The 143,276-nt window shown below is 42.6% G+C and overlaps 1 protein-coding gene across 1 annotated transcript; it reads right to left on the bottom strand.

The window, feature by feature from the left end:
* Window positions 1-21,764: 21,764 nt before the first annotated feature.
* LOC132875003 (uncharacterized) lies at window positions 21,765-110,240 on the bottom strand. Its single transcript, XM_060911552.1, is given in 33 exon segments — window positions 21,765-22,221; window positions 24,838-24,981; window positions 25,072-25,202; window positions 25,361-25,567; window positions 26,598-26,822; window positions 26,912-27,054; window positions 27,145-27,389; window positions 27,473-27,658; window positions 27,862-27,990; window positions 28,703-28,875; window positions 29,822-29,966; window positions 30,116-30,271; window positions 30,351-30,485; window positions 35,641-35,894; window positions 39,924-40,041; window positions 42,325-42,481; window positions 57,522-60,628; window positions 89,733-89,957; window positions 91,749-91,892; window positions 91,987-92,117; window positions 92,274-92,486; window positions 93,505-93,729; window positions 93,819-93,961; window positions 94,052-94,296; window positions 94,380-94,565; window positions 94,769-94,897; window positions 95,596-95,768; window positions 96,723-96,867; window positions 97,017-97,172; window positions 97,252-97,386; window positions 102,317-102,570; window positions 107,635-107,752; window positions 110,027-110,240. Coding segments are annotated over 33 exon segments (8,532 nt in total). The 5' UTR covers window positions 110,078-110,240; the 3' UTR covers window positions 21,765-22,017.
* Window positions 110,241-143,276: the final 33,036 nt, after the last annotated feature.

Genomic DNA, 143,276 nt, shown 5'->3' with positions numbered 1-143,276 from the left:
AGATTGGGATTAGATGGCTCTTCCCATCTTTACTTCTGAGAGCCGCTGCCACTCCAAGATGCTCTTTTTATACCCAGTCATGTTAATGACCTATTGCCAATTGACCTAATGAGTTGCAATTTGGTCCTCCAGCTGTTCCTTTTTTGTACCTTTAACTTTTCCAGCCTCTTATTGCCCCGTCCCAACTTTTTTGAGATGTGTTGCTGTCATGAAATTTCAAATGAGCCAATATTTGGCATGAAATTTCAAAATGTCTCACTTTCGACATTTGATATGTTGTCTATGTTCTATTGTGAATACAATATCAGTTTTTGAGATTTGTAAATTATTGCATTTTGTTTTTATTTACAATTTGTACTTTGTCCCAACTTTTTTGGAATCGGGGTTGTGTATATATACAGTATATAAAATATGAAATGTCGCGCACACACAGTGCCCTACATGAAATATCCACCTTTTGGGTTTAGTGGCTTCATCTCACACTGGAAAAAAAAGAGAAAAAAAATCCAACCTTGAATTGAATTTTTTTTTTTCCAAGAGAAAAACAAATCCCTCATCAGGAAATCATTATTTTCCACAAAAACATGTGCCACTGTTATTGGCACCCCTGGAAATTATAGTGAACACAATGTAATTCAAGCATGTTTCCCATTTAAATTGTACTATATTTATGAGTTGATTGGAGTGTGTAGGAACTTTCAAGCTTTAATCCATGACTTCCTACTTAACTGGGGTACAAATATGAGGTGACAGAGGCCAAATTCCCTTAGTCATCCATCAACATGGGAAAGATAACAGAACACACAAACCAAGTGATGGAGATGTGTGTTGACCTTCATAAGTCAGGGAATGGTTATTAAAAAAAAGCTACTCGCCTAAAAATGTCCATTTCTACTGCTAGGGCAATAATAAAAAAGTAGACACCAGCTGGAACTGTTACAAACCCAAATTTATTTTGCCCCCACAAACAGTGAAGAAGAGGGTAAGAAAGGCAAAAACATCCTCACAGAACACTGTTGGTGAATTACAGAAGAAAAAAAAATCTTGGGGTTTCCATGTCTCCAAAACCACCATCAGACACCACCTCCATGCCAACAGATTATTTGGAAGGTTTGCTCGAAAAAAAACAAAACAACTTTTCTGTCAGTTAACCACAAACAAGCACCTGAAGTTTGCGAAACACTTCTACAACTTTGACTGAAACCATGTTCTCTGTTTTGATGGAACAAAAATGGAGCTTTTTGACAATAAAACACTCAAGGTGGGTTTGGTGTAAAAAGAAGGATGGCTATAATGAAAAGAACCCAACTGTTAAATATGGTGGAAGTTCTGTGATGTTTTGTGGGTGTTTTTCCTCCAAAGGCCCCGGAAAGCTTGTGAGGGTACATGGCATTAAGGACTTCATGAAATACCAGGACATTTTAAATCAAAACCTGCCTGTTTCTGCCAGGAAGCTAAAACTGGGCCATCATTGGATCTTCCAGCAGGACAATGATCCGAAGTACATGTCCAAATCAACAAAAATGGTTAACTGACCACAGAATCAAGCTTCTGCCCTGGCCATCTCTCAGTCCCCTGACCTGAACCCCAGTGAAAACCTGTGGGGTGAGCTGAAGAGGAGAGAGCACAAGAGAGGGCCGAGGACCCTGGATGATCTGGAGAGATTGTGTAAAGATGGTCTCAGATGCCCTGCTCTGTATCGCCAACCTTACAAAATGTTATAGTAGAAGACTCAGTGATGTTTCACAGGCAAAGGGGGTTGTACAAAGCATTAAATGCAGGGGTGGCACATGTGTTTTTGTTGAAAATAATTATTTCTTTTTGAGGGATCTGTTTTTCTCTCAGTAAATTTATTTAAATTAAAGTTTGGATTTTTCTCATTTTTTTTCAGTGTGAGATGAAGTGAAAGTACCAAAAGGTGGATATTTTCCAAGCTTTTTTAAAACTATTTTTTACAATGGATATCGAATATTTCACTCATTTATATACAGTGTCTTGCAAAAGTATTCATCCCCCTTGATGTTTGTCCTGTTTTATCACAAGCTGGAATTAAAATGAATTTTTGGGGGTTAGCACCATTTGATTTACACAACATGCCTACCACTTTAAAAGTGCACGTTTTTTTATTTTTTTATAGTGACACAATAATTAAAAAAAACCCATAAAAACAACAAAAAAAACCCAGAAATCTGGAGTGTGCATAGGTATTCACCCCCTTTCATATCTCTCTCATCTCATCTCATCATCTCTAGCTGCTTTATCCTGTTCTACAGGGTCGCAGGCAAGCTGGAGCCTATCCCAGCTGACTACGGGCGAAAGGCGGGGTACACCTTGGACAAGTCGCCAGGTCATCACAGGGCTGACACATAGACACAGACAACCATTCACACTCACATTCACACCTACGGTCAATTTAGAGTCACCAGTTAACCTAACCTGCATGTCTTTGGACTGTGGGGGAAACCGGAGCACCGAGAGGAAACCCACGCGGACACAGGGAGAACATGCAAACTCCGCACAGAAAGGCCCTCGTCGGCAACGGGGCTCGAACCTGGACCTTCTTGCTGTGAGGCGACAGCGCTAACCACTACACCACCGTGCCACCCAATTCACTTCATAAGTCACATAATTAGTTGCTTAAGATCCACCTATGTGCAATCAAAGGGTCACATGTCACATGATGTCTGGAGAAATCAACCTGTTCTGGAAGGACCCTGACTCTGCAACACTACTAAGCAAACAACATGAAAACCAAGGAGCCTCCAAACAGGTCAGAGACAAAGTTGTGGAGAAGTATAGATCAGGGTTGGGTTATAAAAAAATATCCCAAACTTTGAATATCCCACGGAGCACCATTAAATCCATTATAGCAAAATGAAAAGAATATTTATTTTATCGGTTTATCTGATAGGGACATTACATCTTAATGAACATTAGTAACAATACATAGTGTAAAGACGCCGGAGTTAGCATAACTGCTCATTTTCATCCATTATGGCACCACTACAAACCTGACAAGAGAAGGCTACCCACCAAAACTCACTGACCAGGCAAGGAGGGCATTAAATCCGAAATGCAACAAAGACACTAAAGATAACACTGAAGGAGCTACAAAGATCCACAGCGGAGATGGGAGTATCTGTCCATATGGCCACTTTAAGCTGTACACTCCACAAAGCGGGGCTTTATGGAAGAGTGGCCAGAAAAAAAAAGCCATTGCTTAAGAAAACACATTTGGAGTTTGCCCAACAGCATGTGGCACACTCCCCAAACACATGGAAGAAGATTCTCTGGTCAAATGAGACTAAAACTGAACTTTTTGGCCATCACTGGAAATGCCATGTATGGTGCAAACCCAACACTCTGAAAACACCATTCCTACAGTGAAGCATGGTGGTGGCAGTATCATGCTGTGGGGATATTTTTCATCTGGAGGGACAGGAAAACTGTTCAGGCCTGAAGGAAAGATGGATGGCACTAAATATAGGGCAATTCTGGAGGAAAACCTGTTTGAGTCATTCAGAGGTTTGAGACTGGGACGAAGGTTCCAATTCCAGCAGGACAATGACCCTAAACATACTGCTAAAGCGACACTGGAGTGGTTTAAAGGGAAACATTTAAATGTCTTTGAATGGTTTAATCAAAGCCCAGACCTCAATCCAATTGAGAATATGTGCATACAGTGGTGCTTGAAAGTTTGTGAATTCTTTAGAATTTTCTATATTTCTGCATAAATATGACCAAAAACATTAGATTTTCACACAAGTCCTAAGAGTAGATAAAGAGAACCCAGTTAAACAAATGAGAAAAATATTATACTTGGTCATTTATTTATTGAGGAAAATGATCCAATATTACATATCTGTGAGTGGCAAAAGTATGTGAACCTTTGCTTTCAGTATCTGGTGTGACCCCCTTGTGCAGCAGTAACTGCAACTAAACGTTTCCGGTAACTGTTGATCAGTCCTGCACACCAGCTTGGAGGAATTTTAGCCCATTCCTCTGTACAGAACAGCTTCAACTCTGGGATTTGGTGGGTTTCCTCACATGAACTGCTCGCTTCAGGTCCTTCCACAACATTTCGTTTGGATTAAGGTCAGGACTTTGACTTGGCCATTCCAAAACATTAACTTTATTCTTTTGTAACCATTCTTTGGTAGAACAACTTGTGTGCTTAGGGTCGTTGTCTTGCTGCATGACCCACCTTCTCTTGAGATTCAGTTCATGGACAGATGTCCTGACATTTTCCTTTAGAATTCGCTGGTATAATTCAGAATTCATTGTTCCATCAATGATGGCAAGCCGTCCTAGCCCAGATGAAGCAAAACAGGCTCAAACCATGATACTACCACTACCATGTTTCACAGATGGGATAAGGTTCTTATGCTGGAATGCGGTGTTTTCCTTTCTCCAAACATAACACTTCTCATTTAAACCAAAAAGTTCTCATCTTGGTCTCATCTGTCCACAAAACATTTTTCCAATAGCCTTCTGGCTTGTCCACATGATCTTAACAAACTGCAGATGAGCAGTAATGTTCTTTTTGGAGAGCAGTGGCTTTCTCCTTGCAACCCTGCCAGTGTTCTCCTGATGGTGGACTCATGAACATTAGCCAATGTGAGAGAGGCCTTCAGTTGCTTAGAAGTTACCCTGGGGTCCTTTGTGACCTTGCCAACTATTACATGCCTTGCTCTTGGAGTGATCTTTGTTGGTCAACCACTCCTGGGGAGGGTAACAATGGTCTTGAATTTTCTCCATTTGTACACAATCTGTCTGACTGTAGATTGGTGGAGTCCAAACTCTTTAGACATGGTTTTGTAACCTTTTCCAGCCTGACGAGCATCAACAATGCATTTTTCTGAGGTCCTCAGACATCTCCTTTGTTTGTGCCATGATACACTTCCACAAACATGCGTTGTGAAGATCAGACTTTGATAGATCCTTGTTCTTTAAATAAAACAGGGTGCCCACTCACACCTGATTGTCATCCCATTGATTGAAAACACCTGACTAATTTTACCTTCAAATTAACTGCTAATCCTAGAGGTTCACATACTTTTGCCACTCACAGATATGTAATATTGGATCATTTTCCTCAAAATACTTAAAGTTTGTGAACCCTTTGAATTTTCTATATTTCTGCATAAATATGACCTAAACATCATCAGATTTTCACACAAGTCCTAAAAGTAAATAAAGAGAACCCAGTTAAACAAATGAGACAAAAACATTATACTTGGTCATTTATTTATTGAGGAAAATGATCCAATATTACATATCTGTGAGTGGCAAAAGTATGTGAACCTCTAGGATTAGCAGTTAATTTGAAGGTGAAATTAGAGTCAGGTGTTTTCAATCAATAGGATGACAATCAGGTGTGAGTGGGCACCCTGTTTTATTTAAAGGACAGGGATCTATCAAAGCCTGATCTTCACAACACATTTTTGTGGAAGTGTATCATGGCACGAACAAAGGAGATTTCTGAGGACCTCAGAAAAAGCGTTGTTGATGCTCGTCAGGCTGGAAAAGGTTACAAAACCATCTCTAAAGAGTTTGGACTTCACCAATCCACAGTCAGACAGATTGCGTACAAATGGAGAAAATTCAAGACCATTGTTACCCTCCCCAGGAGTGGTTGACCAACAAAGATCACTCCAAGAGCAATGCGTATAACAGTCGGCGAGGTCACAAAGGACTCCAGGGCAACTTCTAAGCAACTGAAGGCCTCTCTCACATTGGCTAATGTTCATGAGTCCACCATCAGGAGAACACTGGCAGGGTTGCAAGGAGAAAGCCACCGCTCTCCAAAAAGAACATTACTGCTCATCTGCAGTTTGTTAAGATCATGTGGACAAGCCAGAAGGCTATTGGAAAAATGTTTTGTGGACAGATGAGACCAAGATGAGAACTTTTTGGTTTAAATGAGAAGTGTTATGTTTGGAGAAAGGAAAACACCGCATTCCAGCATAAGAACCTTATCCCATCTGTGAAACATGGTAGTGGTAGTATCATGGTTTGAGTCTGTTTTGCTTCATCTGGGCCAGGACGGCTTACCATCATTGATGGAACAATGAATTCTGAATTATACCAGCGAATTCTAAAGGAAAATGTCAGGACATCTGTCCATGAATTGAATCTCAAGAGAAGGTGGGTCATGCAGCAAGACAACGACCCTAAGCACACAAGTTGTTTGACCAAAGAATGGTTAAAGAAGAATAAAGAATCGAGCAGTTCATGTGAGGAAACCCACCAACATCCCAGAGTTGAAGCTGTTCTGTACGGAGGAATGGGCTAAAATTCCTCCAAGCCGGTGTGCAGGACTGATCAACAGTTACCGGAAACGTTTAGTTGCAGTTATTGCTGCACAAGGGGGTCACACCAGATACTGAAAGCAAAGGTTCACATACTTTTGCCACTCACAGGTATGTAATATTGGATCATTTTCCTCAATAAATAAATGACCAAGTATAATATTTTTGTCTCATTTGTTGAACTGGGTTCTCTTTATCTACTTTTAGGACTTGTGTGAAAGTCTGATGTTGTTTTAGGTCATATTTATGCAGAAATATTGAAAATTCTAAAGGGTTCACAAACTTTCAAGCAGCACTGTATATGAAATATAGGTTAGGCTGTTAGACTGACCCATAAAGGACAATATTTCCATAACGATGAGGCACGCAGGACAAAATAATAATAATAAACAACTAAAACAGGACTTAAAAATCACCACTTGCTGCAGATAAATAAATGAAAGGCAGTGAAATGTACATTATGCTGAAGTAGGTGAAACATTTTTTTGTTTTATCAAAACTATAATTATATAACTTGTCCATTTTCAAAAACAAGAAAGTGGAAGATACAGTTCCTGTCTTTCTTCCTTTCCTGTGAAAACCTACAGTTTATAAATTAAGTTTAGAAATTATTATGATGTCTCACAGATTCAAGATCGTGGACTCGATCCTGAGCCCAGGTTACTGTCTGTGTGTGGCGTTTCTGTGCATATTCTCATGTCCTTCTGGGTTTCCTCTGGGTTATCCAGTTTCCCACCACCACCCAAAAACATGCCAGTAAAGAGTGTGGTGTAAATTAGTGTGTGCATAGTGCCCTGTGATAGATTGGCCTCCCCTCCAGGCTGTATTTCCCACATCACCCCCCAATATTCCCAGGATAGGCATAGGATCCTCTGCCACTAAACTGCTCTGACATGAGTTGAATCAAAAGGTTAGAGAGGGAGAGACATGTCCAAACCGCTCCATGAATTTTAATGTTATCCTTGAATGAGACATAGAGGAGCATCTCTGACGAACATATAGTGACCCTGACAGGTGAAGAAAGTGTGTACACCAGAAAAACCTGTTAAGAGTGAACAGTCAGTTCTTGAAGTTGATGCGTTGGAAGCAGGCAAAATGGGCACACATAAAGCTGAGTGACAAGGGCCTATCTATCTATCTATATGGGCCGCACGGTGGTGTAGTGGTTTGCGCTGTCGCCTCACAGCAAGAGGGTCCGGGTTCGAGCCCCGTGGCGGGCGAGGGCCTTTATGTGCGGAGTTTGCATGTTCTCCCAGTGTCCGCGTGGGTTTGCTCTGGTTTCCCCCACAGTCCAAAGACATGCAGGTTAGGTTAACTGGTAGCTCTAAATTGACCGTGAATGTGAATGGTTGTCTGTGTCTATGTGTCAGCCCTGTGATGCCCTGTGATGACCTGGCGACTTGTCCAGGGTGTACCCCGCCTTTCGCCCATAGTCAGCTGGGATAGGCTCCAGCTTGCCTGCGACCCTGTAGAACAGGATAAAGCGGCTAGAGATAATGAGATGAGATATATAGGTGATTGTCTTTTTGCGGCAACATTTCAGGTTTGTAAAGTTGGGGAAAAAAATACTAGTGGAATATATTTTTTCATATTGTTTTTCAATATTGACATGTTTAACTATAAGAAATGCATAAAGGTCAAGCTCAGAGATGAATATAGTAATAATTACAGGTAGTTTTATTAAATGTTGTTGCTGAAAGTGTTCCACCCTGTTGGGGACATTAACCTGTAAATTGCATATAGTTCAATATAGTAATATTGATGAATAAGAACATTTTCATAGTAATAATTTGTCCTTTTTGATCCCATAATAGGATTTAGTTTTAATCTATAAAAAGTTATTTGATAATAAAACAGTATATGGGTGTATCCTATATGAAATGACTTTTTTGAACATCCCTTTTACTGATATCACTGAACAAATTGTCATCTCTTCAAACCTACATATATAGGTGCATTTAATATTCCTAACCTTCCAATGTAGCACAAACATATTAACAAGATTTAGTATTATGTCAAAATATTTAAAAAAAACATTTAACTTAACAGGGTGGAATGGAACATAACAGGGTGGAATGGAACATAACAGGGTGGAAGCAGTGTTTCAGTATTTAAAATCATACAACACCACCTATTTCACACAATACTTATTTTTTATTTAGTTATATCATCTCATCTCATGGGTGGCACGGTGGTGTAGTGGTTAGCACTGTCGCCTCACAGCAAGAAGGTCCGGGTTCGAGCCCCGTGGCCATCGAGGGCCTTTCTGTGCGGAGTTTGCATGTTCTCCCCGTGTCCGCGTGGGTTTCCTCCGGGTGCTCCGGTTTCCCCCACAGTCCAAAGACATGCAGGTTAGGTTAACTGGTGACTCTAAATTGACCGTAGGTGTGAATGTGAGTGTGAATGGTTGTCTGTGTCTATGTGTCAGCCCTGTGATGACCTGGCGAATTGTCCAGGGTGTACCCCGCCTTTCGCCCGTAGTCAGCTGGGATAGGCTCCAGCTTGCCTGCGACCCTGTAGAACAGGATAAAGCGGCTACAGATAATGAGATGAGATGAGATCTCATCTCATTATCTCTAGCCGCTTTATCCTTCTACAGGGTTGCAGGCAAGCTGGAGCCTATCCCAGCTGACTATGGGCGAAAGGCGGGGTACACCCTGGACAAGTCGCCAGGTCATCACAGGGCTGACACATAGACAACCATTCACACTCACACCTACGGTCAATTTAGAGTCACCAGTTAACCTAACCTGCATGTCTTTGGACTGTGGGGGAAACCGGAGCACCCGAAGGAAACCCACGCAGACACGGGGAGAACATGCAAACTCCGCACAGAAAGGCCCTCGCCGGCCCCGGGGCTCGAACCCAGGACCTTCTTGCTGTGAGGCGACAGCGCCAACCACTACACCACCGTGCCACCCTTATTTAGTTATGTAATCCTTAAAAGATGTGAATAAAAGTTTGAGGAACAAACATTTATCAATGAAAAACACAAATCATCACATTTAATTTCATCTGCGGTATGGCATATGTTTCAATTTAGCCATTATAACAATAATAAAAACAACAACATTTAGCTATTATAGCCTAACAATAACAATCTCTCTCTCTGTCATATCTGATATTCCTTTCTTTCTTCCTGATGCCTTGTCTTGCTTCCACTTCTCTCTTTCTTTCTGCAGGTACATTGCTCTTCTCTCTGGGTCAGCATCTCGCTTGGCCCTGTATCGCCGTTGCATCTCAGCTGCACTCAGTGGTGGTGCCATTTCCTAACCAATACATGAATTTCAATTTTCTATTGTATTAGTCTGTATGACACCATATTAAATATAAACACTATTTTAGCACAGGAACAGGCCTGCACGCATACACACAGAGGTATACTATGGCACAAAAATAATGTTGGCCATCTTGAAAGCATTGGCTTCCAAAATGCAATCAGTTTATGCCTAAATAAGAGTGTTCGCAAACAAAACCTTAAAGGTGCACTGTATAATATTTTTAGTAGATTATTTCTGAAATTCATGCTGCCCCATTCACAAATGTTACATTTTTCATGAATAGTTACAACCACCATCAAATTGTAAATTCATTATGACTGGGTACTCTGGCCACAATGTTACACAGTGCATCTTTAATTTAAAATAATACTATAATAATAACATCATTTAATATATGTAATATGCATATAATATACTTATACTTTAATATAATATATTACATTTTACAACAGATGTAATTATAAAAAAACAATAAAAAAGTTATAAATATATAAAAACAAAACAATAAAACAATATAATACTAATATAATAATACTACTAATAATAACAATAATAATAATAATAATAAGTATTATTATTATTAACAACAACAACAACAACAACAATAGAATCAATGTTGATAACAATAATAACAATAACAATAGTAATAATAATAATAATAATAATAATAATAATATAATTTAAATATTTCCACCCTGGAAGATTCCCATTCTCCCCTGTTAGGCTCATAGTTCTAACAGGGGGGAACCCGACAGGGTGGAAAATTTTTTGCTAATCTCATGCTAGCTCCTTAATAGATGAAAAATTAGCTATCTGACCTTCAGTAGATTAACACTACTTTAATAACTAAATTGAATATTAAAAAAAAAATTGAATTAACATTCCACTTAAGTTAGCTTAACAGGGGGGAACTTTAAGCTTGACCCATAAGGGAGTAACATGTTTAAGATAAAAAATAGTGAGGAGAGAGTCTTAGTAGAAGTCTGTGGTTGGTAGAAGAGAGCAACTGGACTTGCTTGAAAAGTCTTGAAGACGTTTCGCCTCTCGTCCGAAAGGCATCATCAGTTCTGTCTGTCTCTGTTCAGTGATGGTCGTTCCAGGCTGACAAAATTGAACGATCCTCTCTGGCTAAGATGTCTGCCAGTTTTCTGGAAGTCCTCTCATACTCCCGCACTAGTCGAAGGGAACTCATCCCAAAGTGTGTAGAAACATATCTGTGAAGATACTCAGTCGTCCAGGTACATAGTAATCTGTGGTTGGTAGAAGAGAGCAACTGGACTTGCTTGAAAAGTCTTGAAGACGTTTCGCCTCTCGTCCGAAAGGCATCATCAGTTCTGTCTGTCTCTGTTCAGTGATGGTCGTTCCAGGCTGACAAAATTGAACGATCCGCTCTGGCTAAGATGTCTGCCAGTTTTCTGGAAGTCCTCTCATACTCCCGCACTAGTCGAAGGGAACTCATCCCAAAGTGTGTAGAAACATATCTGTGAAGATACTCAGTCGTCCAGGTACATAGTAATCTGTGGTTGGTAGAAGAGAGCAACTGGACTTGCTTGAAAAGTCTTGAAGACGTTTCGCCTCTCGTCCGAAAGGCATCATCAGTTCTGTCTGTCTCTGTTCAGTGATGGTCGTTCCAGACTAGTGCGGGAGTATGAGAGGACTTCCAGAAAACTGGCAGACATCTTAGCCAGAGCGGATCGTTCAATTTTGTCAGCCTGGAACGACCATCACTGAACAGAGACAGACAGAACTGATGATGCCTTTCGGACGAGAGGCGAAACGTCTTCAAGACTTTTCAAGCAAGTCCAGTTGCTCTCTTCTACCAACCACAGATTACTATGTACCTGGACGACTGAGTATCTTCACAGATATGTCTTAGTAGAAGCTTACCTCAGTTTCCACAGTTTGAAAATGCCTCCAAAATCATGTCACTTCCTGTAAATGGCTTGTATGGAATTGTAGTTTTTTATTACATCGCAATGACACTCATTCTAACAGGGGGAAAATTACTACTGAGACATGTAAAGTAGGATTAAAATAGTATATAAGAAATAGAACTTTACCATATTAAATTACATGATTTAATAAAACTTAGTTTGGTCTATTCAACTGTGAAAGAGTTTTTTATATAAATATATTTTTTTATGTCATTCTACTAGATGATGTTGATTACCTGGCACTGTGGGACACAGTAAAATTAAGTGCATGTGATACCAAAAAGGTGTGTAAAATATGAAATAATATTTTAAATGCATTTGAATTGCATATAATGTTTGGCAAACACTTGACACATCATTGATTTACCTTATTTTTTAATATTTGGCACAGTTTGGGCAAAAATCAGGGCAAGTAAAACATGCGGACATGAAATGTTGCCCCAAAAAGAGAATCACCCATATATATATATTAGTGCTGTCAAGCGATTAAAATATTTAATCGCAATTAATGTCGCGACTGTCATAGTTAACTCGCGATTAATCGCAATTTAATCGCACATTTTTGTCACATGAAAAACCATTGTAATTCTCTTATCAGCATAAAAAAGTGAATGGGCTTACTCACCGTTCGAACTACGGGGGTACACGGGGGATCCGAGATCCCCTGAAACAGACATGAGATCCCTTGAAAACATGATTTGGGAAATGTTGGGGGGTCTCTAAAATATTGGCAAAATGATGTTTATTGACATAGCAATCATGTGTAACGGGAAGCATTTGCATATCCGAAGTGAGCGCGCGATGGAGAGCCGCGCTCTGAGACAAGCGCAAGCACCCCCCCCCCCAAGGGAATAAAGGGACCCCCCGAAAATATCGGCATGGTTCGAACACTGGTTGTACCAATGTTTTTTTTTTTTTTTTATTGCAGAGCATAACACGTCTTGTCACAGCCACTGCAAAGTGGGGCTGGAGCCGCCGATGGGAAAATGAAACCAGCCGAGCACCGTGGCTCTTCGGGGGAGGGCAGAGGACTCTGGCTGTGCGGGGCGTGGCATCATGTCACAGAGCGTTAATCTCGCGATAAAAAAATTATCGCCGTTAAAATTGAGTCAAGTTAACGCGTTAATAACGCGACATTTTTGACAGCACTATCTATCTATCTATCTATCTATAGAGAGAGAGAGAGAGAGAGAGAGAAACTAATAGACTAATATTTCAAGAAGCAGAAGATAGTTACAGATTTTTATATTAACCTCATTCACTACCAGAAAAAGCACAATTCAACAATTAACATCTTAACATCCTTCCACACTCCAGACTGGCCTATGGAAAAATGGTTGACTTTAATATTAGATCAAGTTTGAAAGAGGAAAAGATATGTGACTTTGAAAGAGGCTTCATCATGATTGGTGCACAAGGCTCCTTGGTGGTCATCTCATCTCATCTCATTATCTGTAGCCGCTTTATCCTGTTCTACAGGGTCGCAGGCGAGCTGGAGCCTATCCCAGCTGACTACGGGCGAAAGGCAGGGTACACCCTGGACAAGTCGCCAGGTCATCACAGGGCTGACACAGACAACCATTCACACTCACATTCACACCTACGGTCAATTTAGAGTCACCAGTTAACCTAACCTGCATGTCTTTGGACTGTGGGGGAAACCGGAGCACCCGGAGGAAACCCACGCAGACACGGGGAGAACATGCAAACTCCACACAGAAAGGCCCTCGCTGGCCACGGGGCTCGAACCTGGACCTTCTTGCTGTGAGGCGACAGCGCTAACCACTACACCTCCTTGGTGGTCATTTCAGTAGAAATTACAGATGACTATAGTGGCATCTACATTTTGATCTCTGAGAAAGACTTTAGTAAATACAGTTTGAAAATTGTAGTTGATAGGGCAAATGCAGTAGCTTTAGTGCACTATGCGAGGAAAAAACCCCAAAGAGCAACTGTTCTTCAGGTGACTGAAACAGTCAGTGCAGGATGTGATGAGACTGTCTGTAAGAATAGCCCATCAACAACTACACCCAAAGGGTAATTATAGTAAGGTCACAGTGCATAAAAATGCCACTACAAAGAAAGGCATATTTGAAACTTCAGCAGGACAAAACTATATTACTTTAACTGATAGACTATATATTATGATGACACAATGGCCCAATACACAGGACAAGTAGGCTCACTGAAGGGGCTGATAAGAATGTAAATGATGTAAGTCGATATAAAAATTACACCAAGTGCTTCACACTCACCAGATTTCAGCCCTATTGAACACGTGATCTGAGCAACATGTTACACAAGCTCTCCACTATAAGGTATTAGGCAGAGACCCGTCCACCCGTAAATTTGACGGGCGATTGCCGATTTCAACGGGCAAGTATACACACAGACGGATACTGAAACGGACGATAATGCCGAAAATTTTCGCACATGAATACTCCCACATGTCATCCGATAAATCCAGTTATGTTCCGCCCACACACGGACTGGCCATCGGGAGTAGCGGGAGTTTTCCCGGTGGGCTGGTGGTTCAGCGTGGGCCGGCGGAGAAAAAAAAAAAAAACAGTTGCGCGCTGGCCTTTAATATGATAAGCAATGTTAACAGTTTGTTAAAGAAACTGTTAACATTGCTTATTACAGTTGCGCGCTGGCCTTTAATATGATAAGCAATGTTAACAGTTTGTTAAAGAAACTGTTAACATTGCTTATCATATTAAAGGCCAGCCCGCAACTGTTTTTTTTTTTTTTTTTTTCTCCGCTGGCCCACACTGAACCACCGGCCCACTGGGAAAACTCCCGCTACTCCCGATGGCCAGTCCGTGTGTGGTTCCGCCATCATTTACAAATCGTAAGAAACACAGTTTAATACGAAAAATACTGAAAACTTGAAATGAAAAATCAGAATATTTCATCATTTCCGCCATTTCGGCCCGCACTGAATCTTGTAACATGCGGACTGAATAAATCGCGAATTCTGATTGGTCGAAAATTGCCAAACACCCTGCGTTGTAGTTTCCTCTTTCTTGGCGGGAGAACCGCATTTTTTTTTGCTGACTCACTCTTCTGGATCAAGATGAATCCCAACAAACGTCCCAAATTGAATGTGACAAAAACTGATTCGTTTTTCCACAAAAAGACAGAAAAGGTATGTGTGATACATTGATTAACAAGGGGGTTTCATTGGGGTATGGTAAAATAGAATACTGTTGGTTTTTTTTTTTTATTAAATACTGTAACTAGATCAAAAGATTATATACAATTCATTGTTGTTTATTTTCTTTTCACTTTTGTTACCAAATCAAACACCATACATACATCTGATACATTCAGGAGTGAAACTGAAAAAAATACAAAGTAAAAATATGCAATATTTCTGATCAAAAATTACACGCCATTTCACCCTGAAAATGTCCTAGAATGCAGGAAATGAAGTCTAAATTTCAAAAATTTTCTGGGGGGGCATGCCCCCAGACCCCCCTAGAGGGACTTCGCGCCTGCGGCGCTCGTCTTCGCACCTGCGGCGCTTATCAGGATTATATAAAATATTATTTTTGACTGGTAAATTTCTTTTTCTGCCTAATACCCTACTCCACTACCATTGTTAACAGCAAAAAAAACACCCTTTCTGTAGATCTACATACAGTGGTGCTTGAAAGTTTGTGAACCCTTTAGAATTTTCTATATTTAGGCATAAATATGACCTAAAACATCATCAGATTTTCACACAAGTCCTAAAAGTCGATAAAGAGAACCCAGTTAAACAAATGAGACAAAAATATACTTGGTCATTTATTTATTGAGGAAAATGATCCAATATTACATATCTGTGAGTGGCAAAAGTATGTGAACCTTTGCTTTCAGTATCTGGTGTGACCCCCCTTGTGCAGCAATAACTGCAACTAAACGTTTACGGTAACTGTTGATCAGTCCTGCACACCAGCTTGGAGGAATTTTAGCCCATTCCTCTGTACAGAACAGCTTCAACTCTGGGATTTGGTGGGTTTCCTCACATGAACTGCTCGCTTCAGGTCCTTCCACAACATTTCGACTGGATTAAGTTCAGGACTTCGACTTGGCCATTCCAAAACATTAACTTTATTCTTCTTTAACCATTCTTTGGTAGAACAACTTGTGTGCTTAAGGTCGTTGTCTTGCTGCATGACCCACCTTCTCTTGAGATTCAGTTCATGGACAGATGTTGTGACATTTTCCTTTAGAATTCGCTGGTATAATTCAGAATTCATTGTTCCATCAATGATGGCAAGCCGTCCTGGCCCAGATGCAGCAAAACAGGCCCAAACCATGATACTACCACCACCATGTTTCACAGATGGGATAGGGTTCTTATGCTGGAATGCAGTGTCTTCCTTTCTCCAAACATAACACTTCTCATTTAAACCAAAAAGTTCTATTTTGGTCTCATCCGTCCACAAGACATTTTTCCAATAGCCTTCTGGCTTGTCCACGTGATCTTTACCAAACTGCAGATGAGCAGTAATGTTCTTTTGAGGAGCAGTGGCTTTCTCCTTGCAACCCTGCCATGCAAACCATTGTTGTTCAGTGTTCTCCTGATGGTGGACTCATGAACATTAACATTAGCCAATGTGAGAGAGGCCTTCAGTTGCTTAGAAGTTACCCTGGGGTCCTTTGTGACCTTGCCGACTATTACACGCCTTGCTCTTGGAGTGATCTTTGTTGGTCGACCACTCCTGGGGAGGATAACAATGGTCTTGAATTTCCTCCATTTGTACACAATCTGCCTGACTGTGGATTGGTGGAGTCCAAACTCTTTAGAGATGGTTTTGTAACCTTTTCCAGCCTGATGAGCATCAACAACGCTTTTTCTGAGGTCCTCAGAAATCTCCTTTGTTCATGCCATGATACACTTCCACAAACATGTGTTGTGAAGATCAGACTTTGATAGATCCCTGTTCTTTAAATAAAACAGGGTGCCCACTTACACCTGATTGTCATCCCATTGATTGAAAACACCTGACTCGAATTTCACCTTCAAATGAACTGCTAATCCTAAAGGTTCACATACTTTTGCCGCTCACAGATATGTAATATTGGATCATTTTCCTCAATAAATAAATGACCAAGTATAATATTTTTGTCTCATTTGTTTAACTGGGTTCTCTTTATCTACTTTTAGGACTTGTGTGAAAATCTGATTATGTTTTAGGTCATATTTATGCAGAAATATAGAAAATTCTAAAGGGTTCACAAACTTTCAAGCACCACTGTATAATACCTACAAGACTGCAGGCTGAACTAAAACTCGATGGCACCATCTAGTGGAACACCCCCCCCCCAAATATGCTTAAAAAGATATTCCACACTGGGTTCAAACTATATCACCTCTACTGTATATCTTAAAACAATGGTTAATGTTTTACAGTAGCAAAAACAAATCTGTGTAAGATAAGAGGTAAACTCAATCATCAACACCCCTAAATACCCTAGCTCTGCATTTACAAATACATTTACTTATAGGCTACATAGACACTGATCAGCCATAATATTGAAACCACTGACAGGTGACATGAACAACATTTTCTCATTACAGTGGCACCTACCAAGGAGTGGGATATATTAGGCAGCAAGTGAACAGTCAGTTCTTGAAGTTGATGCGTTGGAAGCAGGCAAAATGGGCAAGCATAAAGCTGAGTGACAAGGGCCAAACTGTGATGACTATACAGTACAGTGGGAGATACCAGTGTACAGAAACGCCAGCACTGTCCAAGTTCTGGCTCTGATGATTTGTCACTCCAGATTTAAATCACCATAATTAATCTAAACTAGAATTTAATAGGCAAGAGGCTGAAGGCAACAGATCTGTGCCGCACCCATGCACCTTAAGAGCTGGTTAATACTGGGACAGGAGGCTGCTTGGAAAGACCAGTTCCTGGTCTTTGACTTTATTTTTTAAAGCTATGTGCTTGAGATTATTTATATTCACACTTGTCAGTTATTAATTTTACCTGTGAGATCTGTACTCTAAATGCATCATACAATGCCACACAATCATGCTGATGAACAGTCTTCATCCTGCAAGTGCCATGTCTGATCACTTGCTCATATCCACATTAAAAGTTAAACAGTAAACCTACAGTCAAAACATTACCTATATATTGAATTTTAGGTGGGTTAAGGGTAGAGCTATGAAAAGTTGTGCCAAGTGGTGTGCCATTACAGGACAGGGCTGTAACGTTGGTCCTGGAGTTGCCCCTGCTCATGTTATACATGAAACCCATGAGCAGCTAATTAATGGCTTTTCCTGAGATGAAGTGGGTGTGTTAGGGCAGGGAGAACACTAAAAGGTGACCGAGGGTTTTCCAGGACCAGGATTGGGAACCCGTACATCTCATCTCATCTAGCCGCTTCATCCTGCTCTACAGGGTCGCAGGCAAGCTGGAGCCTATCCCAGCTGACTATGGGCGAACGGCAGGGTACACCTTGGACAAGTCGCCAGGTCATCACAGGGCTAACACAGACAACCATTCACACCTACGGTCAATTTTAGAGTCACCAGTTAACCGAACCTGCATCTCTTTGGACTGTGGTGGAAACTGGAGCACCCGGAGGAAACCCATGCGGAGAACATGCAAACTCCGCACAGAAAGGCCCTCGCCGGCCACAGGGCTCGAACCCAGACCTTCTTGCTCTGAGGCGACAGCGCTAACCACTACACCACCGTGCCACCCGAACGGCACCGACCCGTTTTTAGGTTTAGCATGCATAAAAGTACTACATAAATTTGTTTATTGCATCAAGACTTTTTGACTTTGTCAGGAACTTCTATTTAAACAAAATAAAATCCAAAAAAATAATTTTACTAAATTATAAAATACTCTGGTGAAAATTGTGACCTTTGTGTTGTTAGGGTCAATTTCGACCCAGTTAAAATATAAGATTATAAAACAATAATAAATGCCAAAACTGAAATCAAACACAATCAGCCAACAGCCAGCTCTTCCTCCAACCACTTGAGCTTCAGTCAGGGGCTTTTCTCTTTGCCTGTTTGACAGAACAAACAAAGACAGACATGTCCAGGCATGTAAGGCCAATTGAGTTTAGAGTTGGTGACTTGCAGAGTACACATCTCCAATTTACAGCATGCAACAATGAGAAGAGGACTGAATGTAAGCCAAGCTCTGGATCATATCTTTGCTGATAATGAGGCAGAGGACACAGAGCAGTATAGCGATGGAGATGAGCAGGTCTCTGAGGAGGAAGATGTGGCGTATCAACCGGAAGACACAGGCACATCTGATCAGTCTGATGAGGTTGTCACCGGTGCTGAAGCTGCTCCTGCTGAAACATTCAGATCCAAAAGTGGCAACATCTGTTGGAGCTCAGTACCTCCTGACGTACATGGCAGGACAGCTGCTGCAAATGTCATCAAAACGACCCCTGGGATCACAAGGTTTGCGGTGACGAGAGTAAGTGACATCAAGTCATGTTTTGATCTGTTTATGCCATTGTCACTAAAAAAAGTCATAATTGCTATGACAAACCTTGAAGGAAAAAAAAGTCCATGGCAACATGTGGAATGACATTGATGAGGAATGCCTGGATGCCTACATTGGTGTTGTTCTTGCTGGAGTGTACAGATCCAGCAATGAGGCCACTGATAGTCTCTGGGACACATCGACAGGCAGGAATAAAAAAAACCAAAACTTTTTTGCCCTTTTCTTGAAGTAAATACATATGGGTCGAAACTGACCCGAAACACTATAGATGTTACTATAGTTGATACAATTAAAATCAGGGCTTTGAACCAGAATTTTTTTCCTATTGGTTCGTTCCGAACAGAAACGGAATTTTAACGTTTCCAGTTTTGGGTTCCACCATTAAATAGACGTTCCCGAACCGGTTAGAACAAAAAAAATTTCGTTCCCGGAACGGTTAATTACGTTCCCTGTCAGCGATTTAACAAATGGCTATAAAATTATGTCTCTGTCTCATCCGGCTTAAGCCAAATGTGGGCTAATTCTATTACAGCCTTCATTAAATAAGACAAGAAATAATTCAAAATAATTATTATTTCAAATGTTGGCGATTTGGATTCTCAGTATGTCTTCCCATCTACACAAACAGAAAAAGTGCCAAAAATGAAAGAGAATTCGTTTAGTGTGTTACCAAAGGCTAGTCAGGCCCTATAGAGGGCTACCGCATGACGTCACCGCGCCGCGAGATTTTGTTAGGCGCCATATTGGAAGGCCAAGTACACATCTATGCAAGTACATACATACATAAAACAAACTACACCTGAAATGTAGCCAGGGCCGGTTCTGCCCTAATCTGGACCCGGGTGCAACATCGCGCAACCCCCCCCCCCCCCAAAAAAAACACCAGTCTAAATCAGGACAACCATCACATAACTATAACTATAAACATTTTATATCAACTATTTTAACTAAATGGGCTATAATAAATCAGCCTGCAGGCAGCCACGGCGAGCCGCCTCAGAAAAGTAACCATTTGTCCTACCTTAAAACTCGTTTTGCATTTTCTGCCTCCTTTTTTGTATTTTCAACCCTCCGTTTATTTTCTTTCCTTTTCTGAAAACCCGATTTGTGTCCAGACATTTTGTTCTGCTACCAACGAACTAACTCGTCAGGTCTCGTCTCTCGAGCCCGCGATGATTCCCGTGGGAAGGGCAACAATTGATACATTTTTACAAACAGCCAATAGGGAGGTTGCAACGTTCAGGCTCTTCTTTGCTCAGAGACACTCAGTAATGCACTTACTCACTAGTAGTCCACCTTCCCGCTCTCTCCATTCAGTCAGCGAACGTCACACAGGAAGTGAACCCCAGCGGGTCATAGAAACTTGCGCAGGAGAAGAATGGCTTTTTTATTTGTAGGCTACGGAAACTTTGAGGAACGAAATAAAAACTGGTATTAACCGGTTACCATTATTTTTAATAAGCGTTTCTGTTCCGGAACATAAAGTTTCTGGTTTCGTTTCTGTTCCATGTGAAATAGAAAAAGTTCCTGGTTTTCGTTTTCGTTCCTTGAACCGGTTCAAAGCCCTGATTAAAATCTTTTTTTTTTGAACATTTAAGAGATGTGATCTAATACCCCTCAGTAATAGTTAGGTAACAGAACAACCTTTTGTTTACATTATTCTTTTGAGGTTCATTTGACCACTTTTTTTTAATATTGAAAACGAGGGGTATGCTGTTAAAAGAAAGGCCCAGGGGGCCACAACAAAAATATTAAAACCAATCTTTTCATGGATAAGGGAGCCTAACAAGGTAACCAAGAGGTAAGAAACAAATTGGATGATAATTGTTTTTAGGGTATTTTATGGCTGATTTAAGACACGGGTCAAAACCGACCCATTAACATAAGAGATAGTAACAGAAAGCTAACACCAGAGCAGGGCTAAGAGATGACACTCCAGAACAATAGCAACAGCTTATATAGTCAGTGCAGATAGTACATAGGACTGGAGAACTCAAACACTGCACCATATGCAATTTCATGCACAGCTGTAAAGCAGTGCTTACCTATGTATCTATCTGACCTGGTGCACTTTGTGGAGTGTAAAGTACCAGCCTATGTAGAGCACTCTATGCAGTGCAATATAGAGTAACAATGTAGTAAGACAGACATGGCCATGTTGAACACTAGCTTGAAGGAACAATCTAGAGTACTGATTTGGATGGAGCTTTCAGTCCTTCAAGTGATTCTACTCCTGCAGACAATGGGCTTGGGCCTCAAATTAAAAAAAAAAAAAAAAAAACCATTAGATAACTTTGTACACAGTTTTAGCCAAACTTGTGACTGACTACTTCACCTTCCATAACAGCCTTGCAGTACTGCAACATGTTGTTTGTCTCCAATAAGAATAATTTAGTTTTTACTACTAAGCATAGTTTTACACTTAATGTTTGGGTAACTTGCAATTAAGATTTCCTGATTCTTTTGAATAAATCTAACTATTAAAAAAAGTCAACATTGAAACAGAAAATCATAACTATGACCATGAGGCTTAGGTTATTCAGGGAAGAATTCCAATGAAACCTTGTTGATTGCTGGCTCCAAAAGAATGTTTAAAATGGTACAGCCAATCAGTAGCCATACCTTTTAAAGAAGTAGGGAAACTAGATTGTGTATAACATTTAATAAAAAAAAATTTGAAACAAACAACTTAATGGCTACACAGTGTGAATTACATGGTACAGAGGAATCAAATGTAAAATCCATCTAAAAACACAGAAATGGGATACAAACTTGATAAAACTTTATTGATAAACATCATACCTCACAGTGCTTTGAAAAATCATGCAGTAAAAAGTAAATCCATTAACAAATGAGACACAAAAAATAGCCACTCTTTTAGCCAGTATTGTTCCAATATTAAATCATAAACCAACATGGAAACTAAAACTGTCCCAAATTTACATCTATCCATCAGTCTGTCCATCTTTGTGCTTCATACCTAAAATGAAGCTTCTGAAAAATCTCCCAATTCCTAGTCCTCTCCTCCGCCATACATGTCAGCCAATTTCTTGAAGCGTGGTCCCCACTCATTAAGACGGTCATAGTCCTGATCTCCTGAGCTGGAAGAGTTCAGGGAGCTGAGGGATCCTGCCTCTGATCCACCACCCTCATAATCAAACACCAAGAGGGAATCATAGGGGGGAGCTGTGGGGTCATTATCAGCTGCCTTCAGGTTCTATGGTACATAAAAGCAGAAACACATGAGGCAAAATGTACAGACAGCATGTGCAATCTGAAAAGAGTAATAGTCAATGACAAAAGTAATGCAAAGGTAAATTTAACTACATTTTCTGGATTCTATAAAATGAGTTCACCACCAATCCTGGCCAATAGGCAATATTGGGAGATGCATACAAAGTTTTATATACATCTTCACACAACAAACCCAAACACACTACTGTGTAAGGCATAGGTACTTTCCCCCTACATAATTGTATATATTGTTCATGGCTGTTAAGTCAATTAGGTGCAAGCGCTCCTGGCTTAAAAACACCCACAACAACCCAAAGAGATCCATTGCTTCAGATGGGTTAAATACAAAGAACTTCAACTGTGCTGTAATGTGATAAATGTTTCTAATGCTAAAAACCTAATCAGAAGTTCTGTAACCATGATTTTTACTGGCAACAAAAACAGACTTCACTTTTATGAAGTTTAAATCTTACTTGGCTAGATAACGAATTACACAGTACTGACACAGAAACTAGTAAACAATATAATTTTTATATAATAAAAATTTTACATATATATAAAAAAATCACTTTTGGCTCAGCCTTTGGCTGAAGCCTATAGACCCTTTTCAGTCACGTGACCTTCGTAAACGCGACTACCATTTTGGACATGTAGCGGACTTCGGCTCGAATTGGTTTGAATGCGAGGAAGGCGACAAACGGAGAACATACAAGAAAAAGGAGCGAGATGCAGAAAACACCTTCGCTATCCAGCGACGTAGGGCATTTACAGGGCGAGCAGAGGGAGAAATAACAGTAACGACACATTAGCAACGCCGTACAGAAATAACGGTTTATGGCACAGACCCTTTCGGTTCTCGCTCATCTAGCTGCTACAATGACTGCTTAGACTGCAACAATAATACCTAACACACATTTAAGTATCCGTCGTAAAGACGTGAAACTCGGCGAGTGACGAGTGTGTTCATTGATAAGCTAACACAATCTAAAAGTAGACATACCATCACACTGCCCTGGCGCTGTGTACAGTTTACCTTCTATGGTTTGTGCACTCACTATTTGCCATTACTTTCTCCAACCGTTGTTACAGATTACAGGGAACGGCCTGGATTTAAGAGACAAATACATGTTCCTCTTGTTCTGAACACTTATTTGTAGGCAGTGCTTAATTTGTAAAGTGGGAGGTCCCGGAGCGCAGAGGATGAGCGGCTCCGGTGTGGAAAAAAGGGGGGGGGGGGGGGCGGCACTGCGCTTCTGGGCACGTTTTGTAATAACACTGCAAATTAAGTTCATCTGCAGATATTTTGTGGATGTCGTTTCATGAGAGAAATCACCAACAAGACATATCAAAATCAGACATTAACACTAAATAAACTTGCATTTTTTTATTTAATTATTTTTTTTTTTGTTACATAGTCAAGAGAGGTGTCGGATCACCGGATCCAGTGTAAATAGCTGCCGGAGCCAACGCCTGAGGTTCCGTTGCGTGCTCCGGCTTGCTCCCCCTCAAATTAAGCGCCGTTTGTAGGACACTGCCTCTGATCTGTCCTACAGTCTACCAACAGCAAAGGAACACAACGCTAGCTAATGTCGTTAGCTAATAGCTACTACAGAAGAACAAAGAGGTTACAATGGGTTATTTTAGCCTATTTGGTTACACACTCGCCGCCACAGAATGTTAACAGCAATGTAATGCCTTTTCTGGCTAATTTTATTCGTCTTACCTCCAACACAGTGGTCACTACATAAGCGCTGGTATGCCGAGGGCTGCCAATCTGTGAATGGCCGCTATCCATCTTCTCCGTCGGGATCTGATAAAATGATAAACCTTGCCTTGTTTGTTGATGGTTACTACATCTAGGTGCACACCAATATAGTGGCATGATGGAAGTCTTGCTGAAAATAAACACTTTCTTTGCTGCCGTTCCTCAATGTTGGCTGTGGTAAACTACTGGTAGTACATGTCCAAAATGGCGGCCGCGTTTGTCGTGACGTCACATGAAAAGGGTCCATAGAGGCACCTGTCTGTATGTTTAACCAAGTTTGAGCGCGTTTAAGAATGTAATTGGTGTGCCAGCCTCAGGTTGTGATTTCAGTCATGAGGTGGCACCAGTACATATGGGCCACATACATACCACGTTACATAACCTAAGTTAACGATGTGATCCTCTGGTTGAGCGGTCTAGAACACTGTCCAGGAAAGTGTTCCAATTTTGCAATGCTGCCAGGATTCGAGCCAGACATAAAAGGCTCAGCACAGACCTGCCTGCACAAGTCTCTAGGATTTATATAGTGCTTTGAATAGTTTGTAGCAAAGCATCTTTGAGGGGAAGGGAACCCTTAATTTTATCCCTAATAAATTTATCCCAAAACATTTCTCTCTAGTTCACTAAACTTTGCCATGATTACGTGACAAAAAAGGCAGATGCTAACTAGCAAAGGGAGGGTCAGACCAAGTTCACAACAGTGGCAAGGAAGCAGCATGTTGCAAGATGGAACACTTGTTTATATGGACCACACAAGTCAAGTCACTTTTATATGCATGAGACATGTTTTGTAGTACAATCAGATTCTACAGCACAAAAAACTGCACGTCTTACATCATCAATGAAGGTGCCAATCTCCTCAGGGTTTGCAGGCCGTGGACGATATTCTGGGGCAGGCATAAAGGTAGGAGCCACATCATTACGGAACACGTCAGGACGGTTGTCGAGGCCCCTGTGCAAAACGCTCAGGTCATAGTCCTATTGGGGTGGGAGGTTAACAAATTAGGATGAGATCATCATTTATATACACATTTGTTTGGGGGGCACAAAAAAGCCACACCCACACACCTGATCATCCTCTCCACCACCCTCTTCTTCATAATAGTAAACATTGTCACAGATATCATCATCGATCAGGGGCTGTTCCTTCTTGGAGCTTCTTCTTCTTTTAAGGAACAGAAGCAGCAGCAGGACCAGCACTGCAAAGAGAAGGCATGTAACAGGGCATATCACACCTATGCCAAAAATTCATATATTACTAGTAATTATGAACGTTCATCCCCTTAAATTATTTAGGCTTTATTCAATCATCTTGTTTGTTTTCAATAAACTGTGTGTGGTGGTGATCGTCTCTTACACAACACAGCCAAAATTCCAAGAACACCAGCGATGCTGAATAGTAGCCAGAACCCATCCTGGCATCCAAAATCAGCTCCTTTGCAGTCGCATATAGTGGCCCGGATAATGTTGTCTTGTGATAGGCCTTGGATGTCAGACACCCTCAGAACAACATCGTAAGCTCCAGGACTGAGTGGAGCCCTCAATGAAAGTACAATCCCCGTTTCTGTACAAATAATTTAAATAAATAAAATAGAAATTTGGGGGGGTGGGGGGGGGGGAGAATGCATGAGTACACAAAATGTTCATGTCAAGTCTAAAGACTTTGCTTAATTTAAGACCATTACTTGAATAGAGAACATGGTACACGTTTTGTGGAGTCTTGTTCAAAATATACTTAGCAATTTTAATGGATGCTCAATACTGCCTGCTATTTTGAAACTCCATCTAAAATTGGTTCCCTCCAAATTCGTACCCACTGCACCAATAACCATGGTTTATACTTGGGCACTGAAGCATGATTAGGTCATAACCAAGAAAAATTTGTGGGCAAGTTTGTGTCTTGGGCTACTACTCCGTCTAAGATGATTTACACCACAATTTAAGTAATGCATCCTATTTTAGCAGTACTACAGAAGTGTTTTATTCCTTAAATAATTCAAACACCTGCCATTTACAAACTGTACCACAAACAACATGCTCAGACAACAAAGACTACTTCCATCCAAACTGCAAACCCAGTGTTTTAATGGGCAAGGGGTGTGTACACTGGGTACAATTTTTGAAAACTGAAGTTACCCATCAGCAAGATAGCTTAAAACTGCACAACCTGGCATTTAAAGCTGCATACATTCTCTTCGATACAGAAGAGAATGTGCTCTGTAATTGGTTCTTTTACAGATTAGCCCTCAATATGATAGGATACTTTGAAAAAATTGTTCATTCTGAAGCCATGCTTTCTACCATAACTTCTTTAGACATGTGCATGTGTCTTGGCAAGTATTGCATATGCGCCAAATAAGCCAATGAGGTTGCTGCAAAGTTAATACCGAGTACACAACTTCATTATGTAATTAACATTACTAGCATAGTAATGTACAAGAACATGAAAGTGCTTAAGCATGAGCATAAACATCCACTTATGTTTATTTCCATTTCTGTGGATAATCAAATTTCCCCAAACTGTCCTCTACACAGTCAACTTTAATACCCATCATCACTGTCGGAAGTAAACTAATAGTTGAGTAAAAGCCTACTCGACGCATTCATTGTGGCAGTCCAATTGTCCTTGCCATCTCCTTGCAATGCCACACTAAAAGGAGAAGTAAAGCCAGGCCCATCCTTATCAGTCACAGGCAGGACCACTGGAGGTGGCTCCTTATTACATACATCGATGTTCCTCATCTCAACTGTTGGAGCATTATCATTCACATCCACCAGCTCAATTACAAGGGTCCCAGTACCAGTTGCTGGAATTTCATCTGGAAAAACATACAAGAACTTTATATTTAAAAGCCACATAACACGCCCCATTAAAAAAAAAAGGGGGGGGGGTAGGTGAGGGGTTTACCATTATCTACAGCTAGGATTTGGGCTGTATATTTATCATCTTTCACAAAATGAGATTCTCTGTCCATAGGACTCTTGACTTTGATTAGTCCAGTGTCTCGATCAACGCTCAACCAGCCAGCAGGATCACGTCCAACATGATATCTGAAAACAGCACAATGCCAAATTACTACACCAGTGCCTGAGAGAAACCCAAACATCCAACACTGAGGTATACGTCAAGGACTTCCTTACGCCACTGTCTGGGCCTTTGCAGTATCTGGATCAATGGCAGTGTAGACAGTCAGTTCACTACCAACCTTTTCATCTTCAGGTTTCGAAATCAACTTCTCCACTGGTTTGAACACTGGAGCCTCGTTCACATCAAGAACACTTACAATGACTGTAGCAGTGGAGGTAGTCAGAGGTTTTGCAAATGGAACCTCGTTTTCCACAGCTACCAGCAGTGTATATTTGTTGTTACTCTCAAAGTCCAATGGCTGTAAAAAGGTTAATTAAAATTAAACCACAATTATTCAGGAACACATGACTGATGGACACTTGAACTCGAGTTGTGCAGTACCTTGACAGTAGTAATGATGCCCTCCTGTTTGTTTGGTCCTGTGGTGATGTTGAAAAATCCACTGGTGTCACCTTTAACAATACTGAACTTTGCTGCCCAGGCAGATGACTGTGGCTCATCCTTATCCTCAACTGGCATTTTTACCACCACAGCTCCCACTTCATTCTCTGGGACGGTCACCTCGTACTGCAAAAACACATGCTAGTGTCAACAGTGAAGACCAAGTAATTTCATTAAAAATTTAGTAACTGCTTTATCACAAGTTAGGGTTTGATAAACCTCAGAAATAAAGGTAATAAATATTTAAAGATTTGGAATAGGGACTCCGTTTTAAAGCCGAAGTTTACTGCAACAAGACTAATTTATATTACAAGTATTAGCTGCCTTACCAAATTTTGCACAAATTGAGGTGGATTGTCGTTGCTGTCTGTTACAGTAATAACAGCTTTTCCAGTGACCGAGCGGCCTCTGCCCTGATCATCTGCTGCTTGAATCTCCAAGGTATATTCCCTAAATTTCTTTAAAAAAAAACAACAACAACACCATACTCATCAATTGTGTTTCCAGGCAAAAATGAGTTAATCAAGTTCATTTAGACTTCAACTGGAATAAATAAACAGTTTACATCTACCCCAATGCAGCAGTTTAATTAAAAACAGTTTACATGCATGTTATACACCTGTACTACAAACCAAAATTTGTGAACAGCAAGTAATATTTGGTGTTAACATTACCTCATTAGAAAGTGCTCTGTACCAAGCCTAACTTGTCAATCTTTTACTAAAATTGTGTAAACATCTGCATAAACCAAACGGGGGGAAAAAATATATATATCTGATCACCTCCAATACCAGGTGCATGCACGGCAAAGCTGATTTGCATTATAGACACAAATACCATTTAAAGGCAACAGAACAAGTCAAAGCCACATTACAGAAAAGGTGCTTTTGCTGCAAATTACAGTAAAAAGAAAACGGCTCCACATGAACGTGGATGCCTTGTTGAAAAGCAGGATGTGTTCAGAAAGAAGCCAATGATGGCATGCAGCACACTAGGACATACGCATGTTGCTAAGGCTCATTGCAGCTTGAGACACAAGTCATTTGCTCCTGCTGCTAATTTAATGATGCAAAAGAAAACACCAAGGCACACTGAAAAGACTTGCACAGACTAGTGACAATAAGGCTAGCTGTAAACATAACCGATGAGAAACCGGATTTGTGGACTTACCTCCCGGTCCAGTCCATCAGCATTCACTGAGATCACTCCACTGATAGGGTTGATGGTAAACATGTTTGAACTTGGCTCTGGTGGTTCCTGATTCTTGATTGAGTACCTGACATCAGCATTGTCACTGCCCTGTTCGTCTGCATCAGTGGCACTGACGGTCATGAACTCAAACCCTTCAACGAGAGAGTAATATTTAGGCACTGCCTAAAAGCTGTCGCTCACTCATTCATGTTACAGGCAGAGCTGTCAGTCCAGGAAGCTGCACATTATGCAATAGATGCTGTTTATATTCACCATGTACCACCGTCAGAGGTATAGCATGGTATGTTAAAGTTTTAGCTGTCTCATCCTGATGTCGTTCATGCACAATGACAAGTTTGTGTACACCGAGTGTTTTGCTGCATTGGTTGAACTGTGGTTTAGCACAAGACTTTGAGCACAGAAGCTAATGGTGCATGCTTGGCTAACTCGTAGCGGTTGGCTCCTTTGGATGGGAGGATCAAGATGTGCAACATCCAGAGCCATAGTCTAAACATTACTCTGCAAAACCGTACTCGTTTACAACCTTGTTACATTGTTTTTAGTTTTCACAGTGCTCACTGTCCAGTGTTCAATGCTACACTCAAGTTCAAGAGGAAAAAAATGCATATGCACCCATCAGAAACTCAGCTGTTCTAAATGCCAAGGGCTGCTACAGTGTTGGTAAATAATCCCTTAAAAAAAGGCACTGGATAAAAGTCCATCACTTATGGAAATAAAGATACAAGTTTTGTTGTCCGGTGGTCAAGCGTTTTAGCTATGTTACCTTGCACTTACAGATCAGGTACCCTGTGGTGGTACATGTACGGATGTTGTATGGTCGCAAAAGCCATGAAGGCTTCTGTTGATGCATTACCATATTCTCTTAAGTATGGAGCACTGCTCCGCATGCTTCGCACATGGGAAGCGTCACTAGGAAATGAAAGTCTTGATCACATTGTGCTCAGGTTAAGGGTAGAAGGTATGGTCAAAAAGTATGCATGCAAGACCCATACACTATGTTCTTGATCATCCTGTTCCAGAAGTATGGCATTACTATGGCTCATCCATTAACAGTGTCACGCAATAACTAATAAATACCTATTTTTGAAGTTTCTGGTACACTGCCAAGGAATGGATTTTGGGTGAAGACAGGAGTATTATCATTCTGGTCCAGCACAACAACTATAACTTCCATGGGATCTTCTACAATTTGATCAGTAGTTGCCTTAGCATGGGCTTGCAGCTGGAGTTAACAAAAAAGTAGAAATATGGTAAATTAAAACATGAACCAATACTTATGGGAACGTCTTTTCTGTTAGCATATTGCCAACTCTCAGGCAATCATAATATTTGCTAAACACTTGACACGTAGCCAAACTGAAAAAGTCTCACCACATATCTATCTTTTTTTTCTCTGTCTAGAGGCATTGTCACAAAGAGCCAACCAGTGTATTTATCTATTGTGAAAATTCCCACTGGAGGCTGGTCTGCTCCTTCACCAGTGATCCGGTACGTCATCGTTGTTTCTTTAGCATAACTGGACTTAATCTGGGCACAAGATTTGACATGATAAAATAAGACATACAGGGAAAATTCACTCTTAAAATGATAGATCAGCTCTACATACCTGCACCAACTCCATAGGGTATTTCCCTCTTCTATTTTCCGAGACACTTATCGGAGGAATCACCCACTCTCTTTTCCTTCTCCGTAATCCACCCGATGCCGGAAACTCCAGAAAGAGTGTCGAGGGGGGATAAGCCTATATAGAGCAATAAACAAATTGCACATTATTCAGCAACATGCATCCAATTTGTAGTTGCTCCAAATGTCCACCATCTTTAGCAAGGTAGACTACATAAAATGTGTTTGTTAAACATTAGCTGATGTCTCATGAGCATTAACTACTCATCCAGCTGTAACTAACCAGTTAGTTCTTTTTAAAGAATTTGAATCTCAGTTAGACAAGTCTACACACCTTAAATTGCATGGTTTCTATAATTTTTTGGGGGACCGGTTTCCCCCAGTTGTTCCCTACCTTTGTGATATGGGTAATCCCGCCCCAAATCACCAGATTTAGAAAAATGCTCGCCACTGACCATCTCAGATTTGCTTCATACTTTCTGGAAATATTGTCAGTGTGCCCAATAAAGAAAGAGTGTACATAATTTTAGGCTTGTACCTTCATTAGTTTCTGAGATATAGGGGCTTTTTTAAAAAGGGGCGTGGCCCCAATTTCACTGTTGAAACAGCGTTACAGAAAACGGACCCAACTTCCATAAGTCATTACTTTTAAAAACTATTCATGCAAGATGCATTAAATTTTCAAGGATTGTTCAATGCCAGATGCCTTTAAATACTAAAATAGGAAGTTTACAGTTCAATATTTGCCATGTTATGGCTTGCTGAAGATCAATTAAAAAAAAAAAAAAAGGGCGCTTTGGAGCAACTTTGACGCCCCATATCTCCACATTAAAGCACACCAGATCTTCCAAATTTTCTTATTTATTACTCATGTTATAGTACTCTTTAGGCAACTAGGTAAGTGTTCAAAAGAAATCAAACTGATTTATTAGGCTTTAAAAATTAAAAAACCCCAACATTTTGCGCCTGTAATTCAAATGCATATTACAAACGTATGATAAGGTCTACCATAAAAACAATTATACCACTGGAAAGAGCTTGTTTTGATTAGCAAATGCACAAAATATGAAGCTGGTGCCCTAAACCAAACTATAAATATTAAGGTATCAAGTACAGCATGCTTTACGATAGATGGAAATGCTGTTTTAAGACATATTACAATACAATTACAAACCTACAGTGTAGGAAAAATAATCTTAACACTTTATTTGAAGAGCTTAAACAGTGTATTGATTTGCTTTTCCACATCAGATGGAAGTTTATACTGCCTGCCAGTTGATGCAAGTGGGGCATCAATGACCTTCATGACATGCACCAGAGAGACCCAACAGTTATCCTCTCTCCTGGGCCAGCTGCAAGTCTGAGAGGGACCATGAGGATGCATAAATATTACTTGTACATCTTGCTCCTCCTCTGATAATGCACGAATGTTGCCTATCCACCACTGTCCGTCATACAAACATACAACATATTTACCAGGAATTGTATCTGCCAGAGAGACTGCTGATTTAACAGGGGTTTTATGCATTACTTGCGGCCGATTCCCACTCATATCCACAATGAAGCTAGGACCACCCAACACCCTGCTGACCTGCAGCTGGTTGGACATGATTGGAACGAATGAGTGGTTGTCTCCTGTTCCAGGAAGAGTAGCTGACCTTGAAAATCTTGTCTCCAATGCTTTTCCACTCTCCATAACTTCCCCTACACCAACCCAGATGAAATGGATGGGGTTTTTTTTGCCCACAAAAACAGATCAGATGGGGTTAATATGCGATCACTCGTGATTGCCTGTAAGCTAGCTGGAGCTGCTAACCGCTTTACAGTGCCTCCAATACCATCACAGGGTGATTTACCATGAGAAGTGGCAAAGAAATGCCATTCTGCCAAAAGTCCAAAATCATCTGCATGCTTTATTAGATTTGTGAATTTTTTTTATAGTTTTTGTATTGGGCTGCTGATCCGTCACTGAAGTAAATGACCTTTTTCAGCTGGGGATGTATATGGCATACACATGGTAAAACCTTTAAGAATGCACACACGGCCACTGTATCATGCTTAAGGCAGTCACTTATGCAGATAGAGATGCATTTTGTTACTTTTGTACCATCTTCATTCTTTGCTCTAATGTACACCGCAAATGGATGAGTGCATTGGCTGTTGTCCCAGTGGTACCCCTGGGCAGAATCCCGTACACAGAACGAATAGTTTTCGGCAAAATCCAAAAGTATAATACGTTCATCTGCTGACAGATTTTCCTTCAAATATCCACTCTGGTGTTTGGCAATGAAATGATGTTTTGCTAGTTTGTCTGCTAGTAGATTATCACGGATGTGATTTGGGGCTGGTGAAATTATCTGAAAATTTTAGCCGGGGGTCTGGGGGCCGCAGGCCCCCAGCTGGTCCAGGGCAGCACCCTGGTGGGGGGGACAAGGGGGGGCGAAGCCCCCCGAAGCTCCTGGGTTCTGGGGTTTTCTGACTTAAAAATTGTACTAAAATGGCAAGCAAACACACAAGGGAAAAAAAAGAAAAAAAAAAACACACACAACTTGTCATGATTAACAAATTCAAGCCAATTTAATGGTCAACATGCAACTCTGAGCCCCTATAGTAAATTCAATGATTCTTAACTGACAAAAAGCCAAAACATGAAACCTAAAAATGTCATTCTAAATTAAATCTGCATTAGAATAAATAGAAAATTGTATAAGGAAAAACAAAATTTATACTTTCAATTACTCTAGAAATTGAACATATCTAAATGTGCCTTTTCAAACAAACATGATGCAACATAAGAATTCATCCACCATTATTTATTAAACTCTATTGCTCCTGGTAGTCTCCCGGTTTGCTTCTTATGTATGGCAACTTCTAATATTTGATTACGTTACTGCACACCCCGTTTAGACAGGGTAACAGGATTGACAAAAAAATTAGTCATGCATAGACTACTTACCAAAACTGAAATTAAGGAAATATTCTCAGATTCAGTTCATTCTGCCATCCATATAAAAGGTGAGAATATGTAGATCCTTGGCAACAAATAAGAGCCTTCCCAGCACGATCGATCTTCCGAACGAAATCGCTGAACAAATGTCTCAGTCTTATGTCCAACGTCTGTAGCAACCTCTTTCTCCAACCATTCCCAGCGGAACTTGTTTTTCACTATTCTGTCGATTTCTTTAACTCGATTTGCATCTTTACGCTCGATCACGGAGGCTGCCATCTTTCAACTCTTTGTTTGAAGCGAGCTTACATACAGCTGTCTAACAAGAGCGTTCATTGGTTGTTACAGAGCGATGGGCCAATCACGTACCTCGTTTCATCTCAATGACGGAATTACTGAAAGTCGGAACGAATAGGATACGAATGCAGATTTTTGAGCGAAAAATTGGAAAAATTTTCTTCAAATTGAGGTGAAAAAAGCGGATTTCTGAATTCGCGGAAAAATCACATCCCTGGATTATGCGCCTTAAAACAGCATTTCCATCTATTGTAAAACATGCTGTACTTGATACCTTAATATTTAGTTTGGTTTAGGGTACCAACTTTATATCTTGTGCATTTGCTAATCAAAAACTCTTTCCAGTGGTATAATTATTTTTATGGTAGACTATCATACATTTGTAATATGCATTTGAATTATAGGCGCAAAATGTTTAATTTTTAAAGCCTAATAAATCAAAGTTTAATTTCTTTTGAACACATACCTAGTTGCCTAAAGAGTACTATAACGAGTAATAAATAAGAAAATTTGAAAGATCTGGTGTGCTTTAATGTGGAGATATGGGGCATCAAAGTTGCTCCAAAGCACATTTTTTTAATGACTTTCAGCAAGTTATAACTTGGCAAATATTGCACTGTAAACTTTCTGGCATTAAACAATCCTTGAAAACTTCACGCATCTTGCATGAATAGTTTCAAAGTAATGACCTATGGAAGTTAGGTCCGTTTTCTGTAGCACGCATTTTAACAGTGAAATTGGGGCCACGCCCCTTTTTTAAACCCCCCATCTCAAAAACTAATGAAGGTACAAGCCTAAAATTTTGTACACCATTTATTGGGCACACTGACTATTTCCAGGAAGTATGAAGCAAATCTGAGATGTTCAGTGGTGAGGCCTCTGGTGATTTCACATGGATTGACCCTGCAGCTAAACTCCACATCAGTGGTGCACTTTAGGAGCATTAAACTGTACACAATTAGTTCTGGGCCACTAATTTGATCGGACACGAAACAGTCCAAGAGTGCTGATATTTAGCATAAAAGCACAGGTAGATTTCCACTGTGCACATTACTCTGCTTATCCATGTCCACTACATGAAAGTGGAATTCTAGCAATAGTTTGCTACATTACTCCAAGCTGTCAATCTGCGCACTGCATGACAGCACAATGCTTTATCTAGCCATGGCTTCTTCGTGAACCTGTCAGATCAGCGCTAAAACAATATTTGGTAACAATGAGTAACTGACATGACAATTTCTTGCTCAGAAATAGAACTCATCTCATCTCATTATCTCTAGCTGCTTTATCCTGTTCTACAGGGTCGCAGGCAAGCTGGAGCCTATCCCAGCTGACTACGGGCGAAAGGCGGGGTACACCCTGGACAAGTCGCCAGGTCATCACAGGGCTGACACAGACAACCATTCACACTCAAATTCACACCTACAGTCAATTTAGAGTCACCAGTTAACCTAACCTGCATGTCTTTGGACTGTGGGGGAAACCGGAGCACCCGGAGGAAACCCACGCGGACACGGGGAGAACATGCAAACTCCGCACAGAAAGGCCCTCGCCGGCCATGGGGCTCGAACCCGGACCTTCTTGCTGTGAGGCGACAGCGCTAACCACTACACCACCGTGCCGCCCCAGAAATAGAACTAAGAGCATTAAAAAAAAAAGTCACAAGTTCTTCTCAGAATATTGCTTAAATAGCAGCCACATGAAACTTTCCTTCTTACTACAAGTAGTCAAAAGGAGTTTATCCTCCTTAACTTGTGCTCCCTCTTCCAGTATGAAGCCACAATTTTGGCAGCAAAACTAAATATTGTGATACAGTTTGCAAAGACATCCAAGTACTGCGATTATGTGTTTGCCATATGGTTCATCCATGAAGGCAAGTCCTCCTGATTACATGTTTCAAGTGAAATGCAAGTGGAAACAAAGGACCATACAAAACTTGAACCAGTCAGTCCTTCAAATTACTTCAAAAATCACAGAAGACAAGTTCTTTAGTTTGCCCAGCAGAGGTCAGCCTAGTTAAGAGGTGTACCTGCACAGGTTCAATTGCCCCAACATCTTCCTGCTGTTCATGACTGTGTTCAGCTTGACTCTGATGTTCCACCCTCACAATTGCAGTGTGTTTCTTTCCTCTGGAGTCCCAAGCAGAGACAGAGAAGACCTTACGGCCATTATGAAGAGTGACCCGTCTCTTCAGCTTCACTGTGCCATCAGAGTCTACACGAAACCGCTTATCACCAGAGTCAAAGACGGCCAGTGTTCTTCCACTACAACTGTTAAAAACAACTAAAAAACAGGAAACAATTAAATGCCATTATTTAAAATAAATAAATAAAAATTAGTTCAGCACACTAAAGAATTCTGAAACATTCAGGTATTAATTTTGTCTCAAACAATGGCTGTACAAATTAGAAGCCCAAGTCTTAGTTTATTGCAATTGTACATCAACGCAGCGGTTTAAAAAAAAATAAATTAAAAAAAAGAAAGTCCTATGGACTAACGTGCACAACACAGACAAGCACTTTGTCAAGACCTCAGCAAAACAAAACCACAAGATAACTTTTTGCATAAAAACAACAGGATTTAATGGGAACTCCACAGGGTCATAACCAGCAAGTTGGGGGTTTTAACCACATTAAGTGTTGAGTTATAAGAAAGGCCTGTAATGAGAATATAGTGAGGTAAATCAATGGCGACACAGTTGCCATAGACAGGCAATTTAGCAAGACATGGGTGTGGGTGGGATTGAGGATTTCTTCTTGAAGACACCCCAACTCAAACACAAAAAGTGGTTCTCAAAGTGGGGTCCAGAGACAGACAGGGGTCTGTGAAGACAGGAATGCCCTGAATTTTAGTTAGTGGTGAAAATCAAAACCTGTCATTATTCAATATAATTTTGATAAGTTCTTATTAACCCAAATAAACAAACATTCTACCTAACTTGACTGATCACTTGAATGTGTTTAGTTTAAACTTCAATAGCGCAAAGCAATTAGGCCTTTAAATAATCAGCTTAGACTTTGTATGTTCTGTAAGTAAGAAGTTCATGAATGCTATTGTACGCATTCAAGTTATGCTCATGAAACAAAGCTTATTTTAGCTGAAATCTAAGAATCTCCATGACAAAAGGTCAGCAAGCTTCCAGTTGTTATAGTACACAAAAGTGAAATGAAAGGTTATCCAAAGCACATGGTCAGATTAATCGCAATCTTTGCACCAATACATCAGCAGAATAGGTAATAGTCAGGGGGAAAAGGGAAAAACAAAACAAAACCACACTAACTTCTGTGGAAAGTACCTAAATATATATTTGCTGAGGCCTGAACAATGCCACTGTATAAACTGAGGAAGTTCACACACCTGGTCTTGTTCAAGCTTGTACTTCCATACCCACAGAAACTCAAAGGTAGTGAAAGCAGACTATAAGCTCAAGTGTCCGAATCAGCCATACACACATTAACATCCACAATAGCCTAATGACGCAGAACACCACAAACACTTAACCCATTTTAAAATACTGGCACCTTGAAGGAGACGCATAAAAGAGCACCATTTTCAGGTAATTAAGGAATGAATATTCTTATCCAAAGTGAACATTAGGAAGGCGTTACTGGGTGTTTAAACGATACAAAACGGGGAAATGAAACCAGAACAGAATGCATCCACATAAGCAGTTGTGGTTTATCAAGCAAGGCTACAGTCCTTATCAAACAAAGCAGCTCCAAGTTTGAAGAACTCAAGGTAACAAAGTCATGTTTATCTAAAATGGAAGAGCCTTCTGTTACACAGATCAGGCACACACCACAGTGCACTTGGGTTTTTAGCAAAGCTCATACAATAAATACTAATAATTCTGATTGGAAATTGAACACATCCTGGGTGTGAAAATTGTTGACGCAACCCAAGCCAAATCAAATCAGGAATTAAAACCACAAGTTAAAATATAGAACAAGATTGTCAAGCAAAGTACCAAAATACAATCAGGGCCGTTGACAGGGGGGGACAACCGGGTATTTTGTCCCGGGCCCAGGCATGAGGGGGGGCCCAGAACTGGTCCCTCATGAAGATGCCATTAATCATTCTGTTTCATTTCAAAATGTGTTGATTTGAGGGAGAAAAATGTGCTATATTTGCATTCAATGAATGATTTCTGGTTCTTTTGCCTTTATTGTCTTCGAAAATAGATTCAAGAACCCACCTACCACCCCTAATGCAGAAATGGTTTGGTCTTTGATTAAGGCGCCAAATAACACGGCACTATTCCATCATAACGCTTCGACAATAAGCGTGCGAGCCCGTTTGCCAACATGCACAAGTCAGGAGCAAAGAAAAGAAAAGAGAAAAAGAGATGAAGAAGCCAAGAGCCTCAGGGGCTCACTGCATAGATATTTTAGAAAAGATTCAGATGATGCAGCAGGTGGTGAAGGCAGTGGGGCAGCTGAGCCAGGTAAGACACAGATAACTTTTTTCCAGCCCCATAATGTAACCCCAGCACGCGCAACGCGCCATTCATAATTATAAAGTAGGGGATAGCAGGGTACACTGAGTGAACACTGAAATGCACAGGGCATTGAATTATTTCATAAACATATCGGTTTAATAACACTGTGTTGCATACATCTCAATGAAGCAAAGAATAGCACATTGGCCCGCAATCATATCCAAATGTTTTAGGCACGCTTGCTGAGCTGCGCTGAGCTGGACTCCGGTTAGCTGAAAGCCCGTGGAACGCTGCCTCTTGTTAATTAAAACTTATTTTGTTGGAAATCATCCCGTGTAGATACGACGGCATGTGAAATTGCCAGCTAGATAGAGTTTAATGTAACGAATGGGCTATAAATGGGGTGTTTTGAGGTTAGTCTGTTGCAAAACATTAAACTTTCGCTTAGACTGGATACTCTTCAAACAATTCCCTTGCTCAAGTGAAAAATGATAGGCCTGTATGAAAAGCGCAATTAATGAAAGTAGCCTAATAAGCCCTAAATGAATAAAACAACCTCTGTTTTATTGTTGTTGCTTACACGTTAAGATTTTGAAATCTTCTCGGTCCAGTTCTATATCCAGGGAACGTTGTAATCCTTTTGGTTTATCCGTAATAAACGTGTCAGCCCCCAGGTCAGAGAGGCTAATGTTACGTGGTTGGGAGGGTGTCAATTTTTTTTGTAACATTCTAAATCGAGTACGGAAAGGATGTTTATGAAAAACAAGACAAAAAAATACACTGAAAAACTCACTGTACACATCACTAGTGGCACACACGGACTGGCCATTGGGAGTAGCGGGAGTTTTCCCGGTGGGCCGGTGGTTCAGTGTGGGCCGGCGGAGAGAAAAAAAAAAAAAAAAACAGTTGCGCGCTGGCCTTTAATATGATAAGCAATGTTAACAGTTTCTTTAAGAAACTGTTAACATTGCTTATTACAGTTGCGCGCTGGCCTTTAGTATGATAAGCAATGTTAACAGTTTCTTAAAGAAACTGTTAACATTGCTTATCATATTAAAGGCCAGCGCGCAACTGTTTTTTTTTTTTCCTCCGCCGGCCCACGCTGAACCACCGGCCCACCGGGAAAACTCCTGCTACTCCCAATGGCCAGTCCGTGTGTGACTAGTGGTGATGCTTCTATGTTCAGATTTTGGGAAAGCCATAACTCCGTTCTCATTGAGGGCCAGTTCCATCCCGTAAACAATCATTTTGGTTTATCAACTACCTGCGCTCAAACATGTCACAGGAGAGGCTCAATGGGCTGGCTATGCTCTCTATAGAGCGCGAACTTGCAAAGAAGCTGGACTTCAATAACCTTATTGACAACTTTGCCACAGCAAAAGTCCGGCGCACTGCATTTCGCACCTGAATAGTTGCAGACTAAGGAAATGTTCAAACTGTAAAATATGTTGAAATGTTGAAATAAAACGGTTGACTGTTATAATGGGCTTGGAATACCTGTTATTTAAGGGTTGGAGTGAATGGAGACTGTGAAAAGAGGGGTTGGGTGGTTGCTGTGTGGCGATGTGCGTGCGCGCGTATGTATGTGTGTGTGTGGGGGGGGGCGGCACTCAGATTATTTGGGGGGGGGGGGGGGGGGGCACTCAGATTATTTTGTCCCGGGCCCAGCCAAAGCTGTCAACGGCCCTGAATACAATTATTATTATTATTATTATTATTAGTAGTAGTAGTATTATGAGATGCCATTCAAAAGTAGCCCCTAAATAAGCTAGAAACTAATTACAGACATAGAAATAAAATTAAAGCTCACTGTGCGTGTCAACTTTTTCTTGAACAGCAGCAAAAAAAAAAAAAAGTGGGTGGTCGTGTCCTACCTGTGCCGATCCCGGAGCCCCTCTGCAGGTGTTCTCTGTGAACTCTGAAGAGGAAAAGATCAGAAGCAAAACCAGGGGAACATGGTGCCGTCGGCTCCACACAGCCACCTCCAAGGACCTGAATATGGAAGAAAGATTGTGCTTGTTTCGCTTATAGGCAAGGGCGCAGATGGCACTGGGGACATGTCCCCCCCCAGATTTATGGAGCACTTGCATGTGACGTCACAGCCGATCCAGATTGTAACAGACGCCATCTTGTCAGTCAAACGCCATATTTCCGCCTTCTACTTCTACCTTTTCTTCTGGAAAACCCTACTATATACAATTCTACTACAATGGCTGCGGCTACAAGCTCTCCCTACCTGTGCACGTTTATGTTTTTTGTGTGTTGTTCGTCTGTATCGGACTTCAATATCCACTACAACCGTATGGACTTACTGGGCATTGGTTTCCAGCAGAAAATGACAGTTTGTAGCAATTCCCATCGCATGCACAACATTCCGGACGAGATAGCGAGACCAGCGGGGTCTCCGTGGATTGTTATCGGAAGCAAAGTGAAGGAGACGGCGCCGGGAGCGGAAGCAAAAGCGAGGCTGCAGGCAGAGCCGGCCTGTTGACTAAGCTCAGAAAACAGCCACTCAAATCTCCACCGCTAAGCCTCTATCTCTCCAACGCCAGATCCATGGTAAACAAGACGGACGATTTGGAATTACAGCTGGAATTACCTTATTCTATAATCGGCTGGTCAGCGCTATACTCAATACTTAAGTGACTTACCCATCCAATGAGGATTGTTATTTTCTTGTTTGCAAGATGCCACATCTGAGTCGCTGACAAATCCTGAATTTCTGTAAAGATAACTGTCCAGAGATTTATAAGCACACAGTGCTTCACCACTGAACAGCGAGGGAAAGTTAATGAGGTAATTATACACATCTGGGTATTCCACCTCTGGCAGTTCAATATCCACTGACACGGTCGTGAAAACTCCGTCCAGTAATCGATAAGGGTCACTAATCTGTAGATCGTTTATTTTAGACATATATCTAGTTATCTGTTCATTAGAAAAATGAGCCGTGTAGTCCGTCGGTTGAAATTGATCCATTCTGTACACGAGTGCAGCAGTATTCAGCTGTGTTTTTTACCGACAAGATGGCGGCTGTGTACTTTCCGGTCACGTGACTGCAAGATCTCTATAGTGACCCCTATCTGTCCCCCCCCACCGTCCCTACGTACGGCGCCAAACATAGGTAGAAAAAGTGAGGATTAATGTTCTGTTAGTTAGGCTAACTTACATTGCAGCACACAGTTGAAATGGCAGCAGCAGTAGCCTTGTCAGTGATCAATCCACATTACACCGATTCAAGAAGGGGAAAGGCTGGAGCAGAGCCTTACAGAGTTGGGAAAGCAAGGTGTTCAATTTTCCACGTAATTCTCGGTTAATAACACTGCACAGCTCATCTATTTGATCGCAACGGTGTTTCTGCTACGACTAATGGTGCGTTCAGTTGTACTCCTAAGTTGGAAGTTTGAAGTCGGAAAAGCATTGAAATCCAGCATCTACCAGCATAAACGTTGGGGGTTTCATTTCATTAACTGTCCATTTTTTTCGAATTCCATGTTCCATGATGTCCCAGTTTTTAAACTGGGACGCGGTGGACAGATGTTTTTGAGACCTATTGAGTCTGCTTCTAGACGGTAAATTTGTTTGGCTGCAGAGGGAAATTTTTTTTCCTATCAATTTTGTTTATTGGAAAAAATACTTTTTATTTGTGTGTGAATCTGTTGTTCAAGTGTTTATACTTCTGTTTTCATACACTTTGTTTCTAATCATTTACATAAAGGCACGAGTGTGAATCATTTCAATTTTATTTTATTAATTTTTGGACATTCTCTTTTTCTTAGAAATTACAGTTAAAGTTTCTGTGATGAGATTCTTCATCCTGCTGAGATGAGCAAATGTTTAAATAAAACATGCAGAAGACATGAAGTTTTGGAGCGTGATTAACATACCAGACAAATAACAATTTGATCATGTATGGCTAGTGTTGACCAGGTAGGCCTTTGTCTACCAATGTTCATTCAGTTAGAAAACTCACAATTCTAATGTATATTGAAGCTTCAGTACACATATGCATTTACACAAAATGGAATCATTTGCTGACAGCTCAGTCCCCCCCAGTTCAAAAATCCTATCTGCGCCCCTGACTTAAAGGTGTTTTTTTAAGCGAGTTTATTTAAAAAGTGGTTTAATGCGTTAGAAAATCAAAACATGTATTGAAAGGTTTTACTTCTTGGTAAAAAAAAGACAACACGTTCGTAAATTAAAACAAGAGCCAATGTGGCATGACGCCAACTTAAACAAAATCCACACAGAGAGAGAAGGAAAAAAAAAATCTACCTGCAGTAAAACAAGCAAAACTCCTAACCGTATATCCCATTTAAGCTCCATTCGCCGCCGAAGAGGGGGGGAGAAAAGTCTAAAATGTAATCCTTTTAATTTGAGAGACCGAAGTGCGCCGCTTCTGCGTGAAGATTTGTAAACTTGTCTGTGGCGATTTCAGGAAATTAGCTTCTTCAGCAGGAAGTTTTGGCTATGACGCGCCTCAGCCAGGTGACCTCACCCATCCGCTCGATGGCGCGCACTCCAAATATGGACACTTCTGCTACCAAGCTCTGCCCACCGCCAGGTAAACACTCCAGCACATCCGAGAAAACTGGATCAGTGATAAAACAAACATTAATTAACAAGAATACTACTAATAATTAAGTCAAGTCAACTTTATTGTCAAATATGCTATACATGCTCGACATACAGCACAGATGAAATTTCAGTCCTCTCTGACCCATGGTGCAAACAGGCAATGCAATAAATAAAAATAAAAATAGAATAATTGAAAACAAACAAACAATATAAACACTCTAGATAAGAACTAGACATAGACTAAACACTCAGACAAACAATATAAACAGTATAAATAAACCAGAGGTGTCAAAAGTATTCACAGTCATTACTCAGGTAGAAGTATAGATACTAAGATTTAAAAAGACTTCTGTAGAAGTTGAAGTATCAACTCAAGCTTTTTACTCAAGTACAAAAGTACTGATTTCAAAACTACTTAAAGTATAAAAGTAAAAGTAACGCATGAAAAAAAAGTCATTATGGACAAAGGCTTAGGCTGTGCCACAGGGGCCTATGGTGCCCTACCCCACCTCCCCCCAAAAAAATATCTTTCTAAAGGCCATAATGACTGTTATATTAAAATGTTAATGTTGAAAACTTTGACTAAAAGCAAATTTTTAAATCTCTCACAGAGCCCACCAAACGAACTCGCAACGTTGAATCATAGCCTACTGCTAGCAAGCAAAGTATGGTGGCATGTCTTGGCATGTACCTAGCCATGGCAAACATTGCAAATTTACCATTCTGTGTCACAAGTTACTACCATATTTTGTCAATAATCAACTGATAAGAAACTTTCGGCTTACCTCAATATGCTTTTTCAGATTAGACGGCGAGTTTTTGAAAGCCATTAGCTCGTGGTACTTGGGTGCGCAGAGCTTGCAGCGCATTCGAAAGGAGTTTTTTTTCTCTGCTCTCCCTCTCCCTCCTTTTTTTCCCTGCTTGTGCTCCCTTGTCTCGTCTCATCTGTCTATACTTTTGAGAGACTCTCTCCGCATTGCTCTCTAAACTTAAAAAAAAAAAAAAATCATGGAATTGATAAACTGGTCTCCTAACGAAATTGACACAGTTTTCTCGACGAGAAGCCTGGGTTCGGGGGAACCCGCCTGTCCTGCCGGAACGTTCGCGGCTGGTTACACGATGGATGCGTGGGAGCGGTGGCGGGTCATGTGCCTGGCAATTCTTTCTGTGGAGGACATTGAAGACATCTACCTATTCGGAACCATGATTACAGGACTTTTGCTGATTGGATAAGGCATTGCCCTGGTTTATCGAGGAAATCAGACAACGGTGACAGCTGTTCAAAGCCCCATAAAGCAGCCCGATATGATTGAAGCGGTGGGCAGAGCTGTCCGCACTCAGACTGTGGCTATTCAGAACTTGAACCACAACATGGATGACATCATGGAGAAGCTTTCGGCTTTGCAAAGGAAAAGTTTTTCGGAGACCAAATTGGACAAAATGGACAGAAATGGACGAACAGAATGGACGTGCAAAAAATGCATCTGCTCGCCCCTAGACCAACCAATCCCAATCTTATCTACTTTCGACTCCCTGAGACAGCACCAGCCTCGGCCAAGGACGTTGCTGGGACAACATCTCCCCCTGAAGGTCACTGCTGTGAGATGCTCTCGCATTCCTTCCCCCACTTCCCGTGGTCGCCACTTTCACCCCCAGTGTGACAAGCGGGTGTGTGACCAGCGCCCTCATGGCTGCAGGAGCGGACGGCTGCTTGCTTGCGCTGGGTTAGCTCTACCTCCTCCCCTCCCCCCTTACCCCCCACCCCTGATTGCCCCCCTTCCCCCCCAAGTCCCGTGTTTTCATGTTGTAAAGTGTATTTGTGTTTTTTGTGCTTATGTGCTGAGGTTTTTTTAATGTTCCCACACTGTACTCCTCACAGGAGCATAGGGTGGGGGTTGCTTTTTTCTCCTCTCCTTTCCTCATGTTCTCTGTAATTTTCTTTTTTCCCTGTCTTCCTGTCCTGTCTACTCCCCCTTTGTTAATATGTGTATGTATGTATGTAAGGACAGGTTGATGGTCAATTTCACTCGTACAGTGATAATAAAGGGTTCAGGGGCGGATCTAGAAAAATATTTATGGGGTGGCAAGAGGGGGAAGGAATTTTTGAGGGGTGGCAACGTATTACAGACGTATATACAGTTAGGTCCATATATTAGGTTAGGTTATATTATATTAGGTTAGGTCCATATATATATATATATATATATATATATATATATATATATATATATATATATATATATATATATTTGGACACTGACACAAATTTTGTTTTTTTACCTGTTTACTGAAACATATTCAAGTTATAGTTATGTAATGGACATGGACATAAAGTCCAGACTTTCAGCTTTCATTTGAGGGTATCCACATTAAAATTGGATGAGGGGTTTAGGAGTTTCAGCTCCTTAACATGTGCCACCCTGTTTTTAAAGGGACCAAAAGTAATTGGACAATTGACTCAAAGGCTATTTCATGGGCAGGTGTGGGAAATTCCTTCATTATGTCATTCTCAATTAAGCAGATAAAAGGCCTGGAGTTGATTTGAGGTGTGGTGCTTGCATTTGGAAGATTTTGCTGTGAAGAAAACATGCGGTCAAAGGAGCTCTCCATGCAGGTGAAACAAGCCATCCTTAAGCTGCGAAAACAGAAAAAAAACATCCGAGAAATTGCTACAATATTAGGAGTGGCAAAATCTACAGTTTGGTACATCCTGAGAAAGAAAGAAAGAAAGAAAGAAAGAAAGAAAGAAAGAAAGAAAGAAAGAAAGAAAGAAAGAAAGAAAGAAAGAAAGAACTAGTGAACTCATCAATGCAAAGACCTGGACACTCACAGAAGACAACAGTAGTGGATGATCGCAGAATAATGTCAATGGTGAAGAGAAACCCCTTCACAACAGCCAACCAAGTGAACAACACTCTCCATGAGGTAGGCCTATCAATATTCAAATCTACCATAAAGAGAAGACTGCATGAAAGTAAATACAGAGGGTTCACTGCACGGTGCAAGCCACTCATAAGCCTCAAGAATAAAAAGACTAGATTGGACTTTGCTAAAAAAAACATCTAAAAAAGCCAGCACAGTTCTGGAAGAGCATTCTTTGGACAGATGAAACCAAGATCAACCTCTACCAGAATGATGGAAAGAAAAAAGTATGGTGAAGGCATGGTACAGCTCATGATCCAAAGCATACCACATCATCTGTAAAACATGGCGGAGACAGTGTGATGGCTTGGGCATGCATGGCTGCCAGTGGCACTGGGTCATAGCGTTTATTGATGATGTGACATAGGACAGAAGCAGCCGGATGAATTCTGAGGTATTCAGAGACATACTGTGTGCTCAAATCCAGCCAAACTGATTGGTCGGCGTTTCATAATACAGATGGACAATGACCCAGAACATAAAGCCAAAGCAACCCAGGAGTTTATTAAAGCAAAGAAGTAGAATATTCTTGAATGGCCAAGTCAGTCACCTGATCTCAACCCAATTGAGCATGCATTTCACTTGTTAAAGACTAAACTTCAGACAGAAAGGCCCACAAATGAACAGCAACTGAAAACCGCTGCAGTAAAGGCCTGGCAGAGCATTAAAAAGGAGGAAACACAGCGTCTGGTGATGTCCATGAGTTCAAGACTTCAGGCAGTCATTGCCAACAAAGGGTTTTCAACCAAGTATTAGAAATGAACATTTTATTTACAATTATTTAATTTGTCCAATTACTTTTGAGCCCCTGAAATGAAGGGATTGTGTTTAAAAAATGCTTTTAGTTCCTCACATTTTTATGCAATCATTTTGTTCAACCCACTGAATTAAAGCTGAAAGTCTGAACTTCAACTGCATCTGAATTGTTTTGTTCACAATTCATTGTGGTAATGTACAGAACCAAAATTAGAAAAATGTTGTCTCTGTCCAAATATTTATGGACCTAACTGTATACTGAATTTAATCACAGTTATCACAGTTTGATGACAAATAGTATGTACACACTACAAAAGGGCACGGGCTGCCATTTACAAACTCATACAGACAAACTTAATCTCATGCTTTTATTGTTCGCGAAGAACACACATTCTCAGATGAGGTCTATACCGTTTCTGGACAGTTTTATACTGTATATGCAAAAGAACAGACACTAAAAAACAACAACAATAACAACACTGCTTCAAGTTCAGCATGATTCAAACCATTTACACCAGTGTCACATTTTATAGTTTTTTTTTCCCTCACGCTTTGTAAAGGCTCACCAGTGAGCATAACATGAACTTGTCATGCCTACAACAGCTGAATGCAGCGATTTCCATGTTGCTCAGCAAAACGCTTCACATTACATGTATAGTTAGCTAAATAACGTTCTCCAACCTGATTTTTATCCTCTCAAAATCACCATCGCAACTATGCTAGCACTGTTCATTCATTATAATTTCATTTCTTGATAGATAGTTAATCAGCTTTTATCTCTTTCCTCCCGTGTCTCCTTTCCTTGTGACTCCTGGCTCCCTCGCTTCGTGCCTCTCAATTTTCCAAAACAACCAATCTCTGGCGTTATCTCGTGCTTCATTCGCCGCAGTTGGACATTGGAAATTCACGCACGTAAATGTCAAATTGGCCGTAATTTTTCTTTGAATTTGTCACTGCCAACTGGGGTGGCAGCAGGGGTGGCAAGGCTTTCTTTTAGGTCGTCCTGGCTACCAACCTCCTCACTGGTGCTTAATTGCAACATTTTGCTCAAGTTCTCTTCAGTCTGTACCACGGGCATCTTCATACAAGTGTGCCTTGCTGGCATGTGACGTGCTCACTGATTCTGTGTCATTTGCAGGTGTGATGAATCCCGTACAAACCAATAGGGTGTCGGAATTGCATACAGTGGTGCTCGAAAGTTTCTGAACCCTTTAGAATTTTCTATATTTCTGCATAAATATGACCTAAAACATCATCAGATTTTCACACAAGTCCTAAAAGTAGATAAAGAGAACCCAGTTAAACAAATGAGACAAAAATATTATACTTGGTCATTTATTTATTGAGGAAAATGATCCAATATTACATATCTGTGAGTGGCAAAAGTATGTGAACCATTGCTTTCAGTATCTGGTGTGACCCCCTTGTGCAGCAATAACTGCAACTAAACATTTCCTGAAACTGTTGGTCAGTCCTGCACACTGGCTTGGAGGAATTTTAGCCCATTCCTCCGTACAGAACAGCTTCAACTCTGGGATGTTGGTGGGTTTCCTCACATGAACTGCTCGCTTCAGGTCCTTCCACAAGATTTCAATTGGATTAAGGTCAGGACTGTGACTTGGCCATTCCAAAGAATTAACTTTATTCTTCTTTAACCATTCTTTGGTAGAACGACTTGTGTGTTTAGGGTCGTTGTCTTGCTGCATGACCCACCTTCTCTTGAGATTCAGTTCATGGACAGATGTCCTGACATTTTTCTTTAGAATTCGCTGGTATAATTCAGAATTCATTGTTCCATCAATGATGGCAAGCCATCCTGGCCCAGATGCAGCAAAACAAGCCCAAACCATGATACTACCACCACCATGTTTCACAGATGGGATAAGGTTCTTATGCTGGAATGCAGTGTTTTCCTTTCTCCAAACATAACGCTTCTCGTTTAAAACAAAAAGTTCTATTTTGGTCTCATCCGTCCACAAAACATTTTTCTAATAGCCTTCTGGCTTGTCCACATGATCTTTAGCAAACTGCAGATGAACAGCAATGTTCTTTTTAGAGAGCACTGGCTTTTTCCTTGAAACCCTGCCATGCACCCCATTGTTGTTCAGTGTTCTCCTGATGGTGGACTCATGAACATTAATATTAGCCAATGTGAGAGAGGCCTTCAGTTGCTTAGAAGTTACCCTGGGGTCCTTTGTGACTTCACTGACTATTACATGCCTTACTCTTGGAGTGATCTTTCTTGGTCGACCACTCCTGGGGAGGGTAACAATGATCTTGAATTTCCTCCATTTGTACACAATCTGTCTGACTGTGGATTGGTGGAGTCCAAACTCTTTAGAGATGGTTTTGTAACCTTTTCCAGCCTGATGAGCATCAACAACGCTTTTTCTGAAGTCCTCACAAATCTCCTTTGTTCGTGCCATGATACACTTCCACAAACATGTGTTGTGAAGATCAGACTTTGATAGGGGCAATTCCATGTAAATGTCAACCTCACTATGCAAAAATAAAGCAACATGTAATACATCAAAACCACTCCCAGAGATATCACCTAGGCCTGTATTTTACAGATGTGAATAAGTTGAACCAATTTGTAACCAACCTAATATGTCACTGTCAGTCTTTCTTTCTTATAATGTAAAACCCAAGCTAAAATCAACTTTGATCATGTACAATTCTATATTATTGCCACAAGCCACAGAAATGTATGCTAAAATCCACAAAACAGCAAAACAATAGCCATCCTAAATATTATTTAAGAACTTTGATAGTTTTAGCTGATATTTAGAGAGTTTTTCAAAGGGTTATGGTGGTTAAATTGCTGATTTTCTAAACATATGCCATGTCTATTTCAGACGCGTCACATCCATAACGGAATTTCGTCACATCCATAACGCTGACTTTTCCTTCCGAAACTCTGCATGAAATACAAAATATTTTAAACAAAGGTTTTTTAATATTCACCTTGGACCCCTGTATCAAACGGATATCTCCATTTCGACATTAGGTTTACGATTTCACAGAGTTTGATAAAAATGTACAGTCACCCAAGAAAAGTGATACTTTTTCTGTCACATCCATAACGCATCTTTTATTGGCACTTTCTGGCATGCCCTAGATGTACTATGGGAATTGTTCTTGTTCTATCACTTCTCCAGTATGGTACAGCCTTAAAATATGCAACACCTGTTTAAATACTGGGAGACAATAAAACATGCACTGGGTCATTTGTTGCCATTTTGAGTTCAAGTGTCACGTCCATAATGCTGGAATTGCTCTTAGATCCCTGTTCTTTAAATAAAACAGGGTGCCCACTCACACCTGATTGTCAACCCATTGATTGAAAACACCTGACTCTAATTTCACCTTCAAATTAACTGCTAATCCTAGAGGTTCACATACTTTTGCCACTCACAGATATGTAATATTGGATCATTTTCCTCAATAAATAAATGACCAAGTATAATATTTTTGTCTCATTTGTTTAATTGGGTTCTTTTTACCTACTTTTAGGACTTGTGTGAAAATCTGTTCATGTTTTAGGTCATATTTATGTAGAAATATTGAAAATTCTAAAGGGTTCACAAACTTTCAAGCACCACTGTATGTTTATACTTCTCATCCAACCACAGTCAAATTCACTCCATGTGGATGGCGCGAATTATCAGTGGTCATTGTTGTTTTTTGTTTTGAACTATGACAAGCTGGAATGAAAACAAGCCAAAATGAAATGAGTAATGAGGCTATTTTTAAAATGTAAGGAGTAGAAAGTACAGATGGCGGCACGGTTGTGTAGTGGTTAGCGCTGTCGCCTCACAGCAAGAAGGTCCTGGGTTCGAGCCCCGGGGCCGGCGAGGGCCTTTCTGTGTGGAGTTTGCATGTTCTCCCCGTGTCCGCGTGGGTTTCCTCCGGGTGCTCCGGTTTCCCCCACAGTCCAAAGACATGCAGGTTAGGTTAACTGGTGACTCTAAATTGACCGTAGGTGTGAATGTGAGTGTGAATGGTTGTCTGTGTCTATGTGTCAGCCCTGTGATGACCTGGCGACTTGTCCAGGGTGTACCCCGCCTTTCGCCCGTAGTCAGCTGGGATAGGCTCCAGCTTGCCTGCGACCCTGTAGAAGGATAAAGCGGCTAGAGATAATGAGATGAGATGAATATATAATCTATCTATCTATCTACTGTATCTAACGCATATAGTACTTGGTTGGAAGTTTAAAGGGCTCCTCCAGCTAATTTATTTTCAAACTTATTTTAAGTAAAAGTAGTTGCAGATTCCAAAATACAAACTTTCATTTTTGGAGACCAAATAATGTTCAAGACAAATAAATTCTCTTTAAAATGCCCGATGGGCTTCCTGCAGTGGTGACGTATGCGATGACGTCAGGTAGTGGTTGCTTGGAGCAATTCAGCTGTTTATATTCTCTGTTTACATTCTAGTTTTGCTAGTTTTACAAGTATTTTCCCCAATTTATCAGTTTTTTAAATAAGTATGTCTCACTGTGTAGCATATAAATGCCTCAATGATGCTAAAAAGAAAGCACAAGCTGGAACTAGATTGTGGTTCTGCAGTGAAAATGCAAAGTGTGTTTGCTTAGCTGTGGCAAAGTGTCAAAGACAGAAACTAGGTTGGAAACGAGACCTCGCGTTGCAAAATCTTTTTTACGTGATCTACAGATAAAGTGTGTGGCAAAGCGTGGTGTAGTGTTTGTGTGTGTCTGCACGCTCTAAAATCGCAGTTTAAAATGGCTCAACTTGCAGCGTGACATGCAGAGGTGGAAAAACTGGATTGACAAAGTAAAAGTCCTGCTTAGGTTTTCCTTCTGCCTGTGCTCTCAACACAGGTGATTTCACCAATTAGCTCATCAACCTGGCTTAGGGGATGTGGTAATTAGGATCAGCTGGTTCATTGAATTGACTGGAGCAAAAATGTGGCAGGGTTTTTACTTTCTGCACCTGGGTTTTTCCACCTCTGGTGACATGACACTTCGTGTAGCAAAACTACGATGTAAAAAGAAAATATAAACAACTGAGTTGCTCCAAGCGACACTACCTGACATCACTGCATACGTCACCAGAGCAGGAAGCCCATCTGGCATTTTAAAGAAAATTTATTTTTCTCAAACACTATTTGGTCTCCAAAAATGAAAGCTTGATTTTTTTTAAATTTGTGACTACTTTTACTTAAAGCTATATAGCCTTTCAATTTCATAAAATTGGTGAACTTTAGTTTCCTCTAAAAATTGGCCATTGTGATTGTAACGGTTCGCTACGTGTGGGTGGAGCACAGAGGACGGCAGGACAGAGATCAGGTGCACACAGAGACTTTATTGCCGCACTTTTCAGTCTGACAATAGACAGATTCCGAACACACCGAGACACACACACACTAGCGTCTCGTCCAGGGATGATCTCCTCTGCTCTCGATCTCCCTCCTTAAATAGGGCGCGGTCACTGGGAAGACACACAAACACAGGTTAATTGCCGTCAGGTGTAGTGATTCTGCCACTTACCTTCCCTGACTCCGCCCTCCTGTCACAGACCGGCGCTTGACCACGCCCCCGCTGCCACAGTGATATATGTTTATTTCTGTAATATCTAAAAAAAAAAAAAAAACAGGTTATTTTGTGGCTGGGAAGTTATTTAATTTGAAGGGATTTCCTCACAAATAATGTGCATGAAATCACCCGCTTCATGCAGTTAAGCAGACCGAGGAAGGCCGGTGTGCACATACAGTTTTACCTGCTTCTTTTCCTTCTTTTTTTGGGTTTTATGGCAGCTGGCATCCACAGTGTTGCATTACTACTATCTACAGGTTTACCTTGACTGTGCACTGACAGTTACATAATTTTCTCGCTAAACGAACAGCTGATCACAGCGAGGTGCTCGCTGACCGCCGATATTTATTAGTTTGGTCCTGTGTTTCCTTTCCTTTGCAACATAACATCTTTTCTTCTCGCTTTCTGTTACTGTAGTCGGTCTTTATGTTTCATTCGTGTCCTCCATTTTCCTCTCCTGTTTCAAATTTGTATCCCGCAATGCCTTGCGTGAAAGGAGAAAGCCCACCAAGTGATGCATGAAGTTGTATCTTGAATTGGGTCATGGTGAAGCAAGAAAAAATAGCCGAGAAGTTAGGGCCGCGTGGCCCTAAATTCATTAATTGTTCTATTTTTAAAAAATGAATAAAATAGGAAGTCTGTGATTCAAATTCAGTTACTTTCAGTTCACTAAACAAAAACAATTGAGTGTCAGGGAAAATTCTTTTTATGACCTAGACTTGAAAAACCTGAAAGGCAGTCTACCTTTAAAATAAGTTTGAAAATAAATCCGCTGGAGGATCCCTTTAAAACAAATGGGAGGTGAGTTCCCAGCAGACATTACTGCACAGACATTCTTCACTGGCAGCTTACTCATGATTTCTTTTCTTGCTCATCATCTGCAATACAGACTGGTTAGACATGCATTAATAATTCAGGAGAGATTATGAATTGCTTTCACTTCTTTATACCACCTGCAAGGAAAAAAATATCTAACAGCTAGCTTGGTATTTTAGTGTTCTACCTGTACACATATATTTAACCTATTTATTTACAATTTAATTAACAGATGCAAATAAATAATTAGTCCGTGTGTTGCTTGGCTTTATTTTCAACGTTAACATTAAAAGGAAACTTGTGAGGTTGATGTACATAAATGGCACTGTCGTTTGCAAAATGTCATTTAAACAGCAATTATTATTATAAATACAATCAAATAGAGAAAGTTGTTAAGATGTAATAAATAAATATCTATCTATCGACTTCCTGGTCATGAGACAAACTGAAACATACTGCTATTTTTCCTCAGGCCTGATCATGAGTTTTCAGTGTGATAACACACATTCAGCCCATCACAGTGCTCTCTCTCTCTCTCTCTCTCTCACACACACACAGTGGACAACAGTTTATTCCTGACACAAAAGAAGGTCAAAACTAAGTAAAAGTTCCTCAATGGAAAGTAAAATATTAAACATTAATAATAATAATAATAATAATAATAATAATAATAAATTTCAGTATGACCAACACTTTCAGTTACACCATCCCCTTTCCAACAAACTAGCTAGCTTATTTGGAATGAAAAAATGTATATATATATACAGACACACACATGTATATTTTACATAGACACGGGTATTTTACTGGGAAATATCCCACTCATTTTTCATACGAAGTACATCCAGGACATATTTTTCAATATCTTCACTCGTGAGGATGTCAATGAATTATGATAAATTTGTGAACTTTTTGTTTGTGAATGTGTCTATATAATAAAAAGTAAATCACACACTGGCTTGAAGATATGAAGTTTATCTTCTCGTGTTGAAAAAACTCATTTTTCATACGAAATACATCATGGATCTGAGTCACACATTTCCTGATATTTCACTCCAATGACGTCACTCCCAGTGTTTTTCCCGCTGACTAGACATGCATCATCAGTTTTTATAAATCCAAGCTGTGGCGCACCGAAAAAAAAAAAGGCGACGGTGTGAGTGACACGTTACGGAAGAGCGATAGTGCCACTAAAAAATACATATATTTTTTTTATCTTTCGATTACGTTCATTATGTCTTATATTAAATATAGTTAGTTTTTTTTTTTTTCTTTTTTATCAGACATCTAATTTTTGGGTTTGTTTACCTGACATGTTTCGACGTACAACTTCCGTCTTCCTCAGAGTGTCACCGGATGTTAATTGGTGACGCATCTTTTATCAGCTGCTGTTTCTGAAGGCGTGGCCTTCCTGTCTGGTTTGACAGGTCGGTCACGCCTTATACTGTCTGTTCGTCCCCTGCAAGATGTCACTCCAGGTATGGGAGAGCATGTATGCTCCCTCATCCCGGTTGATGGTCCTCGGGCTTCGCTTACGGATCTCCATGGCCTCCCTGATCCAGCGCTGATGTTTGTTATCTTCTGTAAAAAAAAAACTATATTTTTTTTAATTTCTGAGAAAGAAACTCATTATTTTCGAGATTAAAGTCAGAAATTTCGAGAAAAAAGTCAAAAGTTTTGAGAAAATAAACTCGAAATTTTCGAGAAAAAAAGTCACAAATTTAGGCTACCAGGAAGTACCAGGTCATTCAGAGCTGACGGAGACATATGCCGCTTTTCCACTACAAACGCGGCTGAGCCGTGCCGTGCTGAGTCGAGCTGAGCGGGGCTGTTGGAGTTGCATTTCGACTACAGTCGCGCTGAACCGTGCTGGCTGGAAGTGGGTGGACACATTGGGTGGAGTTAGCGAAAGTGGGTGGACGTCACGTGATGTCGTTAAGCAGCGCAAACAGTGACATCAGTGAGCTTTTAAGCGGTAGTCTCACGACCCGGATAGTAAACAATAAACATGGAGGACATGGAGTCGTTAGTGTTGCTGGTCTTGGTTCTGTGGCTTGTTGTCACCGACAATGCCAACAGATACTGGCAAGAGCGTATAGATGAGGCGAGGCGCATAAGGCTTCAGAAATTCTCGTAATTCGTAATTATTCTTCTTCCGGGTTTACGGTGTTTACAGATCCCAGCGTGCTCGCGGGGCGTGTGTGGGCATGTGAGGACACTCCTCCTCACCAATCAGTGCACAGGGGAGTGTCTCCTCACGCCCCCAGCCTCACTCAGCTCGGTTTGGCTCGCTTCAGCCCCACTCCAAAACGGTGCGAGTTTTGGGTGCTAAGCAGGGCTGAAGTGAGCTGAGTCGTGCTGTTCTGAGATAGTGGAAACGCAAGCAGTGTCGGGCTGAAGTGAGCTGAAAAAGGGTAGTGGAAAAGGGCCATTAGTCTGTGTGGCAGCGGGGGTGTGGTCAAGCACCGGTCTGTGACAGGAGGGCGGAGTTAGGGAAGGTAAGTGGCAGAATCACTACACCTGATGTCAATTAGGCTATGTTTACATTACGTCGAATCAGCGGATCATCAGATTAATGTTCTTAAAACGATTCGCGTTTACACTAAAACCGTTAGCCGTGCACACAGCAACGGCAATACACGGATACGCTAATCACATGACTTTAGACGGCGCGTAACATGATCCCAGTGCATTTCAGACGGCGCGTAACATGATCCCAGTGCATTTAGGGCATGCGCAAGGCTCACCACTTGCAAGTAGAAGGATGGCAAGCCGCGCAAGGCTCACCACTTGCAAGTAGAAGGATGGCAAGCCGCGCAAGGCTCACCACTTGCAAGTAGAAGGATGGCAAGCCGCGCAAGGCTCACCACTTGCAAGTAGAAGGATAGCAAGCCGCGCAAGGCTCACCACTTGCAAGTAGAAGGATGGCAAGCCTAATACACGGATACGCTCGGCTCCGCAGGCATCCTGCGCTCCAAATCACTCCGCCCTGAACAGCGAGTGCCCTCTGGAGGGTGCGCACTCCGGCCCTGCGCAGCTCACACAGCGCGCGAGTGAAGTGAACAAGCCACGATTCGGGACTGAGCCGCTGTGTGTGTGATCCCAGTGCATATCACTTACTACTTGCAAGTGGAAGGATGGCAAGCCTAAAGACAATCATAACTACACAATGGGCAGTATTTGCATCAGTATTTGCAGTATTTTCATACTCTTTAATGAAAGGTGATACAAGGCAGAAGTCCGCGCCGTTTTTCAGCAGTCGCGTCACATGACCAACGCCAGCGAATCAGGAAGGTGGATGTCACAGTGACGTTGTCCAATGAGACGCCAGCTAGAGCTCAGCACAGCTTATTCTGAATGTTTACACAGCACCGGAGCTGACACGATCTGGATTGAATACGTGGACACTGGCGGATTCCCGTTTCCTGGCGTTTCCAGGGGGTTTAATGTAAACGGACAGTGCATCCGCGAAGAAAACGAGACAGATACGGTCTAATGTAAACGTAGCCTTAACCTGTGTTTGTGTGTGTCTTCCCAGTGACCGCGCCCTACTTAAAGAGGGAGAGCAGAGGAGCTCATCCCCGAACCAGACGCCGGTTGTGTACATTCCTTTCCTTCGTATATAACATAACATCTTTTCTTCTCGCTTTCTTTCCGTTACTGTAGTCGGTCTATCACGTTCCATTCGCACACTCACGTCCTCCATTTTTCTCTCCTGTTTCAAATTTGTATCCCACACTTTTCAGTGAAACATCCAGTGACTAACACAGACACACACACAACCGGCGTCTGGTTCGGGGATGAGCTCCTCTGCTCTCCCTCTTTAAGTAGGACGCGGTCACTGGGAAGACACACACAAACACAGGTTAATTGACATCAGGTATAGTGATTCTGCCACTTACCTTCCCTGACTCCGCCCTCCTGTCACAGACCGGCGCTTGACCACGCCCCCGCTGCCACAGTATGCTACTACTGTGTTTAGTGCTGCTGAAATGGACGACTTAATCAAATGTTATTTCGGGATTGGGTTTTGCTTGTTATGTAGTGGTTCTGTGTTAGTCTCTAGCAAACAGAAAGCTGCTGGCTAGAAGTATTTGAATCTACGTGAATCACATCACCAACCGACTTCCTGTACCCCGGTTGTCACAACTCTGAATTCCATGGCTCTGGTCTCAGCCATTCATGTCTACCGGCCGCGAGTGAGTGTCACTTCCGTATGGAAGCCCGCCTTCTACAGATTTCTGACTTTTTTTTTTCTCGAAAATTTCGACTTTTTTCTCGAAAATTTCGACTTTTTTTCTCAAATTTTGACTTTTTTTCTCAAATTCTGACTTTTTTTCTCAGAAGATTCCAAATAAAATATAAAACCCTGGCCCTATTGCTCTGCCGTAACACGTTGTAGGGAGTTCCTCACAAGAAGATTATTTATCTTATTTAGCATCCTCAATGGAACCGATTTCGTCCTAAACAAAACCATCATTAATCAAGAAAGTTTTATTTTGTCATTTAATTCAAACTTCTTTCACCAACTTTTTTTTTTAACGCATAGCCAACCACATTGTACATGCTTGCTTATGCCACTTTTCCACTACAAACGCGGCTGAGTCGGGCTGAGCCGTGCCGTGCTGAGTTGGGCTGAGTTGAGCTGAACGGGGCTATTGAAGTTGCATTTCGACTACAACCGCGCTGAACCGTGCTGGCTGGAAGTGGGTGGACACATTGGGTGGAGTTAGCGAAAGTGGGTGGACGTCACGTGATGTCGTTAAGCGGCGCAAACAGTGACATCTTAGGCCCTTGGCTCCCTGCGGAGCATAGGCCACGGACAACCTCTCTCCAGCGTTGCCGATCCTGTGCTAGGTTTTCTGCCTCTCGGAAAGAGTAGCCTGCTCTTCGCAGCTCGGCATCCAGGTCGCGTCGCCATGTGTTCTTGGGGCGTCCTGGTTTTCTCTTCCCTTGAGGGTTCCATGTCAGGGACTGCCTGGTGACGTTCGAACTTGGCTTTCGCAAGGTGTGCCCAATCCAGTTCCACTTCCTTTGCAGGATGGTCTTCCCGATGGGTTCTTGTTTGGATCTTTCCCATAACACTTCGTTCCGTACATGGTCCGTCCAATGAATTCTCAGGATCCTTCTTAAACAGCAATTGATGAACGTCTGCAGTTTTTTGGTTGTTGTCTTGGTCAGCCTCCAAGTTTCTGAGCCATATAGGAGTACTGATTTGACATTTGAGTTGAACAGGCGTATCTTTATTGGGGTAGTCAGCTCTCTTGATTTCCAGATGTTTTTCATAGAGATGTAGACGGCCCTTGCTTTTCCTATTCTTGCCCTGATATCTTCATCGGATCCTCCCTGTTTGTTCACTATGCTGCCCAGATACGTGAAGCTGTTGACTTCTTCGAGGGCCTTCTCCCCAAGCATAACTGCTTCATCATTAGCTGCATTTATCCTGAGTACTTTGGTCTTGCCGAGGTGGATGTTTAGCCCTATTTGTGTAGACACCTGTGCCAGGCATGTTGTCTTCTCTTGCATCTGACTGAACTTGTGGGACAGCAATGCAAGGTCATCTGCAAAATCTAGGTCATCCAGCTGAGACCAAAGCGTCCATTGGATTCCATTTCTCCTGCCTTCAGTGGTCTTTTTCATGATGTAGTCGATCCCTAGCAGGAAAAGGAACGGTGATAGAAGGCAGCCCTGTCTGACCCCTGTTTTCACTTCGAAGCTGTTGGTCAGTTGTCCTCCATGCATGACTTTGCAAGACGAGCCTTCATAGATTTTCTGAATCAGCGTGATGAACTTTTGTGGAATGCCATAGTGTTGCATCAGCTTCCAGTGTGTGTTCCTGTCGATGCTGTCAAAGGCTTTCTCATAGTCAATGAAGTTAACATACAGCGGAGAGTTCCACTCAATTGATCGTTCTATTATGATCCTGAGGGTGGCTATATGATCTGTACAAGACCCATCTTTACAAAAACCTGCCTGTTGATCACGCAGTCTGCTGTCTACTGCTGCTTTTATTCTCTCCAGGAGTACTCTGTTGAAGACTTTGCCCGGAACTGACAACAGCATTATCCCTCTGTAATTTTGGCAGTTGCTAAGGTCTCCTTTCTTTGGTATCTTGGTCAGATAACCTTCTTTCCAATCCAGTGGTATCTCCTCCTCTTCCCAGATCTTGCTAAACAGGGTGTGTAGGGCATCGGTTGAGGTGTTTATGCTGGCTTTGATGGCTTCTGCAGGAACGTTGTCTGGGCCTGCCGCTTTCCCATTTCTTAGAAGGGAGATTGCCTTTCTTATTTCAACTTTGCTTGGTTTGCTGCAGTCCATATCTAGCAGGGTGTCTGGTGGTGCAATTTGCAGTAGATCTTCAGGTGATGGTCGGTTGAGAAGCTCACTGAAGTGTTCTCTCCATCTATCGAGTTGGTCTTCTGTCCTGGTCAGCACCGTGCCTGCTTTGTCCCTGATAGGCTTGTCTGCTCGGTGGTGTTTCCCTGTAAGCTTCTTGGTGGTATCATATAATGCCTTCATATTTCTCTTGGCTGCTGCATCTTCTGCTTCCTTTGCCAGGTTGTCTGCATATTTCCTCTTGTCCGCCCGAACACTTCGCCTTACAGCTTTGTGGGCTTCGGTATACTTCTGTTGTGCTTCTTTTTTTTCAAGCCGGGTTCTGCTGTTGTTTAGCAATGACTTCTTAGTCTTCCGGTCTTCCACTTTTCTCACTGTTTCAGGGGAGATCCATTCCTTCTGTGTCTGCTTTTTCAGTCCCAAGGTTTTCTCACACTCGTCGGACCATAGGTTTTTCACCTGTTGCCATGTCTGGTCTACACTCAAGTCTTCATCTTCCAGCATTTCTTGTAGGGCCTGGTATCTGTTTGACACTGCCAAAGAGTATTCTGTGCATATTGCTTTGTCTTTCAGTGAAGTAACATTGTACATTTTCCTGGCACTTCCTTTTGGTGCTTGGATTTTCTTTAGCTTGAGCTTCACCTTGGCCAGTAGTAGGTGGTGATCCGATGCTGCGTCGGCACCTCTTTGGACACGCACATCTAGCAGCGACTTCCGGAATTTCTTCTTGATGCAGAAATGATCGATTTGGTTTTCTGTGACATGGTCTGGGGATATCCATGTGGCCTTATGAATTATTTTATGTGGGAAGATGCTGCCACCTATGATCAGGTTGTTTGAAGCACATAGGTTTGTGAATCTTTCTCCATTTTCATTCATTTCACCAAGACCATGTTTTCCCATCACTTCTTCCAAACCTGTATTGTCTGCTCCAACCTTTGCGTTCATGTCACCCATGACCACAAGTAGGTCTTTCTCACTGACATTTTCCAGGATGTTCTGTAGTCTATTGTAGAAGCTGTTTTTCAGGTCGTCATCTGCCTCATTTGTGGGAGCATAGCACTGTACTATGTGTAACTTAATCTTATTTTGTGTGGTCTTGAAGAGGGCTACGATTATTCTTGGGCCAGCTGCTTCCCAGCTAATCAGGGAGCGTTGAGCTTCCTTTGTGAGCATGAGAGCCACTCCTTCTGTGTGGGATGCATTTTCGTCTTCATGGCCTGAATACAATATCGTTTCTCCTGATGCTAATCGCAGCTGCCCTGAATTGGTCCATCTGGTCTCACTGAGTCCGAGGATTGAGATCTTGTAATTCTTCATTTCATTAGCAATCTGTGCTGTTTTCCCTGCTTCATACATTATTCTTACATTCCAGTTTCCTAGTCTCAGGGTTTTCTTGGAAGTCAGGAGGGCTATCAGCGGTGCAGCTTCCTCTCGGCTTTCACTGCACTGCGTCATTTTTCTCAGAGGCTGAGGCATTCCCTCTTCCAAGCAAGGTTGATTGGTTTCAGTTGTCCGTGCTTCGGTAACAATGAATTGAACTGGGTGGGTTGTTAGCCCATCGCAGTAGGTGTTTTCTAGAGTTTTCCTTCTCCGAGCCATTGCCTTGTTGGCCTAGATCTGCGAGGAACTAGTTTCCAGGGTGTACCACTAGGAGGTGAGGTTGTCTGGGATGCCCTACGGTTCATCGTCAGGCTACTTGATTTCATTCTTCGCCCGGTATAAACTAGGCTAGCCGACCCTCACAGCACTGGCTGTACTGCAAGGCGCATGGACACCCCTTACACCCCAAACAGTGACATCAGTGATCTTTTAAGTGGTAGTCTCACGACCCGGATAGTAAACAATAAACATGGAGGACATGGAGTCGTTAGTGTTGCTGGTCTTGGTGCTGTGGCTTGTTGTCACTGACAACGCCAACAGATGCTGGCAAGAGCGTATAGATGAGGCGAGGCGCATAAGGCTTCAGAAATTCTCGTAATTCGTAATTATTCTTCTTCCGGGTTTGCGGTGTTTACAGATCCTAGCGTGCTCGCGGGGCGTGTGTGGGCATGTGAGGACACTCCTCCTCACCAATCAGTGCACAGGGGAGTGTCTGCTCACGCCCCCAGCCTCACTCAGCTCGGTTTGGCTTGCTTCAGCCCTACTCCAAAACCGTGCGAGTTTTGGGTGCTAAGCAGGGCTGAAGCGAGCTGAGTCGTGCTGTTCTAAGGTAGTCGAAACGTGAGCCGTGTCGGGCTGAAGTGAGCTGAAGCGAGCTGAAGTGAGCTGAAAAAGGGTAGTGGAAAAGGGCCATTAGTCTTTGCGAGAACTAGCATAAAAGTATGCCAACAAAGGAGACAAGCGCAAATCAAAGGACCTTTCCATGGAAGTTGGAGCAAGTATTACAGTGGACACCGAAGAACCAGACTCTGCAGTGCTATTCCCGTTATCAGACACGCCAAGCAAAGAACCAGCTTCAAAAAAGGGCAGGTGCGGTGATCGCTTGGACGATGTAAGCCCAAACTTAGCTACGGCCATTATCTCCTCCCTTAAAACTGTCATTAACGATAGAGCAGATGTGCTTGACAAAGGCATTGAGGGTCTGAAAGTCTCGGTCGAGTTTCTAACAGATGAAATAAAGGACATTAAATGTAATGCTGATCGCACAGAGAAACGTGTAGTGGTTACAGAGAATAAGATCGCTGAATTGGAGAACAAGGTGGCTGAATTGGAACATTATAAAAGACCCTGGAACTTGCGATTGTATGGCTTATCGGAGCAACAAGGGGAGAATGTGAGACAACGCGTGGTGGAAATTTGCAAATCAGTGGTGCCCGGTCTTGCAGACAAAGCTGACACCCTCATCGACTCCGTTCACAGGCTGGGGAAAATGAAGAAAACTACAACGCAACGACCGGTGGACAATGCAGCAAATAACACAACAATCACTTCAAGGCCACGAGGGATCATACTTCAATTCACAATGTGTCATTTTCGTGATGCGGTATGGAAAGCTGCAAAGAACTGTCGCTTCCTGGCCAACAACAATCTACGCTTCGCTGAAGATCTTTCACCTGCCGATCGTGAATCTCGCCAACAGCTGTGGCCTCTCGTTGAAAAAGCCCGCATCGCAGGACACCGAGCCTATTTCTCTGGTCCAAAGGCTTTCGTGGACGGCTAAAAACTGACTCCTACAGTGTTGGAATCTATAATGGCGAAGAAATTGCATTTAGAAGTAGCCTAAACTATAGTAATAATAGCAGCTCCAAGGATAAAGATATCCTTTAGGGTATAATGTGCCCCATGTGACAAGGTATTTGTCAACTATGCTGTAATTTCATATGACCTATTAATTTTCTTTCTTTTGTTGAAAAAAAAAGGTCCTATATCCCATTTACTACTTAAATTCAATTATCTACTTCACTTAATTTCCAAGGTCCACAAGGCACTCCTTTCTTTATTTTACATTTAATTACTGTGGCAAATCAACTGTTCTGACTTCTAGCTCACTTATAAGGTTGGTACTTTAAGTCTTAAAGGTGGCTTATCTCCTTGCAGCCATAACAAACTTGAACAAAATAATTTCTGCCACATAACTCACTTGTCTTTATGTGCTTAATGATTATAGTCCACTCTTGATGGTTAATTAGTTTTATTCCAGTTCCTATGAGGATAATTAAAACGTTAAGAGGATCACTCCTTTGCTCTAAGTGATCTCTTGCAGCACTGCTCTATGTTCCCTGGTATCTCATTGTGTTAAGTTAATACTAGAGGCTTACGAAATGACTTAAAACGAAAAGCTATTTTTCTTTACGCTAAAGGGCAAAATTCTGACTTCTGTCTTATTCAAGAGTCGCATGCTAGTCCCAATGATGCAAAATACTGGAAATCTCAATGGGGGGATGACATTTTCTTTTCCTATGGCTCTATACACTCTGCAGGGGTTTTGATTTTAAAACATAAATTTCAGGGTAAAATTATTGAATCCATTACTGATCCTGAAGGTCATTATCTTTTTCTTGTGGCATCCTTAGTGATTTTCTTTTTCTCTTGGGCAACATCTATGGCTACAATTCTTCCAGGAAAAATCAATCTTTCTTTAATGCAATAGAAGCTCAAGTAAAATCTGTTTGCTGTAAATACCCGAACATTCATGTAATTCTAGGTGGAGACTTTAATGAAACCATTTGTGACAGTATCGATCGTTATCCGGCTAAATCCTCTCAAAAAACATCCCCTCTTTCTGGTATGATATCTCGTTTGGGGTTACTGGATACATGGAGGTATAGAAACCCTACCACTGCTCAGTTCACCTGGTCAAACAAATCAGGGTCACTGAAATCAAGATTAGATTACTTTTTGATCTCCTGCTCATTGTCTCCTTACGTTTCTAGGAGTGAGATCCTACCTTCTCCGTTTTCTGATCATAACTGCATTGTAATTAAACTTGCTGATAATAACAATCAGCCTGGCAAATTTAATGCATATTGGAAACTTAATTCTTCACTTCTTGAGGACAAGGCACTAGAAGAATCCATTAACACCAAAATAAGTGCCTATTTCATTAAAGCTACTAATGAAAATAGATTCTGCAGCAACTGGGAACTTCTCAAATTTGAGATTCAGTCTACTTTCAGGAGAGCTGGCGCTGAAAAAGCTAAACGAAACAAATCAGTAGAGGCAGACGTTATAAATAGAATAATGACTTTATCTTGTATTCCTTATGAGGACTTAAATGAAAACGAAAAAGCTGAATTGGTAGAATTGCAACATAAACTAGATGATATATACACTTGTAAGGCTAATGGCGCATTTATTCGTTCTAGGAGACGATGGCTTGAGGAAGGAGAAAAGAATACCAGTTACCAGTTTAAGTTAGAAAAGCAGCGCTCTCAATACAACACTATAAACAAACTAATTTTAAATGGTGCTGTTATGACAACTCATAGTGACATTTCAAATATTTGTAAGGATTTCTACCAAAACCTTTATCTTTCTCACTATTCACAGTTGAAAGCTGATAACTTCTTTAACTCCCTCTCCTCCAGCAAGTTAGCCTGTATCTCTGAAGCTGACAAAACTCTGTGATTCTGTCATTCAACCCAAGGATATAACCGAAGCAACTGACCGGCTTAAGCTAAATAAATCGCCCGGTAATGATGGCTTAAATGCTGAATTTTATAAAACATTTAATAAAGTACTTGTTCCTTTCCTGCATAAAGTTTTTTTAGAATGTTTGGATAATGGGGCTCTCCCCCCCTCCATGAATCAAAGTATCATTACCTTACTTCCAAAGCCCCACAAAGACCATTTACATTTAGAGAACTGGAGGCCAATAAGTTTATTAAACAATGATTACAAAATCCTGGCAAGTATATTGGCCAAAAGGTTAAAATGTGTTTTAAATAGCATAATAGATGGATGTCAGTCGGGTTTTATTAAAGAAAGGTTAATCTCAAACAATATTAGACTAGTTCTAGACCTCATTGACTACGCCCACCTCACCTCTGACAATGGTTTTCTTTTTTTTCTGGATTTTTACAAGGCATTCGACACAGTTGAACATCCTTTTATTTTTAAAGCTTTGCAAGTGTTTGGCTTTGGCAGAAAATTCATTAATGCTATAGAATCTCTTTATAAAAACAGTAATGCCTCTATCAAATTAATAAATGGCACAACGCCGAGATTCGACATAAAACGGGGAATCCGACAGGGTTGTCCTTTGTCCCTTTTCCTGTTCCTCTTGCCTATGCAGATCTTAGCCACTCACATCAAATGTAGTAAGATAGAAGGAATCTCTATCGCTGATCAATCGTTATTAATTAGTCGATTAGCAGACGACACCACCCTATTCCTAAAAAACGGAGATCAAGTTCCCCTATCTTTAACAACTATAAAACCTTTTTCAGAAGCCTCAGGTTTGACCCTTAACCTTTCTAAATGTGAGCTCTTCGCCTTGAAACCCTCAACAATTGATACCATTTACAATATACCGGTGAAATCTGAATTAAAATATTTGGGCATAATGATATGCAGGGATCAAAAAAGATGATCTTTATTAAATTTTGACCCTCTCATTCCAGTAATCCAAAATAAGTTAAACTCGTGGTTACAGCGGGATCTACCCATCGCTGGAAGAGTCTTACTTGCGAAAACCGAAGCCTTATCTCGTGTGATTTATCCAGCTATGGTTCTAGATGTTCCACAAGACTTTTGCAGAAAGGTAGACAGGTTAATTTTAGATTTTGTGTGGAAGTCTAGCGCTCACTTAATAAAGAAAAATATCATGGTGGCTGATCACTCTACAGGTGGTTTCGATCTCATAGACTTTTCATTGCTGAATAACTCTTTTAAGGTAAAATGGGTAAAACTATTTCTTAAATACCCCTCTTCCATTTGGAATTGTATCCCTAACCATCTTTTTAAATCTTTGGGAGGTTTTTGTTTTCTTACTCGTTGTAATTACAGTATATTTAAGCGTCCTTTGGCCCTAGCAAACTTCCACAAGCAAATGCTTTCATGCTGGTCTCTCATGTACAATCACAATTTCTCTCCACACTCATATTTTATATGGAATAATAAGGATATCACTTATAAGAATAAAACGTTATTTTATCATACTTGGTTTGAAAAGAATATCATTTTAGTTTCGTAAGTATTTGATGAAAATGGTGAATTATTTACATATAGAGACTTTATGGGGAAGTTTTCTTTCCCTGTGCCACCTAAGGAATATGCTATAATCTTTGATGCTATCCCATCTTGTGTCAGGTTTCTACTTGATTCCTGTCCTAAAGGTCCTTCTCACCTTGAAACAATTGATCATTTATTTTGGAATTGTAATTACACTAAGGTCTTCTGGATTTTCTTTGCAGTCTTTATTAAACAACACATTGACAAGGACTTTACTTTAACCATTGATATCATGTATTTTGGTGCTCCACAGGACCCCAACACTGTAACAAACCGGGACTTTCTTATCAACTTGTTTCTTTTCTTGGCTAAATTCTTCATTCACAAATGTAAATTTCCAAAAAGAAAACCTTTATTTTTTATCTTTAAAAAAGATGTAATACATTACTTATCATCAGTTGATCACTCACTTTGCCCTAAAGCTATTAATACTCGTTTAAAATGTGCTATATTTGGTGTAAGTAACCTCTAGTCTGTTCATGTTCAATATGTGTTTGTATGTCTTTGTTCACTTGTTGTATGTGAAGATTTATGCTGCATATTTCGTGCTGTATGTTTGGATTTTTTCTTTAATAAAAAGGGAAAGAAAAAAGGAAAAAAAATAGACATGCATCGTCAAAATGGCAAACTGGTTCAACATTAAAATTCTTTTGATTAACTCATGTATTTTTTGTGGATGTGCCCATATAACATAAAGAACATTACAGTGGTGCAAAGATATGAAGTTTTTCTTCTCGTGTTGAAAAATATAGCACTTGTTCGCTTTGCTCACTCGTGAATATATTCACCCCTCAAAGATAAACTTCATATCTTCGCACCACCTTGTAATATCCTCTCTCTCTCTCTCTCTCTCTCTCTCTCTCATTTTTTACACACACACACACACACACACACAAAAAAAAAAACCCACCCCGACTCCAAAAAGTTGGGGCGCTGTGTAAACTGTTAATAAAAACAGAATGTGAAGATCTGCAAATCACTGAAATCCTATATTTCATTGAAGATAGTACAAAGACAACATATCAAATGCTGAAACTGAGAAATTTTATTGTTTTTTGAAAAATATATGCTCATTTTGAGTTTGCTGTCAGCAACACATTTCAGAAAAATTGGGATGGGGCAACAAAAGACTGAAAAAGTTGTGTAATGCTAAAAAACCTAATTTGGTTAATTGCAAAGAATTTGGGAATCACATCATCTATGGTACATAATATCATTAAAAGATTCAGAGAATTGGGCGGTACAATGATATAGTGGTTAGCACGGTCACCTCACAGCAAGAAGGTTCTGGGTTCAAGCCCAGTGGCCGACAGGGACCTTTCTGTGTGGAGTTTGCATGTTCTCCACATGTCTGTGTGGGTTTCCTCCGGGTGCTCCAGTTTCCCCCACAGTCCAAAGACAAGCAGGTTAGGTTAACTCAGCCTTTCTCAACCAGGGTGCCACGGCACCCTGGGGTGCTGTCTGGCTTCGTTAGGGGTGCCTAAATTCGCTAGGTCCTTCCCGTGCCATGTGGCGCATCGGGCGGCACCGATCTCCGTTTCTGCAGCCCTTGGCCTCTAAATTGACCGTAGGTGTGAATGTGAGTGTGTCAGCTCTGCTATGATCTGGTGACTTGTCCAGGGTGTACCCTACCTCTCACCCATAGCTGGGATAGGCTCCAGCTTGCCTGCGACCCTGCACAGGATAAGCGGTTATGGATAATGGATGGATGGATTCAGAGAATCTGGAGAAATCTCTGTATGCAAGAGACAAGGCTGAAAACTGATATTGGGTGCCTGTGATCTTCAGGTCCTCAGGCAACACTGCATTAAAAGCAGACATGTGTCTGGAGTGGAAATCACTGTATGGGCTCAGGAACACTTCAGAAAACCATCGTCTGTGAAAATAGTTCATTACTGCATCCACAAATGCAAGTTAAAACCAGATATAAACAATATCCAGAAACACCACTACCTTCTCTGGGCCCGAGCTCTTTTACGATGGACTGAGGCAAAGTGAAAGACTGTCCTGAGGTCTGGTGAGTCAAAAGTAGAAATTCTTTTTAGAAATCATGGACACTACGCTCTCCAGACTAAAGAGGAGAGGGACCATCCGGCTTGTAACCGGTGCACGGTTCAAAAGCCAGCATCAATGATGGTATGAGGGTGCATTAGTGCACATGACGACATCTGCTTGTATATCTGGGATGGCATCATTAATGCTGAATGATACATACACATTTCCAAGCAATATGCTGCCATCCAGACAAAATCTTTTCCAGGGAAGGCCTTCCTTCTTTCAGCGAGACAATGCCAAACCACTTTCTGCACATATTAAAACTGCATGGCTCCAGAGTAAGAGTCCAGGTGCTAAACTGGCCTGCCTGCAGTCCAGACCTGTCTTCCATTTAAAACACTTGGCACATTATGAAGCGCAAAATACAACAAAGGAGACCCCGAACTGTTGAGCAACTGAAATTGCATATCAGGCAAGAATGGGTCAACATTTTACTTTCAAAACTACAGCAATTGGTCTCCTCAGTTCCCAAACATTTACAGAGTGTTGTTAAAAGTAGAGGTGATGCAACACAGTGGTAAACATGCCCCTGTCCCAACTTTTTGGAAACTCAAATTCAAAATGAGCATATATTTTTCAAAAAAAAAAATTCTGTTTCAACATGTGATATGTTATCTTTATGATATTTTCAATGAAATATAGGGTTTCCATGATTTGCAAATTGTCGCATTGTTTTTATTTACAGAGTACACAGCATCCCAACTTTTTGGAATTGGGATGTTGTGTGTGTGTGTGTGTATGTACATATACACACATATATATATATATATATATATATATATATACACACACATATATATATATATATATATATATATATATATAAAAACAACCCCGATTCCAAAAAAGTTGGGACAAAGTACAAATTGTAAATAAAAATGGAATGCAATGATGTGGAAGTTTCAAAATTCCATATTTTATTCAGAATAGAACATAGATGACATATCAAATGTTTAAACTGAGAAAATGTATCATTTAAAGAGAAAAATTAGGTGATTTTAAATTTCATGACAACAACACATCTCAAAAAAATTGGGACAAGGCCACGTTTACCACTGTGAGACATCCCCTTTTCTCTTTACAACAGTCTGTAAACGTTTGGGGACTGAGGAGACAAGTTGCTCAAGTTTAGGGATAGGAATGTTAACCCATTCTTGTCTAATGTAGGATTCTAGTTGCTCAACTGTCTTAGGTCTTTTTTGTCGTATCTTCCGTTTTATGATGCGCCAAATGTTTTCTATGGGTGAAAGATCTGGACTGCAGGCTGGCCAGTTCAGTACCCGGACCCTTCTTCTACACAGCCATGATGCTGTAATTGATGCAGTATGTGGTTTGGCATTGTCATGTTGGAAAATGCAAGGTCTTCCCTGAAAGAGACGTCATCTGGATGGGAGCATATGTTGCTCTAGAACCTGGATATACATTTCAGCATTGATGGTGTCTTTCCAGATGTGTAAGCTGCCCATGCCACATGCACTAATGCAACCCCATACCATCAGAGATGCAGGCTTCTGAACTGAGCACTGATAACAACTTGGGTCATCCTTCTCCTTCTTTAGTCCGAATGACATGGCGTCCCCGATTTCCATAAAGAACTTCAAATTTTGATTCGTCTGAGCACAGAACAGTTTTCCACTTTGCCACAGTCCATTTTAAATGAGCCTTGGCCCAGAGAAGACGTCTGTGCTTCTGGATCACGTTTAGATATAGCTTCTTCTTTGAACTATAGAGTTTTTGCTGGCAACAGCGGATGGCACGGTGAATTGTATTCACAGGTAATGTTCTCTGGAAATATTCCTAAGCCCATTTTGTGATTTCCAATGCAGAAGTATGCCTGTACGTGATGCAGTGCCGTCTAAGGGCCCGAAGATCACGGGCACCCAGTATGGTTTTCCGGCCTTGGCCCTTACGCACAGAGATTCTTCCAGATTCTCTGAATCTTTTGATGATATTATGCACTGTAGATGATGATATGTTCAAACTCTTTGCAATTTTACACTGTCGAACTCCTTTCTGATATTGCTGCACTATTTGTCGGTGCAGAATTAGGGGGATTGGTGTTTGATGGCTAGATTAGATTAGATTGGGATTAGATGGCTCTTCCCATCTTTACTTCTGAGAGCCGCTGCCACTCCAAGATGCTCTTTTTATACCCAGTCATGTTAATGACCTATTGCCAATTGTCCTAATGAGTTGCAATTTGGTCCTCCAGCTGTTCCTTTTTTGTACCTTTAACTTTTCCAGCCTCTTATTGCCCCTGTCCCAACTTTTTTGAGATGTGTTGCTGTCATGAAATTTCAAATGAGCCAATATTTGGCATGAAATTTCAAAATGTCTCACTTTCGACATTTGATATGTTGTCTATGTTCTATTGTGAATACAATATCAGTTTTTGAGATTTGTAAATTATTGCATTTTGTTTTTATTTACAATTTGTACTTTGTCCCAACTTTTTTGGAATCGGGGTTGTGTATATATACAGTATATATAAAATATGAAATGTCGCGCACACACAGTGCCCTACATGAAATATCCACCTTTTGGGTTTAGTGGCTTCATCTCACACTGGAAAAAAAAGAGAAAAAAAATCCAACCTTGAATTGAATTTTTTTTTTCCAAGAGAAAAACAAATCCCTCATCAGGAAATCATTATTTTCCACAAAAACATGTGCCACTGTTATTGGCACCCCTGGAAATTATAGTGAACACAATGTAATTCAAGCATGTTTCCCATTTAAATTGTACTATATTTATGAGTTGATTGGAGAGTGTAGGAACTTTCAAGCTTTAATCCATGACTTCCTACTTAACTGGGGTACAAATATGAGGTGACAGAGGCCAAATTCCCTTAGTCATCCATGAACATAGGAAAGATAACAGAACACACAAACCAAGTGATGGAGATGTGTGTTGACCTTCATAAGTCAGGGAATGGTTATTAAAAAAAAGCTACTCGCCTAAAAATGTCCATTTCTACTGCTAGGGCAATAATAAAAAAGTAGACACCAGCTGGAACTGTTACAAACCCAAATTTATTTTGCCCCCACAAACAGTGAAGAAGAGGGTAAGAAAGGCAAAAACATCCTCACAGAACACTGTTGGTGAATTACAGAAGAAAAAAAAATCTTGGGGTTTCCATGTCTCCAAAACCACCATCAGACACCACCTCCATGCCAACAGATTATTTGGAAGGTTTGCTCGAAAAAAAACAAAACAACTTTTCTGTCAGTTAACCACAAACAAGCACCTGAAGTTTGCGAAACACTTCTACAACTTTGACTGAAACCATGTTCTCTGTTTTGATGGAACAAAAATGGAGCTTTTTGACAATAAAACACTCAAGGTGGGTTTGGTGTAAAAAGAAGGATGGCTATAATGAAAAGAACCCAACTGTTAAATATGGTGGAAGTTCTGTGATGTTTTGTGGGTGTTTTTCCTCCAAAGGCCCCGGAAAGCTTGTGAGGGTACATGGCATTAAGGACTTCATGAAATACCAGGACATTTTAAATCAAAACCTGCCTGTTTCTGCCAGGAAGCTAAAACTGGGCCATCATTGGATCTTCCAGCAGGACAATGATCCGAAGTACATGTCCAAATCAACAAAAATGGTTAACTGACCACAGAATCAAGCTTCTGCCCTGGCCATCTCTCAGTCCCCTGACCTGAACCCCAGTGAAAACCTGTGGGGTGAGCTGAAGAGGAGAGAGCACAAGAGAGGGCCGAGGACCCTGGATGATCTGGAGAGATTGTGTAAAGATGAATGGTCTCAGATGCCCTGCTCTGTATCGCCAACCTTACAAAATGTTATAGTAGAAGACTCAGTGATGTTTCACAGGCAAAGGGGGTTGTACAAAGCATTAAATGCAGGGGTGGCACATGTTTTTTTGTTGAAAATAATTATTTCTTTTTGAGGGATCTGTTTTTCTCTCAGTAAATTTATTTAAATTAAAGTTTGGATTTTTCTCATTTTTTTTCAGTGTGAGATGAAGTGAAAGCACCAAAAGGTGGATATTTTCCAAGCTTTTTTAAAACTATTTTTTACAATGGATATCGAATATTTCGCTCATTTATATACAGTGTCTTGCAAAAGTATTCATCCCCCTTAATGTTTGTCCTGTTTTATCACATTACAAGCTGGAATTAAAATGAATTTTTGGGGGGTTAGCACCATTTGATTTACACAACATGCCTACCACTTTAAAAGTGCACGTTTTTTTAAATTTTTTTATAGTGACACAATAATTAAAAAAAACCCATAAAAACAAAAAAAAAACCCAGAAATCTGGAGTGTGCATAGGTATTCACCCCCTTTCATATCTCTCTCATCTCATCTCGTTATCTCTAGCTGCTTTATCCTGTTCTACAGGGTCGCAGCCAAGCTGGAGCCTATCCCAGCTGACTACGGGCGAAAGGCGGGGTACACCTTGGACAAGTCGCCAGGTCATCACAGGGCTGACACAGACAACCATTCACACTCACATTCACACCTACGGTCAATTTAGAGTCACCAGTTAACCTAACCTGCATGTCTTTGGACTGTGGGGGAAACCGGAGCACCCAGAGGAAACCCATGCCGACACGGGGAGAACATGCAAACTCCGCACAGAAAGGCCCTCGTCGGCCATGGGGCTCGAACCCGGACCTTCTTGCTGTGAGGCGACAGCGCTAACCACTACACCACCGTGCCACCAAATTCACTTCATAAGTCACATAATTAGTTGCTTAAGATCCACCTATGTGCAATCAAAGGGTCACATGATCTGTCACATGATGTCTGGAGAAATCAACCTGTTCTGGAAGGACCCTGACTCTGCAACACTACTAAGCAAACAACATGAAAACCAAGGAGCCTCCAAACAGGTCAGAGACAAAGTTGTGGAGAAGTATAGATCAGGGTTGGGTTATAAAAAAATATCCCAAACTTTGAATATCCCACGGAGCACCATTAAATCCATTATAGCAAAATGAAAAGAATATTTATTTTATCGGTTTATCTGATAGGGACATTACATCTTAATGAACATTAGTAACAATACATAGTGTAAAGACGCCGGAGTTAGCATAACTGCTCATTTTCATCTATTATGGCACCACTACAAACCTGACAAGAGAAGGCTACCCACCAAAACTCACTGACCAGGCAAGGAGGGCATTAAATCAGAAATGCAACAAAGACACTAAAGATAACACTGAAGGAGCTACAAAGATCCACAGCGGAGATGGGAGTATCTGTCCATATGGCCACTTTAAGCTGTACACTCCACAAAGCGGGGCTTTATGGAAGAGTGGCCAGAAAAAAAAAAGCCATTGCTTAAGAAAACACATTTGGAGTTTGCCCAACAGCATGTGGCACACTCCCCAAACACATGGAAGAAGATTCTCTGGTCAAATGAGACTAAAATTGAACTTTTTGGCCATCACTGGAAATGCCATGTATGGTGCAAACCCAACACTCTGAAAACACCATTCCTACAGTGAAGCATGGTCAGTATCATGCTGTGGGGATATTTTTCATCTGGAGGGACAGGAAAACTGTTCAGGCCTGAAGGAAAGATGGATGGCACTAAATATAGGGCAATTCTGGAGGAAAACCTGTTTGAGTCATTCAGAGGTTTGAGACTGGGACGAAGGTTCCAATTCCAGCAGGACAATGACCCTAAACATACTGCTAAAGCGACACTGGAGTGGTTTAAAGGGAAACATTTAAATGTCTTTGAATGGTTTAATCAAAGCCCAGACCTTAATCCAGTTGAGAATATGTGCATACAGTGGTGCTTGAAAGTTTGTGAATTCTTTAGAATTTTCTATATTTCTGCATAAATATGACCAAAAACATTAGATTTTCACACAAGTCCTAAGAGTAGATAAAGAGAACCCAGTTAAACAAATGAGAAAAATATTATACTTGGTCATTTATTTATTGAGGAAAATGATCCAATATTACATATATGTGAGTGGCAAAAGTATGTGAACCTTTGCTTTCAGTATCTGGTGCGACCCCCTTGTGCAGCAGTAACTGCAACTAAACGTTTCCGGTAACTGTTGATCAGTCCTGCACACCAGCTTGGAGGAATTTTAGCCCATTCCTCTGTACAGAACAGCTTCAACTCTGGGATTTGGTGGGTTTCCTCACATGAACTGCTCGCTTCAGGTCCTTCCACAACATTTCGTTTGGATTAAGGTCAGGACTTTGACTTGGCCATTTCAAAACATTAACTTTATTCTTTTGTAACCATTCTTTGGTAGAACGACTTGTGTGCTTAGGGTCGTTGTCTTGCTGGATGACCCACCTTCTCTTGAGATTCAGTTCATGGACAGATGTCCTTACATTTTCCTTTAGAATTCGCTGGTATAATTCAGAATTCATTGTTCCATCAATGATGGCAAGCCGTCCTAGCCCAGATGAAGCAAAACAGGCTCAAACCATGATACTACCACTATCATGTTTCACAGATGGGATAAAATTCTTATGCTTGAATGCGGTGTTTTCCTTTCTCCAAACATAACACTTCTCATTTAAACCAAAAAGTTCTCATCTTGGTCTCATCTGTCCACAAAACATTTTTCCAATAGCCTTCTGGCTTGTCCACATGATCTTAACAAACTGCACATGAGCAGTAATGTTCTTTTTGGAGAGCAGTGGCTTTCTCCTTGCAACCCTGCCAGTGTTCTCCTGATGGTGGACTCATGAACATTAGCCAATGTGAGAGAGGCCTTCAGTTGCTTAGAAGTTACCCTGGGGTCCTTTGTGACCTTGCCGACTATTACATGCCTTGCTCTTGGAGTGATCTTTGTTGGTCGACCACTCCTGGGGAGGGTAACAATGGTCTTGAATTTTCTCCATTTGTACACAATCTGTCTGACTGTGGATTGGTGGAGTCCAAACTCTTTAGACATGGTTTTGTAACCTTTTCCAGCCTGACGAGCATCAACAACGCATTTTTATGAGGTCCTCAGAACTCTCCTTTGTTTGTGCCATGATACACTTCCACAAACATGTGTTGTGAAGATCAGACTTTGATAGATCCTTGTTCTGTAAATAAAACAGGGTGCCCACTCACACCTGATTGTCATCCCATTGATTGAAAACACCTGACTCTAATTTAACCTTCAAATTAACTGCTAATCCTAGAGGTTCACATACTTTTGCCACTCACAGATATGTAATATTGGATCATTTTCCTCAAAATACTTAAAGTTTGTGAACCCTTTGAATTTTCTATATTTCTGCATAAATATGACCTAAACATCATCAGATTTTCACACAAGTCCTAAAAGTAAATAAAGAGAACCCAGTTAAACAAATGAGACAAAAACATTATACTTGGTCATTTATTTATTGAGGAAAATGATCCAATATTACATATCTGTGAGTGGCAAAAGTATGTGAACCTCTAGGATTAGCAGTTAATTTGAAGGTGAAATTAGAGTCAGGTGTTTTCAATCAATAGGATGACAATCAGGTGTGAGTGGGCACCCTGTTTTATTTAAAGGACAGGGATCTATCAAAGCCTGATCTTCACAACACATTTTTGTGGAAGTGTATCATGGCACGAACAAAGGAGATTTCTGAGGACCTCAGAAAAAGCGTTGTTGATGCTCGTCAGGCTGGAAAAGGTTACAAAACCATCTCTAAAGAGTTTGGACTCCACCAATCCACAGTCAGACAGATTGTGTACAAATGGAGAAAATTCAAGACCATTGTTACCCTCCCCAGGAGTGGTTGACCAACAAAGATCCCTCCAAGAGCAATGCGTATAACAGTCGGCGAGGTCACAAAGGACTCAAGGGCAACTTCTAAGCAACTGAAGGCCTCTCTCACATTGGCTAATGTTCATGAGTCCACCATCAGGAGAACACTGGCAGGGTTGCAAGGAGAAAGCCACTGCTCTCCAAAAAGAACATTACTGCTCATCTGCAGTTTGTTAAGATCATGTGGACAAGCCAGAAGGCTATTGGAAAAATGTTTTGTGGACAGATGAGACCAAGATGAGAACTTTTTGGTTTAAATGAGAAGTGTTACGTTTGGAGAAAGGAAAACACCGCATTCCAGCATAAGAACCTTATCCCATCTGTGAAACATGGTAGTGGTAGTATCATGGTTTGAGCCTGTTTTGCTTCATCTGGGCTAGGACGGCTTGCCATCATTGATGGAACAATGAATTCTGAATTATACCAGCGAATTCTAAAGGAAAATGTAAGGACATCTGTCCATGAACTGAATCTCAAGAGAAGGTGGGTCATCCAGCAAGACAACGACCCTAAGCACACAAGTCGTTCTACCAAAGAATGGTTAAAGAAGAATAAAGTTCATGTTTTGAAATGGCCAAGTCAAAGTCCTGACCTTAATCCAATCGAAATGTTGTGGAAGGACCTGAATCGAGCAGTTCATGTGAGGAAACCCACCAACATCCCAGAGTTGAAGCTGTTCTGTACGGAGGAATGGGCTAAAATTCCTCCAAGCCGGTGTGCAGGACTGATCAACAGTTACCGGAAACGTTTAGTTGCAGTTATTGCTGCACAAAGGGGTCACACCAGATACTGAAAGCAAAGGTTCACATACTTTTGCCACTCACAGGTATGTAATATTGGATCATTTTCCTCAATAAATAAATGACCAAGTATAATATTTTTGTCTCATTTGTTGAACTGGGTTCTCTTTATCTACTTTTAGGACTTGTGTGAAAGTCTGATGTTGTTTTAGGTCATATTCATGCAGAAATATTGAAAATTCTAAAGGGTTCACAAACTTTCAAGCAGCACTGTATATGAAATATAGGTTAGGCTGTTAGACTGACCCATAAATGACAATATTTCCATAACGATGAGGCACGCAGGACAAAATAATAATAATAAACAACTAAAACAGGACTTAAAAAATCACCATTTGCTGCAGATAAATAAATGAAAGGCAGTGAAAAGTACATTATGCTGAAGTAGGTGAAACATTTTTTTGTTTTATCAAAACTATAATTATATAACTTGTCCATTTTCAAAAACAAGAAAGTGGAAGATACAGTTCCTGTCTTTCTTCCTTTCCTGTGAAAACCTACAGTTTATAAATTAAGTTTAGAAATTATTATGATGTCTCACAGATTCAAGATCGTGGACTCGATCCTGAGCCCAGGTTACTGTCTGTGTGTGGCGTTTCTGTGCATATTCTCATGTCCTTCTGGGTTTCCTCTGGGTTATCCAGTTTCCCACCACCACCCAAAAACATGCCAGTAAAGAGTGTGGTGTAAATTAGTGTGTGCATAGTGCCCTGTGATAGATTGGCCTCCCCTCCAGGCTGTATTTCCCACATCACCCCCCAATATTCCCAGGATAGGCATAGGATCCTCTGCCACTAAACTGCTCTGACATGAGTTGAATCAAAAGGTTAGAGAGGGAGAGACATGTCCAAACCGCTCCATGAACTTTAATGTTATCCTTGAATGAGACATAGAGGAGCATCTCTGACGAACATATAGTGACCCTGACAGGTGAAGAAAGTGTGTACACCAGAAAAACCTGTTAAGAGTGAACAGTCAGTTCTTGAAGTTGATGCGTTGGAAGCAGGCAAAATGGGCACACATAAAGCTGAGTGACAAGGGCCTATCTATCTATCTATCTATCTATATGGGCGGCACGGTGGTGTAGTGGTTTGCGCTGTCGCCTCACAGCAAGAGGGTCCGGGTTCGAGCCCCGTGGCCGGCGAGGGCCTTTATGTGCGGAGTTTGCATGTTCTCCCCGTGTCCGCGTGGGTTTGCTCCGGTTTCCCCCACAGTCCAAAGACATGCAGGTTAGGTTAACTGGTAGCTCTAAATTGACCGTGAATGTGAATGGTTGTCTGTGTCTATGTGTCAGCCCTGTGATGACCTGGCGACTTGTCCAGGGTGTACCCCGCCTTTCGCCCGTAGTCAGCTGGGATAGGCTCCAGCTTCCTGCGACCCTGTAGAACAGGATAAAGCGGCTAGAGATGATGATTATATATATATATATATATATATATATATATGGGTGATTCTCTTTTTGCGGCAACATTTCAGGTTTGTTAAGTTGGGGAAAAAAATACTAGTGGAATATATTTTTTCATATTGTTTTTCAATATTGACATGTTTAACTATAAGAAATGCATAAAGGTCAAGCTCAGAGATGAATATAGTAATAATTACAGGTAGTTTTATTAAATGTTGTTGCTGAAAGTGTTCCACCCTGTTGGGGACATTAACCTATAAATTGCATATAGTTCAATATAGTAATATTGATGAATAAGAACATTTTCATAGTAATAATTTGTCCTTTTTGATCCCATAATAGGATTTAGTTTTAATCTATAAAAAGTTATTTGATAATAAAACAGTATATGGGTGTATCCTATATGAAATGACTTTTTTGAACATCCCTTTTACTGATATCACTGAACAAATTGTCATCTCTTCAAACCTACATATATAGGTGCATTTAATATTCCTAACCTTCCAATGTAGCACAAACATATTAACAAGATTTAGTGATTATGTCAAAATATTTAAAAAAAACATTTAACTTAACAGGGTGGAATGGAACATAACAAGGTGGAATGGAACATAACAGGGTGGAAGCAGTGTTTCAGTATTTAAAATCATTCAACACCACCTATTTCACACAATACTTATTTTTTATTTAGTTATATCATCTCATCTCATGGGTGGCACGGTGGTGTAGTGGTTAGCACTGTCGCCTCACAGCAAGAAGGTCCGGGTTCGAGCCCCGTGGCCGACGAGGGCCTTTCTGTGCGGAGTTTGCATGCTCTCCCCATGTCCGCGTGGGTTTCCTCCGGGTGCTCCGGTTTCCCCCACAGTCCAAAGACATGCAGGTTAGGTTAACTGGTGACTCTAAATTGACCGTAGGTGTGAGTGTGAATGGTTGTCTATGTGTCAGCCCTGTGATGACCTGGCGACTTGTCCAGGGTGTACCCCGCCTTTCGCCCGTAGTCAGCTGGGATAGGCTCCAGCTTGCCTGCGACCCTGTAGAACAGGATAAAGCGGCTACAGATAATGAGATGAGATCTCATCTGGATCATTTTCCTCAAAATACTTAAAGTTTGTGAACCCTTTGAATTTTCTATATTTCTGCATAAATATGACCTAAACATCATCAGATTTTCACACAAGTCCTAAAAGTAAATAAAGAGAACCCAGTTAAACAAATGAGACAAAAACATTATACTTGGTCATTTATTTATTGAGGAAAATGATCCAATATTACATATCTGTGAGTGGCAAAAGTATGTGAACCTCTAGGATTAGCAGTTAATTTGAAGGTGAAATTAGAGTCAGGTGTTTTCAATCAATAGGATGACAATCAGGTGTGAGTGGGCACCCTGTTTTATTTAAAGGACAGGGATCTATCAAAGCCTGATCTTCACAACACATTTTTGTGGAAGTGTATCATGGCACGAACAAAGGAGATTTCTGAGGACCTCAGAAAAAGCATTGTTGATGCTCGTCAGGCTGGAAAAGGTTACAAAACCATCTCTAAAGAGTTTGGACTCCACCAATCCACAGTCAGACAGATTGTGTACAAATGGAGAAAATTCAAGACCATTGTTACCCTCCCCAGGAGTGGTTGACCAACAAAGATCACTCCAAGAGCAATGCGTATAACAGTCGGCGAGGTCACAAAGGACTCCAGGGCAACTTCTAAGCAACTGAAGGCCTCTCTCACATAGGCTAATCTTCATGAGTCCACCATCAGGAGAACACTGGCAGGGTTGCAAGGAGAAAGCCAATCTGATTATGAAAATCTGATTATGTTTTAGGTCATATTTATGCAGAAATATAGAAAATTCTAAAGGGTTCACAAACTTTCAAGCACCACTGTATAATACCTACAAGACTGCAGGCTGAACTAAAACTCGATGGCACCATCTAGTGGAACCACCCCTCCCCAAATATGCTTAAAAAGATATTCCACACTGGGTTCAAACTATATCACCTCTACTGTATATCTTAAAACAATGGTTAATGTTTTACAGTAGCAAAAACAAATCTGTGTAAGATAAGAGGTAAACTCAATCATCAACACCCCTAAATACCCTAGCTCTGCATTTACAAATACATTTACTTATAGGCTACAAAGACACTGATCAGCCATAATATTGAAACCACTGACAGGTGACATGAACAACATTCTTTCTCATTACAGTGGCACCTACCAAGGAGTGGGATATATTAGGCAGCAAGTGAACAGTCAGTTCTTGAAGTTGATGCGTTGGAAGCAGGCAAAATGGGCAAGCATAAAGCTGAGTGACAAGGGCCAAACTGTGATGACTATACAGTACAGTGGGAGATACCAGTGTACAGAAACGCCAGCACTGTCCAAGTTCTGGCTCTGATGATTCGTCACTCCAGATTTAAATCACCATAATTAATCTAAACTAGAATTTAATAGGCAAGAGGCTGAAGGAAACAGATCTGTGCCGCACCCATGCACCTTAAGAGCTGGTTAATACTGGGACAGGAGACTGCTTGGAAAGACCAGTTCCTGGTCTTTGACTTTATTTTTTTAAAGCTATGTGCTTGAGATTATTTATATTCACACTTGTCAGTTATTAATTTTACCTGTGAGATCTGTACTCTAAATGCATCATACAATGCCACACAATCATGCTGATGAACAGTCTTCATCCTGCAAGTGCCATGTCTGATCACTTGCTCATATCCACATTAAAAGTTAAACAGTAAACCTACAGTCAAAACATTACCTATATATTGAATTTTAGGTGGGTTAAGGGTAGAGCTATGAAAAGTTGTGCCAAGTGGTGTGCCATTACAGGACAGGGCTGTAACGTTGGTCCTGGAGTTGCCCCTGCTCATGTTATACATGAAACCCATGAGCAGCTAATTAATGGCTTTTCCTGAGATGAAGTGGGTGTGTTAGGGCAGGGAGAACACTAAAAGGTGACCGAAGGTTTTCCAGGACCAGGATTGGGAACCCGTACATCTCATCTCATCTAGCCGCTTCATCCTGCTCTACAGGGTCGCAGGCAAGCTGGAGCCTATCCCAGCTGACTATGGGCGAACGGCAGGGTACACCTTGGACAAGTCGCCAGGTCATCACAGGGCTAACACAGACAACCATTCACACCTACGGTCAATTTTAGAGTCACCAGTTAACCGAACCTGCATGTCTTTGGACTGTGGTGGAAACTGGAGCACCCGGAGGAAACCCATGCGGAGAACATGCAAACTCCGCACAGAAAGGCCCTCGCCGGCCACAGGGCTCGAACCCAGACCTTCTTGCTCTGAGGCGACAGCGCTAACCACTACACCACCATGCCACCCGAACGGCACCGACCCGTTTTTAGGTTTAGCATGCATAAAAGTACTACATAAATTTGTTTATTGCATCAAGACTTTTTGACTTTGTCAGGAACTTCTATTTAAACAAAATAAAATCCAAAAAAAATAATTTTACTAAATTATAAAATACTCTGGTGAAAACTGTGACCTTTGTGTTGTTAGGGTCAATTTCGACCCAGTTAAAATATAAGATTATAAAACAATAATAAATGCCAAAACTGAAATCAAACACAATCAGCCAACAGCCAGCTCTTCCTCCAACCACTTGAGTTTCAGTCAGGGGCTTTTCTCTTTGCCTGTTTGACAGAACAAACAAAGACAGACATGTCCAGGCATGTAAGGCCAATTGAGTTTAGAGTTGGTGACTTGCAGAGTACACATCTCCAATTTACAGCATGCAACAATGAGAAGAGGACTGAATGTAAGCCAAGCTCTGGATCATATCTTTGCTGATAATGAGGCAGAGGACACAGAGCAGTATAGCGATGGAGATGAGCAGGTCTCTGAGGAGGAAGATGTGGCGTATCAACCGGAAGACACAGGCACATCTGATCAGTCTGATGAGGTCGTCACCGGTGCTGAAGCTGCTCCTGCTGAAACATTCAGATCCAAAAGTGGCAACATCTGTTGGAGCTCAGTACCTCCTGACGTACATGGCAGGACAGCTGCTGCAAATGTCATCAAAACGACCCCTGGGATCACAAGGTTTGCGGTGACGAGAGTAAGTGACATCAAGTCATGTTTTGATCTGTTTATGCCATTGTCACTAAAAAAAGTCATAATTGCTGTGACAAACCTTGAAGGAAAAAAAAGTCCATGGCAACATGTGGAATGACATTGATGAGGAATGCCTGGATGCCTACATTGGTGTTCTTCTTGCTGGAGTGTACAGATCCAGCAATGAGGCCACTGATAGTCTCTGGGACACATCGACAGGCAGGAATAAAAAAAACCAAAACTTTTTTGCCCTTTTCTTGAAGTAAATACATATGGGTCGAAACTGACCCGAAACACTATAGATGTTATTATAGTTGATAAAATTAAAATCAGGGCTTTGAACCAGAATTTTTTTCCTATTGGTTCGTTCCGAACAGAAACGGAATTTTAATGTTTCCGGTTTTGGGTTCCACCATTAAATAGACGTTCCCGAACCGGTTAGAACAAAAAAAATTTCGTTCCTGGAACGGTTAATTACGTTCCCTGTCAGCGATTTAACAAATGGCTATAAAATTATGTCTCTGTCTCATCCGGCTTAAGCCAAATGTAGGCTAATTCTATTACAGCCTTCATTAAATAAGACAAGAAATAATTCAAAACAATTATTATTTCAAATGTTGGCGATTTGGATTCTCAGTATGTCTTCCCATCTACACAAACAGAAAAAGTGCCAAAAATGAAAGATAATTCGTTTAGTGTGTTACCAAAGGCTAGTCAGGCCCTATAGAGGGCTACCGCATGACGTCACCGCGCCGCGAGATTTTGTTAGGCGCCATATTGGAAGGCCAAGTACACATCTATGCAAGTACATACATACATAAAACAAACTACACCTGAAATGTAGCCAGGGCCGGTTCTGCCCTAATCTGGACCCGGGTGCAACATCGCGCAACCCCCCCCCCCAAAAAAAAACACCAGTCTAAATCAGGACAACCATCACATAACTATAACTATAAACATTTTATATCAATTATTTTAACTAAATGGGCTTGTGGCAGCGGGGGCGTGGTCAAGCGCCGGTCTGTGACAGGAGGGCGGAGTTGGGGAAGGTAAGTGGCAGAATCACTTCACCTGAGTGTGATTAATCTATGTTTTGTGTGTGTTCTCCCCAGTAAACCGGGCTATTTAAGGAGGGAGAGCGAGAGCAGAGGGGCTCTCTCCACAACCCGAGGACCGGAATGTGTGTGCGTGCGTGTGTGGCTGAGAGAGAAACGCTGCCACTGAAAAGTGCAAATAAAAGAGTTTTGCGAACTCAGTCTCTGTCCTGCCGTCCTCTGTGCTCCACCCACATCTAGCGAACCTTTACAGTGGTGCCAAAACCCGGGATCGTGGAGCACCTGTCCTGCAGCCCCATGGAATCCTCCCCGTTCGCGGACTTGATCCACGCCCTCGCCACGGCTCCGCAGAGCCAGCACCAGGCACTCGTCACGCTCCGGAAGGAGCAGGAGCAACGCTTCGAAGCCCTGGTGCTGGCTCAACAGAAAGACCGAGAGGCATTCCGGCGCCTCCTCGCGTCGGCGGGGTCCACCAGCGCACCGGCCGCGGGCCCGTCTCCCATCACCTTGACTAAGATGGGCCCGCAGGACGACCCCGAGGCATTCATCGCATTGTTCGAACAGGTCGCCGAAGCCTCGGGGTGGCCGATGGCTCCTCCCCCTCCTGACGGGAGAGGCGCAGTTAGCCGCACTACAGCTCCCCGCCGATCGCCGGCTGGCCTACGCCGACCTTCGCCGGGCTGTCCTCCAGCGCGTGGGGCGCACGCCGGAGCAGCAGCGCCAGCGCTTCCGCGCGCTGCGAATGGAGGAAGTCGGCAGCCCATTCGCGTTCGGCCAGCAGCTCCGGGACGCCTGCTGGCGGTGGCTGAGGGCCGAAGATCGCGACGCCGAGGGGATCATCGACCAGGTGGCGCTGGAACAATTCATCGCCCGCCTACCCGCCGGAACCGCGGAGTGGGTCCAGTGCCACCGCCCGGCGTCGCTGGATCAGGCCGTAGGACTGGCGGAGGATCATCTGGCGGCTGTCCCGGCGGCAGGACAACGGCTGTCATCTTCTTCTCTCTCCTCTTCTCTCTCTCTCTCTCTTCCCCCTCCTCCCGTGTCCCGTCCTCGCCCCATTCCCCCACCACGGAGTCAGGGGCCGGCTCCACCCCAGCCGGCCCGCCGCACCCGTGGTGCCCTCCCGGTTCTCCCTTCTGTGTCTGTCTCTCCCCCCCCTCAGGTGAGTGACCCTCAAACCACAGCTGCAGAGGGGAGGCCCGGGCCGGTTTGCTGGCGCTGCGGGTAACCGGGCCACCTGCAGCAACAGTGTGTCGCGATGGAGGTGGGGGCGGTGGTGCGGATCCCCGACGCGCCAGAGGCTGCCCTCGATCAGGCCGGAGCATATCGCATACCGGTAAGTGTACAAGGGGCGACATATCAGGCGTTGGTGGATTCGGGTTGCAACCAGACCTCGATCCGCCAAAGCCTGGTGCAAGACAAGGCATTGGGGGGAGCACAAGGGGTGAAGGTGTTGTGTGTGCACGGGGATGTTCACTGCTACCCGTTGGTGTCGGTCCACATACATTTCAGAGGGGACAAATCCATAGTAAAGGCGGCGGTTAATCCTCGCCTTACCCAATCTTTGATCTTGGGGACTGATTGGCCGGGATTCCAGGGGTTGATGGCACACCTAGTAAAGAGTGGGTCCTGCCGGTTAGCGGGGGGGGGGTCCCGGTGTCGTTTTGGCTGGAGCTGTGGTCGCAGAGCCGTCTACGTCATCTCCGCGACAGAGTGAGGAGTCCCCGGCCCCTCCTCTTTCTATTGGGGAATCCCTCGCAGATTTCCCACTGGAACAATCGCGAGACGAAACTCTGCGACACGCGTTTGACCAAGTGAGAGTAATCGATGGTCAAACGCTCCAGCCGAACGCCACCCCGACCTTCCCCTATTTTTCCATTTTAAAGGATAGGTTGTACCGAGTGACGCAGGACACTCAGACGAAGGAGCGTGTCACCCAGTTGTTAATTCCAAAGAGCCGCCGGGAATTGGTATTCCAGGCGGCTCACTTTAATCCCATAGCGGGACACCTCGGGCAGGATAAAACACTCGCCCGGATAATGGCCCGGTTCTATTGGCCGGGGATTCGCGGCGACGTCCGTAAGTGGTGTACGGCGTGCCGCGAATGCCAGTTAGTAAATCCCGCGGCCATTCCAAAAGCGCCTTTGCGCCCCCTACCATTAATCGAGACCCCGTTTGAAAGAATTGGGATGGATCTCGTCGGGCCATTAGATCGGTCAACACGAGGGTACCGCTTTATATTGGTTCTGGTGGACTATGCAACGCGATACCCGGAGGCGGTGCCTCTTCGCAATATCTCCGCACGTAGTATTGCAGAGGCCCTCTTCCACGTCATCTCCCGGGTCGGAATCCCGAAAGAGATTCTGACTGACCAAGGCACCTCGTTTATGTCACGAACACTGGCCGAACTGTATGGGCTACTGGGTATTAAGCCGATCCGCACCAGCGTGTATCACCCACAGACGGACGGTTTAGTCGAACGGTTCAACCGCACCCTCAAGAATATTATCAAAAAATTCGTAAGTGAGGACGCACGTAACTGGGATAAGTGGCTCGAACCCTTGTTGTTTGCAGTGCGAGAGGTCCCCCAAGCCTCCACGGGGTTCTCCCCGTTTGAATTATTGTATGGGCGTAAGCCGCGCGGCATCTTAGATGTACTGCGGGAAAATTGGGAGGAGGGACCTTCGCAGAGCAAAAATGAAATTCAATACGTTATGGATCTGCGCGCAAAACTCCACACACTCACCCACTTAACTCAGGAGAATTTGCGGCAGGCCCAGGAACGGCAAACCCGCCTGTACAACAAGGGCACACGCCTTAGAGAGTTCACTCCGGGAGATAAGGTACTCGTCCTGCTGCCCACGTCGAGCTCCAAATGAATCGCCAAGTGGCAAGGGCCCTTCGAGGTCACACGGCGAGTCGGGGACGTCGACTATGAGGTTAGGCGAACGGACAGGGAGGGGGCGCTACAGATCTACCACCTCAATCTGCTGAAGCTCTGGAACGAGGAGGTCCCCGGGGCATTGGTGTCGGTAGTTCCGGAGAAGGCGGAGCTGGGGCCGGAGGTCCAAAAAGGGTCATTGGCATCTCGCACCTCTCCGGTCCCCTGTGGAGACCACCTCTCCCCGACCCAACTCACGGAGGTCGCCCAGTTGCAGGCCGAGTTTTCGGATGTGTTCTCGCCCCTGCCCGGTCGCACCAATCTCATAGAACACCACATAGAGACGCCCCCGGGGGTGGTAGTGCGTAGCCGTCCTTATAGATTACCCGAACACAAAAAAAAGGTGGTTCGGGAAGAACTTCAGGCCATGCTCGAAATGGGCATCGTCGAGGAGTCCCACAGTGACTGGAGCAGCCCGGTGGTCTTGGTTCCCAAGGCCGACGGCTCGGTCCGGTTCTGTGTGGACTATAGAAAAGTCAACGCGGTGTCTAAATTCGACGCGTACCCAATGCCTCGTATTGATGAGCTGCTCGATCGACTAGGCACGGCTCGCTTTTACTCGACACTGGATTTGACGAAGGGATATTGGCAGATCCCCTTGACTCCATTATCCCGGGAAAAAACGGCCTTTTCCACACCGTTCGGCTTACACCAGTTTGTCACACTTCCGTTTGGGCTGTTTGGGGCGCCCGCTACGTTTCAGCGGCTGATGGACCGGGTCCTCCGGCCCCACGCCACCTATGCGGCCGCTTACTTGGATGACATCATCAATTATAGTAATGACTGGCAGCGGCACCTGCAACACCTGAGGGCCGTCCTTAGGTCGCTGAGGCGGGCGGGGCTCACTGCCAACCCGAAGAAGTGTGCGATTGGGCGGGTGGAAGTACGGTATCTGGGCTTCCACTTGGGTAACGGGCAGGTGCGTCCCCAAATTAATAAGACCGCAGCGATTGCGGCCTGCCCGAGGCCCAAGACCAAAAAGGGGGTGAGACAGTTCCTGGGGCTGGCTGGCTATTATCGTAGGTTTATACCTAATTATTCGGACGTCACCAGCCCGCTGACTGACCTCACTAAAAAGGGGGCGCCAGATCCGGTCCAGTGGACGGAGCAGTGCCAGCGGGCTTTCTCTGAGGTAAAGGCTGCACTGTGTGGGGGGCCACTGTTACACTCCCCTGACTTCTCTCTCCCTTTTTTGTTACAGACGGATGCGTCGGACAGAGGGCTGGGGGCCGTTTTGTCCCAGCAGGTGGGGGGAGAGGATCGCCCAGTATTATACATCAGCCGGAAGCTGTCGGTGCGTGAGGGGCGCTACAGCACTATCGAAAAAGAGTGTCTGGCGATCAAGTGGGCGGTCCTCGCCCTCCGTTACTACCTGCTGGGGCGCTCTTTCACCCTCTGTTCGGACCACGCGCCCCTCCAGTGGCTCCACCGCATGAAGGATGCCAACGCGCGGATCACCCGTTGGTATCTAGCGCTCCAACCTTTCAACTTCAAGGTGGTCCACAGGCCGGGGGCGCAGATGGTCGTTGCGGACTTCCTCTCCCGTCAAGGGGGGGGGGAGGAGTCGGCTGCGGGCCGGACGGGTGCCCGGCCTGAGTCGGGCGGTGGGGGTATGTGGCAGCGGGGGCGTGGTCAAGCGCCGGTCTGTGACAGGAGGGCGGAGTTGGGGAAGGTAAGTGGCAGAATCGCTTCACCTGAGTGTGATTAATCTATGTTTTGTGTGTGTTCTCCCCAGTAAACCGGGCTATTTAAGGAGGGAGAGCGAGAGCAGAGGGGCTCTCTCCACAACCCGAGGACCGGAATGTGTGTGCGTGCGTGTGTGGCTGAGAGAGAAACGCTGCCACTGAAAAGTGCAAATAAAAGAGTTTTGCGAACTCAGTCTCTGTCCTGCCGTCCTCTGTGCTCCACCCACATCTAGCGAACCTTTACAGGGCTATAATAAATCAGCCTGCAGGCAGCCACGGCGAGCCGCCTCAGAAAAGTAACCATTTGTCCTACCTTAAAACTCGTTTTGCATTTTCTGCCTCCTTTTTTGTATTTTCGACCCTCCGTTTATTTTCTTTCCTTTTCTGAAAACCCGATTTGTGTCCAGACATTTTGTTCTGCTACCAACGAAATAACTCGTCAGGTCTCGTCTCTCGAGCCCGTGATGATTCCCGTGGGAAGGGCAACAATTGATACATTTTTACAAACAGCCAATAGGGAGGTTGCAACGTTCAGGCTCTTCTTTGCTCAGAGACACTCAGTAATGCATTTACTCACTAGTAGTCCACCTTCCCGCTCTCTCCATTCAGTCAGCGAACGTCGGGTCATAGAAACTTGCGCAGGAGAAGAATGGCTTTTTTATTTGTAGGCCACGGAAACTTTGAGGAACGAAATAAAAACCGGTATTAACCGGTTACCATTATTTTTAATAAGCGTTTCTGTTCCGGAACATAAAGTTTCTGGTTTCGTTTCTGTTCCATGTGAAATAGAAAAAGTTCCCGGTTTTCGTTTTCGTTCCTTGAACCGGTTCAAAGCCCTGATTAAAATCTTTTTTTTTTGAACATTTAAGAGATGTGATCTAATACCCCTCAGTAATAGTTAGGTAACAGAACAACCTTTTGTTTACATTATTCTTTTGAGGTTCATTTGACCACTTTTTTTTAATATTGAAAACGAGGGGTATGCTGTTAAAAGAAAGGCCCAGGGGGCCACAACAAAAATATTAAAACCAATCTTTTCATGGATAAGGGAGCCTAACAAGGTAACCAAGAGGTAAGAAACAAATTGGATGATAATTGTTTTTAGGGTATTTTATGGCTGATTTAAGACACGGGTCAAAACCGACCCATTAACATAAGAGATAGTAACAGAAAGCTAACACCAGAGCAGGGTTAAGAGATGACACTCCAGAACAATAGCAACAGCTTATATAGTCAGTGCAGATAGTACATAGGACTGGAGAACTCAAACACTGCACCATATGCAATTTCATGCACAGCTGTAAAGCAGTGCTTACCTATGTATCTATCTGACCTGGTGCACTTTGTGGAGTGTAAAGTACCAGCCTATGTAGAGCACTCTATGCAGTGCAATATAGAGTAACACAATGTAGTAAGACAGACATGGCCATGTTGAACACTAGCTTGAAGGAACAATCTAGAGTACTGATTTGGATGGAGCTTTCAGTCCTTCAAGTGATTCTACTCCTGCAGACAATGGGCTTGGGCCTCAAATTAAAAAAAAAAAAAACATTAGATAACTTTGTACACAGTTTTAGCCAAACTTGTGACTGACTACTTCACCTTCCATAACAGCCTTGCAGTACTGCAACATGTTGTTTGTCTCCAATAAGAATAATTTAGTTTTTACTACTAAGCATAGTTTTACACTTAATGTTTGGGTAACTTGCAATTAAGATTTCCTGATTCTTTTGAATAAATCTAACTATTAAAAAAAGTCAACATTGAAACAGAAAATCATAACTATGACCATGAGGCTTAGGTTATTCAGGGAAGAATTCCAATGAAACCTTGTTGATTGCTGGCTCCAAAAGAATGTTTAAAATGGTACAGCCAATCAGTAGCCATACCTTTTAAAGAAGTAGGGAAACTAGATTGTGTATAACATTTAATAAAAAAAAAATTGAAACAAACAACTTAATGGCTACACAGTGTGAATTACATGGTACAGAGGAATCAAATGTAAAATCTATCTAAAAACACAGAAATGGGATACAAACTTGATAAAACTTTGATAAACATCATACCTCACAGTGCTTTGAAAAATAATGCAGTAAAAAGTAATCCATTAACAAATAAGCCACAAAAAATAGCCACTCTTTTAGCCTGTTTTGGACAGTATTGTTCCAATATTAAATCATAAACCAACATGGAAACTAAAACTGTCCCAAATTTACATCTATCCATCAGTCTGTCCATCTTTGTGCTTCATACCTAAAATGAAGCTTCTGAAAAATCTCCCAATTCCTAGTCCTCTCCTCCGCCATACATGTCAGCCAATTTCTTGAAGCGTGGTCCCCACTCATTAAGACGGTCATAGTCCTGATCTCCTGAGCTGGAAGAGTTCAGGGAGCTGAGGGATCCTGCCTCTGATCCACCACCCTCATAATCAAACACCAAGAGGGAATCATAGGGGGGAGCTGTAGGGTCATTATCAGCTGCCTTCAGGTTCTATGGTACATAAAAGCAGAAACACATGGAGGCAAAATCTGAAGAGAGCAATAGTAATGACAAAAGTAATGCAAAGCTAAATTTAACTACATTGTCTGGATTCTATAAAATGAGTTCACCACCAATCCTGGCCAATAGGCAATATTGGGAGATGCATACAAAGTTTTATATACACATCTCCACACAACAAACCCAAACACACTACTGTATAAGGCATAGGTACTTTCCCCCTACATAATTGTATATATTGTTCATGGCTGTTAAGTCAATTAGGTGCAAGCGCTCCTGGCTTAAAAACACCCACAACAACCCAAAGAGATTCATTGCTTCAGAAAGAACTTCAACTGTGCTGTAATGTGATGTGATGTGATAAATGTTTCTAATGCTAAAAACCTAATCAGAAATTCTGTAACCATGATTTTTACTGGCAACAAAAACAGACTTCACTTTTATGAAGTTTAAATCTTACTCGGCTAGATAACGAATTACACAGTACTGACACAGATACTAGTAAACAATCCTGCTGCTATAGCAAAGTGATTCTTGCTGTCCAAAAATATCACTTTCTTAGCAAATAAAAAACAAAGCAGGTCACATAAAATGATCAGGCTTTTTTTTTTTTAAACTAACGCTTGACACTCCAGTACCTTTAGGGTTGTTTACAACTATTTAGAAGCAGTGTCCACAAGTTTGGAAAGTCATGTTTGGAATCCATGAGGTCATGATTTGAACCTCAGAGAGTAAGATGGCAGAAACCAGGGACACTGTCTTCCTTTTAAAAATACATACACAGTATACATGTACAAATATGAGCAAGCGAACACTCAAACACATCTTGTATGGATATCAGTCATGAGCTCCCCATATGACACAAAGAGGAGCTAAACCTGAACAGCTTGTTGAAGCACATTTTCTAAAATAAGCAGCTTTTTAAAAAAAAAAAAAAACACCACACGTCTTATTTCAGTTTGTGGCTCCAGATACCCAAGATTATGTGCATAAGCAATGAGTTTTTCCCAATCTGCTTTAAAAATGTCATGGAGCTACATTTACATGGAGCATCTTAGAAACGCATTGAGGGATCAATCATCCTGCATCACTAATCATTTGCTAAAGAAATTATTATTCATTATATAATAAAAATTTCACATACAAAAAAAAATCACTTTTGGCTCAGCCTTTGGCTGAAGCCTATAGAGGCACCTGTCTGTATGTGTATGTTTAACCAAGTTTGAGCGCGTTTAAGAATGTAATTGGTGTGCCAGCCTCAGGTTGCGATTTCACAGTCATGATGTGGCACCAGTACATATGGGCCACATACATACCACGTTACATAACCTCAGTTAACGATGTGATCTTCTGGTCGAGCGGTCTAGAACACTGTCCAGGAAAGTGTTCCAATTTTGCAATGCTGCCAGGATTTGAGCCAGACATAAAAGGCTCAGCACAGACCTGCCTGCACAAGTCTCTAGGATTTATATAGTGCTTTGAATAGTTTGTAGCAAAGCATCTTTGAGGGGAAGGGAACCCTTAATTTTATCCCTAATAAATTTATCCCAAAACATTTCTCTCAAGTTCACTAAACTTTGTCATGATTGCTTGACAAAAAAAGACAGATGCTAACTAGCAAAGGGAGAGTCAGACCAAGTTCACAACAGTGGCAAGGAAGCAGCATGTTGCAAGATGGAACACTTGTTTATATGGACCACACAAGTCAAGTCACTTTTATATGCATGAGACATGTTTTGTAGTACAATCAGATTCTACAGCACAAAAAACTGCACGTCTTACATCATCAATGAAGGTGCCAATCTCCTCAGGGTTTGCAGGCCGTGGACGATATTCTGGGGCAGGCATAAAGGTGGGAGCCACATCATTACGGAACACGTCAGGATGGTTGTCGAGGCCCCTGTGCAAAACGCTCAGGTCATAGTCCTATTGGGGTGGGAGGTTGACAAATTAGGATGAAATCATTATTTATATTCACATTTGTTTGTTTGGGGGGCACAAAAAAGCCACACCCACACACCTGATCATCCTCTCCACCACCCTCTTCTTCATAATAGTAAACATTGTCACGGATATCATCATCATTGATCAGGGGCTGTTCCTTCTTAGAGCTTCTTCTTCTAAGGAACAGAAGCAGCAGCAGGACCAGCACTGCAAAGAGAGGGCATGTAACAGGGCATATCACACCTATGCCAAAAATGCATATTACTAGTATTTAAGAATGTTCATCCCCTTAAATTATTTAGGCTTTATTCAATCATCTTGTTTGTTTTCAATAAACTGTGTGTGGTGGTGATCGTCTCTTACACAACAGAGCCAAAATAGCCCCCAAAATTCCAAGAACACCAGGGATGCCTGGTGGAGGCTTAAACTGGCAATTAAAATCAGCTCCTTTGCAGTCGCATATAGTGGCCTGGATAATGTTGTCTTCTGATAGGCTTTGGATGTCAAACACCTTCAGAACAACATTGTAAACTCCAGGACTGAGCGGAGCCCTCAATGAAAGTACAATCCCCGTTTCTGTAAAAATAATTAAAATAAATAAATGGGGGGGGGGGGGGGGGGAAGAATGCATGAGTACACAAAATGTTCATGTCAAGTCTAAAGACTTTGCTTAATTTAAGACTATTATTTGAATAGAGAACATGGTACACGTTTTGTGGAGTCTTGTTCAAAATATAGTTAGCAATTTTAATGGATGCTCAATACTGCCTGCTATTTTGAAACTCCATCTAAAATTGTTTCCTCCAAATTCGTACCCACTGCACCAATAACCATGGTTTATACTTGGGCACTGAAGCATGATTAGGTCATAACCAAGAAAAATTTGTGGGCAAGTTTGTGTCTTGGGTTACTACTCCGTCTATGATGATTTACACCACAATTTAAGTAATGCATCCTATTTTAGCAATACTACAGAAGTGTTTTATTCCTTAAATAATTCAAACACCTGCCATTTACAAACTGCACCACAAATAACATGCTCAGACAGCAAAGACTACTTCCATCCAAACCGCAAACCCAGTGTTTTAATGGGCAAAGGGTGTGCACACTGGGTACACTTTTTGAAAACTGAAGTTACCCATCAGCAAGATAGCTTAAAACTGCACAACCTGGCATTTAAAGCTGCATACATTCTCTTCGATACAGAAGAGAATGTGCTCTGTAATTGGTTCTTTTACAGATTAGCCCTCAATATGATATGATACTTTGAAAAAAATTGTTCATTTTGAAGCCATGCTTTCTACCATAACTTTAGACATGTGCATGTGTCTTGGCAAGTACTGCATATGCGCCAAATAAGCCAATGAGGTTGCTGCAAAGTTAATACCGAGTACACAACTTCATTATGTAATTAACATTACTAGCATAGTAATGTACAAGAACATGAAAGTGCTTAAGCATGAGCATAAACATCCACTTGTGTTTATTTCCATTTCTGTGGATAATCAAATTTCCCCAAACTGTCTTCTACACAGTCAACTTTAATACCCATTATCACTGTCAGAAGTAAACTAATAGTTGAGTAAAAGCCTACTCGACGCGTTCATTGTGGCAGTCCAATTGTCCTTGCCATCTCCTTGCAATGCCACACTAAAAGGAGAAGTAAAGCCAGGCCCATCCTCATCAGTCACAGGCAGGACCACTGGAGGTGGCTCCTTATTACATACATCGATGTTGCTCATCTCAACTGTTGGAGCATTATCATTCACATCCACCAGCTCAATTACAAGAGTCCCAGTACCAGTTGCTGGAATTTCATCTGGAAAAACATACAAGAACTTTATATTTAAAAGCCACATAACACCCCCCATTAAAAAAAAAAAAAAAAGGGGTAGGTGAGGGGTTTACCATCATCTACAGCTAGGATTTGGGCTGTATATTTATCATCTTTCACAAAATGAGATTCTCTGTCCATAGGACTCTTGACTTTGATTAGTCCAGTGTCTCGATCAACACTCAACCAGCCAGCAGGATCATATCCAACACGATACCTGAAAACAGCACAATGCCAAATTACTACACCAGTGCCTGAGAGAAACCCAAACATCCAACACTGAGGTATACATCAAGGACTTCCTTACGCCACTGTCTGGGCCTTTGCAGTATCTGGATCAATGGCAGTGTAGACAGTCAGTTCACTACCAACCTTTTCATCTTCAGGTTTCGAAATCAACTTCTCCACTGGTTTGAACACTGGAGCCTCGTTCACATCAATAACACTTACAATGACTGTAGCAGTGGAGGTAGTCAGAGGTTTTGCAAATGGAACCTCGTTTTCCACAGCTACCAGCAGTGTATATTTGTTGTTACTCTCAAAGTCCAATGGCTGTAAAAAGGTTAATTAAAATTAAACCACAATTATTCAGGAACACATAACTGATGGACACTTGAACTCGAGTTGTGCAGTACCTTGACAGTAGTAATGATGCCCTCCTGTTTGTTTGGTCCTGTGGTGATGTTGAAAAATCCACTGGTGTCACCTTTAACAATACTGAACTTTGCTGCCCAGGCAGATGACTGTGGCTCATCCTTATCCTCAACTGGCATTTTTACCACCACAGCTCCCACTTCATTCTCTGGGACGGTCACCTCGTACTGCAAAAACACATGCTAGTGTCAACAGTGAAGACCAAGTAATTTCATTAAAAATTTAGTAACTGCTTTATCACAAGTTAGGGTTTGAAAAACTTCAGAAATAAAGGTAATAAATATTTAAAGATTTGGAATAGGGACTCCGTTTTAAAGCCGAAGTTTACTGCAACAAGACTAATTTATATTACAAGTATTAGCTGCCTTACCAAATTTTGCACAAATTGAGGTGGATTGTCGTTGCTGTCTGTTACAGTAATAACAGCTTTTCCAGTGACCGAGCGGCCTCTGCCCTGATCATCTGCTGCTTGAATCTCCAAGGTATATTCCCTAAATTTCTTTAAAAAAAAAACCCAACACCATACTCATCAATTGTGTTTCCAGGCAAAAATGAGTTAATCAAGTTCATTTAGACTTCAACTGGAATAAACAGTTTACATCTACCCCAATGCAGCAGTTTAATTAAAAACAGTTTACATGCATGTTATACACCTGTACTACAAACCAAAATTTGTGAACAGCAAGTAATATTTGGTGTTAACATTACCTCATTAGAAAGTGCTCTGTACCAAGCCTAACTTGTCAATCTTTTACTAAAATTGTGTAAACATCTGCATAAACCAAACGAAAAAAAAATTCTGATCACCTCCAAAATACCAGGTGCATGCATGGCAAAGCTGATTTGCATTATAGACACAAATACCATTTAAAGGCAACAGAACAAGTCAAAGCCACATTATAGAAAAGGTGCTTTTGCTGCAAGTTACAGTAAAAAGAAAACGGCTCCACATGAACGTGGATGCCTTGTTGAAAAGCAGGATGTGTTCAGAAAGAAGCCAATGATGGCATGCAGCACACTAGGACATACGCATGTTGCCAAGACTCATTGCAGCTTGAGACACAAGTCATTTGCTCCTGCTGCTAATTTAATGATGCAAAAGAAAACACCAAGGCACACTGAAAAGACTTGCACAGACTAGTGACAATAAGGCTAGCTGTAAACATAACCGATGAGAAACCGGATTTGTGGACTTACCTCCCGGTCCAGTCCATCAGCATTCACTGAGATCACTCCACTGATAGGGTTGATGGTAAACATGTTTGAACTTGGCTCTGGTGGTTCCTGATTCTTGATTGAGTACCTGACATCAGCATTATCACTGCCCTGTTCGTCTGCATCAGTGGCACTGACGGTCATGAACTCAAACCCTTCAACGAGAGAGTAATATTTAGGCACTGCCTAAAAGCTGTCGCTCACTCATTCATGTTACAGGCAGAGCTGTCAGTCCAGGAAGCTGCACATTATGCAATAGATGCTGTTTATATTCACCATGTACCACCGTCAGAGGTATAGCATGGTATGTTAAAGTTTTAGCTGTCTCATCCTGATGTCGTTCATGCACAATGACAAGTTTGTGTACACCGAGTGTTTTGCTGCATTGGTTGAACTGTGGTTTAGCACAAGACTTTGAGCACAGAAGCTAATGGTGCATGCTTGGCTAACTCGTAGCGGTTGGCTCCTTTGGATGGGAGGATCAAGATGTGCAACATCCAGAGCCATAGTCTAAACATTACTCTGCAAAACCGTACTCGTTTACAACCTTGTTACATTGTTTTCAGTTTTTACAGTGCTCACTGCCCAGTGTTCAATGCTACACTCAAGTTCAAGAGGAAAAAAAAAAAAAGCATATGCACCCATCAGAAACTCTCAGCTGTTCTAAATGCCAAGGGCTGCTACAGTGTTGGTAAATAATCCCTTAAAAAAAAGGCACTGGATAAAAGTCCATCACTTATGGAAATAAAGATACAAGTTTTGTTGTCCGGTGGTCAAGCGTTTTAGCTATGTTACCTTGCACTTACAGATCAGGTACCCTGTGGTGGTACATGTACGGATGTTGTATGGTCGCAAAAGCCATGAAGGCTTCTGTTGACGCATTACCATATTCTCTTAAGTATGGAGCACTGCTCCGCATGCTTTGCACATGGGAAGCGCCACTAGGAAATGAAAGTCTTGATCACATTGTGCTCAGGTTAAGGGTAGAAGGTATGGTCAAAAAGTATGCATGCAAGACCCATACACTATGTTCTTGATCATCCTGTTCCAGAAGTATGGCATTACTATGGCTCATCCATTAACAGTGTCACGCAATAACTAATAAATACCTATTTTTGAAGCTTCTGGTACACTGCCAAGGAATGGATTTTGGGTGAAGACAGGAGTATTATCATTCTGGTCCAGCACAACAACTATAACTTCCATGGGATCTTCTCCGATTTGATCAGTAGTTGCCTTAGCATGGGCTTGCAGCTGGAGTTAACAAAAAAGTAGAAATATGGTAAATTAAAACATGAACCAATACTTATGGGAACGTCTTTTCTGTTAGCATATTGCCAACTCTCAGGCAATCATAATATTTGCTAAACACTTGACACGTAGCCAAACTGAAAAAGTCTCACCACATATCTATCTTTTTTTTCTCTGTCTAGAGGCATTGTCACAAAGAGCCAACCAGTGTATTTATCTATTGTGAAAATTCCCACTGGAGGCTGGTCTGCTCCTTCACCAGTGATCCGGTACATCATCGCTGTTTCTTTAGCATAACTGGACTTAATCTGGGCACAAGATTTGACATGATAAAATAAGACATACAGGGAAAATTCACTCTTAAAATGATAGATCAGCTCTACATACCTGCACCAACTCCATAGGGTATTTCCCTCTTCTATTTTCCGAGACACTGATCGGAGGAATCACCCACTCTCTTTTCCTTCTCCGTAATCCACCCGATGCTGGAAACTCCAGAAAGAGTGTCGAGGGGGGATAAGCCTATATAGAGCAATAAACAAATTGCACATTATTCAGCAACATGCATCCAATTTGTAGTTGCTCCAAATGTCCACTATCTTTAGCAAGGTAGACTACATAAAATGTGTTTGTTAAACATGAGCTGATGTCTCATGAGCATTAACTACTCATCCAGCTGTAACTAACCAGTTAGTTCTTTTTAAAGAATTTGAATCTCAGTTAGACAAGTCTACACACCTTAAATTGCATGGTTTCTATAATTTTTTGGGGGACCGGTTTCCCCCTGTTGTTCCCTACCTTTGTGATATGGGTAATTCCGCCCCAAATCACCAGATTTAGAAAAATGCTCGCCACTGACCATCTCAGATTTGCTTCATACTTTCTGGAAATATTGTCAGTGTGCCCAATAAAGAAAGAGTGTACATAATTTTAGGCTTGTACCTTCATTAGTTTCTGAGATATAGGGGCTTTTTAAAAAAGGGGCGTGGCCCCAATTTCACTGTTGAAACAGTGTTACAGAAAACGGACCCAACTTCCATAAGTCATTACTTTTAAAAACTATTCATGCAAGATGCATTAAATTTTCAAGGATTGTTCAATGCCAGATGCCTTTAAATACTAAAATAGAAAGTTCACAGTTCAATATTTGCCATGTTATGGCTTGCTGAAGATCAATTAAAAAAAAAAAAAAAGGGCGCTTTGGAGCAACTTTGACGCCCCATATCTCCACATTAAAGCACACCAGATCTTCCAAATTTTCTTATTTATTACTCATGTTATAGTACTCTTTAGGCAACTAGGTAAGTGTTCAAAAGAAATCAAACTGATTTATTAGGCTTTAAAAATTAAAAAAACCCAACATTTTGCACCTGTAATTCAAATGCATATTACAAACGTATGATAAGGTCTACCATAAAAACATTTATACCACTGGAAAGAGCTTGTTTTGATTAGCAAATGCACAAAATATGAAGCTGGTGCCCTAAACCAAACTATAAATATTAAGGTATCAAGTACAGCATGTTTTACGATAGATGGAAATGCTGTTTTAAGACATATTACAATACAATTACAAACCTACAGTGTAGGAAAAATAATCTTAATACTTTATTTGAAGAGCTTAAACAGTGTATTGATTTGCTTTTCGACATCAGATGGAAGTTTATACTGCCTGCCAGTTGATGCAAGTGGGGCATCAATGACCTTCATGACATGTACCAGAGAGACCCAACAGTTATCCTCTCTCCTGGGCCAGCTGCAAGTCTGAGAGGGACCATGAGGATGCATAAATATTACTTGTACATCTTGCTCCTCCTCTGATAATGCACGAATGTTGCCTATTCACCACTGTGTCATACAAACATACAACATATTTACCAGGAATTGTATCTGCCAGAGAGACTGCTGATTTAACAGGGATTTTATGCATTACTTGTGGCCGATTCCCACTCATATCCACAATGAAGCTAGGACCACCCAACACCCTGCTGACCTGCAGCTGGTTGGACATGATTGGAATGAATGAGTGGTTGTCTCCTGTTCCAGGAAGAGTAGCTGACCTTGAAAATCTTGTCTCCAATGCTTTTCCACTCTCCATAACTTCCCCTACACCAACCCAGATGAAATGGATGGGGGTTTTTTTGCCCACAAAAACAGATCAGATGGGGTTAATATGCGATCACTCGTGATTGCCTGTAAGCTAGCTGGTAAAACCTTTAAGAATGCACACATGGCCACTGTATCATGCTTAAGGCAGTCACTTATGCAGATAGAGATGCATTTTGTTACTTTTGTACCATCTTCATTCTTTGCTCTAATCTACACCGCAAATGGATGAGTGCATTGGCTGTTGTCCCAGTGGTACCCCTGGGCAGAATCCCGTACACAGAATGAATAGTTTTCGGCAAAATCCAAAAGCATAATACATTCATCCGCTGACAGATTTTCCTTCAAATATCCACTCTGGTGTTTGGCAATGAAATGATGTTTTGCTAGTTTGTCTGCTAGTAGATTATCAGGGATGTGATTTGGGGCTGGTGAAATTATCTGAAAATTTTAGCCGGGGGTCTGGGGGCCGCAGGCCCCCAGCTGGTCCAGGGCAGCGCCCTGGTGGGGGGAGAAGGGGGGCAAAGCCCCCCGAAGCTCTTGGGTTCTGGGGTTTTCTGACTTAAAAATTGTACTCAAATGGCAAGCAAACACACAAGAAAAAACTTGTCATGATTAACAAATTCAAGCCAATTTAATGGTCAACATGCAACTCTGAGCCCCTATAGTAAATTCAATGATTCTTAACTGACAAAAAGCCAAAACATGAAACCTAAAAATGTCATTCTAAATTAAATCATCTGCATTAGAATAAATAGAAAATTGTATAAGGAAAAACAAAATTTATACTTTCAATTACTGTAGAAGTTGAACATACCTAAATGTGCCTTTTCAAACAAACATGATGCAACATAAGAATTCATCCACCATTATTTATTAAACTCTATTGCTCCTGGTAGTCTCCCGGTTTGCTTCTTATGTATGGCAACTTCTAATATTTGATTACGTTACTGCACACCCCGTTTAGACAGGGTAACAGGATTGACAAAAAAAATTAGTCATGCATAGACTACTTACCAAAACTGAAATTAAGGAAATATTCTCAGATTCAGTTCATTCTGCCATCCATATAAAAGGTGAGAATATGTAGATCCTTGGCAACAAATAAGAGCCTTCCCAGCACGATCGATCTTCCGAACGAAATCGCTGAACAAATGTCTCAGTCTTATGTCCAACGTCTGTAGCAACCTCTTTCTCCAACCATTCCCAGCAGAACTTGTTTTTCACTATTCTGTCGATTTCTTTAACTCGATTTGCATCTTTACGCTCGATCACAGAGGCTGCCATCTTTCAACTCTTTGTTTGAAGCGAGCTTACGTACAGCTATCTAACAAGCGCGTTCATTGATTGTTACAGAGCGATGGGCCAATCACGTACCTCGTTTCATCTCAATGACGAAATTACTGAAAGTCGGAACGAATAGGATACGAATGCAGATTTTTGAGCGAAAAATCGGAAAATTTTTTTTCAAATTGAGGTGAAAAAAGCGGAATTCTGAATTCGTGGAAAAATTACATCCCTGGATTATGCGCCTTAAAACAGCATTTCCGTAAAACATGCTGTACTTGATACCTTAATATTTAGTTTGGTTTAGGGTACCAACTTTATATCTTGTGCATTTGCTAATCAAAAACTCTTTCCAGTGGTATAATTATTTTTATGGTAGACTGTCATACATTTGTAATATGCATTTGAATTATAGGTGCAAAATGTTTAATTTTTAAAGCCTAATAAATCAAAGTTTAATTTCTTTTGAACACATACCTAGTTGCCTAAAGAGTACTATAACGAGTAATAAATAAGAAAATTTGAAAGATCTGGTGTGCTTTAATGTGGAGATATGGGGCATCAAAGTTGCTCCAAAGCACATTTTCTTTAATGACTTTCAGCAAGCCATAACTTGGCAAATATTGCACTGTAAACTTTCTGGCATTGAACAATCCTTGAAAACTTCACGCATCTTGCATGAATAGTTTCAAAGTAATGACTTATGGAAGTTAGGTCCGTTTCTGTAGCATGCATTTTAACAGTGAAATTGGGGCCACGCCCCTTTTTTAAACCCCCATCTCAAAAACTAATGAAGATACAAGCCTAAAATTTTGTACACCATTTATTGGGCACACTGACTATTTCCAGGAAGTATGAAGCAAATCTGAGATGTTCAGTGGTGAGGCCTCTGGTGATTTCACATGGATTGACCCTGCAGCTAAACTCCACATCAGTGGTGCACTTTAGGAGCATTAAACTGTACACAATTAGTTCTGGGCCACTAATTTGATTGGACACGTAGCAGTCCAAGAGTGCTGATATTTAGCATAAAAGCACAGGTAGATTTCCACTGTGCACATTACTCTGCTTATCCATGTCCACTACATGAAAGTGGAATTCTAGCAATAGTTTGCTACATTACTCCAAGCTGTCAATCTGCGCATTGCATGACAGCACAATGCTTTATCTAGCCATGGCTTCTTCGTGAACCTGTCAGATCAGCGCTAAAACAATATTTGGTAACAATGAGTAACTGACACGACAATTTCTTGCTCAGAAATAGAACTCATCTCATTATCTCTAGCTGCTTTATCCTGTTCTACAGGGTCGCAGGCAAGCTGGAGCCTATCCCAGCTGACTATGGGCGAAAGGCGGGGTACACCCTGGACAAGTCGCCAGGTCATCACAGGGCTGACACATAGACACAGACAACCATTCACACTCTCATTCACACCTACGGTCAATTTAGAGTCACCAGTTAACCTAACCTGCATGTCTTTGGACTGTGGGGGAAACCGGAGCACCCGGAGGAAACCCACGTGGACACGGGGAGAACATGCAAACTCCGCACAGAAAGGTCCTCGCCGGCCATGGGGCTCGAACCTGGACCTTCTTGCTGTGAGGCGACAGCGCTAACCACTACACCACCGTGCTGCCCCAGAAACAGAACTAAGAGCATAAAAAAAAAAAAAAAGAAGTCACAAGTTCTTCTCAGAATATTGCTTAAATAGCAGCCACATGAAACTTTCCTTCTTACTACAAGTAGTCAAAATGAGTTTATCCTCCTTAACTTGTGCTCCCTCTTCCAGTATGAAGCCACAATTTTGGCAGCAAAACTAAATATTGTGATGCAGTTTGCAAAGACATCCAAGTACTGCGATTATGTGTTTGCCATATGGTTCACCCATGAAGGCAAGTCCTCCTGATTACGTTTCAAGTGAAATGCAAGTGGAAACAAAGGGCCATACAAAACTTGAACCAGTCAGTCCTTCAAATTACTTCCAAAAAAAAAAAAAAAATCACAGAAGACAAGTTCTTTAGTTTGCCCAGCAGAGGTCAGACTAGTTAAGAGGTGTACCTGCACAGGTTCAATTGCCCCAACATCTTCCTGCTGTTCATGACTGTGTTCAGCTTGACTCTGATGTTCCACCCTCACAATTGCAGTGTGTTTCTTTCCTCTGGAGTCCCAAGCAGAGACAGAGAAGACCTTACGGCCATTATGAAGAGTGACCCGTCTCTTCAGCTTCACTGTGCCATCAGAGTCTACACGAAACCGCTTATCACCAGAGTCAAAGACGGCCAGTGTTCTTCCACTACAACTGTTAAAAACAACTAAAAAACAGGAAACAATTAAATGCCATTATTTAAAATAAATAAATAAAAATTAGTTCAGCACACTAAAGAATTCTGAAACATTCAGGTATTAATTTTGTCTCAAACAATGGCTGTACAAATTAGAAGCCCAAGTCTTAGTTTATTGCAATTGTACATCAACGCAGCGGTTTAAAAAAAAAAAAAAACTTAGTCCTATGGACTAACGTGCACAACACAGACAAGCACTTTGTCAAGACCTCAGCAAAACAAAACCACAGGATAACTTTTTGCATAAAAACAACAGGATTTAATGGGAACTCCACAGGGTCATAACCAGCAAGTTGGGGGTTTTAACCACATTAAGTGTTGAGTTATAAGAAAGGCCTGTAATGAGAATATAGTGAGGTAAATCAATGGCGACACAGTTGCCATAGACAGGCAATTTAGCAAGACATGGGTGTGGGTGGGATTGAGGATTTCTTCTTGAAGACACCCCAACTCAAACACAAAAAGTGGTTCTCAAAGTGGGGTCCAGAGACAGACAGGGGTCTGTGAAGACAGGAATGCCCTGAATTTTAGTTAGTGGTGAAAATCAAAACCTGTCATTATTCAATATACAACCCCAATTCCAAAAAAGTTGGGACAAAGTACAAATTGTAAATAAAAACGGAATGCAATAATTTGCAAATCTCAAAAACTGATATTGTATTCACAATAGAACATAGACAACATATCAAATGTCAAAAGTGAGACATTTTGAAATTTCATGCCAAATATTGGCTCATTTGAAATTTCATGACAGCAACACATCTCAAAAAAGTTGGGACAGGGGCAATAAGAGGCTGGAAAAGTTAAAGGTACAAAAAAGGAACAGCTGGAGGACCAAATTGCAACTCATTAGGTCAATTGGCAATAGGTCATTAACATGACTGGGTATAAAAAGAGCATCTTGGAGTGGCAGCAGCTCTCAGAAGTAAAGATGGGAAGAGGATCACCAATCCCCCTAATTCTGCGCCGACAAATAGTGGAGCAATATCAGAAAGGAGTTCGACAGTGTAAAATTGCAAAGAGTTTGAACATATCATCATCTACAGTGCATAATATCATCAAAAGATTCAGAGAATCTGGAAGAATCTCTGTGCGTAAGGGTCAAGACCGGAAAATCATACTGAGTGCCCATGATCTTCGGGCCCTTAGACGGCACTGCATCACATACAGGCATGCTTCTGTATTGGAAATCACAAAATGGGCTCAGGAATATTTCCAGAGAACATTATCTGTGAACACAATTCACCGTGCCATCCGCCGTCGCCAGCTAAAACTCTATAGTTCAAAGAAGAAGCCGTATCTAAACATGATCCAGAAGCGCAGACGTCTTCTCTGGGCCAAGGCTCATTTAAAATGGACTGTGGCAAAGTGGAAAACTGTTCTGTGGTCAGACGAATCAAAATTTGAAGTTCTTTATGGAAATCAGGGACGCCGTGTCATTCGGACTAAAGAGGAGAAGGACGACCCAAGTTGTTATCAGCGCTCAGTTCAGAAGCCTGCATCTCTGATGGTATGGGGTTGCATTAGTGCGTGTGGCATGGGCAGCTTACACATCTGGAAAGACACCATCAATGCTGAAAGGTATATCCAGGTTCTAGAGCAACATATGCTCCCATCCAGATGACGTCTCTTTCAGGGAAGACCTTGCATTTTCCAACATGACAATGCCAAACCACATACTGCATCAATTACAGCATCATGGCTGCGTAGAAGAAGGGTCCGGGTACTGAACTGGCCAGCCTGCAGTCCAGATCTTTCACCCATGGAAAACATTTGGCGCATCATAAAACGGAAGATACGACAAAAAAGACCTAAGACAGTTGAGCAACTAGAATCCTACATTAGACAAGAATGGGTTAACATTCCTATCCCTAAACTTGAGCAACTTGTCTCCTCAGTCCCCAGACGTTTACAGACTGTTGTAAAGAGAAAAGGGGATGTCTCACAGTGGGAAACATGGCCTTGTCCCAACTTTTTTGAGATGTGTTGTTGTCATGAAATTTAAAATCACCTAATTTTTCTCTTTAAATGATACATTTTCTCAGTTTAAACATTTGATATGTCATCTATGTTCTATTCTGAATAAAATATGGAATTTTGAAACTTCCACATCATTGCATTCCGTTTTTATTTACAATTTGTACTTTGTCCCAACTTTTTTGGAATCGGGGTTGTAATTTTGATAAGTTCTTATTAACCCAAATAAACAAACATTATACCTAACTTGACTGATCACTTGAATGTGTTTAGTTTAAACTTCAATAGCGCAAAGCAATTAGGCCTTTAAAAATCAGCTTAGACTTTGTATGTTCTGTAAGTAAGAAGTTCATGAATGCTATTGTACGCATTCAAGTTATGCTCATGAAACAAAGCTTATTTTAGCTGAAATCTAAGAATCTCCATGACAAAAGGTCAGCAAGCTTCCAGTTGTTATAGTACACAAAAGTGAAATGAAAGGTTATCCAAAGCACATGGTCAGATTAATCGCAATCTTTGCACCAATACATAAGCAGAATAGGTAATAGTCAGGGGAAAAGGGAAAAACAAAACAAAACCACACTAACTTCTGTGGAAAGTACCTAAATATATATTTGCTGAGGCCTGAACACTGCCACTGAGGAAGTACACACACCTGGTCTTGTTCAAGCTTGTACTTCCACACCCACAGAAACTCAAAGGTAGTGAAAGCAGACTATTGAGGTATTTCACCTGACGTCACAGGGTCACGTGACGCCCCGGTGTCCACCATTTTGGACGGCAAGCTAGCTAATGTCAACAACAGTAGCTGGTATGTTACTGTAGCAATGTTTACGTTCAGTCATTTGGATGACTGTTAAAACCTTTCAGTCTCAAGTTTTTCCTTTACTGGTTTTACTAGTTTACTGAGCCGGCCGGCCCCGGAGCGCTAGCCAGCCGGCCGGCCCCGGAGCGCTAGCCAGCCGGCCGGCCCCGGAGCGCTAGCCAGCCGGCCGGCCCCGGAGCGCTAGCCAGCCGGCCGGCCCCGGAGCGCTAGCCAGCCGGCCGGCCCCGGAGCGCTAGCCAGCCGGCCGGCCCCGGAGCGCTAGCCAGCCGGCCGGCCCCGGAGCGCTAGCCAGCCGGCCGGCCCCGGAGCGCTAGCCAGCCGGCCGGCCCCGGAGCGCTAGCCAGCCGGCCAGCCATCCAGCCGGCCCCGGAGCGCTAGCCAGCCAGCCAGCCATCCAGCCGGCCCCGGAGCGCTAGCCAGCCAGCCAGCCATCCAGCCGGCCCCGGAGCGCTAGCCAGCCAGCCAGCCATCCAGCCGGCTCCGGAGCGCTAGTCAGCCAGCCAGCCATCCAGCCGGCTCCGGAGCGCTAGCCAGCCAGCCATCCAGCCGGCTCCGGAGCGCTAGCCAGCCAGCCGGCCGGCCCCGGAGCGCTAGCCAGCCAGCCGGCCGGCCCCGGAGCGCTAGCCAGCCAGCCATCCGGCCCCGGAGCGCTAGCCAGCCAGCCATCCGGCCCCGGAGCGCTAGCCAGCCAGCCAGCCAGCCAGCCGGCCCCGGAGCGCTAGCTAGCTAGCCAGCCATCCAGCCGGCCCCGGAGCGCTAGCTAGCTAGCCAGCCAGCCGGCTCCGGAGCGCTAGCTAGCTAGCCAGCCATCCAGCCGGCCCCGGAGTGCTAGCCATCCAGCCGGCCCCGGAGCGCTAGCTAGCCAGCCGGCCAGCCAGCCGGCTCCGGAGCGCTAGCTAGCCAGCCATTCAGCCGGCTCCGGAGCGCTAGCCAGCCATCCAGCCGGCTCCGGAGCGCTAGCCAGCCATCCAGCCGGCTCCGGAGCGCTAGCCAGCCAGCCAGCCGGCTCCGGAGCGCTAGCCAGCCAGCCAGCCGGCTCCGGAGCGCTAGTCAGCCAGCCAGCCGGCTCCGGAGCGCTAGCTAGCCAGCCAGCCAGCCCACCCCGGAGCGCGCTCAGTAAACTAGTAAATACAGTAAAGGAAAAACTTATAACGGGCCATGTCTCAACAGACTAAGAAGTTATTTCAATGACATTTAATAACATTTTGTTTATCCTGAGGACCGAAAGTAAATGAAAATGTGAACAAACCTTAGCTGTCAGTGAACAATCCTGGTGGAAGCAGGTAAACGTCGTTCTCTAAGCCTGCTAACCTCAATTTTTGCAAATACCTCTCCCTCTGCTCGCCCTGTAAATGCCCTACGTCGCTGGATAGTGAAGGTGTTTTCTGCATCTCGCTCCTTTTTCTTTTATGTTTTTCGTTTGTCGCGTTCCTCGCATTCAAACTGATTCGAGCCGTGCCGTCCAAAATGGCAGTGTCACATGACTTGGTCACGTGAGTGAAATACCTCAATAAGCTCAAGTGTCCGAATCAGCCATACACACATTAACATCCACAATAGCCTAATGACGCAGAACACCACAAACACTTAACCCATTTTAAAATACTGGCACCTTGAAGGAGATGCATAAAAGAGCACCATTTTCAGGTAATTAAGGAATGAATATTCTTATCCAAAGTGAACGTTAGGAAGGCGTTACTGGGTGTTTAAACGACACAAAACGGGGAAATGAAACCAGAACAGAATGCATCCACATAAGCAGTTGTGGTTTATCAAGCAAGGCTACAGTCCTTATCAAACAAAGCAGCTCCAAGTTTGAAGAACTCAAGGTAACAAAGTCATGTTTATCTAAAATGGAAGAGCCTTCTGTTACACAGATCAGGCACACACCACAGTGCACTTGGGTTTTTAGCAAAGCTCATACAATAAATACTAATAATTCTGATTGGAAATCGAACACATCCTGGGTGTGAAAATTGTTGATGCAACCCAAGCCAAATCAAATCAGGAATTAAAACATAGAACAAGATTGTCAAGTAAAGTACCAAAATACAATTATTATTATTATTATTTAGTAGTAGTAGTAGTAGTAGGAGATGCTGTTCAAAAGTAGCCCCTAAATAAGCTAGAAACTAATTACAGACATAGAAATAAAATTAAAGCTCACTGTGCGTGTGAACTTTTTCTTGAACAGCAGAAAAAAAAAAAGGAAGTGGGTGGTCGTGTCCTACCTGTGCCGATCCCGGAGCCCCTCTGCAGGTGTTCTCTGTGAACTCTGAAGAGGAAAAGATCAGAAGCAAAACCAGGGGAACATGGTGCCGTCGGCTCCACACAGCCACCTCCAAGGACCTGAATATTGAAGAAATATTGTGCTTGTTTCGCTTATAGGCAAGGGCGCAGATGGCACTGGGGACATGTCCCCCCCCCCAGATTTATGGAGCACTTGCATGTGACGTCACAGCCGATCCAGATTGCAACAGACGCCATCTTGTCAGTCAAACGCCATATTTCCGCCTTCTACTTCTACCTTTTCTTCTGGAAAACCCTACTATATACAATTCTACTACAACGGCTGCGGCTACAAGCTCTCCCTACCTGTGCACGTTTATGTTTTTGGTGTGTATTTTTGCATGTTGTTCGTCTGTATCGGACTTCAATATCCACTACAACCGTATGGACTTACTGGGCATTGGTTTCCAGCAGAAAATGACGGTTTGTAGCAATTTCCATCGCATGCACAACATTCCGGACGAGATAGCGAGACCAGCAGGGTCTCCGTGGATTGTTATCGGGAGCAAAGTGAAGGAGACGGCGCCGGGAGCGGAAGCAAAAGCGAGGCTGCAGGCAGAGCCGGCCTGTTGACTAAGCTCAGAAAACAGCCACTCAAATCTCCACCGCTAAGCCTCTATCTCTCCAACGCCAGATCCATGGTAAACAAGACGGACGATTTGGAATTACAGCTGGTATTACCTTATTCTATAATTGGCTGGTCAGCGCTATACTCAATACTTAAGTGACTTACCCGTCCAATGAGGATTGTTATTTTCTTGTTTGCAAGATGCCACATCCTGAATTTCTGTAAAGATAACTGTCCAGAGATTTATAAGCACGCAGTGCTTCACCACTGAACAGCGAGGGAAAGTTAATGAGGTAATTATACACATCTGGGTATTCCACCTCTGGCAGTTCAATATCCACTGACACGGTCGTGAAAACTCCGTCCAGTAATCGATAAGGGTCACTAATCTGTAGATCGTTTATTTTAGACATATATCTAGTTATCTGTTCATTAGAAAAATGAGCCGTGTAGTCCGTCGGTTGAAATTGATCCATTCTGTACACGAGTGCAGCAGTATTCAGCTGTGTTTTTTACCGACAAGATGGCGGCTGTGTACTTTCCGGTCACGTGACTGCAAGATCTCTATAGTGACCCCTATCTGTCCCCCCCCACCGTCCCTACGTACGGCGCCAAACATAGGTAGAAAAAGTGAGGATTAATGTTCTGTTAGTTAGGCTAACTTACATTGCAGCACACAGTTGCAATGGCAGCAGCAGTAGCCTTGTCAGTGATCAATCCACATTACACCGATTCAAGAAGGGGAAAGGCTGGAGCAGAGCCTTACAGAGTTGGGAAAGCAAGGTGTTCAATTTTCCACGTAATTCTCGGTTAATAACACTGCACAGCTCATCTATTTGATCGCAACGGTGTTTCTGCTACGACTAATGGTGCGTTCAGTTGTACTCCTAAGTTAGAAGTTTGAAGTCGGAAAAGCATTGAAATCCAGCATCTACCAGCATAAACGTTGGGGGTTTCATTTCATTAACTGTCCATTTTTTTCGAATTCCATGTTCCATGATGTCCCAGTTTTTAAACTGGGAAGCGGTGGACAGATGTTTTTGGGACCTATTGAGTCTGCTTCTAGACGGTAAATTTGTTTGGCTGCAGAGGGAAATTTTTCTATCAATTTTGTTTATTGGAAAAAACACTTTATTTTTGTGTGAATCTGTTGTTCAAGTGTTTATACTTCTGTTTTCATACACTTTGTTTCTAATCATTTACATGAAGGCACGAGTGTGAATCATTTCAATTTTATTTTATTAATTTTTGGACATTCCCTTTCTGTTAGAAGTTACAGTTAAAGTTTCTGTGATGAGAATCTTCATCCTGCTGAGATCAGCAAATGTTTAAATAAAACATGCAGAAGACATGAAGTTTTGGAGCGTGATTAACATACCAGACAAATAACAATTTGATCATGTATGGCTAGTGTTGACCAGGTAGGCCTTTGTCTACCAATGTTCATTCAGTTAGAAAACTCACAATTCTAATGTATATTGAAGCTTCAGTACACATATGCATTTACACAAAATGGAATCATTTGCTGACAGCTCAGTCCCCCCCAGTTCAAAAATCCTATCTGCGCCCCTGACTTAAAGGTGTTTTTTTAAGCGAGTTTATTTAAAAAGTGGTTTAATGCGTTAGAAAATCAAAACATGTATTGAAAGGTTTTACTTCTTGGGAAAAAAAAAGACAAACACGTTCGTAAATTAAAACAAGAGCCAATGTGGCATGACGCCAACTTAAACAAAATCCACACAGAGAGAGAAGGAAAAAAAATCTACCTGCAGTAAAACAAGCAAAACTCCTAACCGTATATCCCATTTAAGCTCCATTCGCCGCCGAAGAGGGGGGGAGAAAAGTCTAAAATGTAATCCTTTTAATTTGAGAGACCGAAGTGCGCCGCTTCTGCGTGAAGATTTGTAAACTTGTCTGTGGCGATTTCAGGAAATTAGCTTCTTCAGCAGGAAGTTTTGGCTATGACGCGCCTCAGCCAGGTGACCTCACCCATCCGCTCGATGGCGCGCACTCCAAATATGGACACTTCTGCTACCAAGCTCTGCCCACCGCCAGGTAAACTCTCCAGCACATCCGAGAAAACTGGATCAGTGATAAAACAAACATTAATTAACAAGAATACTACTAATAATTAAGTCAAGTCAACTTTATTGTCAAATATGCTATACATGCTCGACATACAGCACAGATGAAATTTCAGTCCTCTCTGACCCACGGTGCAAACAGGCAATGCAATAAATAAAAATAAAAATAGAATAATTGAAAACAAACAAACAATATAAACACTCTAGATAAGAACTAGACATAGACTAAACACTCAGACAAACAATATAAACAGTATAAATAAACCAGAGGTGTCAAAAGTATTCACAGTCATTACTCAGGTAGAAGTATAGATACTAAGATTTAAAAAGACTTCTGTAGAAGTTGAAGTATCAACTCAAGCTTTTTACTCAAGTACAAAAGTACTGATTTCAAAACTACTTAAAGTATAAAAGTAAAAGTAACGCATGAAAAAAAAAGTCATTATGGACAAAGGCTTAGGCTGTGCCACAGGGGCCTATGGTGCCCTACCCCACCTCCCCCCAAAAAAATATCTTTCTAAAGGCCATAATGACTGTTATATTAAAATGTTAATGTTGAAAACTTTGACTAAAAGCAAATTTTTAAATCTCTCACAGAGCTCACCAAACGAACTCGCAACGTTGAATCATAGCCTACTGCTAGCAAGCAAAGTATGGTGGCATGTCTTGGCATGTACCTAGCCATGGCAAACATTGCAAATTTACCATTCTGTGTCACAAGTTACTACCATATTTTGTCAATAATCAACTGATAAGAAACTTTCGGCTTACCTCAATATGCTTTTTCAGATTAGACGGCGAGTTTTTGAAAGCCATTAGCTCGTGGTACTTGGGTGCGCAGAGCTTGCAGCGCATTCGAAAGGAGTTTTTTTTCTCTGCTCTCCCTCTCCCTCCTTTTTTTCCCTGCTTGTGCTCCCTTGTCTCGTCTCATCTGTCTATACTTTTGAGAGACTCTCTCCGCATTGCGCTCTAAACTAAAAAAAAAAAAAAAAATCATGGAATTGATAAACTGGTCTCCTAACGAAATTGACACAGTTTTCTCGACAAGAAGCCTGGGTTCGGGGGAACCCGCCTGTCCTGCCGGAACGTTCGCGGCTGGTTACACGATGGATGCGTGGGAGCGGTGGCGGGTCATGTGCCTGGCAATTCTTTCTGTGGAGGACATTGAAGACATCTACCTATTCGGAACCATGATTACAGGACTTTTGCTGATTGGATAAGGCATTGCCCTGGTTTATCGAGGAAATCAGACAACGGTGACAGCTGTTCAAAGCCCCATAAAGCAGCCCGATATGATTGAAGCGGTGGGCAGAGCTGTCCGCACTCAGACTGTGGCTATTCAGAACTTGAACCACAACATGGATGACATCATGGAGAAGCTTTCGGCTTTGCAAAGGAAAAGTTTTTCGGAGACCAAATTGGACAAAATGGACAGAAATGGACGAACAGAATGGACGTGCAAAAAATGCATCTGCTCGCCCCTAGACCAACCAATCCCAATCTTATCTACTTTCGACTCCCTGAGACAGCACCAGCCTCGGCCAAGGACGTTGCTGGGACAACATCTCCCCCTGAAGGTCACTGCTGTGAGATGCTCTCGCATTCCTTCCCCCGCTTCCCGTAGTCGCCGCTTTCACCCCCAGTGTGACAAGCGGGTGTGTGACCAGCGCCCTCATGGCTGCAGGAGCGGACGGCTGCTTGCTTGCGCTGGGTTAGCTCTACCTCCTCCCCTCCCCCCTTACCCCCCACCCCTGATTGCCCCCCTTCCCCCCCAAGTCCCGTGTTTTCATGTTGTAAAGTGTATTTGTGTTTTTTGTGCTTATGTGCTGAGGTTTTTTTAATGTTCCCACACTGTACTCCTCACAGGAGCATAGGGTGGGGGTTGCTTTTTTCTCCTCTCCTTTCCTCATGTTCTCTGTAATTTTCTTTTTTCCCTGTCTTCCTGTCCTGTCTACTCCCCCTTTGTTAATATGTGTATGTATGTATGTAAGGACAGGTTGATGGTCAATTTCACTCGTACAGTGATAATAAAGGGTTCAGGGGCGGATCTAGAAAAATATTTATGGGGTGGCAAGAGGGGGAAGGAATTTTTGAGGGGTGGCAACGTATTACAGACGTATATACAGTTAGGTCCATATATTAGGTTAGGTTATATTATATTAGGTTAGGTCCATATATATATATTTGGACACTGACACAAATTTTGTTTTTTTACCTGTTTACTGAAACATATTCAAGTTATAGTTATGTAATGGACATGGACATAAAGTCCAGACTTTCAGCTTTCATTTGAGGGTATCCACATTAAAATTGGATGAAGGGTTTAGGAGTTTCAGCTCCTTAACATGTGCCACCCTGTTTTTAAAGGGACCAAAAGTAATTGGACAATTGACTCAAAGGCTATTTCATGGGCAGGTGTGGGAAATTCCTTCATTATGTCATTCTCAATTAAGCAGATAAAAGGCCTGGAGTTGATTTGAGGTGTGGTGCTTGCATTTGGAAGATTTTGCTGTGAAGAAAACATGCGGTCAAAGGAGCTCTCCATGCAGGTGAAACAAGCCATCCTTAAGCTGCGAAAACAGAAAAAAAACATCCGAGAAATTGCTACAATATTAGGAGTGGCAAAATCTACAGTTTGGTACATCCTGAGAAAGAAAGAAAGAAAGAAAGCACTAGTGAACTCATCAATGCAAAGACCTGGACACTCACAGAAGACAACAGTAGTGGATGATCGCAGAATAATGTCAATGGTGAAGAGAAACCCCTTCACAACAGCCAACCAAGTGAACAACACTCTCCATGAGGTAGGCCTATCAATATTCAAATCTACCATAAAGAGAAGACTGCATGAAAGTAAATACAGAGGGTTCACTGCACGGTGCAAGCCACTCATAAGCCTCAAGAATAAAAAGACTAGACTGGACTTTGCTAAAAAAACATCTAAAAAAGCCAGCACAGTTCTGGAAGAGCATTCTTTGGACAGATGAAACCAAGATCAACCTCTACCAGAATGATGGAAAGAAAAAAGTATGGTGAAGGCATGGTACAGCTCATGATCCAAAGCATACCACATCATCTGTAAAACATGGCAGAGACAGTGTGATGGCTTGGGCATGCATGGCTGCCAGTGGCACTGGGTCATAGCGTTTATTGATGATGTGACATAGGACAGAAGCAGCCGGATGAATTCTGAGGTATTCAGAGACATACTGTGTGCTCAAATCCAGCCAAACTGATTGGTCGGCGTTTCATAATACAGATGGACAATGACCCAGAACATAAAGCCAAAGCAACCCAGGAGTTTATTAAAGCAAAGAAGTAGAATATTCTTGAATGGCCAAGTCAGTCACCTGATCTCAACCCAATTGAGCATGCATTTCACTTGTTAAAGACTAAACTTCAGACAGAAAGGCCCACAAATGAACAGCAACTGAAAACCGCTGCAGTAAAGGCCTGGCAGAGCATTAAAAAGGAGGAAACACAGCGTCTGGTGATGTCCATGAGTTCAAGACTTCAGGCAGTCATTGCCAACAAAGGGTTTTCAACCAAGTATTAGAAATGAACATTTTATTTACAATTATTTAATTTGTCCAATTACTTTTGAGCCCCTGAAATGAAGGGATTGTGTTTAAAAAATGCTTTTAGTTCCTCACATTTTTATGCAATCATTTTGTTCAACCCACTGAATTAAAGCTGAAAGTCTGAACTTCAACTGCATCTGAATTGTTTTGTTCACAATTCATTGTGGTAATGTACAGAACCAAAATTAGAAAAATGTTGTCTCTGTCCAAATATTTATGGACCTAACTGTATACTGAATTTAATCACAGTTATCACAGTTTGATGACAAATAGTATGTACACACTACAAAAGGGCACGGGCTGCCATTTACAAACTCATACAGACAAACTTAATCTCATGCTTTTATTGTTCGCGAAGAACACACATTCTCAGATGAGGTCTATACCGTTTCTGGACAGTTTTATACTGTATATGCAAAAGAACAGACACTAAAAAACAACAACAATAACAACACTGCTTCAAGTTCAGCATGATTCAAACCATTTACACCAGTGTCACATTTTATAGTTTTTTTTCCCTCACGCTTTGTAAAGGCTCACCAGTGAGCATAACATGAACTTGTCATGCCTACAACAGCTGAATGCAGCGATTTACATGTTGCTCAGCAAAACGCTTCACATTACATGTATAGTTAGCTAAATAACGTTCTCCAACCTGATTTTTATCCTCTCAAAATCACCATCGCAACTATGCTAGCACTGTTCATTCATTATAATTTCATTTCTTGATAGATAGTTAATCAGCTTTTATCTCTTTCCTCCCGTGTCTCCTTTCCTTGTGACTCCTGGCTCCCTTGCTTCGTGCCTCTCAATTTTCCAAAACAACCAATCTCTGGCGTTATCTCGTGCTTCATTCGCCGCAGTTGGACATTGGAAATTCACGCACGTAAATGTCAAATTGGCCGTAATTTTTCTTTGAATTTGTCACTGCCAACTGGGGTGGCAGCAGGGGTGGCAAGGCTTTCTTTTAGGTCGTCCTGGCTACCAACCTCCTCACTGGTGCTTAATTGCAACATTTTGCTCAAGTTCTCTTCAGTCTGTACCACGGGCATCTTCATACAAGTGTGCCTTGCTGGCATGTGACGTGATCACTGATTCTGGGTCATTTGCAGGTGTGATGAATCGCGTACAAACCAATAGGGGGTCGGAATTGCATACAGTGGTGCTCGAAAGTTTCTGAACCCTTTAGAATTTTCTATATTTCTGCATAAATATGACCTAAAACATCATCAGATTTTCACACAAGTCCTAAAAGTAGATAAAGAGAACCCAGTTAAACAAATGAGACAAAAATATTATACTTGGTCATTTATTTATTGAGGAAAATGATCCAATATTACATATCTGTGAGTGGCAAAAGTATGTGAACCATTGCTTTCAGTATCTGGTGTGACCCCCTTGTGCAGCAATAACTGCAACTAAACATTTCCTGAAACTGTTGGTCAGTCCTGCACACTGGCTTGGAGGAATTTTAGCCCATTCCTCCGTACAGAACAGCTTCAACTCTGGGATGTTGGTGGGTTTCCTCACATGAACTGCTCGCTTCAGGTCCTTCCACAAGATTTCAATTGGATTAAGGTCAGGACTGTGACTTGGCCATTCCAAAGAATTAACTTTATTCTTCTTTAACCATTCTTTGGTAGAACGACTTGTGTGTTTAGGGTCGTTGTCTTGCTGCATGACCCACCTTCTCTTGAGATTCAGTTCATGGACAGATGTCCTGACATTTTTCTTTAGAATTCGCTGGTATAATTCAGAATTCATTGTTCCATCAATGATGGCAAGCCATCCTGGCCCAGATGCAGCAAAACAAGCCCAAACCATGATACTACCACCACCATGTTTCACAGATGGGATAAGGTTCTTATGCTGGAATGCAGTGTTTTCCTTTCTCCAAACATAACGCTTCTCGTTTAAACCAAAAAGTTCTATTTTGGTCTCATCCGTCCACAAAACATTTTTCTAATAGCCTTCTGGCTTGTCCACATGATCTTTAGCAAACTGCAGATGAACAGCAATGTTCTTTTTAGAGAGCACTGGCTTTTTCCTTGAAACCCTGCCATGCACCCCATTGTTGTTCAGTGTTCTCCTGATGGTGGACTCATGAACATTAGCCAATGTGAGAGAGGCCTTCAGTTGCTTAGAAGTTACCCTGGGGTCCTTTGTGACTTCACTGACTATTACATGCCTTACTCTTGGAGTGATCTTTCTTGGTCGACCACTCCTGGGGAGGGTAACAATGATCTTGAATTTCCTCCATTTGTACACAATCTGTCTGACTGTGGATTGGTGGAGTCCAAACTCTTTAGAGATGGTTTTGTAACCTTTTCCAGCCTGATGAGCATCAACAACGCTTTTTCTGAAGTCCTCACAAATCTCCTTTGTTCGTGCCATGATACACTTCCACAAACATGTGTTGTGAAGATCAGACTTTGATAGGGGCAATTCCATGTAAATGTCAACCTCACTATGCAAAAATAAAGCAACATGTAATACATCAAAACCACTCCCAGAGATATCACCTAGGCCTGTATTTTACAGATGTGAATAAGTTGAACCAATTTGTAACCAACCTAATATGTCACTGTCAGTCTTTCTTTCTTATAATGTAAAACCCAAGCTAAAATCAACTTTGATCATGTACAATTCTATATTATTGCCACAAGCCACAGAAATGTATGCTAAAATCCACAAAACAGCAAAACAATAGCCATCCTAAATATTATTTAAGAACTTTGATAGTTTTAGCTGATATTTAGAGAGTTTTTCAAAGGGTTATGGTGGTTAAATTGCTGATTTTCTAAACATATGCCATGTCTATTTCAGACGCGTCACATCCATAACGGAATTTCGTCACATCCATAACGCTGACTTTTCCTTCCGAAACTCTGCATGAAATACAAAATATTTTAAACAAAGGTTTTTTAATATTCACCTTGGACCCCTGTATCAAACGGATATCTCCATTTCGACATTAGGTTTACGATTTCACAGAGTTTGATAAAAATGTACAGTCACCCAAGAAAAGTGATACTTTTTCTGTCACATCCATAACGCATCTTTTATTGGCACTTTCTGGCATGCCCTAGATGTACTATGGGAATTGTTCTTGTTCTATCACTTCTCCAGTATGGTACAGCCTTAAAATATGCAACACCTGTTTAAATACTGGGAGACAATAAAACATGCACTGGGTCATTTGTTGCCATTTTGAGTTCAAGTGTCACGTCCATAATGCTGGAATTGCTCTTAGATCCCTGTTCTTTAAATAAAACAGGGTGCCCACTCACACCTGATTGTCAACCCATTGATTGAAAACACCTGACTCTAATTTCACCTTCAAATTAACTGCTAATCCTAGAGGTTCACATACTTTTGCCACTCACAGATATGTAATATTGGATCATTTTCCTCAATAAATAAATGACAAAGTATAATATTTTTGTCTCATTTGTTTAATTGGGTTCTTTTTACCTACTTTTAGGACTTGTGTGAAAATCTGTTCATGTTTTAGGTCATATTTATGTAGAAATATTGAAAATTCTAAAGGGTTCACAAACTTTCAAGCACCACTGTATGTTTATACTTCTCATCCAACCACAGTCAAATTCACTCCATGTGGATGGCGCGAATTATCAGTGGTCATTGTTGTTTTTTGTTTTGAACTATGACAAGCTGGAATGAAAACAAGCCAAAATGAAATGAGTAATGAGGCTATTTTTAAAATGCAAGGAGTAGAAAGTACAGATGGCGGCACGGTTGTGTAGTGGTTAGCGCTGTCGCCTCACAGCAAGAAGGTCCTGGGTTCGAGCCCCGGGGCCGGCGAGGGCCTTTCTGTGTGGAGTTTGCATGTTCTCCCCGTGTCCGCGTGGGTTTCCTCCGGGTGCTCCGGTTTCCCCCACAGTCCAAAGACATGCAGGTTAGGTTAACTGGTGACTCTAAATTGACCATAGGTGTGAATGTGAGTGTGAATGGTTGTCTGTGTCTATGTGTCAGCCCTGTGATGACCTGGCGACTTGTCCAGGGTGTACCCCGCCTTTCGCCCGTAGTCAGCTGGGATAGGCTCCAGCTTGCCTGCGACCCTGTAGAAGGATAAAGCGGCTAGAGATAATGAGATGAGATGAGAATGAGAAAGTACAGATAATTGCGTAAAAATGTAAGGAGTAGAAGTAAAAAGTCAACTGAAAAATAATTACTCCACTAAAGTATAGATAACCAAAATTTCTACTTAAGTAAGGTAACGAAGTATTTGTACTTCGTTACTTGACACCTCTGAAATAAACAGTATAAACACTATATAAGAACTAGACATAGACTAAACACTCAGACAATAATAATAATGAAGAGAAGATTCGGGTCATAACTGTAAAACCAAACGCACGTACTGCTTCTTTTACAAACAGGCCTGCAGTTTCGAAAGTAATCTTAATGCTTAACATTCCTCGAAACACAAACAATAAGGAAATGTCATTAATTCCATCGACCTGTTTGTAAAAGCTAAATCATAGGGAACTTCCAGACAATACCTCCACAAATACATTCAAGCAGCATGTGTGAGATTCAGATTCCTGGCTCTGAAAGGTTATGGTACACTTTTTACAGGACAGGCTGAGAGGCTTCGTCGTGTTATTCCAGGGAAGCACACTGTTCACATGATGGATGGATGGATGGATGGATGGATGGATGGATGGATGGAGCCTGTAAGGTTCAGAGATGGAGTGGAGTTGAAAGAGGCATTTACAGTTCTTCTTTTGGCTGCTCCCGATTAGGGGTCGCCACAGCGGATCTTTCGTCTCCATTGCTCCCTGTCTTCTGCATCCTTCTCTACCACACCTGCCACTTTCATATCCTCTCTCACCACATCCATGTATCTTCTCTTTGGCCTTCCTCGTTTTCGTTTGCCTGGCAGCTCCATCCTCAACATTCTCCTTCCCACATGCTCTGCATCTCTTCTCAGGATGTGCCCATACCATCTCAGTCTTATCTCTCTTAGCTTCAGGCGTTTACAGTTGATGATGCAAATGAAATGCTTTTACAACAACTACAGCAAGCCACTCAGTCTGTGCTGCTGTGTACTACTCATTTGTTGTAATAATTTTGATGTGTTATGTTGTTTCTGTTCATCTACATTTGATCTCTTTACCAAAGAAATTCTGGCATTATAATGGGCAATATATAATCTATCTATCTATCTATCTATCTATCTATCTATCTATCTATCTATCTATCTATCTATCTATCTATCTATCTATCTACTGTATCTAACGCATATAGTACTTGGTTGGAAGTTTAAAGGGCTCCTCCAGCTAATTTATTTTCAAACTTATTTTAAGTAAAAGTAGTTGCAGATTCCAAAATACAAACTTTCATTTTTGGAGACCAAATAATGTTCAAGACAAATAAATTCTCTTTAAAATGCCCGATGGGCTTCCTGCAGTGGTGACGTATGCGATGACGTCAGGTAGTGGTTGCTTGGAGAAATTCAGCTGTTTATATTCCCTGTTTACATTCTAGTTTTGCTAGTTTTACAAGTATTTTCCCCAATTTATCAGTTTTTTAAATAAGTATGTCTCACTGTGTAGCATATAAATGCCTCAATGATGCTAAAAAGAAAGCACAAGCTGGAACTAGATTGTGGTTCTGCAGTGAAAATGCAAAGTGTGTTTGCTTAGCTGTGGCAAAGTGTCAAAGACAGAAACTAGGTTGGAAACGAGACCTCGCGTTGCAAAATCTTTTTTACGTGATCTACAGATAAAGTGTGTGGCAAAGCGTGGTGTAGTGTTTGTGTGTGTCTGCACGCTCTAAAATCGCAGTTTAAAATGGCTCAACTTGCAGCGTGACATGCAGAGGTGGAAAAATTGGATTGACAAAGTAAAAGTCCTGCTTAGGTTTTCCTTCTGCCTGTGCTCTCAACACAGGTGATTTCACCAATTAGCTCATCAACCTGGCTTAGGGGATGTGGTAATTAGGATCAGCTGGTTCATTGAATTGGCTGGAGCAAAAATGTGGCAGGGTTTTTACTTTCTGCACCTGGGTTTTTCCACCTCTGGTGACATGACACTTCGTGTAGCAAAACTACGATGTAAAAAGAAAATATAAACAACTGAGTTGCTCCAAGCGACACTACCTGACGTCACTGCATACGTCACCAGCGCAGGAAGCTCATCTGGCATTTTAAAGAAAATTTATTTTTCTCAAACACTATTTGGTCTCCAAAAATGAAAGCTTGATTTTTTTTAAATTTGTGACTACTTTTACTTAAAGCTATATGGCCTTTCAATTTCATAAAATTGGTGAACTTTAGTTTCCTCTAAAAATTGGCCATTGTGATTGTAACGGTTCGCTACGTGTGGGTGGAGCACAGAGGACGGCAGGACAGAGATCAGGTGCACGCAGAGGCTTTATTGCCGCACTTTTCAGTCTGACAATAGACAGATTCCAAACACACCGAGACACACACACACTAGCGTCTCGTCCAGGGATGATCTCCTCTGCTCTCGATCTCCCTCCTTAAATAGGGCGCCGTCACTGCGAAGACACACACAAACAGGTTAATTGCCGTCAGGTGTAGTGATTCTGCCACTTACCTTCCCTGACTCCGCCCTCCTGTCACAGACCGGCGCTTGACCACGCCCCCACTGCCACATACCCCCACCGCCCGACTCAGGCCGGGCGGCCGTCTGGCCTGCAGCCGACTCCCCCACCCCCCCTTGACGGGAGAGGAAGTCCGCCACGACCATCTGCGCCCCCGGCCTGTGGACCACCTTGAAATTGAAGGGTTGGAGTGCCAGATACCAACGGGTGATCCGCGCGTTGGCATCTTTCATGCGGTGGAGCCACTGGAGGGGCGCGTGGTCCGAACAGAAGGTGAAAGGGCGCCCCAGCAGGTAGTAACGGAGGGCGAGGACCACCCACTTGATCGCCAGACACTCTTTCTCGATCGTGCTGTAGCGCCCCTCATGCACTGACAGCTTCCTGCTAATGTACAGGACGGGGCGGTCCTCCCCCTCCACCTCCTGGGACAAAACTGCCCCCAGCCCTCTGTTCGACGCATTGGTCTGCAACACAAAGGGGAGAGAAAAGTCAGGGGAGTGTAAAAGTGGCCCCCCACACAGTGCAGTCTTCACTTCAGAAAAAGCCCGCTGGCATTGCTCCGTCCACTGGACCGGATCTGGTGCCCCCTTTTTAGTGAGGTCAGTCAGCGGGCTGGTGACGTCCGAATAATTAGGTATAAACCTACGGTAATAGCCAGCCAGCCCCAGGAACTGCCTCACCCCCTTTTTGGTCTTGGGCCTCGGGCAGGCCGCAATCGCTGCCGTCTTATTAATTTGGGGACGCACCTGCCCGTTGCCCAAGTGGAAGCCCAGATACCGTACTTCCACCCGCCCAATCGCACACTTCTTTGGGTTGGCTGTGAGCCCCGCTCGTCTCAGCGACCTAAGGACGGCCCTCAGATGTTCGAGGTGCCTCTGCCAGTCATTACTATAGATGATAATATCATCCAGATAGGCGGCCGCATAAGTGGCGTGAGGGCAGAGGACTCTGTCCATCAGCCGCTGAAACGTAGCGGGCGCCCCAAACAGCCCAAACGGAAGGGTGACGAATTGGTGTAAACCAAACGGTGTGGAAAAGGCCATTTTCTCTCAGGATAGTGGAGTCAAGGGGATCTGCCAATATCCCTTCGTCAAATCCAGCGTCGAATAAAAGCGAGCAGTGCCGAGTCGATTGAGCAACTCATCAATACGAGGCATCGGGTACGCATCAAATTTAGACACCGCGTTGACTTTTCTGTAGTCCACACAGAACCGGACCGACCCATCGGCCTTGGGTACCAAGACCACCGGGCTGCTCCAGTCACTGTGGGACTCCTCGACGATGCCCATTTCGAGCATGGTCCAAGTTCTTCCCGAACCACCTTTTTTTTGTGTTCGGGTAACCTGTAAGGGCGGCTATGCACTACTACCCCCGGGGGCGTCTCTATGTGGTGCTCTATGAGGTTGGTGCGACCGGGCAGGGGCGAGAACACATCTGACAACTCGGTCTGCAACTGGGCAACCTCCGTGAGTTGGGTCTGGGAGAGGTGGTCTCCACAGGGGACCGGAGAGGTGCGTGATGCCAATGCCCTCTTTTGAACCTCCGGTCCCAGCTCCGCCTTCTCCAGAACCACCGACACCAATGCCACGGGGACCTCCTCATTCCAGAGTTTAAGCAGGTCGAGGTGGTAAATTTGTAGTGCCCCACCCCTGTCCGTTCGCCTCACCTCATAGTTGACGTCCCTGACTCGCCATGTGACCTCAAAGGGCCCTTGCCACTTGGCGATCAATTTGGAGCTCGAAGTGGGCAACAGTACGAGCATTTTATCTCCCGGTGTGAACTCCCTAAGGCGCGTACCCTTGTTGTACAGGCGAGCTTGCCGTTCCTGGGCCTGCTGCAAATTCTCCTGAGTTAGGTGGGTGAGCGTGTGGAGTTTTGCGTGCAGGTCCATAACGTATTGAATTTCATTCTTGCTTTGTGAAGGTCCCTCCTCCCAATTTTCCCGCAGCACGTCTAGGATGCCGCGCGGCTTACGCCCATATAATAATTCAAATGGGGAGAACCCCGTGGAGGCTTGGGGAACCTCTCGCACTGAGAACAACAAGGGCTCGAGCCACTTATCCCAATTACGTGCATCCTCACTTACGAATTTTTTAATGATATTTTTGAGGGTGCGATTGAACCGTTCCACTAAACCGTCCGTTTGTGGGTGATACACACTGGTGCGGATCGGCTTAATCCCCAATAACCCATACAGTTCGCGCAGTGTCTGTGACATAAATGTAGTACCTTGATAGCTCTGTTCCCCGAGCTCAACAAAAAGGTAGAAATTTTCAGAGAGTTTGTTCCAGTAACCTAATCAATATAAAATTAGATCATATTGACTGTACAGCTGCTGCCAGCACCTTTGATCTAAAGGTGGGGCTATTAAATATTAGATCTCTTACATCTAAAGTGCTAATGGTTAATGAACTCATTACTGATCAGGAGTTTAATGTACTTTGTTTAACTGAAACATGGATTAAGCCAAATGAATATATAGCATTAAATGAAGCGAGTCCTCCTGGATACAGTTATATACACCAGCCTCGTCTAACTGGCAGAGGAGGAGGCGTTGCGGTTATTTATAACAATTATCTAGGTGTAACACAAAAACCTGGTTATAAATTTAATACATTTGAAGTTCTTCATACTCATATAATGTATGTAGCCTCGAAAAATAAGTCTACCCAGTTAATTCCATTGCTTATTATTTACAGGCCCCCGGGGCCATATTCTGAGTTTCTTTCTGAATTTGCAGATTTTATCTCAGATCTGGTTATTTCCTTAGACAAAGCTTTAGTTGTCGGAGATTTTAATATTCACTTCGATAACCCAGAAGACCCTTTAAAAACAGCGTTTGTGTCCATCTTAGATTCAGTCGGGATTAAGCAGAATGTCATAGGACCGACCCATAATGGTGGTCACACCCTTGATCTAATACTAACATTCAGATTAAACGTAGACAATATAGTCACACTTCCACAGTCTGAAGTTATCTCAGATCATTATCTCATCTCATTCAAACTATGTCTGAGTAATAATATATGCACCTCACCACGCTACTGTATTAAACGTACTTTCACGTCAACTACTACACAGAGCTTTATAAATGATCTCCCAGAGTTGTCAACTTTGATTGGGTCACTGTCAGCCCCTGCAGAACTTGATCAGGCAACTGAATGCTTAGAGTCAACATTCCGCCATACTTTAGATAATGTAGCTCCTCTAAAAAGGAAAATGGTCAGAGACAAAAAATTAGCACCCTGGTATAATGATGACACTCGCACATTAAAACAGACCACTTGAAAATTGGAACGTAAATGGTGTCAAACAAAATTGGTCGTGTTCAAATTAGCTTGGAAGGAGAGCTTCCTGAAGTATAGAAAAGCTCTTAGTGCTGTGAGATCAACATATTTCTCCTCCCTAATAGAAGATAACAAAAATAATCCTAGATTCCTATTTAATACTGTAGCAAAATTAACCAGGAATAAGTCCACTATCGACACATGCACACCTGCAGTATGTAGTAGCAACGACTTCATGAATTTTTTTAATGACAAAATTGAGAATATCCGACAAAAAATTCAAACTACTAATTTAAGGTCAGACAATGAAAGTGACCTTGTAGTTAACTATATAACTGTATCAGATCATCAGTTAGAATGTTTTACTCCCCTTAAAGAAACTGAATTACTTTCATTAATCTCTACATCAAAAGCCTCAACTTGCGTACTAGATCCCTTACCTACACATCTATTCAAACAGATAATGCCTGGAGTAATTGAACCGCTTCTAAAAATAATAAATTCTTCTCTTAGGATTGGCTATGTACCCAAATCCTTTAAACTAGCAGTTATCAAACCCCTGATTAAAAAATCTGACCTTGATCCCTGTCAGCTGTCCAATTATCGGCCAATATCAAACCTCCCCTTTATCTCCAAGATCCTTGAAAAAGCTGTGGCACAGCAGTTATGCTCATATTTACATAGGAATAACATCCATGAAATGTATCAGTCAGGATTTAGACCTCATCATAGCACAGAGACAGCACTGGTTAAAGTAGTAAACGACCTACTGTTGGCGTCTGATCAGGGCTGTCTCTCGCTACTTGTGTTGCTTGACCTTAGTGCAGCATTTGATACCATTGATCATTCCATTCTTCTGGATAGACTAGAAAATGTTGTGGGAGTTAAGGGAATGGCCCTCTCCTGACTCAGGTCTTATCTAACTGATCGTTATCAGTATGCTGATATAAATGGTGATATTTCTAGACGTACTGAGGTAAAGTTTGGTGTTCCACAAGGTTCTGTCTTGGGTCCACTGCTTTTTTCTCTATATATGTTACCTCTGGGTGATATTATTCGTAAACATTGTATTAGTTTCCACTGTTATGCTGATGACACACAGTTGTATGTCTCTGCAAAACCTGATGAGAGACACCAGCTTAATAGAATTGAGGAATGTGTTAAGGACATTAGACACTGGATGCTTATTAATTTCCTTCTGCTTAACTCTGACAAGACTGAAGTACTTGTACTAGGACCACATACAGCTAGAAGTAAGTTTTCTGATTACACAGTGACTCTGGATGGCCTTTCTGTTTCTTCACGTGCAGCAGTAAAAGACCTCGGAGTGATTATTGACCCCAGTCTTTCATTCGAAACTCACATTGATAACATCACCCGGATAGCTTTCTTTCATCTCAGAAATATTGCAAAGATAAGAAATTTAATGTCATTGCGTGACGCAGAAAAACTAGTCCATGCTTTCGTTACCTCCAGGTTGGATTACTGTAATGCTTTACTGTCTGGATGTTCCAATAAGTGCATAAATAAGCTCCAGTTAGTTCAAAATGCAGCAGCAAGAGTCCTTACTAGAACTAGAAAATATGACCACATCACGCCTGTCTTATCCACACTGCATTGGCTCCCAATCAAATTTCGTATTGATTATAAAATACTACTATTGACCTTTAAAGCACTAAATGGTCTCACACCACAGTACCTGAGTGAACTTCTGCTCCTCTATGACCCGCCACGCCTACTTAGATCAAAAGGTGCAGGCTATCTGCTGGTACCTCGTATAGTGAAAGCTACATCGGGGGCAGAGCCTTTTTCTTACAAAGCCCCACAGTTATGGAACAGCCTTCCAAGTAATGTTCGGGAATCAGACACAGTCTCAGCATTTAAGTCTAGGCTGAAAACATATCTGTTTAGTCAAGCCTTTTGTTAATGGTGTTTATGAGGTAAAGGTGTAGATCTAGAGGGTCCTCAGACATAGAGTGTTTTGGTAAACTGGGATGTATGGATGCTGTCAGTCCCCACTCGCTTGCTCACTCGAGTTTGTTGACAGTGTAGTGGCTGGCTGCTTTATGTCCCGGGGCTCCCTCATGCCTGTGTTACCTTCTGGCTCTCTCCTTTTAGTTATGCTGTCATAGTTAGTTCCCGGAGTCCCTGCTTGTACTCGGTGCAATATGTATACTGCTCCTACTTATTCAGGTGACATTGAGCATACCTAACAACCTGTGTTTTCTTTCCCTCCCCTCCCCCACCCCAAATCTGTCCATCTGAGTTACATGGAGTCAACAGGAAATCTTTTGGTGGAGAGGGTGGAGACCTCGACTGGCTATCGTAGCCTGCAGGGAATCGGCCGTCAGACTTTCTGTCGCATATCCCAGACCCGGTGAAATGTCACTGAATTGTCTTGGCCAGCCCTAAGGGTCCCATCTGCATCTCATCATTGCTGAGGAGTGTGCTCCCATCACCCAATCAAGCATCCAGCCAGAGCAGGTCATGATATATTTTTTACCATATTAACATGCCATTGTTGTGTGTTATGCCTGATGTAAAGACACTCATCTCTGCGAGCCTACCACACAGATTTAATACTTGTCATTTTTAGGGCATACCTAACAACATGTGTTTTCTTTCTCTCTCTCTCTCTCCCCCCCCCCCCCCAATCTGTCCCTCTGAGTTACATGTTGGTCCTGGGATTGAGATGCTGGCCTCTTCTGCCCCTCGGACCTGCTTGATCCATCCTGGTGCCCTGTGTCTGGTCGGAGTTTTATCGCACCGCTCCTGTGAAGGACGGCCCCATGAGGACAGTTGAGGGTTATACCTAGAGGATGCTCTGGACTCTTACAGTAATGCTTTTATGGCTGAGGACTACAGTTGTCTTGTCTGTGAAGATTCTCAATCATCCAGGTCATAGTAAACTGTGGGTGGTAGAAAAGGGCAACTGGACTTGCTTGAAGATTCTTGAAAACGTTTCACCTCTCGTCCAAAAGGCTTCCTCAGTTCTGTCTGACTAATAGGGAGTATCAGATATTTATCCTCTCCTGGCTCAGAATCAGAATTCTGATGACCAGCTCATCTAAGGTGTCACTGAGGCATCATGTTGGTGTGGGTCGCTGGAGGCTGGGTGTGAATGGCGAGTCATTAGGGTGATCAAAGGATTGCCCGTTAGGGTGATCAATGGCAATCTGACTCTCTCTGTCCTCCTGTGAGTCCCCGAAAAGAGCATAAAAAGGAACATAACTGACAAGGATGATAACAGGAACAAACGCAAGAACATTGTCATTCCCTACATTTCTGGTCTATCTGAGAAACTCAGGAGGATCTTCTACAAACACAACATTCCAGTACATTTCAGACCCAATAACACCCTGAAGCAGAAACTGGTCCACCCTAAGGACAGAATACCCAGACACAAACAGGACAACGTAGTGTATGCAATTCAGTGCAGTGAGAATTGCACAAATTCGTATATTGGGGAGACGAAGCAACCGCTATACATGCGCTTGGCCCAACACAGGAGAGCCAGCTCCTCAGGCCAGGACTCGGCTGTCTACATTCATCTTAACAATGAAGGACACTCATTTCGGGATTGTGACGTACGCATTTTAGCCAGAGAGGATCGTTGATATGAGCGAGGAGTCAAAGAAGCCATTTTTGTAAACCTGGAACGGCCATCACTGAACAGAGGTGGGGGTCTAAGACATCATTTGTCAACCATCTACAAGGTGGTCTTGGACACTTTTCCCAGACGGCTGGGTGTACGCCAGGACCCAGCTGTTTTCGGGGACTCACAGGAGGACAGAGAGAGTCAGATTGCCATTGATCACCCTAACGGGCAATCCTTTGATCACCCTAATGACTCGCCATTCACACCCAGCCTCCAGCGACCCACACCAACATGATGCCTCAGTGACACCTTAGATGAGCTGGTCATCAGAATTCTGATTCTGAGCCAGGAGAGGATAAATATCTGATACTCCCTATTAGTCAGACAGAACTGAGGAAGCCTTTTGGACGAGAGGTGAAACGTTTTCAAGAATCTTCAAGCAAGTCCAGTTGCCCTTTTCTACCACCCACAGTTTACAGTTGCCTTGCTAACTTTAGGACTGCAGTTATCATGAACAGTTTTGCACTCAAGTTTCCATCAATGAAGAGTTATAACATCAACGAAACTGTCCTCATGTTAAAACTGTTAATATTATAGTCAGGCTGTCTGTTGTTGCCCAAATGAGGATGGGTTCCCTTTTGAGTCTGGTTCCTCTCGAGGTTTCTTCCTCATGTCGTCTGAGGGAGTTTTTCCTTGCCACCGTCACCACAGGCTTGCTCATTGGGGATAGATTAGGGATAAATTAGATCGTGTTTTAAGTCATTCAAATTCTGTAAAGCTGCTTTGCGACAATGTTTATTGTTAAAAGCGCTATACAAATAAACTTGACTTGTCCTTGATCAGTCAGAATCTCTTTCGGGATTCCGACTCGGGAGATAACGCGGAAGAGTGCCTCTGCAATACTGCATGCTGAGATATTGCGCAGAGGCACTGCTTCCGGGTATTGCGTTGCATAGTCCACCAGAACTAATATAAAGCGGTACCCTCGTGCTGACCGATCTAATGGCCCGACGAGATCCATCCCAATTCTCTCAAACGGGGTCTCGATCAATGGAAGAGGGCGCAAAGGCGCTTTTGGAATGGCCACTGGATTTACTAACTGGCATTCGCGGCATGCCGTACACCACCTACGAACATTGCCGCGAATCCCCGGCCAATAGAATCGGGCCATTATTCGGGCTAGTGTCTTATCCTGCCCTAAGTGTCCAGCCATGGGATTAAAGTGAGCCGCCTGGAATACCAATTCCCGGCGGCTCTTCGGAATTAAAAGCTGCGTGATTCGCTCTTTAGTTTGAGTGTCCTGCGTCACTCGGTATAACCTATCCTTCATAATTGCGAAGTAGGGGAAGGACGGGGTGGCGTTCGGCTGGAGCGTTTGACCATCGATTACTCTCACTTGGTCAAACGCATGTCGCAGAGTCTCGTCTCGCGATTGTTCTAATGGGAAATCCGCGAGGGATTCCCCAGTAGAGAGAGGAGGAGCCGGCGGCTCCTCACTCTGACGCGGAGATGACGTAGACGGCTCTGTGACAGCTGCTCCCGCCAAAGCGACACCGGGACCTCCCCCTGTCAAATGGCAGGACCCACTCTTTACTAAGCATCTCATTAACCCCCGAAATCCTGGCCAATCAGTCCCCAAAATTAAAGAGTGGGTAAGGCGAGGATTAACCGCCGCCTTCACTATAGATTTTTCCCCTCTGAAAAAAATGTGGACCGACACCAAAGGGTAGCGGTGAACATCCCCATGCACACACAACACCTTCACCCCCTGCGCTCCCCCCAATGCCTCGTTTTACACCAGGCTTTGGCGAATTGAGATCTGATTACAACCCGAATCCACCAACGCCTGATATGTAGCCCCTTGAATACTCACCGTTATGCGATACACTCCGGCCCGATCGAGGGCGGCCTCTGGCGCGTCGGGGATCCGAACCACCGCGCCCACTTCCATTGCCGTGCACTGTTGTTGAAGGTGGCCCGGCTCCCCGCAGCGCCAGCAAACTGGCCCGGGCTTTCCCTCTGCACCGGTGTTCTGGGACTCACTCACCTGAGGGGGGGAGAGACAGACACAGAAGGGAGAAACAGGAGAGCACCGCGGGTGCGGCGGGCCGGCTGGGGTGGTGCCGGCCCCCGTCTCCACGGTGGGGGAATGGGGCGAGGACGGGACACAGAAGGAGGGGGAGAGAGAGAGAGAGAGAGAGAGAGAGAGAAAGAGAGAAGAGGAGAGAAGAGTAGACGCCATCTGCTGTCCTGCCGCCGGAACAGCCGCCAAATGATCCTCCGCCAGCTCCACTGCCTGATCCAGCGACGCCGGGCGGTGGCACTGGACCCACTCCGCGGTTCCTGTGGGTAAGCGAGCGACGAACTGTTCCAGCACCACCTGGCCGATGATCCCCTCGGCGTCGCGGTCGTCGGCCCTCAGCCACCGCCAGCAGGCGTCCCGGAGCTGCTGGCCGAACGCGAACAGCCGGCCGACTTCCTCCAAGCGCAGAGCGCGGAAGCGCTGGCGCTGTTGCTCGGGAGTGCACCCCACACGCTGGAGGACGGCCCGGCGGAGGTCCTCGTAGGCCAGCCGGCGGTCGGCGGGGAGCTGTAGCGCGGTCAGCTGTGCCTCTCCCGTTAGGAGGGGGAAGAGGCGCGCCGCGCGCTGCTCCATCGGCCACCCCGAGGCTTGTGCGACCTGTTCAAATAGCGTGATGAACGCCTCAGGGTCGTCCTGCGGGCCCATCTTGGTGACAGTGAGGGGAGACGGGCCCGTGGCCGGAGCGCTGGTGCACCCCGCTGACGCGAGGAGGTGCCGGAACGCCTCGCGGTCTTCCTGCTGGGCCAGCACCAGGGCTTCGAAGCGCCGCTCTTGTTCCTTCCGGAGGGTGACGAGCGCCTGGTGCTGGCTTTGCTGGGCCGTGGCGAGGGCGTGGACCAGGTCGGCGAACGGGGAGGACTCCATGGGGCTGATCGGTGGGTGCTCCACTCTGGATCCCGGGTTTCAGCACCACTGTAACGGTTCGCTACGTGTGGGTGGAGCACAGAGGACGGCAGGACAGAGATCAGGTGCACACAGAGGCTTTATTGCCGCACTTTTCAGTCTGACAATAGACAGATTCCAAACACACTGAGACACACACACACACACACACACACACACACACACACACACACACACTAGCGTCTCGTCCAGGGATGATCTCCTCTGCTCTCGATCTCCCTCCTTAAATAGGGCGCGGTCACTGGGAAGACACACAAACACAGGTTAATTGCCGTCAGGTGTAGTGATTCTGCCACTTACCTTCCCTGACTCCGCCCTCCTGTCACAGACCGGCGCTTGACCACGCCCCCGCTGCCACAGTGATATATGTTTATTTCTGTAATATCTAAAAAAAAAAAAAGGTTATTTTGTGGCTGGGAAGTTATTTAATTTGAAGGGATTTCCTCACAAATAATGTGCATGAAATCACTCGCTTCATGCAGTTAAGCAGACAGAGGAAGGCCGGTGTGCACATACACAGTTTTACCTGCTTCTTTTCCTTGTTCTTTTGGGTTTTATGGCAGCTGGCATCCACAGTGTTGCATTACTACTATCGACAGGTTACCTTGACTGTGCACTGACAATTACATAATTTTCTCGCTAAACGAACAGCTGATCACAGCGAGGTGCTCGCTGACCGCCGATATTTATTAGTTTGGTCCTGTGTTTCCTTTCCTTTGCAACATAACATCTTTTCTTCTCGCTTTCTGTTACTGTAGTCGGTCTTTATGTTTCATTCGTGTCCTCCATTTTCCTCTCCTGTTTCAAATTTGTATCCCGCAATGCCTTGCGTGAAAGGAGAAAGCCCACCAAGTGATGCATGAAGTTGTATCTTGAATTGGGTCATGGTGAAGCAAGAAAAAATAGCCGAGAAGTTAGGGCCGCGTGGCCCTAAATTCATTAATTGTTCTATTTTTAAAAAATGAATAAAATAGGAAGTCTGTGATTCAAATTCAGTTACTTTCAGTTCACTAAACAAAAACAATTGAGTGTCAGGGAAAATTCTTTTTATGACCTAGACTTGAAAAACCTGAAAGGCAGTCTACCTTTAAAATAAGTTTGAAAATAAATCCGCTGGAGGATCCCTTTAAAACAAATGGGAGGTGAGTTCCCAGCAGACATTACTGCACAGACATTCTTCACTGGCAGCTTACTCATGATTTCTTTTCTTACTCATCATCTGCAATACAGACTGGTTAGACATGCATTAATAATTCAGGAGAGATTATGAACTGCTTTCACTTCTTTATACCACCTGCAAGGAAAAAAATATCTAACAGCTAGCTTGGTATTTTAGTGTTCTACCTGTACACATATATTTAACCTATTTATTTACAATTTAATTAACAGATGCAAATAACTAATTAGTCCGTGTGTTGCTTGGCTTTATTTTCAACGTTAACATTAAAAGGAAACTTGTGAGGTTGATGTACATAAATGGCACTGTCGTTTGCAAAATGTCATTTAAACAGCAATTATTATTATAAATACAATCAAATAGAGAAAGTTGTTAAGATGTAATAAATAAATATCTATATATCGACTTCCTGGTCATGAGACAAACTGAAACATACTGCTATTTTTCCTCAGGCCTGATCATGAGTTTTCAGTGTGATAACACACATTCAGCCCATCACAGTGCTCTCTCTCTCTCTCTCTCTCTCTCTCTCTCACACACACACACAGTGGACAACAGTTTATTCCTGACACAAAAGAAGGTCAAAACTAAGTAAAAGTTCCTCAATGGAAAGTAAAATATTAAACATTAATAATAATAATAATAATAATAATAATAAATTTCAGTATGACCAACACTTTCAGTTACACCATCCCCTTTCCACCAAACTAGCTAGCTTATTTGGAATGAAAAAAAAAAAAAATATATATATATATATATATATATATATATATATATATACACACACACACACACACACACACACACACACACACACGTGTATATATATTTTACATAGACACGGGTGTTTTACTGGGAAATATCCCACTCATTTTTCATACGAAGTACATCCAGGACATATTTTTCAATATCTTCACTCGTGAGGATGTCAATGAATTATGATAAATTTGTGAACTTTTTGTTTGTGAATGTGTCTATATAATAAAAAGTAAATCACACACTGGCTTGAAGATATGAAGTTTATCTTCTCGTGTTGAAAAAACTCATTTTTCATACGAAATACATCATGGATCTGAGTGACACATTTCCTGATATTTCACTCCGATGACGTCACTCCCAGTGTTTTTCCCGCTGACTAGACATGCATCATCAGTTTTTATAAATCCAAGCTGTGGCGCACCGAAAAAAAAAAAGGCGACGGTGTGAGTGACACGTTACGGAAGAGCGATAGTGCCACTAAAAAAATACATATTTTTTTTTTATTTCTGAGAAAGAAACTCATTATTTTCGAGATTAAAGTCAGAAATTTCGAGAAAAAAGTCAAAAGTTTTGAGAAAATAAACTCGAAATTTTCGAGAAAAAAAGTCGCAAATTTAGGCTACCAGGAAGTACCAGGTCATTCAGAGCTGACGGAGACATATGGCGCTTTTCCACTACAAACGCGGCTGAGCCGTGCCGTGCTGAGTTGGGCTGAGTCGAGCTGAGCGGGGCTGTTGGAGTTGCATTTCGACTACAGTCGCGCTGAACCGTGCTGGCTGGAAGTGGGTGGACACATTGGGTGGAGTTAGCGAAAGTGGGTGGACGTCACGTGATGTCGTTAAGCAGCGCAAACAGTGACATCAGTGAGCTTTTAAGCGGTAGTCTCACGACCCGGATAGTAAACAATAAACATGGAGGACATGGAGTCGTTAGTGTTGCTGGTCTTGGTTCTGTGGCTTGTTGTCACCGACAACGCCAACAGATACTGGCAAGAGCGTATAGATGAGGCGAGGCGCATAAGGCTTCAGAAATTCTCGTAATTCGTAATTATTCTTCTTCCGGGTTTACGGTGTTTACAGATCCCAGCGTGCTCGCGGGGCGTGTGTGGGCATGTGAGGACACTCCTCCTCACCAATCAGTGCACAGGGGAGTGTCTCCTCACGCCCCCAGCCTCACTCAGCTCGGTTTTGCTCGCTTCAGCCCCACTCAAACGGTGCGAGTTTTGGGTGCTAAGCAGGGCTGAAGTGAGCTGAGTCGTGCTGTTCTGAGATAGTCGAAACGCAAGCCGTGTCGGGCTGAAGTGAGCTGAAAAAGGGTAGTGGAAAAGGGCCATTAGTCTGTGTGGCAGCGGGGGTGTGGTCAAGCGCCGGTCTGTGACAGGAGGGCGGAGTTAGGGAAGGTAAGTGGCAGAATCACTACACCTGATGTCAATTAGGCTACGTTTACATTACGTCCAATCAGCGGATCATCAGATTAACGTTCTTAAAACGATTCGCATTTACACTAAAACCGTTAGCCGTGCACACAGCAACGGCAATACGCGGATACGCTAATCACATGACTTTAGACGGCGCGTAACATGATCCCAGTGCATTTCAGACGGCGCGTAACATGATCCCAGTGCATTTAGGGCATGCGCAAGGCTCACCACTTGCAAGTAGAAGGATGGCAAGCCGCACAAGGCTCACCACTTGCAAGTAGAAGGATGGCAAGCCGCGCAAGGCTCACCACTTGCAAGTAGAAGGATGGCAAGCCGCGCAAGGCTCACCACTTGCAAGTAGAAGGATGGCAAGCCGCGCAAGGCTCACCACTTGCAAGTAGAAGGATAGCAAGCCGCGCAAGGCTCACCACTTGCAAGTAGAAGGATGGCAAGCCTAATACACGGATACGCTCGGCTCCGCAGGCATCCTGCGCTCCAAATCACTCCGCCCTGAACAGCGAGTGCCCTCTGGAGGGTGCGCACTCCGGCGAAGAAAACGAGACAGATACGGTCTAATGTAAACGTAGCCTTAACCTGTGTTTGTGTGTGTCTTCCCAGTGACCGCGCCCTACTTAAAGAGGGAGAGCAGAGGAGCTCATCCCCGAACCAGACGCCGGTTGTGTACATTCCTTTCCTTCGTATATAACATAACATCTTTTCTTCTCGCTTTCTTTCCGTTACTGTAGTCGGTCTATCACGTTCCATTCGCACACTCACGTCCTCCATTTTTCTCTCCTGTTTCAAATTTGTATCCCACACTTTTCAGTGAAACATCCAGTGACTAACAGACACACACACAACCGGCGTCTGGTTCGGGGATGAGCTCCTCTGCTCTCCCTCTTTAAGTAGGGTGCGGTCACTGGGAAACCACACACAAACACAGGTTAATTGACATCAGGTATAGTGATTCTGCCACTTACCTTCCCTGACTCCGCCCTCCTGTCACAGAACGGCGCTTGACCACGCCCCCGCTGCCACAGTATGCTACTACTGTGTTTAGTGCTGCTGAAATGGACGACTTAATCAAATGTTATTTCGGGATTGGGTTTTGCTTGTTATGTAGTGGTTCTGTGTTAGTCTCTAGCAAACAGAAAGCTGCTGCCTAGAAGTATTTGAATCTACGTGAATCACATCACCAACCGACTTCCTGTACCCCGGTTGTCACAACTCTGAATTCCATGGCTCTGGTCTCAGCCATTCATGTCTACCGGCCACGAGTGAGTGTCACTTCCGTATGGAAGCCCGCCTTCTACAGATTTCTGACTTTTTTTTTTCTCGAAAATTTCGACTTTTTTTTCTCAAATTTCGACTTTTTTTCTCAAATTTTGACTTTTTTTCTCAAATTCTGACTTTTTTTCTCAGAAGATTCCAAATAAAATATAAAACCCTGGCCCTATTGCTCTGCCGTAACACGTTGTAGGGAGTTCCTCACAAGAAGATTATTTATCTTATTTAGCATCCTCAATGGAACCGATTTCGTCCTAAACAAAACCATCATTAATCAAGAAAGTTTTATTTTGTCATTTAATTCAAACTTCTTTCACCAACTTTTTTTTTTAACGCATAGCCAACCACATTGTACATGCTTGCTTATGCCACTTTTCCACTACAAACGCGGCTGAGTCGGGCTGAGCCGTGCCGTGCTGAGTTGGGCTGAGTTGAGCTGAGCGGGGCTATTGAAGTTGCATTTCGACTACAACCGCGCTGAACCGTGCTGGCTGGAAGTGGGTGGACACATTGGGTGGAGTTAGCGAAAGTGGGTGGACGTCACGTGATGTCGTTAAGCGGCGCAAACAGTGACATCTTAGGCCCTTGGCTCCCTGCGGAGCATAGGCCACGGACAACCTCTCTCCAGCGTTGCCGATCCTGTGCTAGGTTTTCTGCCTCTCGGAAAGAGTAGCCTGCTCTTCGCAGCTCGGCATCCAGGTCGCGTCGCCATGTGTTCTTGGGGCGTCCTGGTTTTCTCTTCCCTTGAGGGTTCCATGTCAGGGACTGCCTGGTGACGTTCGAACTTGGCTTTCGCAAGGTGTGCCCAATCCAGTTCCACTTCCTTTGCAGGATGGTCTTCCCAATGGGTTCTTGTTTGGATCTTTCCCATAACACTTCGTTCCGTACATGGTCCGTCCAATGAATTCTCAGGATCCTTCTTAAACAGCAATTGATGAACGTCTGCAGTTTTTTGGTTGTTGTCTTGGTCAGCCTCCAAGTTTCTGAGCCATATAGGAGTACTGATTTGACATTTGAGTTGAACAGGCGTATCTTTATTGGGGTAGTCAGCTCTCTTGACTTCCAGATGTTTTTCATAGAGATGTAGACGGCCCTTGCTTTTCCTATTCTTGCCCTGATATCTTCATCGGATCCTCCCTGTTTGTTCACTATGCTGCCCAGATACGTGAAGCTGTTGACTTCTTCGAGGGCCTTCTCCCCAAGCATAACTGCTTCGTCATTAGCTGCATTTATCCTGAGTACTTTGGTCTTGCCGAGGTGGATGTTTAGCCCTATTTGTGTAGACACCTGTGCCAGGCATGTTGTCTTCTCTTGCATCTGACTGAACTTGTGGGACAGCAATGCAAGGTCATCTGCAAAATCTAGGTCATCCAGCTGAGACCAAAGCGTCCATTGGATTCCATTTCTCCTGCCTTCAGTGGTCTTTTTCATGATGTAGTCGATCCCTAGCAGGAAAAGGAACGGTGATAGAAGGCAGCCCTGTCTGACCCCTGTTTTCACTTCGAAGCTGTTGGTCAGTTGTCCTCCATGCATGACTTTGCAAGACGAGCCTTCATAGATTTTCTGAATCAGCATGATGAACTTTTGTGGAATGCCATAGTGTTGCATCAGCTTCCAGTGTGTGTTCCTGTCGATGCTGTCAAAGGCTTTCTCATAGTCAATGAAGTTAACATACAGCGGAGAGTTCCACTCAATTGATCGTTCTATTATGATCCTGAGGGTGGCTATATGATCTGTACAAGACCTATCTTTACGAAAACCTGCCTGTTGATCACGCAGTCTGCTGTCTACTGCTGCTTTTATTCTCTCCAGGAGTACTCTGTTGAAGACTTTGCCCGGAACTGACAACAGCATTATCCCTCTGTAATTTTGGCAGTTGCTAAGGTCTCCTTTCTTTGGTATCTTGGTCAGATAACCTTCTTTCCAATCCAGTGGTATCTCCTCCTCTTCCCAGATCTTGCTAAACAGGGTGTGTAGGGCATCGGTTGAGGTGTTTATGCTGGCTTTGATGGCTTCTGCAGGAACGTTGTCTGGGCCTGCCGCTTTCCCATTTCTTAGAAGGGAGATTGCCTTTCTTATTTCATCTTTGCTTGGTTTGCTGCAGTCCATATCTAGCAGGGTGTCTGGTGGTGCAATTTGCAGTAGATCTTCAGGTGATGGTCGGTTGAGAAGCTCACTGAAGTGTTCTCTCCATCTATCGAGTTGGTCTTCTGTCCTGGTCAGCACCGTGCCTGCTTTGTCCCTGATAGGCTTGTCTGCTCGGTGGTGTTTCCCTGTAAGCTTCTTGGTGGTATCATATAATGCCTTCATATTTCTCTTGGCTGCTGTATCTTCTGCTTCCTTTGCCAGGTTGTCTGCATATTTCCTCTTGTCCGCCCGAACACTTCGCCTTACAGCTTTGTGGGCTTCGGTATACTTCTGTTGTGCTTCCTTTTTTTCAAGCCGGGTTCTGCTGTTGTTTAGCAATGACTGCTTAGTCTTCCGGTCTTCCACTTTTCTCACTGTTTCAGGGGAGATCCATTCCTTCTGTGTCTGCTTTTTCAGTCCCAAGGTTTTCTCACACTCGTCGGACCATAGGTTTTTCACCTGTTGCCATGTCTGGTCTACACTCAAGTCTTCATCTTCCAGCATTTCTTGTAGGGCCTGGTATCTGTTTGACACTGCCAAAGAGTATTCTGTGCATATTGCTTTGTCTTTCAGTGAAGTAACATTGTACATTTTCCTGGCACTTCCTTTTGGTGCTTGGATTTTCTTTAGCTTGAGCTTCACCTTGGCCAGTAGTAGGTGGTGATCCGATGCTGCGTCGGCACCTCTTTGGACACGCACATCTAGCAGCGACTTCCGGAATTTCTTCTTGATGCAGAAATGATCGATTTGGTTTTCTGTGACATGGTCTGGGGATATCCATGTGGCCTTATGAATTATTTTATGTGGGAAGATGCTGCCACCTATGATCAGGTTGTTTGAAGCACATAGGTTTGTGAATCTTTCTCCATTTTCATTCATTTCACCAAGACCATGTTTTCCCATCACTTCTTCCAAACCTGTATTGTCTGCTCCAACCTTTGCATTCATGTCACCCATGACCACAAGTAGGTCTTTCTCACTGACATTTTCCAGGATGTTCTGTAGTCTATTGTAGAAGCTGTTTTTCAGGTCGTCATCTGCCTCATTTGTGGGAGCATAGCACTGTACTATGTGTAACTTAATCTTATTTTGTGTGGTCTTGAAGAGGGCTACGATTATTCTTGGGCCAGCTGCTTCCCAGCTAATCAGGGAGCGTTGAGCTTCCTTTGTGAGCATGAGAGCCACTCCTTCTGTGTGGGATGCATTTTCGTCTTCATGGCCTGAATACAGTACCGTTTCTCCTGATGCTAATCGCAGCTGCCCTGAATTGGTCCATCTGGTCTCACTGAGTCCGAGGATTGAGATCTTGTAATTCTTCATTTCATTAGCAATCTGTGCTGTTTTCCCTGCTTCATACATTGTTCTTACATTCCAGTTTCCTAGTCTCAGGGTTTTCTTGGAAGTCAGGAGGGCTATCGGCGGTGCAGCTTCCTCTCAGCTTTCACTGCACTGTGTCATTTTTCTCAGAGGCTGAGGCATTCCCTCTTCCAAGCAAGGTTGATTGGTTTCAGTTGTCCGTGCTTCGGTAACAATGAATTGAACTGGGTGGGTTGTTAGCCCATCGCAGTAGGTGTTTTCTAGAGTTTTCCTTCTCCGAGCCATTGCCTCGTTGGCCTAGATCCGCGAGGAACTAGTTTCCAGGGTGTACCACTAGGAGGTGAGGTTGTCTGGGATGCCCTACGGTTCATCGTCAGGCTACTTGATTTCATTCTTCGCCCGGTATAAACTAGGCTAGCCGACCCTCACAGCACTGGCTGTACTGCAAGGCGCATGGACACCCCTTACACCCCAAACAGTGACATCAGTGATCTTTTAAGCGGTAGTCTCACGACCCGGATAGTAAACAATAAACATGGAGGACATGGAGTCGTTAGTGTTGCTGGTCTTGGTGCTGTGGCTTGTTGTCACCGACAATGCCAACAGATACTGGCAAGAGCGTATAGATGAGGCGAGGCGCATAAGGCTTCAGAAATTCTCGTAATTCGTAATTATTCTTCTTCCGGGTTTGCGGTGTTTACAGATCCCAGCGTGCTCGCGGGGCGTGTGTGGGCATGTGAGGACACTCCTCCTCACCAATCAGTGCACAGGGGAGTGTCTGCTCACGCCCCCAGCCTCACTCAGCTCGGTTTGGCTTGCTTCAGCCCGACTCCAAAACCGTGCGAGTTTTGGGTGCTAAGCAGGGCTGAAGCGAGCTGAGTCGTGCTGTTCTAAGGTAGTCGAAACGCGAGCCGTGTCGGGCTGAAGTGAGCTGAAGCGAGCTGAAAAAGGGTAGTGGAAAAGGGCCATTAGTCTTTGCGAGAACTAGCATAAAAGTATGCCAACAAAGGAGAACAAGCGCAAATCAAAGGACCTTTCCATGGAAGTTGGAGCAAGTATTACAGTGGACACCGAAGAACCGGACTCTGCAGTGCTATTCCCGTTATCAGACACGCCAAGCAAAGAACCAGCTTCAAAAAAGGGCAGGTGCGGTGATCGCTTGGACGATGTAAGCCCAAACTTAGCTACGGCCATTATCTCCTCCCTTAAAACTGTCATTAACGATAGAGCAGATGTGCTTGACAAAGGCATTGAGGGTCTGAAAGTCTCGGTTGAGTTTCTAACAGATGAAATAAAGGACATTAAATGTAATGCTGATCGCACAGAGAAATGTGTAGTGGTTACAGAGAATAAGATCGCTGAATTGGAGAACAAGGTGGCTGAATTGGAACATTATAAAAGACCCTGGAACGTGCGGTTGTATGGCTTATCGGAGCAACAAGGGGAGAATGTGAGACAACGCGTGGTGGAAATTTGCAAATCAGTGGTGCCCGGTCTTGCAGACAAAGCTGACACCCTCATCGACTCCGTTCACAGGCTGGGGAAAATGAAGAAAACTACAACGCAATGACCGGTGGACAATGCAGCAAATAACACAACAATCACTTCAAGGCCACGAGGGATCATACTTCAATTCACAATGTGTCATTTTCGTGATGCGGTATGGAAAGCTGCAAAGAACTGTCGCTTCCTGGCCAACAACAATCTACGCTTCGCTGAAGATCTTTCACCTGCCGATCGTGAATCTCGCCAACAGCTGTGGCCTCTCGTTGAAAAAGCCCGCATCGCAGGACACCGAGCCTATTTCTCTGGTCCAAAGGCTTTCGTGGACGGCTAAAAACTGACTCCTACAGTGTTGGAATCTATAATGGTGAAGAAATTGCATTTAGAAGTAGCCTAAACTATAGTAATAATAGCAGCTCCAAGGATAAAGATATCCTTTATGGTATAATGTGCCCCATGTGACAAGGTATTTGTCAACTATGCTGTAATTTCATATGACCTATTAATTTTCTTTCTTTTGTTGAAAAAAAAGGTCCTATATCCCATTTACTACTTAAATTCAATTATCTACTTCACTTAATTTCCAAGGTCCACAAGGTACTCCTTTCTTTATTTTACATTTAATTACTGTGGCAAATCAACTGTTCTGACTTCTAGCTCACTTATAAGGTTGGTATTTTAAGTCTTAAAGGTGGCTTATCTCCTTGCAGCCATAACAAACTTGAACAAAATAATTTCTGCCACATAACTCACTTGTCTTTATGTGCTTAATGATTATAGTCCACTCTTGATGGTTAATTAGTTTTATTCCAGTTCCTATGAGGATAATTAAAACGTTAAGAGGATCACTCCTTTGCTCTAAGTGATCTCTTGCAGCACTGCTCTATGTTCCCTGGTATCTCATTGTGTTAAGTTAATACTAGAGGCTTACGAAATGACTTAAAACGAAAAGCTATTTTTCTTTACGCTAAAGGGCAAAATTCTGACTTCTGTCTTATTCAAGAGTCGCATGCTAGTCCCAATGATGCAAAATACTGGAAATCTCAATGGGGGATGACATTTTCTTTTCCTATGGCTCTATACACTCTGTAGGGGTTTTGATTTTAAAACATAAATTTCAGGGTAAAATTATTGAATCCATTGCTGATCCTGAAGGTCATTATCTTTTTCTTGTGGCATCCTTAGATGATTTTCTTTTTCTCTTGGGCAACATCTATGGCTATAATTCTTCCAGGAAAAATCAATCTTTCTTTAATGCAATAGAAGCTCAAGTAAAATCTGTTTGCTGTAAATACCCGAACATTCATGTAATTCTAGGTGGAGACTTTAATGAAACCATTTGTGACAGTATCGATCGTTATCTGGCTAAATCCTCTCAAAAAACATCCCCTCTTTCTGGTATGATGTCTCGTTTGGGGTTACTGGATACATGGAGGTATAGAAACCCTACCACTGCTCAGTTCACCTGGTCAAACAAATCAGGGTCACTGAAATCAAGATTAGATTACTTTTTGATCTCCTGCTCATTGTCTCCTTACGTTTCTAGGAGTGAGATCCTACCTTCTCCGTTTTCTGATCATAACTGCATTGTAATTAAACTTGCTGATAATCAGCCTGGCAAATTTAATGCATATTGGAAACTTAATTCTTCACTTCTTGAGAGCAAGGCACTAGAAGAATCCATTAACACCAAAATAAGTGCCTATTTCATTAAAGCTACTAATGAAAATAGATTCTGCAGCAACTGGGAACTTCTCAAATTTGAGATTCAGTCTACTTTCAGGAGAGCTGGCGCTGAAAAAGCTAAAAGAAACAAATCAGTAGAGGCAGACGTTATAAATAGAATAATAACTTTATCTTGTATTCCTTATGAGGACTTAAATGAAAACGAAAAAGCTGAATTGGTAGAATTGCAACGGACATATACACTTGTAAGGCTAATGGCGCGTTTATTCGTTCTAGGAGACGATGGCTTGAGGAAGGAGAAAAGAATACCAGTTACCAGTTGAAGTTAGAAAAGCAGCGCTCTCAATACAACACTATAAACAAACTAATTTTAAATGGTGCTGTTATGACAACTCATAGTGAGATTTCAAATATTTGTAAGGATTTCTACCAAAACCTTTATCTTTCTCACTATTCACAGTTGAAAGCTGATAACTTCTTTAACTCCCTCTCCTCCAGCAAGTTAGCCTGTATCTCTGAAGCTGACAAAACTCTATGTGATTCTGTCATTCAACCCAAGGATATAACCGAAGCAACTGACCGGCTTAAGCTAAATAAATCGCCCGGTAATGATGGCTTAAATGCTGAATTTTATAAAAAATTTAATAAAGTACTTGTTCCTTTCCTGCATAAAGTTTTTTTTTTAGAATGTTTGGATAATGGGGCTCTCCCCCCCTCCATGAATCAAAGTATCATTACCTTACTTCCAAAGCCCCACAAAGACCATTTACATTTAGAGAACTGGAGGCCAATAAGTTTATTAAACAATGATTACAAAATCCTGGCAAGTATATTGGCCAAAAGGTTAAAATGTGTTTTAAATAGCATAATAGATGGATGTCAGTCGGGTTTTATTAAAGAAAGGTTACTCTCAAACAATATTAGACTAGTTCTAGACCTCATTGACTACGCCCACCTCACCTCTGACAATGGTTTTCTTTTTTTTCTGGATTTTTACAAGGCATTCGACACAGTTGAACATCCTTTTATTTTTAAAGCTTTGCAAGTGTTTGGCTTTGGCAGAAAATTCATTAATGCTATAGAATCTCTTTATAAAAACAGTAATGCCTCTATCAAATTAATAAATGGCACAACGCCGAGATTCGACATAAAACGGGGAATCCGACAGGGTTGTCCTTTGTCCCTTTTCCTGTTCCTCTTGCCTATGCAGATCTTAGCCACTCACATCAAATGTAGTAAGATAGAAGGAATCTCTATCGCTGATCAATCGTTATTAATTAGTCGATTAGCAGACGACACCACCCTATTCCTAAAAAACGGAGATCAAGTTCCCCTATCTTTAACAACTATAAAACCTTTTTCAGAAGCCTCAGGTTTGACCCTTAACCTTTCTAAATGTGAGCTCTTCGCCTTGAAACCCTCAACAATTGATACCATTTACAATATACCGGTGAAATCTGAATTAAAATATTTGGGCATAATGATATGTAGGGATCAAAAAAGAAGATCTTTATTAAATTTTGACCCTCTCATTCCAGTAATCCAAAATAAGTTAAACTCGTGGTTACAGCGGGATCTACCCATCGCTGGAAGAGTCTTACTTGCGAAAA

Source organism: Neoarius graeffei, chromosome 27, assembly GCF_027579695.1.
Source record: "Neoarius graeffei isolate fNeoGra1 chromosome 27, fNeoGra1.pri, whole genome shotgun sequence".
NCBI classification, from domain to species: domain Eukaryota; kingdom Metazoa; phylum Chordata; class Actinopteri; order Siluriformes; family Ariidae; genus Neoarius; species Neoarius graeffei.
This window is presented reverse-complemented; position numbering and strand designations above follow the sequence as displayed.